This window comes from Cornus florida, unplaced genomic scaffold (assembly GCF_030987335.1).
Source record: "Cornus florida cultivar Cherokee Brave unplaced genomic scaffold, ASM3098733v1 CherokeeBrave_3.0.0_Hap2_Chr06, whole genome shotgun sequence".
Classification (NCBI taxonomy): domain Eukaryota; kingdom Viridiplantae; phylum Streptophyta; class Magnoliopsida; order Cornales; family Cornaceae; genus Cornus; species Cornus florida.
The window spans coordinates 91,054,129-91,162,317 of record NW_026775576.1 but is presented as its reverse complement, the minus strand read 5'-3'; the positions used below and the strand labels follow the sequence as shown (position 1 = coordinate 91,162,317).

Sequence of the window (108,189 nt, the reverse complement as noted above, 5' to 3'; positions counted from 1 at the left end):
ACAAAATATTGTGCGACTTATTATGACATTAATATACTTGAATGTGTTTACAACTAGTTAGAATCTAAAAAATAAAAAATAATAATAAAACAAAATTAATATGGAAGATAAGACAATTTGTGACAAAGGGGTCACAAAAAAAAAATTAAAATTTTCAATTCTAAAATAGCATGCATTTAAAAAGATATACAACAATTTAAATGGTAATATATTAATTTATTTATGGATGAAGTGTTGTGCAAATCACATGTTACTATGAGCTTATCAAGTGGATAAAAAAATTAGAGATTTTATTTTTAATTTTTTAGTTAATATTTCGTATGTCAATAGTATAATTTTTACTTTATTTTTCACACTCAAACAAATAGGAGATGTCAACTTTAGTATCAAGTCGTGGATGCAATTTTCTAACACTAATTATTATTTTTTTGAAAAGAAAACAAAATTCTTGGAGACGTGATTTCGAGATTTCTATTTTTATCTTTTTGGTATTTACTTTTTATGGTTGTAATTAGTAGTACTGGTAAATATTAAATTTAGAAACTAAAAATAGTGATAGTGGTTTTGTGTCAAAAGGAAAGCATATCTGTGACCGTTAGATTTAATCTAATGGTTGTTATAGAAAGTGCGGAAGAATTTTCTTACTCCACGGAGAGCAAGAGATTACTACTACATAAAATATAATTCATTTTAATAGATTTTTTTTTTTTTTCATACATTACTTACACATTTTATTTGCTCATTTAGAGACTTGAAGCATCACCAACCATTTTGGGAGATAGAAGAAATACCACCGGACCATAAGGCCCTCAGTCCCATTTGAATTGATGTTATGTTTGAGAGTACTCCAGTGCTTTGAATTTAGAATTGAATAAAATTTGGTACAAATTTGTAATTAAATTTTTTCTAATTCTAAATTCATATAACCGAGAACTCCCAAAATAACATAATAGTAAATGAAATGAATAAAGCTTCAATGCTTCAAAATTATTGCTTAAAATTTATTTAATGGATTAAACTTAGATTTTTATGGGAAAACATGAATAGACATTTTCTTGGGAAAATATTTATTTTTTCTAAGTAAAATATATATATTTTTTGGTGTTTGCCAAAAGTCTAGGGAGGTTGAAGTCCAGTCCATCGGATTGGGCATGTAAAATAGCTTGTCAAAAATTGATAGTAAGTTATTTTTGTTAGGTTTTAATAATTTTTTTTCTTCGTAAATATTTTACGAAAACCAAACACCAAAAAACGCATAAAATATTTTACGCTAAAACAAACGGAATCTGAGTGTGCACATAATTTTGAAAAAGGAGTTGATATTGGTATTCCAAAATCATATTCACAGTTTTAGACGCTCCACTCCTATTTATTTGTAAATAAAAATGAGAAAAATAACCCATTACTATTCAAATAACTTATTCATCTTCTTTTATCTCTCTCATTTGGGAGCTCTCTCATCCTTATATTTTTTACTCCGACGGAATCATCAAAGACCATTTATATTAGCATTAACATTAAAATTGGTTAAAAAAATTCCGAATTGCTCATATTTTTGTGAACTTCCGTTTCATCAGTCACGGTGAAATTGTGAGCAATGCTATAAATTTTAATTCATTATCTACAATAGTATATAAAATACATAAGAATTAAAACATATGAAACTTGATCTAGGCAAATACTTGTAAAAATGTTAGAATTAAATTTTTAACTAGAAGAACAAGCGTTGAGTTTGAGTTGTAGAAAACAATTTGTGACCATAATTATATACTCATTTAATCCCTATGAGCTTTTCATGTGAACAAAAGCTTAATGTTGATTTTTTTTTTTTAAATATAGAATTAATCTCTGCCTTTCAGTATTTGAGACCATATATATTCCACAAGGAGAGAATGGAGGAAAGAGAAAACGCATTTTTTAATAATTTTAATGTTAGTTTTTGTCATTTTATTTATAAATACGTATATAGAAGTGGAGCGCCTGAATAGCAACTCCCTTTTGAAAATATCACACCAATTTCTGAAATTAAACACTACAGCAGCGTCACTTTTCAGCTAAATTGGGTTGGGCTTGGATTTTCAATGTATAGGCCTAAAACTGGGCCTAGAAAGAAACTTTAATGCGGACCTATCCAATCCAATAGCATAATGTATATTCCCAAGTTTGTCCACTGTAGTCGTAATTGTAGTAGCAGTTACAGTTGGTGGTGCGGTGTTGGAGTGTGAAGTGGAAGTAACATCTTGATCTCCCACCTACATACAAGTAAGCACACACATCACGGAGAAATGACAGAAGACCTAACCCCCGGTCAGTCTGGGGTTATATGGGACCCACTACAACAGCTGTGGTGGGCTTCCAACGCCCTATGAGCCGTTTAATTTCTTATCAATTTAATATTCTAGGCCAACCTTTTACCTTCAAGTAGTTTGAATCACACAATCTAGTGTGGTGTGAGCTATGACATTCAACCTTTAATCACATATAGTTCTGATTTTAAATCATTTTTAGCTATTATTTGGTCTCCTTATTTTACTTTATTTTTCTTTATATCAATAACTCAAACAAAATGCAATTTTATCCAAAAACAAAATATCTATTATACTTAATGTTGAGGCTGAAATTCGCGCAATCCGATACGATACCGTTTTTGTGCAAGGAAGAGAGGAGAAGACGATCAAATTAGTCACGGATGTCTAAAAAGAAGATATGAATTAATAATACTTTTTATGTCGTACATTTTTTAATGGTTTGATGCCCTATTTATGGCTGTCGATTGGAATTAAAATTGTTCCGCTGATGTCGATGGTTGACCTTATCTTTTGCTTGTTCGAGATTTATTACCAGATTTGTCGGGATATGATTTAATCTTTTTGACCTCCTCCAGTTATTAAAGGATTATTCTTACTTGTTGAACCACGTTAGATTTGATTTCATTATCCTTGATAATGAAATCTAATCAATCTTATCGAGGGTAGGGTAGGTTTATATTTTTCCCTATCACTTAATATCTTTAGTTTAATCTGTATCTGTTTTAATTTTACTCTTTATTCGAGTAGTTTTTTCATCATCAAATTGCCTGAGACCTATATTTTTTTGAATCCAATCATGAATGTTATGCCATTCATACATGTACTCTTTTTTCTCTTGGCCTTTGTTTGGCAAGCTGCTCTAAGTTTTCGATGAGATCTTTAATACAATTCTAAAAAATTCATGATTTACATGTAACCCTTTCCCAATCCAAATTTGCATTCGCCTATTTTTTTAAAAAATTAATAATGTAATGTATAGGAACAATTTCAAATTTAGTTCAAAATTCATAAATTTCAAATCTATGACATCGATTCGGTGTCGCTAAACACAAGTGTATGTCATATTGGTATTTGATCTGAGTTATAAGATTGAATGTGTGGACTAAAGAAGAACTAAAGGAAAATAATAATCCTCGCTCAATCCAAACAAACCATTTTAAGTATCATAAACAAGTAATAAAAATTTATTCCTGACGGAGGGAGGCTGTCGTGAAATTTCCAGCCAAGCCACTCAATGTCATTGGAGGCGTTAAAGAAAATGAACATAGCATCGCTCATCAACAACAATAAATTAAAGAATCGTGCTACTTGGACCCTACGTGGGATGCATTGTGATTCCTCAACAATGCATGGGACCATAATGCATTTAACTCATTTTCTAACCCTTTTATTGAAAAATAAAAAAATAAAGAGAACACACCATCTGAATTAAAGATACAAATGACATATGGGATGAGAAATTATTATATGATTTCGAAAAGATTGACCTAAATTTGATACATATACTTATTTGTGAGTCATGTAAGAAATTTTAATTAATATATAAAACTCATGATTTCAATGTATAAATCTAATAAAAGATAAACATGAGTATAGAAACTCAATTTAAAAAAAATTACAACGGAAACATTATTTATATCATATAGGATACGACCTTCAACCTCTAATCTTTTTTTTTTGCGATATAGGATGATGGACTCCCAAGACAAGGGTTGGGACTGTTCCATTAAACGTTAAGAGTTGTGTTGGTTCCATGACCTAACACAACTCTTCATATGTGACAATTTCTTCAAATTTAAAAGGTACCTTTAAGAATATATATGGTGCAAATTAATTAATTAATTAATGTTAGATTATTATTTTGCTTACATTCTCCCACTTAGGCTAATAATAATTAATTTTGATCATTTTAAGATCAATATGATCATGATTGATCTCCAAAACTTGATCCATGTATTTATAAAAAGCATTTCTATCATCCAATTTAGAGTCCTTTCGAGTTTACTAATATGGGATCAAGTGCGTCATTATTTCTTTAGTGATATAAGACACCAATGATCACTGATACTAACAAACTTAACTCCACGTATATACCGCACGTGCATGTATTCAACACAATATTCATGTCATGCATCAGTCCTACCGTGTCTCAAAACAAGATACTAAAATTTTAAATTTTCCATGCACATGTGCACCAATATGGAAAATAGTAAATAAGGATAATAACTGTGATCACTAAATAAAAGTGTATTTACCTGAGCCAAATACAACCTCCCACTAACTAAGTAAATCATTGATGTCAAAAAGAAATGTGCATGCTTACTCTACAACATAAGCGATAAACCCTTAGTCATGGGATCAACAATATTTTGTTGTGTATCAATATGCTAGCTCAATCAAACACTAGTTGGATCTGAATCCTCCATTTCACAACAAGGTATTAATGATCATATTTTAGACTAACTTGAACTCATGTTTTTTCTTTAATACAAGACTGTAGCAAGATTATTTACATAAATTCCAAAACTGATATTTTGTAATGCATGAAATATGACCTTATAACATGCAAATAAACTCCATAATAGTAAACATAATACTTGATATGGATTTTTATACTGTCTTGATAACCAACAAAGTCAGTTTTTCCACCATCCCAAACCAATCGACCATATTTTAAAGCTTATGTCTATTAGTCCTTTGTAGATACCTTATAAATTTATTTGTCGCTCGTTATAGATCCAAATCAGGATCATTGTGATATCTACCTAACATTACAATAACAAATGTTATATTGTAGTTAACCACATGCCTAACCTGAGCATACATTAGATTCCCAAAGACATAGAAAATGTCTTTTATCTAATCACGCTCTAGATATTTCTCAACCATTGAAATACCAAATTCTGACATATACAATGAGTGCAATATCACCTTTATATAGTTATATGTCAAGTACCTTTAGAATTCTATCTTAGTAAGTTATTTGTGACAATCCAAGAATTTCACAATATTTTTTTTGGTGAAACCTAATGCCAATAAAGAAGCTTCACCTAGCCTTCGTCTCAAAATAATTGAGAAGTTAAATTGTTTAATATTATGTACAATAATGTCACAATTGTCATCCACATTTAACACTAACATGAATTTACTCTTACTGATTTCGAGAATAATTATGGCTACATGTATAGTTAAATTGATGGAAAAGTCAATTCAACTTTTCAGAGTTAATTAAACAATGTATCAAAATAATTAACTCTGAATGTGATTAACACAACATACAATAATCTTTTCTTTGGGCCAAATATCATATATTAGTCTCCCACTAGTGAAATAATTTTCACTATTGAGGCTAATTAATCGTAGAAAATACAATAACAACTTATACTCCTTTAAGCGTAGTAAGTTATTAATTGTGTCTTACACACTAATTACCACAATCCGCTAGTTGGACAAACTTAATGACCCACTTTGGACTTGATTATTGTTTGTCTCTACTAACTGTCAATACAATCCTTTAAAAATAACAAAATAATAATTTTGTCACTAGCTACAAATGCAATTAAAATTTTCATTAGTGCGCCACTTTGGTGACTAAATACCAATCAAGCTTAGTGATACTTATGCTTAGGATTTCAAAATATGATTCAATTTTTCCAAATGAATCAAAAATGACATATACCTATTACGCAACAATTTGACATGAGACACTTGCATAATTATATATATAATTTAATAACATGTATGATTGCATAATGATATATGTTATAAGACCTTTAAGTAATCATTGAATATGCCATGTATATCATTAAAGATATAAATTATGTAACTAATGATGATGATAACTAAGCAAAATTGACATACTGAGGGGCGGAACCAGAAATTAAATTCAAGAGGCACAGTGTAAAAAAAAAAAAAATTCAATAATCACGACAATAAATAAAGATTCTATAAATCAAGGAAAATTTACTCAAAATAATATATCAATCAATGAGTAATTTAAGAAAGATAAATAGTTAAGAAAAAATTTTAAAAGGAAAGAAAAATGAGAGAATTTTGAAAGGGAAAAAATTTGGAGTTCGATTCAAAAAGGAAAATTTGACTTTTTTTCAAAGGAAAATAAACGAATTTAAAGAGCTAAAAAGAGAAGAAATACAAAATTTAAGAGATAATTTTAGAAAATAAAAATTTTAGGAGGGGCATTATATGAATTGTTTCATATATACATGTAAAAATATATAAATTTAGTATATGTATTATAGTAAGCGGGGTCAAGCCAAGGGCACATGCCATCTGGACATACACTAGCTCCGCCCCTGGACATACTCATAAAAGCAATATTTAAGACACAAAATTAGATCTCAAGTTTTAAAGCATTTATACATGTTATACACTAGTGAGAAATTCAATAACATAAGGCTCCGTTTGGTTAGATGAACATAAGTAAGAAAATAAAAGAAATGAAAAATGAAAGAAAAGTGAAGTGAATGGGGAAAAAATTATTTTCTAACATGCATTTGGTTAAAATGAAAATTTATTCAAGAAAATTATAGAATAATATTAATTTGTTATTTTGGATAGCATGAAAGTGAAAAAAAATTGATTAAAGATATCAAATTTACTCTGAAATTTTTAAATACTAATAAATAAATGAATTTGTATTTGTTGATGTATATTTTTAGCAAGGAAATAGTAAAATAATGGATTATTAAATTTAATAATATAATTATTTATAATTTATTTATATTTAAAATAAGACTTCAGAATATTTTTTGAGGCAGAAGTAGAACTAATTATTAGTGTATGAGAAACGAAACTTAAAAAAAACACGGAGATGTATTATTATATATGAACTTGTGGAAAAACAAAGAAAGGTGAAAAAAAAAAGAAGTTGTTTTGCAAGAACTTGCCTCTTAGAAATTCAGTACAAAAATAAAGGAAGAAATTAATTTTCACGATTAAGTTAATGGGTAAAATAGAAATGTCAAATAAAAAGGCAAACATTTCATGCGAAAAAATTATTTCCCTGTGTTTTGTATGAAAACGAACTTTTCCATTAGTTTTGTGTTTCTATCTATCCAAACTCTAAATAAAATTAAAAATTTTCTGTTTCCTTTTTTTTTTCTAGCTGTTTATACCTAAACAAATAAAGCCTAAAAAAATGGGACTGAAAATTAATTATTAACTTTGTCTCACTCAAGTAAAATGTATAGATTTTTGCGATAACAATTCAGGAACTATACAATCTGGATATAAAAATATCATAAAAATATTCTCCGTAGTTCTAGAATAATTAAAATTTATTTCTTTATTTTTTTGGAATAATTAAAAATTTCACAATACCAAATTTTGTATAAAACAAAATACCGAGACAATTAATGAATCACATAGGGTCCGTCCAATTTCACTTAGCAACTTTTACAATGTAGGCCCAAGACTTTACATGGAATTTAAGGATTGAGATATCATGTTAAAGCATAGTAAAACAAACTATGAAAAGTATATGTCAAGTCAATCTTAATAGATCTTCATATTATATGTTTTATATATATATATATATATATATATGAGTTATGATATTTTCGTGTCATGTACTATTACATGCACGTCCAGTCAACATATTAGAAGGACTTTCAGTGTTAGCATTTTACTTCAACATCTCGATCAATATTCTATTCCATGTTAAACTCCCATCCTCCATTTGGCCATAAGTATGAAAAACTATAATACAGACACGTTCAGACTTCAACAAACGAACATAACAATATTATATATATATATATATATATATATTATACACATGATTATGAGGATATCCAAACAATGCCCAGGGAGCATTATATGATTGAAGCATACATATATACATATAGGGACTGAGCCAGACTGTAAGATAAGGGGGCAAAAATGAATTTTAAGGGGTAATAGTGCACTTTTTAAATGATTTTAGGAGGGACAAATGTAATATTTTATGGGTACATATATTACTGAAAATGAACAAATTATAAGAATAGATTACTAAATAAAAAAAAATAAAAAATAAAAAATAATGTAGATCTGTCCATGCATGCATACATACATACATACATATATATATATATATATATATATGAAGCTTCATATAAACATGCAATTTTGATCTCTCCTACTCATGGACGCGCCTCAAATAGCCGACATAGAATGCGAAAATTCTTGTCTGGGTCTTTGTTTTAAGATTCCTAAGCATAGAGAGAAAAAATATAGAGAGAAATAAGGGTTCGAAATGGGTCTCTCAACACATAAGTGTGCCCTTGGTCTGCAAACAAGAGCGGATGCAGGGGGCTTAGGCTTGAGCCCCCCAATTTTTTTATTTTTTATTTTTTTATTATTACTATAGGTAAATTTAGCCCAATTCATAGGAAAAAAAAAATAAAACAAGTATTAGCCCATCCAACCAAAAATATAATTTAGCCCAAAAATATAATTTAAATAATTTGGCCCAATTTTTGTTAGCCTCCCAAATATTAGCCCATCCAACCAAGTCCAAGAGTTAAGTCACATTTTTTCAAACAAATGCCCAAACCAAACAATTCCTAATATATATTAATCCCCATTGACAATTTATGTATTCGCCCTTATCGGCAAATGGTTAGAAAGAGGAGTAAATTTCAGATTTGTAATGGTTAGCTAGAGAGATGATATGGAAAGAAAGCAAGGGCCGTTTAGTAAATTTCAGAAAGCACTCGAGGGTAATTTGGTCTCCATGGATTCATGAACAATAAAAATCGATAGATTTTTATTTACTTTTGCCTAAAGTGTTTTTTGATGGGTGCATTAGAGTCCTATACAGGCTCTGATACTACATGTAATAAATTTTAACTAATACATAAAACTCATGGTTTCAAAGCATAAATCTAATAAAAGATATACTTGAATTTATAAACACAATTTGAATATAGACTTTTTAGGCATGGTTGGGACCGTTCAATTAATCGTTAAGAGGTGTATTAGTTCCATCAATTAATAAAACTACTATTTGTTCAAATTTAAAAGGTCCCTTTAAGAATATATATGATGCAAATTAATTAATTAATATTAGATTATTATTTTGCAGATAAGTCAGTGATTGAATCGAGACCAATTATTTTGAAACATGAGAACATATACAATGTGTTTGAAGTATCGGACACATTATAACCGTTCATGTCCGCTCGTGCTATACAAATATCTATAACATATATGAATGCGATGTATTCGATGCACCGGACAGACCAAATCATAAACATGGGATGGGCGACAGAGAGGACTTTTTGATTGAGGACGTTTTCCATAAACCTGGAATTAGTAATTTAGTGGTAGTGGAACAGGGAATCTTTTATGATCGGGCCCTCTCTTTGTCTATTGTCAATGCTAATCCATTTAGATAAAGGCTGCGCCCTGTGGATTGATTGCTGGGCATTTGAGAGAAGTCCCAATCCCAATGTCGATAGGATATTCCTGCTTCAGATTTTATTTGTTTTAGTTAAAATTTGTGTTTAAATTTTATAAAAATTAATTAATAGTGTGACTGATTTAAATTATATAAAGTCAGAACGAATTCGAGAGTTTGAATGCGAATACGATAAAATTAAATCACAGATAGTAAGAATTTGAGCGAGAGCGTGCAGAGGAAGAACGCACTCGAAACGTGAAAATGACATCTATTAAGAAGAATTGTGCAATTTATTGATGGACCATAAGCATTTCAGCAATACACTCATTGTCGATTGATAATCTAAAGCAGTACTAGAGTAGGTGTTCTAAATAATGACGTAAATTCTAATCTAATAATTCAAGTAGTTGGCTAAAAACATTGATCAGTGTAATCAGTGTATATATCACAACTCTAATATTAATTTTTTTTTAAAAATTCGTCCTAAAAATTTACTTTCACATACTGTCTCGTTAAAGAGGAGACCCAAGGGCCAAGGCTTAACCCGAGTGGTGTATACTCCTCCTAAATAAAAAGTAAAGAGTTTGACTCTCATAAACCACGAGAAAAAAAAATAAGGGGCAAAATAAACTTGTGAGAGGGGTGATATATATATATATATATATAATTCAAATAAGAAACTCATACATACACCTTATTTTTTAACCTTGTGTCACCTTGCGATTTATGAGCCATAGTGAGTCTCAAATAGGCAGTTACTATTTGACACAGGATATTTTCCGCGAACTTGGAATTAGTGATTTTAGTGGGAGTGGAAAGGAGAATCAATGTATGACGTTTCACGTGAGTGGTCCCGTCAACTACTTTCATACCGATCCCCTCGCCTTCTAGTTTCCATGCCAATCCAGTTTATGAAAGGCTGCGCAACGGAAAACATAGAATAAAATAAAATAATAAATACAAAAATACAAAAAATCTTGAGTGTAGTAATGAAATGGTATAAGATACTACTAATTAAGATTAAGAATGACAAAATATTATACCGTATGTATTGACGTTTTTCTAGTTTAGAATGAATTTGAGGAGAGAGAGGTGCCAACTAGCTCGAAAATGATCAAAGTATATCTTAGTTCAAATTTATTTATAGGTTATACCAACCAATAATTAAATAATATATAAACAGAGACATTGTTAAAATACATTTAACACTCAGATTTTAACTTTTAACATCATTCACAAATTATCTATATGCATTGATATACATAACAAAGTCTAATTCCTAATTATTTGGGTTCATTGCATTAAGCTTGTTTTTGTTTATATAATGTCTAAAATAATTTTTTTACAGGGTTGTTAAGATGAATGAGTGAAAGTTAAGTGAAATGACTAAATGAGACACTAATAAAAGTGTGAGAGGAAAAATTAAGTGCAGCACTTATGGATTGAAATTTTAGTATACATTGATCGACAAAGATGATTATTTGTAATAGAAGGTAAGAGATTACTGTTAAAAATGATTTTAAAAAAAGGCTAAATATAGTAAGAGATTACTGTTAAAAATGATTTTAAAAAAAGGGCTAAATATAGTGATGATTTGGCCAGTAATAGAAAATTTTGAAGAGTAAGAATTCATATTACCATTTATATAGAAATAAGATAGAAATGATGGGGCTTAAATACTTTCCAACGTCTTATATTTAAAAATATGATTCCAAAATAGTTTAAGTGACTCTATACAAATACGAATACGCCCTAATAAGAATGACAATCACAATGATCATAATTGTAGATAGAATATCAAGTAACATTTTTAATGCGTTGTAAATTGTAACGGGTATAAAACCTATTTGGAATTCATTACATAAAACCTGCTTTGTTTTGTTTATATCATGTATAATTTTTTGTGTTTATATTTAAAGTCTGTTTTTGAGGATATATTTTCCCTATTCAGCAGGTTGCCAACTAGACCTCGCGCCTCGTGAGGTCCATCAATCCACAAAATTAATTTGTGAATCCAATCCTTTGGTAGTCTAAGTGATAGGATCGACTTCAAGCCTTTACACCCTTCACTCCATTAATTTACTAACCTTTAACAATCTTGCTATATAAAAATAATAATAATAATAATTCTAAATCCAAGACAATGCTTCCGAAAAGTAGAAGTACATTTTTGTCCCGTCATCATATTATTGACTAGACAAAGTAAAAATAAGGGCTTTCAATTTTTTAATTTTTCAGAAAGCAGGGTTTTTATTTATTTTTTTAATTTTTACAATTAAAAATTTACAAAAATCTGCTTTGTTAAACTTTTTTGAAAACTAAAAAGACAATTATTTGAAAATAATATTTTATTTTATAAATTATTTAAGAATTGTTTTTAGAGTAATAAACCAAGCAAACTCAATATTAATATTTTTGTCAAGTCCGTATATTATAAACTAGACACCCCTCTTGAAGACCACCACCTTGATAATAATAATTAAAAAAATAAAAACATAGAATCTATTTGGTTCAATTTTATTTAAAAACTCAAAAAACAAAAAATTATTTACATAAAAGGACAGTTCTTCTATAAAAAAAATTGTACAAATAGAATTTTTGTACAAATGGTTCTAGTCTCCCAAGAACATGGATTCTTGCCATGACTGCAAAAAAAAAAAATATATATATATATATATATAATTGGCCCATACCCTTTTCTTTGAGTAGGCTCTACAAATGGACCGTGTCTAGTGAACTTGCTTGGAAAAATACCAGCACTCTTTTGAGGACTGTTACCCATCACGGTCCATGGTCAATTTGCATTTCTCAAATTTTTTTGTCCTCAAAAAACAAATACACAAAACACACCTCATATGCATTACATACATACACACGCACGAAATAGGCAAGAAGCTGCAGCTAACAAATACAGAAAATTCAAAAAAACAAACCCAAAATTCCATATGAGGTGACGATTCTGGAATTAATGGGTTCACTGGATGTATAATGACCAAAAAAGAAGCAAAGTGCAGACGCCATCTCTCTTATTATTAAATAACTAATAAACATCTTGCTTCCTATAAATCAGATACATTGAACCTGGATATCTTCTTTTGGGCCTATAAAACGCCCATCAACTCCTGATTGCTAACCGAAAACGCAGTCTTTTCTGATCTTACACACAGCCTTAGCATCTCAGTCCCTTTACCATTCCTATTATTTCGGGAAATGGCTTCAACCATAGCGGTGTCCTCTGCACAGACGAAATCGCACCGCCGGACTCCGTCACCAGCGGCGGAGGCGGAGGAGGTGTTGATGAAGAGGAACGAGGAGTTAGAGAGAGAGTTGAGGAAGAGCGTGGAGAGAGAGGAGAGGACGAGGCGAGAGCTGGAGAGGACGTTGCAGAGGCTGAGGGTGGCGGAGGATGCGGAGGAGCGGCTCTGCTCGCAGCTCGGCGAGCTTGAGGCCGAGTCCGTCGACGAGGCCCAGGCGTATCGGGCTCGCTTTTTGTCATTAATGAATCAGCTTTCCGCTGCGCAAAAGCTTCTTCAAACAGCTTCGATTAATTCTCCTCTCCCCAATTATTGAGATATATATATATATATTGTATACACGCAATCTTTCATTTCAATTTTAATTTTTTTTTCCCTATGCTAGCGATTCTATGTCAACCGAAAATGTTAGTCGAAAATTTTGATTAGACTATTAGGTAGGAGAATTATTATTCTCCTCAATATGAATATGTACACAAGTTTTGAGTAAAATTTATTTATATATTTGTGATCTGTTCATGGCTAAATCGATAATATTAGGTTAATTTCTTTGTCTAAATACTCTTAATTTGACCTTTTCTTTTCTTCCAATAATACTGACATATGTTTAGATTAGAGAAAATTTTGAATTGAAAGTTTAAAAAATTTCTATCAAATATAAAGAGTTGGCATTACTGCATAAAATGTCTATCAAATATAAAGAGTTGGCATTACTGCATTTATGCAAATCTTGTGCGTTTTGGTTTAGTTTTATCAACTCATACTAAACTATCAAAGTAGATGATTAGTTTTGGTTTAGTTTTGTCAACTCATATTAAACTATCAAAGTAGATGGTTAGAATTTGAGTTTCAAAGGGCAAAGTGGATCTACAATCTATATTTTTTGCTGGAAAAAAAGAAAAAAAAAAAGGTCATACTCCACTGTGGTACATAATTGACTTTCTGTATTTCTCCAAAACTATTTTCAAAAACCAAGCCAAATAGTTCCATAATTTTGAATTTCACCAGTTGAGTCCAGGAAGAAGAAAAGTATTTAGCCATATTTTGAATAGTCCACCAATAAATGGCGGCAATAATTATTAACAACAGTAAGTACGGCCACATGGTTGGGTGTTTATTTTATTTTATTATATATATATAAAAGAACATAGTTTAATGTTCCATTAACTAATTTTTTTTAAATTTCAAATTGAATGCAACAATTATATGCAGTCCATTCAGAAAAATAAATAAAATTCCAAGAACTCGGCGTTCAGAAAAAGAACAAAATGACAAATGTGTTTGGAAACTTGAAACCAAATAAATATTGCAATTAAAAAATAGAATGCAAGAGCAATGACAAATTTAATATTAACATTTTTTTTCACAAAAAAAATGTTAATATTAAATTTGTCATTGCTCTTGCATTCTATTTTTTAATTGCAATATTTATTTGGTTAAAAAAAATGTTATATATAGGCCGCCATAGTTGAGTAAAAAAAGAACTCTTTGTGTGACAAATATATATTGTAGACCTTCTTTCAGTTCATTTTGAATAACTTTCAACTTAGGCCGCCATAGTTGAGTAAAAAAAGAACTCTTTGTGTGACAAATATATATTGTAGACCTTCTTTCAGTTCATTTTGAATAACTTTCAACTCCGATAAATGAGTAATTATTTAAATAGTAAATAAATTGCTTTTTGTTATATATATATATATATATATGATTATGTGGGGTCTACTTATACTTGTAAAAGTGATATGAAGCATTGGTGTGTAGCCTGTTTATCAAGCTGTTTGTTGCCTACGTTTTTTTGTAGCTATAAATAGATACCATCTGTATGTAATTATGAAGTGAAGAAATGAAATAAGCATCTCTCTCGTAGTTACATCTCACGCTCTTTCATATTTCATATTTCATATTTCATATTTGTTTATATATATATATATATATATATATATATATATATTTATACTTTAATATTAGATTTATAAGACGTTATCAGTACGAGCTTTAACTATTTGAGATTTGAAAAAGAAACCCTTTCTCCCTCTTTCTATCTCAACTATATCTCTCTTTTGTGATATTAGTTTTGATAGATTATTGGGTTTGTTTGTTTTATCCAAGAAAATTGTATTTCTGATTCCAAAAGGTAAGAAAATTTTAATTATTGATTATTGTTCATGAAATTAATTTGTTTACTTAAGTGATATATTTGATCACATTATGGTCAGTTCTACCGCCTTTATTATCTACTAAATATGGTCGATTCTACCGCCTTTTTTATTTAATGATGATCGGTTCTACCGCCTTTATTATCTACTAATTATGGTCGGTTCTACCGCCTCTATTATCTACTAACTATGGTTGGTTCTATCGCCTTTATTATCTACTAAATATGGTCGGTTCTACCGCCTTTATTATTTAATGATGATCGATTATACCGCCTCTATTATCTACTAATTATGGTCGGTTTTACCGCCTTTATTACTTAATGATGTATGGCCGGTTTTACTGTCTTTATTGTTTAATAATTTGTTCACTATGGCTGGTTTTACCGCCTTTGTTGTTTAAATAGTTCATACTATGTTAATGTTTCATTTAATACCATTTTATTTATTTATATACTATGCTAAATTGTATTTTTATCTTGTTGTCCCGTCTAGTTATTCTGAAAATGTCAAACTTGACAGAGCTGTAATTCGTGACCTTGGTCATTTCTGACAAAAAATTATTTATCTTGAATTCTGGACGCTCAAATCCATTTAGATGCCATGGGCCTCGGAAACACAATTAAAGAAGAGAATGATGCATCATTACAAAATAAAGCAAATGCCATGATTTTCCTTCGGCGCCATATTAGTGAGGAACTAAAAACTGAATACTTCACTGAAAGAGATTCACTGAATTTGTGGAAAAATTTGAAAGAAAGATATGATCATAAAACAAACAGTTATCCTCCCAAAGGCTCAGGCTGATTAGCAGCAACTGCAGTTGCAAGATTTTAAAACTGTAACTGAATATAACTTTGCCCTTATTTAAAATCAGCTCTACACTAAAATTGTTTGGTGATACCATCACTGATGAATTTTTGTTGGAAAAAATATTCATCACATTTAACGGCTCGAATGTACTCTTACAACAATAATATCGAGAACGTATATTTGAAAAATATTCAGACTTGATATCATGTTTACTTGTGGCAGAGCAAAATAACGAGCTTTTGTTAAGAAACCACCAGTCTCGTCCAACTGGATCGACACCGATCCCTGAAACATATGTTGTTTCATCCAGTGGACGTGGACATGGTCATGGTGGTAGAAATTGCTATAATAATGAATATTGTCGTGGTAAAAATAACTACCACAATAATGAATATGGTCGTGATAGAAATCACTCCTATTACCGTGATGGATATCAATTCTCAATTTTTCGCAATCTGTGATACCCCTCGGATCCGAGACACGGGTTGATTAGGCTCAGGCCCAAACCCGAGGGAAATATCAAACAATCAATATGTTACCGAATACAGAATACAAAGTGAAATAAGAAATAAAAATAATAAACTGAAGGAATGCTAATTTAAAATCCTCAAAATATAATTATTAAAATCCGATATTTCAAAACTCCATAAGTTTAACAACTCGGATATCCATTCAGTGGACCCCTTATTAAAAATCCCAATATAAACTAAAACATCAGAAAAAAAATCTAAAGCTAAACATAAAAAGGATTCCTACGTAGTCGGAGGAATGAATGTTTGTATCTGCACTGCACGTCCAAGCTCTAACCCTGGAACTGACAAACACCTGAAAAATAAGAGAGTGGGTCAGGCCCATATGTAAGTCCTATTCTATTACAATCCATACAGTAATCCGATACGCAGATACATCCTAAATAGCCTAACAATATCTAGAGTAGTCCATATGTATATATAGTACACACTATAGGACGCCGCTAGCCCAATAGGTCTGTCTCAGTCTGAATAGAGATACCATGCAAATCGCACATAATGTGGTCGTATGCTAGACCTACCAGGGAACAACACATATGTCCAGTTATCCATCTTAGACGATATATGTACCCTAACCATGATCCTGAGACTCAAGCTCATACCATGGTACCATATAATAAATATATAAAGTCCGTACTCCTCCTAATACAAAATACCATCCATCTGTGTAGTGGTCTGATATCCGTCCTGAAATCATATTAAGTCATTCAACTATTTTGTTGACATGACACAAGTAGGTGATGGACTTGACCTATATTATTAATCCGTACCTTAATCCAAATTAGGTAGGACTTAGTGTTTGAACTAGTCCATACCTAGTATGTCACCGTCCCATACCGGTACATACAATCCTCCAGTTAACAAAGCTGACAAAACAGTAATAGATACTCATTAACCATACTCCAAAATTAGCATAAATATAGTTTAACATGCGTATGACAAATTATGCATCCAATATAAGATTTAGAAATCCTATTCCAGTCTTTCAAATTTACAAAGTAAGACTACACATTTAACACCTCCAAACAATATCATAACTAATGCAATAAACAGTAGATTTAAACATCAATTAATTCCATCTAAGCATATTTATTTTTCCAGATAAATAACTATATGCTTATAACATAGCTGAGACATGATTAACAATTTTAAATCATGCAAAAGAAACCAAATTGCTTTAGAAAAACAGTAAGCAGTTTAAATGTATAATCTAACTTCCTGCATCCAGGTTTATTGTTTCACCTTATATTACTTCCTGCTTCAACATATTAACATTCACATGCTTCTCAAGAGTTTTTACAAGTCTGTAACAGGTAATATTCTTCATTCATAGCAACTGGTAGCATTTAGAAACAACCCCAACATTCATATGCTACTAATAACATTCGATATACTACTAGCAATTCAAATCACTTCGCGCGATCATCCATCTTCAAGATTTAGTACCCTTTCTATTGGATACACATAAATCTCCTCCATTAGGATCCTCTTCGGGTCCTACTCCTCGCTTGTCTCCTTTTTGAGATTAACTGAAGTCATGTTGGCCCCGATATGCGGTAACCTATCACGTACACCTATTCCTTCCTTGGCTTATACTTTTAAAGTAACGCCAAATGAACCCAAAACATCGATCCCTAACTCTGCCTTCTGGTAATGAAATCGATAGCGTACTCCTTTACTCTTTTGGGTCTTTATCGCTTTTGCCTTGAACCCATCATTTTCCTAGTGCCAACCATTCTATGACTACAGAATATAATTGACATCAGTTCCTCCTAACAAACCGTACATAGAGTACAACGAATCCTAATACGGGCTCTAAGTTTTAAGAGACGCAACGCGGAAGTCACATAACGAAAGACACTCCTAAGGACACTTGAACCTGGAGTGCTCTGATACCAACTGTGATACCCCCGGATTTTCGAATGCGGGTTGGCCAGGCCCACGCCAGAATACCCGAGGATATCAAAAATAAAATCGGCAATAAACAAACACAGAGTACAGAAGAATAAAGAAGAATAAATAAAATGCTGACAAGAAACTAAAATGATAATATAATAATAAACCTCAGAATATATTTTCATTAATTAATAAACTCTTCTGATACAACTGATCCTCCAAAATACAACTCGGGAATCCATATTGTGTGGACCCCTAGAAAACCCAAACTAAACAAATGATAGCAATAACTGTCTAAATCAGGAAACTGAATCATAAAAGAACTCCTATGTAGCTTTGGAAGAATAAAGTAGACTGATCCACGTTCAGCACGAATAACCTTTACTCCTGACGAATACCTGAAAAATAATGGTGAGTCAGGCCCACAAACAAGTTCTACTCTACTACAGTCCAAGCATAGATCCGATACACGTATACATCCTAATCAATCCAACAATAACTAGTAGTCCGTATATATATATATATATACACACACTAAAGGAACCTCACTAGACTATAGGGTTGTCTCAACCTGAATAGTAGGCAACATACAAAACGCACATATAGTGGGCATGAGTACCTAGACCTACCAGGGTACACAACTACACTATATCTAGCTACACATCCCTGGCGATATATGCGCCCTAACCACTGATCCTGAGACTCAAGCTCATATCATGGCACCATACTTATATATATATAATCTAGTAACCATCCTATCCTGTATAAATTTATCCTCCATAAGTTATTCATCTTGTTCAGCTGACCTGACTTAAATATAAGTATGACTTAACATTTTAGTTAATCCATTCCCTTATATAAAAAATTGATTCTCCATAAGTCATTCAACTTGTTCAGCTGACCTGACTTGAATATAAGTAAGACTTAACATTTTAGTTAATCCATTTCCTTATATAAAATAGGTAGGACTTAACTGATAAGTTAATCCGTCTTTAGAATACTACCGTCCCATACCGGTGTATTAAACCACACAATCCAACAATTGATGTAACGATTAAAAAAATACATCAAACAATTCAGAAATAACTATGATAATATGATATCAAGTTATCACAAAATAGGAATGCCTTATTATTTATTTAAGCTTCCTATATCATATGTCCTATACAAACTGAATCTTATATATGATGATATTTTATTATACTGTCAAATAAGCATTCTCCATATTCAATTCATCATACACATTTAATCTCAATTGCTAAAATTTTTAAAAGATTAAATCCATTCGTTTGTTTAAAACATTTAAATAGTAAGTATCATTATGATTGAGTCTATTTAAATTTATTTAAACCTAAACCTAGTTCCTATTTAATGTTCAGGAATCCTAGGCGTGTTTTTACGTTCCATCATTCCATAGATATGAAAAATACATAATTTAAACATGTAAAAATTCACACCGAAAATCAAATCAAAATCATGCATTTATCAATTCATAATATAAGAACAGATATGAACCAATTTAATAAAACCTATATTCTAATCCAATTAAACATGCATAATTATTTAATTTTATGTGTTTAATAAACACTGAAATTTCTTAGGCATGTACAGAAACACGAATTAAAGGGAAAGAGATAAAAGAAGAACTGGCCTTAAACTTTCGGATCGAAAGTTAAACTTCTCCTTCCTTAATCTTCTCTGTACAGGGTTTTTCTCCTCTTTCTTTCCTTTTCTTCCTTCCCTCTCTAGCTCTCTCTCTCTAGAATATATCACGTGAATATTTCTAACCCCCTTTTATAACCTATAACTATATATATTTATAGGCTAAATAAAATAACTCTAACCCTTTTCCCAATCTGTGATACCCCTCGGATCCGAGACACGGGTTGATCAGGCCCAGGCCCAAACCCGAGGGAATATCAAACAATTAATATGTTATAGCGAACATGGAATACAAACTGAATTAAGAAATGAAAGTTTAAAGCTGAAAAGAAACTAAAAGATACTCCTTAAATAATTAAATACTTAAAGTTGATAAACCAAATATCCATAATTTGAACAACTCGGGAATCCATCTCTAGTGGACCCCTAATAAAAATCTCACATTAAATGAAAGTAAAAAGAAAGATAAAACCCAAATCCAAGATCTGGAAAGAAATCCTACATCGTCGGTAGAATGGAAGATCGTCTCGGCACAGCACGAACAAGCTCAAGCCTGGAACTGACGTACACCTGAAAAATAGGAGTGGGTCAGGCCCACGAACAAGTTCTATCCTACTACAATCCAAGCAGAGACTCGATACGCATGTACATTCTAACCAACTCAACAATAGCTAATAGTCCATACATATGTATAATCACACTACAGGACTCTCACTGGACTATGGAGAAGGTCTCAACCTGAATAGAAGGTAACATGCGAAAACGCACCCATAGGTGGGCATGAGTACCTAGACCTAACAGGGTACACCTCAACCTCCCATATCCAGCTACGCATCCTACTGCATATACGCTCCCTAACCGATGACTCAGAGACTCAAGCTCATATCGCGATACCATAAAAATATATTTAAAGTCCGATCCTAACTATCCATCAAGAATCCAGTTAGTCATTCAGCTTGTGCAGCTTCTTTGACTTAACTTAAATAACAAGTAATCTAGTTAGTCATTCAGCTTGTGCAGCTTCTTTAACTTGAGCATAAGTAGGATTTATTTTGAAATCCATTCCTTTATTCCATGTAGGTAGGATGTAGTATTTTTTTAAACTAATCCGTCCCTAGTATGTCACCGTCCCATACCGGTGCATACAATCCATCCATCCAGTAGTTGGCAATACAAGTATATATGTAAATACCAACTAATCCATAAATTCCACAATTGATAATAATATATTACATATAGGCATCAATTGTTCCACAATAACTGGCAAAATTTAAATAACTGTTTACATTAATTAATTCCATACAAGGCATAATAGAACTTTGTAAACTAAAATGCTTGTCTTATACCACCGTTGCATGATTCTCTCATAATTTATTGCACAGAGAATAAGTATAGACATCCTTTAATCCGTGCTAATCATAATCAAAATATATATTTGGACATGCTTAGTTTATACCGCTACATAATTATCCAAGAATTGATATTATATTTAACACATGTATAAATCAATTTATCATCTATAAGCATATAATAATTCTGTAATCTGACATGCTTATATTTCACCACTGGAACATGATTGAAATCTATAAAATCATCCTCGACAAAATTGCCAAAACCATGTTGAACAATTTTGTACCTTCACATTTAAATAGTATACTAACTTGTGCAAGAATTCTATAATGTTCAAACTATAATACAAGGTGATTAATTATGCATTAACAAGTCTCTTGGGAGATTTAATTTGCTCTTAGACACCTATGAAAACCTCCATTAAGGCTTTGAATTAAACTGGAACCTTTAAAATCCAAGTACCTAAGCAAAACTCTCGCTGAAACTTAAAAAAAAATGGAAAAACCACATTGGAGCCGGCTCCAAAAATAAGTGGAGCCGCCTCCACCCTATTGGAGCCGCCTCCAATAACATATGGAGCCGGCTCCACTTCAATGGAGCCGCCTCCATTGAAGGGTGGAGCCGCCTCCACTCCTCCCAGCCTCCGTCTTCTCCGACGCCGGTTATTTTCTGACATTTTGATCGTCTGCCCTCCATTCTTAAAGCTCCTAGGTGTCTAATACTAGGTCTAGTGTGTTCCAGAATTAGTTAAACTCTTAATTCATCAACCAACATCAATTAGACTACAACCTATGCAAGAAGGACCTAAACCGGAACAACTACTCACTCATGATCATACTGTTTCAAGTGATCACCCATGCGAACCAGATTAAGTTTAATATTTTCCCAAGGTGTTCCAGCGTTGATTAAATCCTTAATTATTTAATTAAAATCAATTAAAACATAGAGTAAAACATGGGTTTCACAAGAAAGAGTTCAAAGTAAACAATAACCAACTTATAAACACATTTAAGTTTAGCTATTTCAGACATGCAACCCCAGTTTAATTTTAAACCTTTATATATCCCTGGAATTGTATTAGAGATGCAAAGAACACGAGCCTAAGGGAGAGAGTTAGGATTAGAACTTGCCTTTGAGATTTCGGTTAAAAATCCCAACGTCGTCTTCGTAAATTTCTCCGGCAAACGGCCGTAATCCTCCTATGTTCCTTCTCTGCCTCCACTGTCGTGAATAGGGTTTTCTAAAAACCCTAGGCAGAACTTAATACGTATATTTATAAGTTTATATAAAACCTAAATTCAATCCAAACCCTACAATGAATCTAGCCGGCCCATAGAAAATCCTAATTAAATCTACGTCGGCTACCAAGACTTGACTTCTAAAACAAAACCCTAAAGTAAACGTTAACTAAACCCTAATGTAAATCAATTAAGCATTTAAAAGAATTAAAATACAAAAATACAATTAACTAATCAATTAAATAAATTAAAACACCATAATTCAAACAAGTCACAATTAAGTCAAATCCTTACAAAGTCAATTAAACATAATTCAAAAACAATTAATGAACAGATAATGAACAGAAAACAATTAATTAACAGAAAGCGATTAAACAAAATACCAGATAATGAACAGAAAACAATTAATTAACAGAAAGCGATTAAACAAAATACCGAGACTATCCTTTTGAAAATTAGGGGTATTACATTCTTCCCCCCTAACAAAAGGAATTCCGTCCTCGGAATTCGCTCTTACCTTCTTCCAAAATTCCCGGAAATTGCGAGCGAATGACATCTTCCCGTTCCCAAGTAGACTCAGCCTCATTGTGATGACTCCACTGAACACGAACCAAAGGAATAACCTTATTACGAAGAATCTGATCTCGGCGGTCGACAATACGACACGGTGGCTCAAAATAAGTTGCATCCGGTTGCAACTCAATCTCCCCAACATCGATATGCTGATATCGATCCTCATCGCGCAGAAATTTCCGCAACATGGAAACATGAAACACTTTGTGAACGCGATCCAAAGTATCCGGAAGTGCCAACCGATAAGCGACAACTCCAACGCGATCCGTAATCATGAATGGACCGACAAACCGCGGAGACAACTTCCCTTTCTTCCCAAAACGCATAACACCCTTCATAGGAGATACTTTAAGAAGAACCTGATCCCCAACCTGAAACTCCAAAGCACGAGTGCGACGATCAGCATAGCTCTTCTGCCTACTTTGGGCAGTACGCATGCGATCTCGAATAAGAGCAATCTTTTCAGAGGTATCCTTGATGAACTCAGGACCTAAGAATCGATTCTCTCCAACCTCCATCCAACAAACAGGTGATCGACACGGTCGACCGTACAACGCCTCAAAAGGTGCCATCCCAATAGTCTTCTGGAAACTATTGTTATAAGCAAACTCCACAAGTGGCAAATATTCCTCCCAGTGGCCCTTGAAATCCAGAACACACGACCGAAGCATATCTTCCATAATCTGATTCACCCTCTCAGTCTGTCCGTCAGTCTGAGGATGATAAGCAGTACTAAGGTGTAACTCCGTACCTAAAGCCTGCTGAAAACTCTTCCAAAATCCAGATACAAAGCTCGAATCCCTATCCGATATAATAGACAATGGAATGCCATGTAGCTTCACAATCTCTGAAATGTAAAGCCTCGCCAACTGCTCCGAAGTGTAGTCAGTGCAAATAGGCAAGAAATGAGCTGACTTGGTCAACCTATCCACAATGACCCATATGGAATTATGCCCCTTGAAAGAATTTGGCAACCCTTCCACAAAATCCATAGATATGCTCTCCCATTTCCACTCCGGAATTGGTAGTGACTGTAGAGCTCCTGGCGGCCTCTGATGATCAATCTTAACCATCTGACAAGTACTACACTGAGAAACAAAAAGAGCAATGTCCCTCTTCATACCTGCCCACCAAAACTGTCGTTTCATATCTTGATACATCTTATCGCCTCCCGGATGAACAAAGAACTCAGAGTGATGAGTCTCAGTCATCACATCCTTCCTCAAATTATCAGCAGAAGGTACCACTAGCCGTCCCTTGTACCTTAAACCTCCATCAGCCCCAACATAGTAGAATGGAACCTCTCCGGAAGCTATCTCTGTGACCTTGTCGACACACTGCTGATCAGTGAGTTGTGCTTGTAAAACCTTGCGAATGATGGAAGGTGTAACCACCATGCAAGCCATAAAAGCATTTGACAACTCATCTACATTCTTCATAGCATTCCACTCAGTAGTGAATAGAGTAGAAAGACTACCAATAGGTCGGCGACTGAGTGCATCCGCCACTACATTCGCTTTCCCTGGATGGTATTGTATAGAAAAATGATAGTCTTTTACAAACTCCAACCATCTACGCTGTCTCATATTCCGCTCCCGCTGAGTGAACAAGTACTGCAGACTCTTGTGATCACTGAATAATCTGAAAGACTCACCCAACAGATAATGCCTCCAAATACGCAAGGCAAAGACCACTGCTGCCAATTCCAAATCATGTGTCGGATAATTAAGCTCATGAGGCTTAAGTTTCCGAGATCCATAAGAAATCGGTCGCTCCTCCTGCATCAATACACATCCAAGACCCTGTAACGATGCATCCGTGTAAACAAGATACTCTATCCCGCTCCGCGAAGTAGCCAGAACCGGTGCAGAAGTCAGCTTCCTTTTCAGCTCATCAAAAGCTCGCTGACAGTGTTCATCCCACACGAACTGTACACCCTTCTTGGTCAGATGAGTGAGTGGTCCTGCTATCTTGGAGAACCCCTGGATGAATCTCCTGTAATATCCTGCCAGACCGAGAAAACTCCGAATCTATGTAGGTGATGTAGGCTGTCCCCACTCAACCACCGCCGAAACCTTGGCCGGATCCACTGCGATCCCCTTTTCTGACACCACGTGACCCAGAAATTTCACCTCCCGCTGCCAAAATTCACACTTCTCGAACTTGGCATATAACTGGTGTTCACGCAGCGTCTGCAAGACTATGCAAAGATGTCTAGCATGATCGTCCTCCGACCGAGAATAGATCAAGATGTCATCAATAAAGACAATAACAAACTGATCCAAATAAGCCCGGAAGACTCTATTCATTAAGTCCATGAACACTGCAGGTGCATTAGTCGTCCCAAACGGCATAACACGAAACTCATAAGAACCGTATCTCGTGAGAAACGCTGTCTTAGGAACATCCTGCTCCCTAACCCTCAGCTGATGATACCCAAAACGCAGATCAATCTTGGAGAAGTATGTGGCTCCCCTTAACTGATCAAACAAGTCATCAATCCTGGGCAAAGGATACTTGTTACGAATCGTAACCTTGTTCAACTCCCTGTAATCGATACACAGACGAAGCGAACCATCCTTCTTCTTCACAAATAGAACCGGTGCTCCCCAAGGTGATGTACTCCTACGAATAAAACCCTGGCTGAGTAACTGCTGAATCTGATCCCTCAGCTCTCTCATCTCTACCGGTGCCATCCTATAGGGTGCCCTAGCAATAGGCACAGTGCCTGGAGCTAAGTCTATCACAAAATCGATCTCGCGACTAGGTGGCAACCCTGGAATCTCCTGAAATACATCCGGGAAATCCTGTACAATTGGTATGTTATCCAATAACACAGTAATCCCCTCATCCTTTTCCTCCTCCACATGGAACAAATAGGTGCTACCACCTCCTTTAGAACGTGGCATAGCTACTACGTACATATCCTGACCAGGTATAGTAAAAATAATAGATCTAACGAAACAATCAACTTGGGCATGGTAGTGAGACAACCAATCCATCCCAAGTATCACGTCATAAGTGTGCATGTCCAGGACCAATAGATTGGCTAGAAATCTGAGTCTGCCAATATCTAGTGTCACAGGCCCATCACTCTCATGTACAATAGCTGTATCACCCAATGGTGTAGAAATACCCTGAGGTCTAGTGCATACCCTCGTCCTCATCCCAGATAAAGCAACAAAAGTCCTAGCTACAAATGAGTGTGTAGCACCCGTATCAAATAAAACACGTCCATATAAACTATGAATAGGAAACTTACCCTCAATAGTCTGAGGTGCCTGAACATCCTGTGGCTTGGGGTTATACACCCTGCCATAATGCAACTGCTGTGGTGCCTGTCCCTGAGTTTGTGGTGGTGCCGGTAAAGCCAGATGTGTCTGTCCCTGAATCCGTGGAACCTGTGGAGCTGGTAGAGGCACTGGCCCCCTCTGTCCCTGCTGCACATACTGTCCCTGTCCCTGTCCCTGTCCTGCTTTAGGACACTGCCTGGTGGTATGACCATACTCTCCACAAGTGTAACAACTACCCTGGAAAGTACCAAATGGCCTCCTCTGTCGATTAGCCTGTGGCTGACCCTGTCCTGCCTGTAGTCCCCCATTCTGTTGCCTCTGAATGGGTGCCCCATTCCGATGAGCATCTGAACCACCCTTGTGCTTCTTCCAAGGCTGTTGCCCTTGGAACTTGCCTTTGTCATTCTGCCGGTGACCATTGCCATTCCCCTTTTCAGCTGACTGATTAGTAGAGTCTTTATCTCCCCGCTTCTCACCACGAGCCTGTCTGATGTCCACAGTCAACTGATACTGTTGTAGAGCGGCGTCTACCACCTGAGCATATGTAGTATAGGCTGGACTACCTGTAATAGCTCTCTTGATAGACCACATCAGTCCCTTGACAAAACTGTTGCGCTTCTTCTCCTCTGTATCCACCTCATCCGGTGCAAAGAGAGACAAACGTGTGAACTGCTGCTCATACTCCGCCACTGTCATGTTTCCCTGCTGCAGACTTAGAAACTCGGTCTTCATAGCTGCCCTGACGGCATAGGGAAAATATTTCTCATCAAAGCGAGCACTGAACTCATCATAAGACAATGTCATCCTCTCCTCTGAGGTAGTAACTGACTCCCACCACTGTAGTGCATCCCCAACTAACTTGAAAGTAGCAAGCATCTGCTTCTGAACCTCCGTGCACTGAACCAAATGAAGATGACGCTCAATGTCATGCTTCCACTGGTGAGCTGCTCTCGCATCGGTTGAGCCTGAGAACACAAGTGGACTCCCCTTTGTGAAAGAGCTCCTAGCCTTTCCCCAAGAATCCGTCTGAACCACTGGTGCTGTTACAGGTGCCCGCTGAACCTGGGGTTGGTTTCGGAGTGCAGCTGTTACCCCAGCCTCTATAGCCCGAGCAACGAGGTCATTGAGGTGAGGAGGAATCTCTGGATCTCTGTCCCGACCCTGAGTCTGTTGAACTTCCTCCTGCTCCTCCTGAAACCCTGGCATTTGCTGCTCTTCTTCTATTTGTTGACGCTGTAGGAGATATTGTTGCCTACGTGCCGCTCTCCTTTCCTTCCTAGTTCCTTGCATGTTCTGTCCATTTCTAGCGTTAACCATCTGTTAACACGACAAGACAGACATCAGTACCATTTCTATATGAACCATAAGGAATACAATGAATCCTAACTTAAGCTCTATTCAAGAGAACGCTACGCGGAAGACTTAATACGAAAACATCCTAGAGACACTTGAACTTGGAGTGCTCTGATACCAACTGTGATACCCCTCGGATCCGAGACACGGGTTGATCAGGCCCAGGCCCAAACCCGAGGGAATATCAAACAATTAATATGTTATAGCGAACATGGAATATAAACTGAATTAAGAAATGAAAGTTTAAAGCTGAAAAGAAACTAAAAGATACTCCTTAAATAATTAAATACTTAAAGTTGATAAACCAAATATCCATAATTTGAACAACTCGGGAATCCATCTCTAGTGGACCCCTAATAAAAATCTCACATTAAATGAAAGTAAAAAGAAAGATAAAACCCAAATCCAAGATCTGGAAAGAAATCCTACATCGTCGGTAGAATGGAAGATCGTCTCGGCACAGCACGAACAAGCTCAAGCCTGGAACTGACGTACACCTGAAAAATAGGAGTGGGTCAGGCCCACGAACAAGTTCTATCCTACTACAATCCAAGCAGAGACTCGATACGCATGTACATTCTAACCAACTCAACAATAGCTAATAGTCCATACATATGTATAATCACACTACAGGACTCTCACTGGACTATGGAGAAGGTCTCAACCTGAATAGAAGGTAACATGCGAAAACGCACCCATAGGTGGGCATGAGTACCTAGACCTAACAGGGTACACCTCAACCTCCCATATCCAGCTACGCATCCTACTGCATATACGCTCCCTAACCGATGACTCAGAGACTCAAGCTCATATCGCGATACCATAAAAATATATTTAAAGTCCGATCCTAACTATCCATCAAGAATCCAGTTAGTCATTCAGCTTGTGCAGCTTCTTTGACTTAACTTAAATAACAAGTAATCTAGTTAGTCATTCAGCTTGTGCAGCTTCTTTAACTTGAGCATAAGTAGGATTTATTTTGAAATCCATTCCTTTATTCCATGTAGGTAGGATGTAGTATTTTTTTAAACTAATCCGTCCCTAGTATGTCACCGTCCCATACCGGTGCATACAATCCATCCATCCAGTAGTTGGCAATACAAGTATATATGTAAATACCAACTAATCCATAAATTCCACAATTGATAATAATATATTACATATAGGCATCAATTGTTCCACAATAACTGGCAAAATTTAAATAACTGTTTACATTAATTAATTCCATACAAGGCATAATAGAACTTTGTAAACTAAAATGCTTGTCTTATACCACCGTTGCATGATTCTCTCATAATTTATTGCACAGAGAATAAGTATAGACATCCTTTAATCCGTGCTAATCATAATCAAAATATATATTTGGACATGCTTAGTTTATACCGCTACATAATTATCCAAGAATTGATATTATATTTAACACATGTATAAATCAATTTATCATCTATAAGCATATAATAATTCTGTAATCTGACATGCTTATATTTCACCACTGGAACATGATTGAAATCTATAAAATCATCCTCGACAAAATTGCCAAAACCATGTTGAACAATTTTGTACCTTCACATTTAAATAGTATACTAACTTGTGCAAGAATTCTATAATGTTCAAACTATAATACAAGGTGATTAATTATGCATTAACAAGGCTCTTGGGAGATTTAATTTGCTCTTAGACACCTATGAAAACCTCCATTAAGGCTTTGAATTAAACTGGAACCTTTAAAATCCAAGTACCTAAGCAAAACTCTCGCTGAAACTTAAAAAAAAATGGAAAAACCACATTGGAGCCGGCTCCAAAAATAAGTGGAGCCGCCTCCACCCTATTGGAGCCGCCTCCAATAACATATGGAGCCGGCTCCACTTCAATGGAGCCGCCTCCATTGAAGGGTGGAGCCGCCTCCACTCCTCCCAGCCTCCGTCTTCTCCGACGCCGGTTATTTTCTGACATTTTGATCGTCTGCCCTCCATTCTTAAAGCTCCTAGGTGTCTAATACTAGGTCTAGTGTGTTCCAGAATTAGTTAAACTCTTAATTCATCAACCAACATCAATTAGACTACAACCTATGCAAGAAGGACCTAAACCGGAACAACTACTCACTCATGATCATACTGTTTCAAGTGATCACCCATGCGAACCAGATTAAGTTTAATATTTTCCCAAGGTGTTCCAGCGTTGATTAAATCCTTAATTATTTAATTAAAATCAATTAAAACATAGAGTAAAACATGGGTTTCACAAGAAAGAGTTCAAAGTAAACAATAACCAACTTATAAACACATTTAAGTTTAGCTATTTCAGACATGCAACCCCAGTTTAATTTTAAACCTTTATATATCCCTGGAATTGTATTAGAGATGCAAAGAACACGAGCCTAAGGGAGAGAGTTAGGATTAGAACTTGCCTTTGAGATTTCGGTTAAAAATCCCAACGTCGTCTTCGTAAATTTCTCCGGCAAACGGCCGTAATCCTCCTATGTTCCTTCTCTGCCTCCACTGTCGTGAATAGGGTTTTCTAAAAACCCTAGGCAGAACTTAATACGTATATTTATAAGTTTATATAAAACCTAAATTCAATCCAAACCCTACAATGAATCTAGCCGGCCCATAGAAAATCCTAATTAAATCTACGTCGGCTACCAAGACTTGACTTCTAAAACAAAACCCTAAAGTAAACGTTAACTAAACCCTAATGTAAATCAATTAAGCATTTAAAAGAATTAAAATACAAAAATACAATTAACTAATCAATTAAATAAATTAAAACACCATAATTCAAACAAGTCACAATTAAGTCAAATCCTTACAAAGTCAATTAAACATAATTCAAAAACAATTAATGAACAGATAATGAACAGAAAACAATTAATTAACAGAAAGCGATTAAACAAAATACCAGATAATGAACAGAAAACAATTAATTAACAGAAAGCAATTAAACAAAATACCGAGACTATCCTTTTGAAAATTAGGGGTATTACATTCTTCCCCCCTAACAAAAGGAATTCCGTCCTCGGAATTCGCTCTTACCTTCTTCCAAAATTCCCGGAAATTGCGAGCGAATGACATCTTCCCGTTCCCAAGTAGACTCAGCCTCATTGTGATGACTCCACTGAACACGAACCAAAGGAATAACCTTATTACGAAGAATCTGATCTCGACGGTCGACAATACGACACGGTGGCTCAAAATAAGTTGCATCCGGTTGCAACTCAATCTCCCCAACATCGATATGCTGATATCGATCCTCATCGCGCAGAAATTTCCGCAACATGGAAACATGAAACACTTTGTGAACGCGATCCAAAGTATCCGGAAGTGCCAACCGATAAGCGACAACTCCAACGCGATCCGTAATCATGAATGGACCGACAAACCGCGGAGACAACTTCCCTTTCTTCCCAAAACGCATAACACCCTTCATAGGAGATACTTTAAGAAGAACCTGATCCCCAACCTGAAACTCCAAAGCACGAGTGCGACGATCAGCATAGCTCTTCTGCCTACTTTGGGCAGTACGCATGCGATCTCGAATAAGAGCAATCTTTTCAGAGGTATCCTTGATGAACTCAGGACCTAAGAATCGATTCTCTCCAACCTCCATCCAACAAACAGGTGATCGACACGGTCGACCGTATAACGCCTCAAAAGGTGCCATCCCAATAGTCTTCTGGAAACTATTGTTATAAGCAAACTCCACAAGTAGCAAATATTCCTCCCAGTGGCCCTTGAAATCCAGAACACACGACCGAAGCATATCTTCCATAATCTGATTCACCCTCTCAGTCTGTCCGTCAGTCTGAGGATGATAAGCAGTACTAAGGTGTAACTCCGTACCTAAAGCCTGCTGAAAACTCTTCCAAAATCCAGATACAAAGCTCGAATCCCTATCCGATATAATAGACAATGGAATGCCATGTAGCTTCACAATCTCTGAAATGTAAAGCCTCGCCAACTGCTCCGAAGTGTAGTCAGTGCAAATAGGCAAGAAATGAGCTGACTTGGTCAACCTATCCACAATGACCCATATGGAATTATGCCCCTTGAAAGAATTTGGCAACCCTTCCACAAAATCCATAGATATGCTCTCCCATTTCCACTCCGGAATTGGTAGTGACTGTAGAGCTCCTGGCGGCCTCTGATGATCAATCTTAACCATCTGACAAGTACTACACTGAGAAACAAAAAGAGCAATGTCCCTCTTCATACCTGCCCACCAAAACTGTCGTTTCATATCTTGATACATCTTATCGCCTCCCGGATGAACAAAGAACTCAGAGTGATGAGTCTCAGTCATCACATCCTTCCTCAAATTATCAGCAGAAGGTACCACTAGCCGTCCCTTGTACCTTAAACCTCCATCAGCCCCAACATAGTAGAATGGAACCTCTCCGGAAGCTATCTCTGTGACCTTGTCGACACACTGCTGATCAGTGAGTTGTGCTTGTAAAACCTTGCGAATGATGGAAGGTGTAACCACCATGCAAGCCATAAAAGCATTTGACAACTCATCTACATTCTTCATAGCATTCCACTCAGTAGTGAATAGAGTAGAAAGACTACCAATAGGTCGGCGACTGAGTGCATCCGCCACTACATTCGCTTTCCCTGGATGGTATTGTATAGAAAAATGATAGTCTTTTACAAACTCCAACCATCTACGCTGTCTCATATTCCGCTCCCGCTGAGTGAACAAGTACTGCAGACTCTTGTGATCACTGAATAATCTGAAAGACTCACCCAACAGATAATGCCTCCAAATACGCAAGGCAAAGACCACTGCTGCCAATTCCAAATAATGTGTCGGATAATTAAGCTCATGAGGCTTAAGTTTCCGAGATCCATAAGAAATCGGTCGCTCCTCCTGCATCAATACACATCCAAGACCCTGTAACGATGCATCCGTGTAAACAAGATACTCTATCCCGCTCCGCGAAGTAGCCAGAACCGGTGCAGAAGTCAGCTTCCTTTTCAGCTCATCAAAAGCTCGCTGACAGTGTTCATCCCACACGAACTGTACACCCTTCTTGGTCAGATGAGTGAGTGGTCCTGCTATCTTGGAGAACCCCTGGATGAATCTCCTGTAATATCCTGCCAGACCGAGAAAACTCCGAATCTCTGTAGGTGATGTAGGCTGTCCCCACTCAACCACCGCCGAAACCTTGGCCGGATCCACTGCGATCCCCTTTTCTGACACCACGTGACCCAGAAATTTCACCTCCCGCTGCCAAAATTCACACTTCTCGAACTTGGCATATAACTGGTGTTCACGCAGCGTCTGCAAGACTATGCAAAGATGTCTAGCATGATCGTCCTCCGACCGAGAATAGATCAAGATGTCATCAATAAAGACAATAACAAACTGATCCAAATAAGCCCGGAAGACTCTATTCATTAAGTCCATGAACACTGCAGGTGCATTAGTCGTCCCAAACGGCATAACACGAAACTCATAAGAACCGTATCTCGTGAGAAACGCTGTCTTAGGAACATCCTGCTCCCTAACCCTCAGCTGATGATACCCAAAACGCAGATCAATCTTGGAGAAGTATGTGGCTCCCTTTAACTGATCAAACAAGTCATCAATCCTGGGCAAAGGATACTTGTTACGAATCGTAACCTTGTTCAACTCCCTGTAATCGATACACAGACGAAGCGAACCATCCTTCTTCTTCACAAATAGAACCGGTGCTCCCCAAGGTGATGTACTCCTACGAATAAAACCCTGGCTGAGTAACTGCTGAATCTGATCCCTCAGCTCTCTCATCTCTACCGGTGCCATCCTATAGGGTGCCCTAGCAATAGGCACAGTGCCTGGAGCTAAGTCTATCACAAAATCGATCTCGCGACTAGGTGGCAACCCTGGAATCTCCTGAAATACATCCGGGAAATCCTGTACAATTGGTATGTTATCCAATAACACAGTAATCCCCTCATCCTTTTCCTCCTCCACATGGAACAAATAGGTGCTACCACCTCCTTTAGAACGTGGCATAGCTACTACGTACATATCCTGACCAGGTATAGTAAAAATAATAGATCTAACGAAACAATCAACTTGGGCATGGTAGTGAGACAACCAATCCATCCCAAGTATCACGTCATAAGTGTGCATGTCCAGGACCAATAGATTGGCTAGAAATCTGAGTCTGCCAATATCTAGTGTCACAGGCCCATCACTCTCATGTACAATAGCTGTATCACCCAATGGTGTAGAAATACCCTGAGGTCTAGTGCATACCCTCGTCCTCATCCCAGATAAAGCAACAAAAGTCCTAGCTACAAATGAGTGTGTAGCACCCGTATCAAATAAAACACGTCCATATAAACTATGAATAGGAAACTTACCCTCAATAGTCTGAGGTGCCTGAACATCCTGTGGCTTGGGGTTATACACCCTGCCATAATGCAACTGCTGTGGTGCCTGTCCCTGAGTTTGTGGTGGTGCCGGTAAAGCCAGATGTGTCTGTCCCTGAATCCGTGGAACCTGTGGAGCTGGTAGAGGCACTGGCCCCCTCTGTCCCTGCTGCACATACTGTCCCTGTCCCTGTCCCTGTCCTGCTTTAGGACACTGCCTGGTGGTATGACCATACTCTCCACAAGTGTAACAACTACCCTGGAAAGTACCAAATGGCCTCCTCTGTCGATTAGCCTGTGGCTGACCCTGTCCTGCCTGTAGTCCCCCATTCTGTTGCCTCTGAATGGGTGCCCCATTCCGATGAGCATCTGAACCACCCTTGTGCTTCTTCCAAGGCTGTTGCCCTTGGAACTTGCCTTTGTCATTCTGCCGGTGACCATTGCCATTCCCCTTTTCAGCTGACTGATTAGTAGAGTCTTTATCTCCCCGCTTCTCACCACGAGCCTGTCTGATGTCCACAGTCAACTGATACTGTTGTAGAGCGGCGTCTACCACCTGAGCATATGTAGTATAGGCTGGACTACCTGTAATAGCTCTCTTGATAGACCACATCAGTCCCTTGACAAAACTGTTGCGCTTCTTCTCCTCTGTATCCACCTCATCCGGTGCAAAGAGAGACAAGCGTGTGAACTGCTGCTCATACTCCGCCACTGTCATGTTTCCCTGCTGCAGACTTAGAAACTCGGTCTTCATAGCTGCCCTGACGGCATAGGGAAAATATTTCTCATCAAAGCGAGCACTGAACTCATCATAAGACAATGTCATCCTCTCCTCTGAGGTAGTAACTGACTCCCACCACTGTAGTGCATCCCCAACTAACTTGAAAGTAGCAAGCATCTGCTTCTGAACCTCCGTGCACTGAACCAAATGAAGATGACGCTCAATGTCATGCTTCCACTGGTGAGCTGCTCTCGCATCGGTTGAGCCTGAGAACACAAGTGGACTCCCCTTTGTGAAAGAGCTCCTAGCCTTTCCCCAAGAATCCGTCTGAACCACTGGTGCTGTTACAGGTGCCCGCTGAACCTGGGGTTGGTTTCGGAGTGCAGCTGTTACCCCAGCCTCTATAGCCCGAGCAACGAGGTCATTGAGGTGAGGAGGAATCTCTGGATCTCTGTCCCGACCCTGAGTCTGTTGAACTTCCTCCTGCTCCTCCTGAAACCCTGGCATTTGCTGCTCTTCTTCTATTTGTTGACGCTGTAGGAGATATTGTTGCCTACGTGCCGCTCTCATTTCCTTCCTAGTTCCTTGCATGTTCTGTCCATTTCTAGCGTTAACCATCTGTTAACACGACAAGACAGACATCAGTACCATTTCTATATGAACCATAAGGAATACAATGAATCCTAACTTAAGCTCTATTCAAGAGAACGCTACGCGGAAGACTTAATACGAAAACATCCTAGAGACACTTGAACCTGGAGTGCTCTGATACCAACTGTGATACCCCTCGGATCCGAGACACGGGTTGATCAGGCCCAGGCCCAAACCCGAGGGAATATCAAACAATTAATATGTTATAGCGAACATAGAATATAAACTGAATTAAGAAATGAAAGTTTAAAGCTGAAAAGAAACTAAAAGATACTCCTTAAATAATTAAATACTTAAAGTTGATAAACCAAATATCCATAATTTGAACAACTCGGGAATCCATCTCTAGTGGACCCCTAATAAAAATCTCACATTAAATGAAAGTAAAAAGAAAGATAAAACCCAAATCCAAGATCTGGAAAGAAATCCTACATCGTCGGTAGAATGGAAGATCGTCTCGGCACAGCACGAACAAGCTCAAGCCTGGAACTGACGTACACCTGAAAAATAGGAGTGGGTCAGGCCCACGAACAAGTTCTATCCTACTACAATCCAAGCAGAGACTCGATACGCATGTACATTCTAACCAACTCAACAATAGCTAATAGTCCATACATATGTATAATCACACTACAGGACTCTCACTGGACTATGGAGAAGGTCTCAACCTGAATAGAAGGTAACATGCGAAAACGCACCCATAGGTGGGCATGAGTACCTAGACCTAACAGGGTACACCTCAACCTCCCATATCCAGCTACGCATCCTACTGCATATACGCTCCCTAACCGATGACTCAGAGACTCAAGCTCATATCGCGATACCATAAAAATATATTTAAAGTCCGATCCTAACTATCCATCAAGAATCCAGTTAGTCATTCAGCTTGTGCAGCTTCTTTGACTTAACTTAAATAACAAGTAATCTAGTTAGTCATTCAGCTTGTGCAGCTTCTTTAACTTGAGCATAAGTAGGATTTATTTTGAAATCCATTCCTTTATTCCATGTAGGTAGGATGTAGTATTTTTTTAAACTAATCCGTCCCTAGTATGTCACCGTCCCATACCGGTGCATACAATCCATCCATCCAGTAGTTGGCAATACAAGTATATATGTAAATACCAACTAATCCATAAATTCCACAATTGATAATAATATATTACATATAGGCATCAATTGTTCCACAATAACTGGCAAAATTTAAATAACTGTTTACATTAATTAATTCCATACAAGGCATAATAGAACTTTGTAAACTAAAATGCTTGTCTTATACCACCGTTGCATGATTCTCTCATAATTTATTGCACAGAGAATAAGTATAGACATCCTTTAATCCGTGCTAATCATAATCAAAATATATATTTGGACATGCTTAGTTTATACCGCTACATAATTATCCAAGAATTGATATTATATTTAACACATGTATAAATCAATTTATCATCTATAAGCATATAATAATTCTGTAATCTGACATGCTTATATTTCACCACTGGAACATGATTGAAATCTATAAAATCATCCTCGACAAAATTGCCAAAACCATGTTGAACAATTTTGTACCTTCACATTTAAATAGTATACTAACTTGTGCAAGAATTCTATAATGTTCAAACTATAATACAAGGTGATTAATTATGCATTAACAAGGCTCTTGGGAGATTTAATTTGCTCTTAGACACCTATGAAAACCTCCATTAAGGCTTTGAATTAAACTGGAACCTTTAAAATCCAAGTACCTAAGCAAAACTCTCGCTGAAACTTAAAAAAAAATGGAAAAACCACATTGGAGCCGGCTCCAAAAATAAGTGGAGCCGCCTCCACCCTATTGGAGCCGCCTCCAATAACATATGGAGCCGGCTCCACTTCAATGGAGCCGCCTCCATTGAAGGGTGGAGCCGCCTCCACTCCTCCCAGCCTCCGTCTTCTCCGACGCCGGTTATTTTCTGACATTTTGATCGTCTGCCCTCCATTCTTAAAGCTCCTAGGTGTCTAATACTAGGTCTAGTGTGTTCCAGAATTAGTTAAACTCTTAATTCATCAACCAACATCAATTAGACTACAACCTATGCAAGAAGGACCTAAACCGGAACAACTACTCACTCATGATCATACTGTTTCAAGTGATCACCCATGCGAACCAGATTAAGTTTAATATTTTCCCAAGGTGTTCCAGCGTTGATTAAATCCTTAATTATTTAATTAAAATCAATTAAAACATAGAGTAAAACATGGGTTTCACAAGAAAGAGTTCAAAGTAAACAATAACCAACTTATAAACACATTTAAGTTTAGCTATTTCAGACATGCAACCCCAGTTTAATTTTAAACCTTTATATATCCCTGGAATTGTATTAGAGATGCAAAGAACACGAGCCTAAGGGAGAGAGTTAGGATTAGAACTTGCCTTTGAGATTTCGGTTAAAAATCCCAACGTCGTCTTCGTAAATTTCTCCGGCAAACGGCCGTAATCCTCCTATGTTCCTTCTCTGCCTCCACTGTCGTGAATAGGGTTTTCTAAAAACCCTAGGCAGAACTTAATACGTATATTTATAAGTTTATATAAAACCTAAATTCAATCCAAACCCTACAATGAATCTAGCCGGCCCATAGAAAATCCTAATTAAATCTACGTCGGCTACCAAGACTTGACTTCTAAAACAAAACCCTAAAGTAAACGTTAACTAAACCCTAATGTAAATCAATTAAGCATTTAAAAGAATTAAAATACAAAAATACAATTAACTAATCAATTAAATAAATTAAAACACCATAATTCAAACAAGTCACAATTAAGTCAAATCCTTACAAAGTCAATTAAACATAATTCAAAAACAATTAATGAACAGATAATGAACAGAAAACAATTAATCAACAGAAAGCGATTAAACAAAATACCAGATAATGAACAGAAAATAATTAATTAACAGAAAGCGATTAAACAAAATACCGAGACTATCCTTTTGAAAATTTGGGGTATTACACAATCCAAGTCAACTTAAAAAAAAATAAATATTAAAATATTAAAAAGGTAAGTAAAATATGTTACGTATATAATTTATATATATCTTTATTAAATAAATAAATTATACATATTCCATTATTTATTAATGGATTATTCAATAATACCTAAGTTACCATAATATTATAAAGTAACTTAAAACATAACACGTATCAAATCTATGTATATTTTTATTATTTAAATATAAAACATATACATTAGATTAAATATTACTACCTAAGTTACTATAAAAGTAATTAATAAATTACCCATTATTTATTAATGAATTATCCAATAATACTTAAGTTACCATAATATTATAAAGTAACTTAAAACATAATACGTATCAAATCTATGTATATTTTTATTATTTAAATATAAAAAATATACATCACATTAAATATTACTACACAAGTTACCATAAATGTAATTAATAAATTACCTATTATTTATTAATGGATTATCCAATAATACTTAAGTTACCATAATATTATAAAGTAACTTAAAACATAACACGTATCAAATTTATGTATATTTTTATTATTTAAATATAAAACATATACATCAGATTAAATATTATTACCCAAGTTACCATAAAAGTAATTAATAAATTAGTTTCCCCTTTATATATGTATATATAATATATATCTATATATATACATACACAATTATCCATGGGTAATAATCCATACCCATCCAACCTCCTATCCAAGTAGTCCATGGGATCCAATTGGTTGGCCCATTGCTACTAACTATAACCATAAAAGAAAAATAAAATAAAATAATAAAATAAAAGAAAACATTCAATTTACAATTAATCAAAATACCATTTAAGCACATAATATAATTAAACAATTAACACATAGACAAATACAAATAAATTAATCAAAACACCATTTAAGTACATAATCTAATTAAACAATTAACACATAGACAAATACAAATAACACATAGATACATAATCAAATACTCAAGTAACATTTAATTCAATTAAATCCATAAACAATTAGTCAAATAATCAATTAAATAATTAAAAATTACAATTAAAACAAATAAATAAATACCGAGACTATCTTTTTAAAATTAAGGGTATTACAAGATCAAAAATATTTTTCTTAACTAATTTTGACAGACGCTAGTGTAAGTACAATATTAGGTCCCACCGACTTGATTGAAAGATCCGTATGAGCCAACATCATTTTACCACGTGTAACGAGATTACAAATCATTGATGCCTTATATTCTACAAGATCTCGGAGAAATCTGTTGATTTTTAAAGACTTGCGTCGTAATGGGTATCATATTTAGACCGCAAATGAAAGAAATGCGGAATATCTTTACATTACTTCCATTACCTTATGCAAGAAGCTGATATTATAAAAATTCCATGTTTTCATTTATAGGTTATACTATACAATTATTAAGACAATTGAGTCAAATGCTGTGACATATAAAAAATCTTGTGACCTAAAACTTTTTATACTTTGGCATGATCGACTTGGTCACCAGGGGAGTACAATGATGTGTCAAATTATTGAAAATTCACATAGACACCCACCAAAGGATTAAAAAATCATCTTACCAAATGATCATTTATGCATTGCCTGCTCACAAGGTAAGTTGATTATTAGACCATCCCCTTTAAAAATCATTGTTGAATCTACCAATTTTTACAATGAATTCACGGGGATATATGTGGACCAATTCATCCATTTTGTGGACTATTTCGCTATTTTATGGTCTTAATTGATGCCTCAACACGATGGTTACATGTTTGTCTGTTTTCTACTCGTAATGTTGCATTTGGTAGACTTCTTGCTCAAATCATCAAATTACGGGCACACTTTCCTAATCACCCAATTAAAACAATCCGTCTTAATAATGTTGTTGAATTTTCTTTTCAAACTTTTGATGACTATTGCATGTCAGTTGGAATTAATGTTGAACATCATGTTGCACACATTCAAACTCAAAATGGTATGGCCGAATCTTTTATTAAAAGACTTCAGTTAATTGGTCGTCCTTTACTATGCGAATAAAATTACCTGTTTCTACCTGGGGACATGCCATATTACATGCGGCATCATTAGTTTGTATACGACCAACTGTTTATCATAAGTACTCACCATTGCAGCTTGTTTTTGGTCAATAACCAAATATTTCTCACATTCGAATTTTTGGTTGTGCTGTATATGTTCCAATTGCACCACCCCAACGCACTAAAATGAGTCTTTAACGTAGACTTGGAATTTATGTTGGTTTTGATTCTCCATCTATTATTAGATATCTTGAACCCCTGACAGGTGATGTCTTTAAAACACGATTTGCTGACTGTTATTTTGATGAGGCTATTTTCCCACCATTATGGAGAGAAAAGGCACAACAGCAACATAATATTACTTGGAATGCCCTGGAATTGTCTCATTTTGATCCTCGCCCAAATCAATGTGAACGAGAAGTTAAGAGGATCATTCACTTGCAAAATGTTACAAATCAATTACCTAATACATTTACTGATACAAAGAAAGTAATAAAATCACATATACCAGCTGCAAATATTTCAGCATGAATTGCTGTCCCTGAGGGACCTTCTGTCAGTAATGCAACAAATGCATCCAAAACACACCTGAAGCGTGACAGACCAGTCGGTGCAAAAGATACTGCTCCTCGTAAGAGGAAATTACAAAGAAAAATTGGCACTCCTGAAGAGGCCACAAAAGGAGCAACTGATGATGATATGACCCAGGTACCTAAAATGATGAAATAATAAATATTGATGAGATAAAGGCAACAGATGATGATATGGCCCTTGAGGAGGCAAAGGTAGCTGAAAATGATGAAATCTCACTAAACTATGGAATGAAATGGAATAGAAATGAAATTGTTGTCGACAACATATTCTTATATGTCGTTACTCTTGATATTGATAATGAGGATCTGGAATCTCAAAACGTCAAAGAATGTCGATGAAGAAATGATTGGCCAAAATGGAAAAAAACTATACAAGCAGAACTAAATTCATTAGCTAAACGTGAATTAATGTTGAACATTATGTTGCACACACTCATACTTAAAATGGTATGGCCGAATCTTTTATTAAAAGATTTCAGTTAATTGGTTGTCATTTGCTTATGCGAACAAAATTACCTGTTTCTACCTGGGGACATGCCATATTACATGCTGCATAATTAGTTTGTATACGACCAACTGCTTATCATAAGTACTCACCATTGCAACTTGTTTTTTTTAATAACAACTAAATATCTCTCACATACGAGTTTTTGGTTGTGCCGTATATGTTCCAATTGCACCACCCCAACGCACTAAAATGGGTCCTCAACGTAGACTTGGAATTTATGTTGGTTTTGATTCTCCATCTATTATTAGATATCTCGAACTCCTAACAGGTGATGTCTTTAAAGCACGATTTCCTGACTGTTATTTTGAGGAGACTGTTTTCCCACCATTAGGAGGAGAAAGGCACAACAACAACATGATATTACTTGGAATACCCTGGAATTGTCTCATTTTGATCCTTGCACAAATCAATGTGAACAAAAAGTTCAGAGGATCATTCACTTGCAAAATGTTGTAAATCAATTACCTGATGTATTTACTGATACAAAGAAAGTAATAAAATCACATATACTAGCTGCAAATATTCTAGTACGAATTACTGTCCCTGAGGGACCTTCTGTCAGTAATGCAGCAAATGCATCCAAAACACGCCTGAAGCGTGGCAGACCAGTCGGTACAAAAGATACTGCTCCTCATAAGAGAAAATTACAAAGAAAAATTGACACTCCTAAAGAGGTCACAAAAGGAGCAACAGATTATGATATGGCCTAGGTACCTAAAATGATGAAATAATAAATGTTGATGAGGCAAAGGCAACAGATGATGATATGGCCCTTGAGGAGGCAAATGTACCTGAAAATGATGAAATCTCACTAAATTATGGAATGAGATGGAATAGAAATGAAATTCTTGTCGACAACATATTCTCATATGCCGTTGCTTTTGATATTGATAATGAGGATTCGGAACCTCAAAACGTCAAATAATGTCGACGAAGAAATGATTGGCCAAAATGGAAAGAAGCGATACAAGCAGAGCTAAATTCAATAGCTAAAAGTGAATTATTTGGACATGTAGTCCAAACACCTGAGGGTGTTAATCCTATTGGATACAAATGGGTATTTGTATAAAAGCGTAATGAGAAAAATGAAATCATGAGATACAAATCCCGACTGGTAGCTCAATGTTTCTCACAAAGACCTGGTATTGATTATGAGGAAACATATTCCCCTGTGATCGATGCACCCACATTTAGATTCATAATATATTTGGTAGTGACAGAAAGATTGCATATGCATCTAATGGACGTGGTTACAACATATTTATATGGATCACTAGATAGTGATATTTATATGAAAATCCCAGAAGGATTTAAAACGCCTGAAACAAAACCACGTAGTATGTACTCGATAAAATTATAACGATCCTTATATGGATTGAAACAATCTGGACGAATGTGATACAATCGCCTTAGCGATTACTTACTCAAAGAAGGGTATGTGAACAATCATTTTTGTCCATGCATTTTTATTAACAAATCAGAATCTGGTTTTGTTATTGTTGCAGTATATGTTGATGATCTGAATCTTGTGGGAATATTTGACAAGATTGAAAAAACGGCCACTTATTTAAAAAAAGAATTCAAAATGAAAGATCCCGAAAAGACAAAATTCTGCCTTGGGCTGCAAGTTGAGCATTTTTCGAGCGGTATTCTCATCCATCAATCAACATATACAGAAAAAGTTCTGAAATATTTTTATATGGATAAAGCCCATCCATTGAGCTCTTCAATGGTTGTCCGATTACTTGACATCAAGAAAGACCCTTTTCGTCCTCTAGAGGATGATGAAGAACTCATTGAGGAGAATTAATGTATGACGTTTCACGTGAGTGGTCTCGTCAACTACTTTCATACCGATCCCTCGCCTTCTAGTTTCAATGCCAATCCAATCTATGAAAGGCGGCGCAACGGAAAAAATAAAATAAAATAAAAATAAAAAAATACTAAAAATCTTGAATGTAGTAATGAAATGGTACAAGATACTAATTAAGATTAGGAATCACAAAATATTATACTGGAAGTATTACGTTTTTCTAGATTATAATGAATTTGAGGAGAGAGAGGTGCCAACTAGCTCGAAAATGATCAAAGTATATCTTAGTTTAAATTTATTTATATGTTATACCAACAAATAATTAAATAATATATAAACAGAGACATTGTTAAAATACATTTAACACTCAGATTTTAACTTTTAACATCATTCACAAATTATCTATATGCATTGATATACATAACAAAGTCTAATTCCTAATTATTTGGGTTCATTGCATTAAGCTTGTTTTTGTTTATATAATGTCTAAAATAATTTTTTTACAGGGTTGTTAAGATGAATGAGTGAAAGTTAAGTGAAATGACTAAATGAGACACTAATAAAAGTGTGAGAGGAAAAATTAAGTGCAGCACTTATGGATTGAAATTTTAGTATACATTGATCGACAAAGATGATTATTTGTAATAGAAGGTAAGAGATTACTGTTAAAAATGATTTTAAAAAAAGGCTAAATATAGTAAGAGATTACTGTTAAAAATGATTTTAAAAAAAGGGCTAAATATAGTGATGATTTGGCCAGTAATAGAAAATTTTGAAGAGTAAGAATTCATATTACCATTTATATAGAAATAAGATAGAAATGATGGGGCTTAAATACTTTCCAACGTCTTATATTTAAAAATATGATTCCAAAATAGTTTAAGTGACTCTATACAAATACGAATACGCCCTAATAAGAATGACAATCACAATGATCATAATTGTAGATAGAATATCAAGTAACATTTTTAATGCGTTGTAAATTGTAACGGGTATAAAACCTATTTGGAATTCATTACATAAAACCTGCTTTGTTTTGTTTATATCATGTATAATTTTTTGTGTTTATATTTAAAGTCTGTTTTTGAGGATATATTTTCCCTATTCAGCAGGTTGCCAACTAGACCTCGCGCCTCGTGAGGTCCATCAATCCACAAAATTAATTTGTGAATCCAATCCTTTGGTAGTCTAAGTGATAGGATCGACTTCAAGCCTTTACACCCTTCACTCCATTAATTTACTAACCTTTAACAATCTTGCTATATAAAAATAATAATAATAATAATTCTAAATCCAAGACAATGCTTCCGAAAAGTAGAAGTACATTTTTGTCCCGTCATCATATTATTGACTAGACAAAGTAAAAATAAGGGCTTTCAATTTTTTAATTTTTCAGAAAGCAGGGTTTTTATTTATTTTTTTAATTTTTACAATTAAAAATTTACAAAAATCTGCTTTGTTAAACTTTTTTGAAAACTAAAAAGACAATTATTTGAAAATAATATTTTATTTTATAAATTATTTAAGAATTGTTTTTAGAGTAATAAACCAAGCAAACTCAATATTAATATTTTTGTCAAGTCCGTATATTATAAACTAGACACCCCTCTTGAAGACCACCACCTTGATAATAATAATTAAAAAAATAAAAACATAGAATCTATTTGGTTCAATTTTATTTAAAAACTCAAAAAACAAAAAATTATTTACATAAAAGGACAGTTCTTCTATAAAAAAAATTGTACAAATAGAATTTTTGTACAAATGGTTCTAGTCTCCCAAGAACATGGATTCTTGCCATGACTGCAAAAAAAAAATATATATATATATATATATATATATATATATATATAATTGGCCCATACCCTTTTCTTTGAGTAGGCTCTACAAATGGACCGTGTCTAGTGAACTTGCTTGGAAAAATACCAGCACTCTTTTGAGGACTGTTACCCATCACGGTCCATGGTCAATTTGCATTTCTCAAATTTTTTTGTCCTCAAAAAACAAATACACAAAACACACCTCATATGCATTACATACATACACACGCACGAAATAGGCAAGAAGCTGCAGCTAACAAATACAGAAAATTCAAAAAAACAAACCCAAAATTCCATATGAGGTGACGATTCTGGAATTAATGGGTTCACTGGATGTATAATGACCAAAAAAGAAGCAAAGTGCAGACGCCATCTCTCTTATTATTAAATAACTAATAAACATCTTGCTTCCTATAAATCAGATACATTGAACCTGGATATCTTCTTTTGGGCCTATAAAACGCCCATCAACTCCTGATTGCTAACCGAAAACGCAGTCTTTTCTGATCTTACACACAGCCTTAGCATCTCAGTCCCTTTACCATTCCTATTATTTCGGGAAATGGCTTCAACCATAGCGGTGTCCTCTGCACAGACGAAATCGCACCGCCGGACTCCGTCACCAGCGGCGGAGGCGGAGGAGGTGTTGATGAAGAGGAACGAGGAGTTAGAGAGAGAGTTGAGGAAGAGCGTGGAGAGAGAGGAGAGGACGAGGCGAGAGCTGGAGAGGACGTTGCAGAGGCTGAGGGTGGCGGAGGATGCGGAGGAGCGGCTCTGCTCGCAGCTCGGCGAGCTTGAGGCCGAGTCCGTCGACGAGGCCCAGGCGTATCGGGCTCGCTTTTTGTCATTAATGAATCAGCTTTCCGCTGCGCAAAAGCTTCTTCAAACAGCTTCGATTAATTCTCCTCTCCCCAATTATTGAGATATATATATATATTGTATACACGCAATCTTTCATTTCAATTTTAATTTTTTTTTCCCTATGCTAGCGATTCTATGTCAACCGAAAATGTTAGTCGAAAATTTTGATTAGACTATTAGGTAGGAGAATTATTATTCTCCTCAATATGAATATGTACACAAGTTTTGAGTAAAATTTATTTATATTTTTGTGATCTGTTCATGGCTAAATCGATAATATTAGGTTAATTTCTTTGTCTAAATACTCTTAATTTGACCTTTTCTTTTCTTCCAATAATACTGACATATGTTTAGATTAGAGAAAATTTTGAATTGAAAGTTTAAAAAATTTCTATCAAATATAAAGAGTTGGCATTACTGCATAAAATGTCTATCAAATATAAAGAGTTGGCATTACTGCATTTATGCAAATCTTGTGCGTTTTGGTTTAGTTTTATCAACTCATACTAAACTATCAAAGTAGATGATTAGTTTTGGTTTAGTTTTATCAACTCATATTAAACTATCAAAGTAGATGGTTAGAATTTGAGTTTCAAAGGGCAAAGTGGATCTACAATCTGTATTTTTTGCTGGACCAAAAAATAAAAATAAAAATAAAAATTCATACTCCACTGTAGTACATAATTGACTTTCTGTATTTCTCCAAAACTATTTTCAAAAACCAAGCCAAATAGTTCCATAATTTTGAAATTCACCCGTTGAGTCCAGGACGAAGAAATGTATTTAGCCATATTTTGAATAGTCCACCAATAAATAGCAGCAATAATCATTAACAATAGTAAGTACGGCCACATGGTTGAGTGTTTATTTTATTTTATTATATATATATATATATATATATATATATATATTAAAGAACATAGTTTAATGTTTGATTAACTAATTTTTTTTCAATTTCAAATTGAATGCAACAATTATATGCAATCCATTCAGAAAAATAAATAAAATTGCAAGAACTCAGCGTTCAGAAAAAGAACAAAATAACAAATGTGTTTGGAAACTTGAAACCAAATAAATATTGCAATTAACAAATAGAATGCAAGAGCAATGACAAATTTAATATTATTATTTTTTTTCACAAAAAGAATACTATATATAGGCCGCCATAGTTGAGTAAAAAAAGAACCCTTTGTGTGACAAACATATATTGTAGATCTTCTTTCAGTTCATTTTGAATAACTTTCAACTTCGATAAATTAGTAATTATTAAAATAGTAAATAAATTGCTTTTTGTTATATATATATATGATTATGTTGGGGTCCATTTGTACTTGTAAAGTGATATGAAGCATTGGTGCGCAGTTTGTTTATCAAGCTGTTTGTTGCCTATGTTTTTTGCAGCTATAAATAGACACCATCTGTATGCAATTATGAAGTGGAAGAAACGAAATAAGCATATCTCTCGTATTTACATCTCACTCTCTCTCATCTTCCATATTTCATATTTGTTTATATATATATATATATATAAACAAATATGAAATATGGAAGATGAGAGAGAGTGAGATGTAAATACGAGAGATATGCTTATTTCGTTTCTTCCACTTCATAATTAATATTAGATTTATAAGACGTTATCAGTATGAGCTCTATCTATCTGTGATTTGAAAAAGAAACTCTTTCTCCCTCTTTTTATCTTAACTATATATCTTTTTTGTGATATTAATTTTGATAAATTGTAGGGTTTGTTTGCTTTATCGAAGAAAATTGTATTTCTGATTCTAAAAGGTAAGAAAATTTTAATTATTGATTATTGTTTATGAAATTAATTTGTTTACTTAAGTGATATATGTGCTCATACTATGGTCGGTTGTACCGTCTTTATTATTTAATGATGGTCGGTTCTACCGCCTTTATTATCTACTAATTATGGTCGGTTCTACCGCTTTTATTATCCACTAACTATGGTCGGTTCTACCGCCTTTATTATCTACTAAATATGGTCGGTTTTACCGCCTTTATTATTTAATGATGGTCGGTTTTACCGTCTCTATTATCTACTAATTATGGTCGGTTCTACCGCCTTTATTACTTAATGATGTATGACCGGTTTTACCGTCTTTATTATTTAATAATTTATTCATTATGGCTGGTTTTACCGCCTTTGTTGTTTAAATAGTTCGTACTATGTTAATGTTTCATTTAATACCATTTTATTTATTTATATACTATGCTAAATTGTATTTCTATCTTGTTGTCCCGTCTAGTTATTCTGAAAATGTCAAACTTGACAAAGCTAAAATTCGTGGGCTTGGACATTTCTGGCAAAAAATTATTTGTCTTGGATTCTGGACGCTCAGATCTATTTAGATGTTATGGGCCTCAGAAACACAATTAAAGAAGAGAATGATGCATCATTACAAAATAAACGAAGGCTATGATTTTCCTTCGGCGCCATATTAGTGAGGAGTTAAAAACTGAATATCTCACTGAAAGAGATCCACTGAGTTTGTGGAAAAATTTGAAAGAAAGATATGATCATTAAAAAAACAGTTATCCTCCCAAAGGCCCAAGCTGATTAGCAGCAACTGTAGTTGCAAGATTTTAAAACTATAGCTGAATATAACTCTACCCTATTTAAAATCAGCTCTACACTGAAATTGCGTGGTGATACCATCACTGGTGAACTTTTGTTGGAAAAAACATTAACCACATTTCACGTCTCGAATGTACTCTTACAACAACAATATCGAGAACATAGATTTGAAAAATATTTAGAACTGATATCATGTTTACTTGTGGCAAAGCAAAATAACGAGCTTTTGTTAAGAAACCACCAGTCTCGTCCAACTGGATCGACACCGATCCCTGAAACATATGTTGCTTCATCCCGTGAACGTGGACATGGTCGTGGTGGTAGAAATGGCTATAATAATGAATATGGTCGTAGTAAAAATAACTACCATAATAATGAATATGGTCGTGGTAAAAATCACTCATATTACCGTGAACGATATCAATTCTCAAATTTTCGTAATTAGAGATCCACACCATATCCCCAAAGGAGAGATTATAATGAAATGAAACAAGTAAAAGGGAAGGATGTGGCTCAAACTCCCAAGGCACGTGATAATACTTGTTATCGGTGTGAAATGACACCGATATTAGAAAAACTCTCTGTTTTTTCTTCTGGGTTATATTATACAATCATTAGAATAATTGAGTCAAATGCTGTGATACATAAAAAATCTTGTGACCCAAAACTTTTTATACTTTGGCATGATCGACTTGGTAACCAGGGGAGTACAATGATGTGCCGAATTATTGAAAATTCACATGGACACCCACTAAATGATCAAAAAATCATTTTACCAAATGATCATCTATGCACCGCCTGCTCACAAGGTAAGTTGATTATTAGATTATCTCTTTCAAAAGTCATTATTGAATCTCCCCCATTTTTACAATGAATTCACGGGGATATATGTGGGCCAATTCATCCACCTTGTGAACCATTTCGCTATTTTATGGTCTTAATTGATGCCTCAACACGATGGTCACATGTTTGTCTGTTTTCTACTCGTAATGTTGCATTTGGTAGACTTCTTACTCAAATCATCAAATTACGGGCACACTTTCCTAATTACCTAATTAAAACAATCCGTCTTAATAATGCCGTTGAATTTTCTTTTCAACCTTTTGATGACTATTGCATGTCAGTTGGAATTAATGTTGAACATCCTGTTGCACACATTCATACTCAAAATGGTATGGCCGAATCTTTTATTAAAAGACTTCAGTTAATTGGTCGTCCTTTACTTATGCGAATAAAATTACCTGTTTCTACCTGGGGACATGCCATATTACATGCTGCATCATTAGTTTGTATACGACCAACTGTTTATCATAAGTACTCACCATTGCAGCTTGTTTTTGGTCAACAACCAAATATTTCTCACATTCGAATTTTTGGTTGTGCTGTATATGTTCCAATTGCACCACCCCAACGCACTAAAATGAGTCTTTAACATAGACTTGGAATTTATGTTGGTTTTGATTCTCCATCTATTATTAGATATCTTGAACCCCTGACAGGTGATGTCTTTAAAGCACGATTTGCTGACTGTTATTTTGATGAGGCTATTTTCCCACCATTATGGAGAGAAAAGGCACAACAGCAACATAATATTATTTGGAATGCCCTGGAATTGTCTCATTTTGATCCTCGCCCAAATCAATGTGAACGAGAAGTTAAGAGGATCATTCACTTGCAAAATGTTACAAATCAATTACCTAATATATTTACTGATACAAAGAAAGTAATAAAATCACATATACCAGCTGCAAATATTCCAGCATGAATTGCTGTCCCTGAGGGACCTTCTGTCAGTAATGCAACAAATGCATCCAAAACACGCCTGAAGCGTGACAGACCAGTCGGTGCAAAAGATACTGCTCCTCGTAAGAGGAAATTACAAAGAAAAATTGGCACTCCTGAAGAGGCCACAAAAGGAGCAACAGATGATGATATGACCCAGGTACCTAAAATGATGAAATAATAAATATTGATGAGATAAAGGCAACAGATGATGATATGGCCCTTGAGGAGGCAAAGGTAGCTGAAAATGATGAAATCTCACTAAACTATGAAATGAGATGGAATAGAAATGAAATTGTTGTCGACAACATATTCTTATATGTCGTTACTCTTGATATTGATAATGAGGATCTGAAATCTCAAAACGTCAAAGAATGTCGATGAAGAAATGATTGGCCAAAATGGAAAAAAAACGATACAAGCAGAACTAAATTCATTAGCTAAACGTGAATTATTTGGACCTATAGTCCAAACACCTGAGGGTGTTAATCCTGTTGGGTACAAATGGGTATTTGTACGAAAGTGTAATGAGAAAAATGAAATCATGATATACAAAACCCGACTGGTAACTTAAGGTTTTTTACAGAGACCTGGTATTGATTAAGAGGAAACATATTCCCCTGTGATCAATACACCCACATTTAGATTCATAATACATTTAGCAGTCATAGAAAGATTGCATATGCATCTAATGGACGTGGTTACAGCATATTTATATGGATTACTAGATAGTGATATTTATATGAAAATCCCAGAAGGATTTAAAATGTTTGAAACAAAACCACGTAATATGTACTCGATAAAATTACAATGATCCTTATATGGATTGAAACAATCTAGACGAATGTGATACAATCGCCTTAGTGATTACTTACTCAAAGAAGGGAATGTGAACAATCATTTTTGTCCATGCATTTTTATTAATAAATCAGAATCTGGTTTTGTTATTATTGTAGTATATGTTGATAATTTAAATCATGTGGGAACATTGGACGAGATCAAAAAGACGGCCACTTATTTAAAATAGAATTTGAAATGAAAGATCTCAGAAAGACAAAATTCTGCTTTGGGCTACAGGTTGAACATTTTTCGAGCGGTATTCTCATCCATCAATCAACATATACAGAAAAGGTTCTGAAATATTTTTATATGGATAAAACCCATCTATTGAGCTCTCCAATGGTTGTCCGATCACTTGACATCAAGAAAGATCATTTTCGTCCTCGAAAGGATGATGAAGAACTCATTGGTCCTGAAGTGCCCTATCTCAGTGCGATTGGTGCTCTTTTGTACGTATCTTGCAAATTGCACAAGACCTAACATAATTTTTTCAGTTAATTTATTAATAAGGTACAGTTCTGCACCAACCCACAGACATTGGAATGGAATCAAACACATATTACGATATCTTTGTGGCACAATTAATATGGGATTGTTTTATTCAAAATCACCAAATTCTCAATTAATTGGATATGCAGATGCCGGCTATCTTTCTGACCCACATAAAACTTATTCACAAACAAGATATGTGTTTACCTGTGGTAGCATTGCTATATCATGGCGATCTATGAAACAGGTAATGATTGCAATTTCTTCAAATCATTTTGAGATACTCGCAATTCATGAGGCAAACAAGGAATGCATTTGGTTGAGATCAATGATCCAACATATTCGAACAACATTTGGTCTCTTATCAATAAAAGATAGTCCAACAGTATTATATGAAGATAATGAGGCATGCATTGCACAGATGAAAGAAGGGTATATTAAAAGTGATAGGACCAAGCACATCTCAGCAAAATTCTTTTATGCACATGAATGCCAGAAAAAGGTGATATTGATATTCAGAAGATATGTTTATATGAAAATCTAGCAGATCTATTCACTAAAACGCTTCTAACTACAACATTCAAGAAGCTAGTATATAACATTGGAATGCGTCAACTAAAGGACCTTCAAAGTTGAATTAATGCAACAATGAGGGGGAGAAATTAATCAAAAATGTATTGGGTGGTACTCTTTTTCTTTCGTTCAGGTTTTGTCCTACTGGGTTTTCCTGGCAAGGTTTTAATGAGGCAGTTTTAACCTATGCAATACCATTGTCAAATACACAAGAATACTGTATTCTTTTCCTTCGCTAGGGTTTTGTCCCACTGAGTTTTCCTTAGCAAAGTTTTAACGAGGCATATTTTTACTATAGTTTTGTGGACTCCAAGGGGGAGTGTTATATATATATGATTATGTGGGGTCCATTTGTACTTGTAAAGTGATATGAAGCATTGGTGTGCAGCTTGTTTATCAAGCTGTTTGTTGCCTACATTTTTTGTAGCTATAAATAGACACCATCTGTATGTAATTGTGAAATGAAGAAATGAAATAAGCATTTCTCTCTCGTATTTACATCTCATTTTCTCTCATCTTCCATATTTCATATTTGTTCATATATCTATTCATACTTTAATATTAGTTTTATAAGACTTTTCAAAATATTTGGGCAATGACATAACATAATAAGAAGAATAAATGAAATGTTGCCAAAGCAATTAATCAATTTCATAAAGTTGCCTTTACTCAGTAGTCAATAAGCTATTTATTGTTATCAAAAATATTTATCTACAAAAATACAATTTTTTTTTTTATTTTTTAAACTTAGTATCAATCAAAATCTAAAACAGCAGCAAAAAGTAGAAATTTCCCAATGAAGAAAATAACCAATCCATGTCAAGCCATGCGACTCAAAGGAAAGATGGAGAGTACAAATCTTCGAGAGTATTATGAAAGTTATTTGTAAGAAATAAGAAAAGAAAAAGAACCAATTCATGAAATGGTTGCAGAAGAAAGAATTTAAGAGATACTTAATTGACGTTCATATAGGAAAATTCACGTTTTCTCTTATATATATTTCGTGCCAAAAATGAATGTTCATTACCGTTTTCTTTTAACCTCACGTTCTCTGTCATCCTTTTCTTTTAACCTCACGTTCTCTCTCATATATTCTTAATTCCATGGCAAAGAACATTTCTTTTCGGCGCGAAATATATTTCTTAATTCCATGGCAAAGATCATTCATTTTTGGCGCGAAATATTCCTCCAATCGTGGGAATGAGCAAGATGAGAGATTGGGAGGAATTTTTTTGGAAAAGATGTGGGAGATAAACGTCGTTAGAGTGTGGAGAATTTTCCTTAATTCAAAACGGTACAGTTTTTAACCTTTGGTAAATTTTTCTTGTCTCAAAACGGTGCATACTTTCTTTAAATTAGTTGACGTGATTTAACACTAATTGTAAATAGATTTTAAATGTCACGTGTCAATCAGCAGCGAATTCAACTTAAGATAATTTATTGAATATTTAACATACTTTTGGGTGGTAAGTTTCAAGTTGACATGATTATTACCTTGTTATCAAACTCGTTCGATTCTTTTAGAGTGAACTGAATAAAGAACCAGTTTGAGTTCATATTCGCTGATATTCTTATAGAATTGGTAACATATGAAGGGATAATCAAAAGTATGGGCTTTCCTATTAATCTAAACTAGTCTATACCATCTTTTTCTAGGCCCAAGTGGAAGGGCAAAGGAAAGAAGAAAGATGATAATAGGACTAGGCTAGCACAAAACATGGGTATCTAAAAGGTTAAGGGAATAAGGCAGTGTATGTTAGGAAACTGTTTCTTTTGCGGCCAACTAAGACACTTAAGGACAAACTGTCTAAGCAATAACGTGGCATAGGAAAATGTCTATTTCATCATTGAGCTATGTTATGTGGTTGTATCTATTTATTCCTGATGGATAGATTTTGGAGCCACTAAACATGTTTGCAATTCGTTGCAAGGATTTCAGGAATCCAGAAGCCTCGATGATATGGATATATGTTTGTCTTTTGACCTGTTGCCAAGGTTGTAGCTAAATCAGTGATAGTATTACATCTGGAATTAGAGAGTTTGAGGATATTAGTATTAGAGAGTTATCTTTATGCACAGATGTTAGACGCAATCTCATTCTTGTTTCACTCTTAGTTTATAAAAGTTGTGCTGTTACTTTTGGTAAAAATGTTTTTATAAAATTGAATAGATGTGCGATTGCTTCTGATGCATTGAAGATGGTTAATATACTATAATCACAAGCTTTAATATTTGCATGATGTAGAAACTAATGTTGCATATTTTAGATTGAATGTTAAGAGAAATTTTGTTATTCTTGACTCATTGTATTTTTAGTGTCTATTATTGAGTTATAATCAGTCAAAATGAGATTCAAAGATTAGTCAAAGAAAGTTTATTACCTAGTGAGGTAGGGGAGCCTAAACCAAACTTGTGAATCCTGTATTAAAGGATAGATAACCCTAAAGGGCTTTAATCAGCCAAATAAAATAGACATAAAGAACAATTGGAGTCGGTACACATTGACATGTGTGGTCTTATGAACATCCAAGCAAGATTACTCACATTTTGGATACATTTACCTGATGCGACACAAGTTTTGAACTTTTGGTATATTCCGAGAGTGTCAAGACTAAGGTGGAGCACAAACTAGGTAAACTTATCAAAACACTTTGAACTGATTGTGGATCTGAGTATTTCTTAGGATAGTGCAAAGACTATATGGTCAATGAGGGTGTTGTGTACCAGTTTTCTGCAATTGATGCTCAATGAATTAAGATGCCAAATAGGAATAACAGAATTCTGCTTAACATGGTTAGATCTATGATTAGCTATGCTACATTGTCTTTTTCATTTTAGAGTTTAGCCTTGACGATAGCGATGCACATTATGAACTGCATTCTATCTTAGTCTGTCTCAAGAATATCTTTTGAGCTGTGTTTTTGACTAAATCTTAGTTTGAATCACATGCACTGATGGGATAGTCTTGCACATATGCGCTTAAGATGGACAAGTAAGTTGAAAGCAGATCACAGGCATACTTGATTTGACTCTAAAACCACTATGATGGATTATTTTATGATTTCAATGATAAAAGTTGATTATTTACACTCACTGTTTATCTATAGGAGGATCATATTATGAATCACATACCTAGTAGCATAATGTTAAAGAATATGGTATGAGTACTAGATGTACCTTAAATGAACACACTTATTATAGAGATTAAGAATTATATCTGAATTCCCTATTGATGCGTCAGCATCATCTAGTACACAAATATATTCCTGTGTCGGTACATTATTGTAGTGGGATGGTTATCGTCCAATCCGACAGAATCATATTTTTAAGTGAAACCTTTACGAACATCCCTGTTAAACATAAGTTGAACCTAGTAAGCTGCACGGAAGGGTGAACCGATATGGATACAGATCGTTTTGGTAAGTTGCTATGAAATCATAGTTGGAATCTATGTATTCTAATAAAATCTGGAATCTTGTAGAACTTTCTAGTAGGGTGATCCCTATGGAAGGCAAGTTAATCTACAAGAGTTTACCAGAAGATTTCTTATTGAATGAACCATATGTGTACAGGGTAATGTCATTATTTTTTTAATTCTACTGATGACATCCTACTAATTTATAATGATGTGAAAGCTTTGTCATCATTAAAGATGTAGTTGTTCAATTATTTTGAAATGGAAGATCTTCAAGATGTAAGGTATATTCCTATGATCAAGCTTTTGCAAGATCAAGTTCAAAGGAAAATAAGTTTATCTTAACAATCTTACATTGGTAAAGTTTAGATCAGGTTTGGTATCCAAAACTCAAAAAATGTGTTCTTATTTTATTGACATGGATTGTTCTCTCTAGTAAGTAGTTTTCGAAGACTAGCGGAGGAGATTGAGCAAATGAGATTGGAATAATATGCTTCAACATGTGGGAGTATCATTTATGCCATGGTCTATATCAGACAGGACATCTGCTACAATGTAGGGATAGTCAGTAGATATCAGTCTAATCCCGGACTAGATAACTGGTCTGTTGTGAAAAATATCATAAAATACCTTAGGAGAACCAATAATCTCATACTCATTTTTAGATGTGATGATCTGGTTCCAGTCGGGTATGCTAATTCTGATTTTAAATCAGATGCAGATAATATAAGGTCCATGACTTAGTGTATATTTACTTAATGGAAGGGAAATCAGTTGGTAAATTGTTAAGCAGATTTCAGCTGCCGACTCAAACCTGAAGGTGGAGTACATTACAGCCTTAAAGGCAACAAAGGAAGTCTTTTGGTTTGATCTCACTAATTTAAAGGTTGTGGAGCATACTAGCCTGCATATCGAGTTATTTGGGAAACGAGCAAGTTTTAAAAACTTTTTGAGGGATTTTCATACATAGATTTTGATTTATGACATAGAGACAAAGTTTTATACAAAAATAAAATATGATGTATCATTCAATTAATAGATTGAATACTTACATCAAAGGTTTGAGTAAACCTTTAAATCTTATTGTATCTACCTGTCCTTATTGCAAACCTGAAGGGGTGTAAGTACAAATTACCCTAATAATAATAATATTAATAATAATTCCAAGATAATGCTTCCAAAAAGTAGAAGGTTTGTTCGATTATATTATTGACTAGACAAAGTAAAAATATGCGCTTTCAGGATTTTTTATTATTTTTTACAATTGAAAATTTAAAAAAATGTACAAAAATCTATTTGGTTAACTCTTTTTGAAAACTAAAAAGAGAGTTATCTGAAAATAATTTTTTATTTTATAAATCATTTAAGAACTATTTTTAGAATGATAAACCAAACAAACTCGATATTAATATTTTTGCCAAGTCGGTATATTACAAACTAGACACCCCTCTTGAAAGACCACCATGATAATAATAATAATAAAAATAAAAACAAAAACATAGGGTCTATTTGGTTCAATTTTAAAAAAAAAATTACTTTTAAAACTCAAAAAACAAAAAATTATTTTCGTAAAAGATAGTTCTTGTATAAAAAAAATTGTACAAACAGAATTTTTGTACAAATGGTTCCTAGTCCCCAGAGCATGGATTATTGCCATGACCGCAAATATATATATATATATATATATATATATATAATTGGCCCATACCCTTTTTCTTTGAGTAGGCTCTACAAATGGACCGTGTCTAGTGAACTGCATGCGGACTTGGAAAAATGGCAGCACTCCAATGAGGACTGTTGTGACCCATCATGGTCCATGGTCTTTGCATTTGTCAAATTTTTTTCACGTAATAGGCAAGAAGCTGCAGCTATTAGGCACATAAAACAAATACACAAAATCCAAAAAACAACCCAAAAATTCCATAGATTATGGAATTAATGGGTTGTATGATGACCAAGAAAGAAGCAAAGTGCAGACGCATCTCTCCTATTATTAAATAACTAATAAAGATCTTGCTTCCTATAAATCAGATACATTGAACCTGGACATCTTCTTCTGGGCCTATAAAAGACCCATCAAGTCTCGATTGTTAGCAGAAAACGCAGTCTTTTCTGATCTTAAACACAGCATTAGCATCTCAGCCCCTTTACCATTCCAATTATTACGGGAAATGGCTCCAACCATAGCGGTGTCCTCTGCACAGACGAAATCGCACCGCCGGACTCAGCCACCAGCGGCTGAGGCGGAGGAGGTGTTGATGAAGAGGAATGAGGAGTTAGAGAGAGAATTAGGAAGAGCGTGGAGAGAGAGGAGAGGACGAGGCGAGAGCTGGAGAGGACGTTGCAGAGGCTGAGGGTGGCGGAGGATGCGGAGGAGTGGCTCTGCTCGCAGCTCGGCGAGCTTGAGGCGGAGTCCGTCGACCAGGCCCAGGCGTATCGGGCTCGCTTTTTGTCATTAATGAATCAGCTTTCCGCTGCGCAAAAGCTTCTTCAAACAGCTGCGATTAATTCTCCTCTCCCCAGTTATATATATATATATATATATATACACACACGCGCGCGCGCAATCTTTCATTTCAATTTTAATTTTTTTTCTCCTATGCTAGCGATTCTATGTCAACCGAAAATGTTAGTCGAAAATTTTGATTAGACTATTAGGTATCTACAACAAAAGTGACCTTTAGCAACGTTTTTTTTCGTCACCAAAAACTAAATTTTCGTTGCTAAAAGTTTTTAGTGACGAAAAATCATTTGTCAATATTTCGTTGCTATATAATCGTCTCGGTTGATCTATAGTGACGAATGCAAATTACGTCACTATTGACTTTGCTTTTAGTGACAAAAAAATTTGCGTCACTATTGCATGACTTTTAGTGACGTACTTTTCGTCACATTTGCTTGCCTTCTAGTGACGGACATTTTCGTCATTATTGCATGACGTTTAGCAACCATATTTTTCGTCACATCTGTTTGCCTTTTATTGACTAAAACGTTTGTCACATTTTCATCACTATTGCATGACTTTTAGTGACATACTTTTCGTTACATCTGTTTGCCTTTTAGTAGCTAAAATGTTTGTCACATTTTATTGGGCATTATCAACGAAAGTTTTCGTCACTAACTTACTCAATGACAATGGTCTTTCATTGCTAAAAACCATTTTTTGCATGCTTTAATTTCTAAACTTCTTATCGTTTTTGCTAATATTATAAAAAAGTCCAAATAGTAACACAGGTCCACAAATTTCAAACTCTATATAGCAATACAAATTTAAACATAGCATTAAATTTTATTATGCAATACATAATAATTCTGAGTTCAAATACAAAATTAACATCAATTTGAATAAATTTCTACATTTGTTCAATTCTGAGTCAAAATATAAACTAAATTTCCAATTGTCTAATACAAATTAAAGACCAAACTAAAACATAAAAGCAAACTCCTAACTCTCCCTCTATGGCAGCACCTCAAAGTTCTTCGTATGGAATCTCATCACTTTAGTTCGTCGTTGTCATGAATACTTCATTTTCTTCATGTCATCCCAATTAATCGCTCTACAATTCAAAAAGATAAAGGTCATTACAATATTGTGTACAATTTGTAAGATTATATAAACTTTTTTTTTTTCTAATTATATGCAATTTAATGGACGAATAGATCGAGAATGTAGCATTGCATAAACTGACTAGAAGAGAAACGTGCTCAAATTTAATTTTCTTTATACACGATAATAAAAGTAATATGTCTTCAGCTTTGTTGGTATATTACTCAACTTTTATACAAAAAAACAAATACTACAATACGTAATATCATATTCTCCAAGACTGCTGTATGTATTTATAAAAAATTATCACATCTCATCAAAATCAACAAATTTAAAACTTACCAACTTCAGCATTAATTCCTAGTCCAAAGAATAAAGCAAATTTTTTCCTAAGAAACAATTGAAGGTGTAAATATCAGTACACCCTTAAAGAGAACTTTAAACATGAAATATAATTTTAAAAATAAAAAATAAAAACCCTCATTAATGAAGCAATTATGGCTTATGTATTTTCACAATATTATATCAACTCAATTACCATAATGTTGCGTACAAGAAAATGCTATAGATTACATTATAAGTGAACCCCTAGTACCAATAAAAACAAGGTAGGCAATACTTACTGCCATAGAACACTCCAACAAATTAAGAAGCAACTCTCTTAACAAGACGAACTACCTGCAAAATAAATTGTATACCTGGTAAAAACTATTGATAAAAAAAAAATTATAAAAATTAAATTGATTCTAAGTTAGCTAACTTACCATAAATTATCCTTCCAAAAACCATATCCAATGTGAAACAAGAGAGTTTTCAAACAATTTGAGAGAAAGAGGGCATAAGGAATATTGATGCATCATCCCAAAAATAATAGGTTTACTATTAAAAAACAAGAAACTGCAAGAAAGTATTCAAAGTCCTAAAATATTAGACCTAATTAATTTTAAAAAGTTGTCCTTCTAAAACTCTAAAGTAGATTAATTTTGGGGTGCAGGGGAAGGCTGCCCAATATTTGCAATAAAAGCAAGCATTGCCTCTTTCACTTTCTCTTGAATTTGTTGCTGCATGTCTTCCCTCATCCCTTGCACCTCTTGTCTCATCTCGTCCATATTCGTTTCTGCTTTGTCGGCCCTAGCATTAGCTGCATCCATATCTTTTTGGGTAGCACGGATTGACAAAGTTGGCATATCCTTATTAGGCCCATTTAAAAATGAACACTTATTCCCTAGCACTTCAAGCATTATTTCTTCCTCTTTCTCGTGGGTTATTACTTCTTCAATTTCAATTGCAACTTTTTTCATTTCTAGCATTCTAGCCTGCATGTTCAGAAGCGAAGTTGTCATCCTAAATGTGCACCATCCTTTAATTTAAATAAAAGCTAAAACATTAACAATGAAGACATTCTTACATAATTCTTCTCAGCCTCTTCATCAATAGATTCCCCATTTTCCTTGATGTGCGATTTTGCATAGAATTCAATCACACTTCCATCTTCCCCAGTTTCATTATTAAGCTGTGATATATAAGCAAGTAAAATGAACAAACTGGGCTAGCTATAAAAAGCTTAACAATCAACCGAATAAGGAACAAAAGCTAGCGAGAACTCAGACTAAATTACAAATATATTCGTATCCACATACATATAATTTTCATATACTAAACATTACATACATATACACAGTATATACAAATACATATATATATATATATATATATATATATATATGTTGAATTTTAGAACATATACATATATAACTTATTATATCAAATTAATCATCTACAAAACTCATTAAAGTTGAAACTAAAACAGTTTTGAATAACTTCACACATTTCAATTTAGTTAATGTATAAAAACATATTATTTTAAATGGAGACACCAAAATATAAGGGCGTTGAATATTTTAACTATACAAGTATAACTAATTGAAAAATTAATGCATAAAGAAGTTTTCAAAAAGTACTAAAATGTGATTTGAATAGCCTTTTGTCATTACCATCTCATCCAGGTACTGAACATACGTTTTCGAGCCACCATAATTCTTAGTCTTCACCTTGTCCCTATTCTTTTTGTTTGTCTCACTGCGATTCTGCATGATAATTAATCAAAAAACATGTATATCAACATATTTGTGTGTGTAATTCAAACTCAATCCATAATTACAAAGTTGTAAGTATATTATTTCATTACCACACACTTCTCAGAACTGTATATGTCGCACAATAGATTCCAATGCTCGTTGGGAACACCTTCAAATGGGTTACGCCGAGCAAGCTCAGCGTTTTTAAAGCCATCATAGTAATTCTTTATTTTGTATCTACGGGCCTTCAAGCACTTGCTGAACTGATGATCGAATGCCCGTCTATGATGGTGTTCACCAACATTAGGTCTAAATTTTTTCTAAAAGAAATAGAACAATAAATTTAGTTATCCAAATAGATAAGAAAAAGTATTATCTATTAGTTAGACTTTGGTAATTTGTAAAGGAAAAACATATATTTAGCGAAACATAAGTTACTACCTGGAAAACAAATCAAATTAAACATTGTCAATTAACTACTAACTATTGAAATTAGCAAAAGAGATTGGAATGAGAGTAGTTTTGTAAGAATGAAAGTATTCCCTTTAATCTATAATACACAGCATCCTTATTTTCAGGTGGTATCTTATCATATCGGGGGTAAATAGGTGGAAAACGTCTTGTTTCTACTCCAATTTCAGCCTTCCAAAGTTTTGCGTTCTTACCTACAGGCTGCAAATGTCCTTCTTTAAATGTAACTTCTAATGGCTGCCTCTTATTTTTATCCAACACATCCTCCAATGCCTTGTTTGTTGAGGGTCCACGCCTTTTAACGGAAGTGGCAGAACCTGCAAATAAATCCACTTCAGTATTTTTGATACTCTAAACAATAATATATTATAGTTGCAATAATAAATTATTCTATTAACTTACATTGACCATCATCCGGCATGGACTGTAACTCATCATTGTTGATATCAGTAGTGTTAGCCATTACTCTCTTACGACTAGTAGGAGCCATGTATACACTGGAACAAAATACAACAATATAGAAATGGTAGAACTAAACTACCTCTCTTGAAGAACATCACTTCCTTTAAATGCAATAGTAATACACTTTGATGAAGGAAATTTATGAAAATATCAATTCTATATAACTAAACATATTATTAATGCAATTTAAAAATGAAATCAAACAGATTATAAGCTAAAAAAACAAGTCATATTTGGAATGTAAGCATTTCAAAATAACACATAACTACAAATGAGCACATCTTAACATAAAAATTCTTAATATATTAGTAAAGTAAGATTTTTAACTTTTAAACAACAAACTATTCTATATCGGTATCATCATCACTAAACACAATATCTTCTTCATCCAAGGAATCATCATTGGATGCATCTTCTTCATCAGAAGTTTCATAATCAAGGGTAACGTTCTCTACATCATCATTGCCATGTGCATTATTTATGATATTATGAACTGCATCGGAATCAATTTCATTTGAAACCATATCATCATTAGTTAATGTCACCGAGTCAAAATCTATGTCTCGAACAACACCATTAACTTCTAGTGACTCAAAATCTTGATATGCAACCTCCTCACTACTTTCCCCTTCATTTGACCCATTTGTTTTATCATCTTTTTCTCGGACATCGTATAAGTTCCTAGGATCAATCTGCTGCACAACTTCCCATTCACCCCTTAATTTGTTGTCCTTGAGGTATAAAACCTGTTTGGCTTGATGAGCTAACACGAACGGCTCATCCTTATATGCTTGACGGGAGAGATTGACACTAGTGAAATATTTATCTTTTTGAATTCCACTTCTTGTATTGCACCAATCACACCTGAATAGAACTACACGTCTTTCCGTGTCATAAGACACCTCAATGATGTCTGTTAAACAACCATAAAAATCAATATTTTCACCTTTGACCATCACGCCATTATTTTGTGTTTTCCTGTTCTTCTCCCTCTCTTTAGTATGGAACCTAGTCCCATTCACAACACAACCTGTATATCGTTTCACTCTCGAGTCAAGCCCACAAGCTAGAGAATAAAGATCATCAATAGCATCAGGCGACATACTTTGTCGCAATCTTTTAACCTATACATAAATGAAATAGTTTACATAACATATATGAGAATAGATATAAAAAAATATTATTATACAATTAATATGCAATAAATTTTATGAAAAACTTACATGTTCTTCAAACCATTTAGTAAATTGTTTTGAATGCCTCACAACTACGTTGTTAGGATCTTGTCTCTTTAGTTCTTCCATGTGTTTTCTACATAAGAATGTCAATGTTTTAAATAATAATAATTGAATTTAAATAACATAATATATCCAATTCACTTACCCTAAGAATGGCTCCACTTCTGGACAATTGTTAAGCACATAAAAGTGCGCCTTTTCGAGATTTGCAGAATCCATTATTTCATAATTTCCATACCCTAAGGGGCGAACATTCTGCGTGAATATAGAAAAACTTGTTGACTTCTGGGTTTGCCCTTTGTCAAAATTCCTTTCCTCTCGATTGAAACATGTCTCCACCCCTCGAAGGTACAATGAATAAAATGCAACACACTCACTATCAACATAAGCTTCGACAATTGAACCTTCAGGTCGTGCTTTGTTGCGAACATATTGTTTCAAAGTTCGTAGAAATCTGAATATGTTTTCATATTGACAAAATTATAAAAGGAATTAACATAAGAATAAAAATTATGGAGATATGAATTAACGAACAAATAAGACACACCTTTCAATGGGGTACATCCATCGATATTGTGTTGGTCCAGCAATAATCGCCTCACGGGGTAAATGAACAGCTAGATGAACCATCACATCAAAAAATGAAGGTGGGAAGATCATCACAAGCTTGCAAAGTATGGATACAATATTTTTTTCAAGTGCCTCTAAGACTTCTAGTTTCAACGTCTTACAACACAACTCTTTAAAAAATAATCCAAGTTCAACCAATGCATTACATACATTATCGGACATGTGTCCACGAATAGCAACCGGAAGAAGACGCTGGAGAAGTACGTGACAATCATGACTTTTCAAACCTGATATAGTACGATTATTTTTATTAATACACCGAGATATATTGGAACCATACCCATCTGGCAACTATACTGCCTTCAACCATTCACATATGTTCTTTTTCTTATCAGTAGATAATGTATAACATGCCAGGGGCATAAGAAACTTATTGCCACTAGGAGTAAGATGCAACTCTTTTCTTATACCCATTAATTGCAAATCCAAACGAGATTTCATTGTGTCTTTTGTCTTTCCTTCAATGTTCATTAATATCCCTAATATATTATCACATATATTTTTTTCTATGTGCATAACATCCAGATTATGTCTCAGTTTGAGGCCTTGCCAATATGACAATTGAAAAAATATGCTTTTCTTAGTCCAATTTAACTCGGATTTGGTACGCTTCCTCTTTTTGTTGGTCGGTCCTTTTCCCAAGTCGGCGAACCTAATTTGAAGCAACTGTTGAATCAACTCATCACCAGTTAATTCTTTAGGTGGTGACCTCCTTTCTTTGTTACCATCAAACTGTTTGTATAAATTTCACCATTTATGGTCTAGTGGCAGCCAACGACGATGGCAAAACCAACAAATTTTTTCCCCATGCTCCAAACGTATTGAAGATGCATCAAAGTTACAAACAGGACATGCCATGTACCCCTTTGTGACCCAACCAGACAAATCTCCATATGCTGAAAAATCATTTATTGTCCATAATAACGCCACATGCAATCTAAAAGTACACATAGTAGAAGCATCATAAGTCATTACACCATCCACCCATAACTCTTTTAACTCATCGATCAACGGTCTCAAGTACACATCAATTTCCTTCCCTGGTGATCTCGGTCCAGGAATAAGTAATGACATAAACAAATATGGTTCTTTCATGCATTTCCAAGGTGGCAAGTTGTATGGAAAAACCATTACTGGCCACATGCTATATGAATTACTCATGTTGCTAAATGGATTGAATCCGTCACTTGCTAGACCAAGTCTAACATTACGAGGTTCCGCTGAAAACCAAGGATGTCTTATATCAAATTCCTCCCAAGTCATAGAATCTGCGGGATGTCTGAATATATTAGTCTCCTTAACACGTTTCTCTTTGTGCCACCTCATATCTGAAGATATTTTTCTTGACATAAACAACCTCTGAAGCCTGCTCTTCAAAGGAAAGTATCTAAGAATCTTTTGTGGTATTTTTTTACCCTTGCCTTCACAAGATTTGTATCTAGACTCACCCCACCGAGGGCATAACTCATTATTTTCATATTCTTTCAAATATAAAATACAATCATTTATGCAAGCATGTATCACTTCATACCCAAAACTTAATTCACGCAACATGTTCTTTGCCTCATAATGTGACTTTGGAAGCTCAACACCTTTGGGCATTGCTTCATTAAGCAACTTTAGCATCATAGTGAAATATTTGTTGCTCAGTTTCTGAGTTACTTTCATATTGTATAACTTTAGAACGAACGATAATTTTGAAAATTTTTCACATCCTGGATATAACTCACGTTGTGCATCCTGTAATAAATCTTGAAACCTATCATATCCCATGTTAGAATTTGGCAAAGCATCATCCAACCCTTGCTGAACATCTGTCATTTCTATTTGCACAAAAGGTCCCATGCAAATGTCTTCCAACAACTCATTTACCTCATCACCATCTTCCTCTTCTTCAACCTCTTCCTCTGAACTATTATTATTAGCCATATCATACCCCTCTCCATGCCATTCCCAGCGAGTATACATTTTGTCCATCCCATTTTGACACAAGTGTCCTTTAACCTCAGGTAATGTTCTATGTGGTATGTTTTTGCATTTAGAACATGGGCACCTAGTCCTATTCTTGTCATCTACATAGGCCTTAGCCACCTCAATAAAATCTTTAATCCCTTTTGCATAGTGCGGATCAATCCTAGGAAGTTGGATCCAACTCTTGTCCATCTACATTTGCAAACATCATCAACAACAACGTGAATTAAACTAAAAAAATTAGGAATGTTATTTTTTTATATATATGTAGACTTTTAATTAATTATATAAATGTTTTCAATGAATTTTCATAGAATTCTCACCCATTTAAGTAAGTCACAGTTTAAAAAGACTCATGCACTTATGTTGGACCCCACAATATGTAAAAATAAATTAAAATCATTAATCATTTCACTTTTTGTTGAGAGAGAAGAAAATATAATGAAAGAAAGAGGAGATTCCAGTTTCCATTTGAGACCAGGATGAGAGGGAATGAGGTGCTTTCAGCAACTAGCGACAATAAAATAACAGGTGTGTGACTTAGGTCAATTAATTTGTTTTTTTATTGTCCTTAATTATTAATTGATTAGTTAGGTACTAATGGAGAGTTTAATAAGTGTTTTGATTATTTTAGCAATTTTACAAGACTTTTAGTAAATAAAAATAATAAAACTTATTAATAAAAAGATTAATAGATGCATATATATGGGGTGTATTTTGGAGTGGGCTGTATGTGTATTAGTTCAATGTATGAAGTTACTGATGTGCATGCTCTTCTTTTCTTGAAGGGTCTTGAGAACATGGGGGTGTACTTTGGAGTGGGCTGTATGTGTATTTTGGATTTTGTGTTTTTATCCCTGCTGCTTCTATTCAGTTGGGGTATGTTATGTGCTGGTAGATTAGTAGTCGAAGATGGAATTCTAAGTGTACAAAACTGTGCCACATCCTTTTATTTATTTTCCTTTTTATAGCTTCTTTGGATCCTTTTTAAGACACTTTTATTTTGTATGTTAATCCGACTATTGAATTCAATAGGCAGTCTAGCCTCACAGTGGACATTATCTTCCAACAGAAGAGAATTTTAAAGAATTCATGTTATTCCTAAAGGAGCACAATGTCGATTATATTCAGAAAAGCCCAATTGATGAGGAAGAAGAAGTCCACAGTAAAGAGACAATCAGTTTTGTCTCGCAAAACAACTTATCAGAACCAGATTTCAATAGAGTGACTGAAGAAACCCATCACAGAAGCTCCTCTCAAGAGGAAACTGATTCAAGCATACAAGTACACGATGACACAGAAAAACCACACATTCCCTTTTCAAAATACAATGAAGGTTGAAAAGCATTTTTTTATTGAGATTCTTATAGGTAAATGTTAATACAAAAGACCCAAAATTAATAGAAGTAAACAAGTTTAATTTACATAAAACTTTTTTTAATCTCATTTTAGGATAGGGAAAAGCCTCCAACAAGGTTGTTATAGCCTTAATTAGAGCTTATCTGTCATTGCAAAAATTATTTTCGCTCTTTCATGTGTTTTAAAATTATTTTAGATGATTGTGAAAGCATCTAAAAAGCCTTCTCTAAAGTTAATTCAAACTTATTCAGTAAGTTCTGTAGTTACAGAATATGTTCAAAGATGTTTGTCTCTCCTCATCAGAAGTTCAATGTTTGAAGCTGCTAGATGCGCAAGCTCTTCCTTTCATGAAGGGGCTTGAGAGCATAGGGGTTTGTTTTTAGCCCTGCTGCTGTATTTTAGTAGTCTCTTATTACGGTTGCTGTGTCTTCGATCTTATGGTATATTTGGACTGGTTTATCAGAGCTTTACATTTAGAATGTTCTTAGATGTATGTCCAAGTGTTGTCTTTTTCTCCTGGCCAAATGTTCAATGTAAGAAGCTGCAAAATCTCTTGTTTTTGCTGCTTTCTTCTTTCTTTGGTTGGAGAAGTTTGATAAGTTAGATTTATAGCTTTGTCAGTATCTTTGTCTATGCTTTTCTTTTGTCAAGGGGTCTGTCCTTGACTGTCTTCTTCTCTCTTTAGGAGTATGTTCTTTTGTCATTAGGGTATGCAGTCATAGTTTCTTTGAACATTATTGATATTATTCATAAAACTTACTCCATTTAGGAAAAAAAAAAAATTCTATTAGCTGCTCTTAGTAAACTCTAGAATCCCAAGCTTGTCAACCTGATCCAACGTATCAATGGTCCAGACCCACAAAACCAACCAAAAATAACTATGTATGTAAAAAAAAATTTAAAGTCAGACTTTTAATAAGGAGCATAAAAAACAAGTTATGTCATAATAGAAAATTACATTAGAGTCTCGTACAAAAAAAATGCAGCATCACCACAGATGTGATCACAATAATCATATATGCAAAAAGCAATTCTTAAATATATAAACTATTCAATTAAAAATGTTAATATTGATTTAAAGCCAATGAAACCAAAGCAGCCCGGTAGTAGTCAAAGGAAGGGAAAGACCAAGACCTCAATTCAGAGACAAATACACTTGATAATAATAAGCTAATAGAATTTCATTAAAGGGGAAGAGAGAGAGCGAGATGACAAAATGGGAGTAGAAAAAAATATATAAATATTTTTTAAAAAAATGAGAGAGAACTTAAAAACAAATGACAAGATGTAGGTAGGAGATCAAAGAGAACATGTAATTAATTATTTTAATGGAGAGAGAGAAGGGAGAACAATATATACAAACAAGGCCCAAGGCCAAACCCAGATAACTGGAATCTATAACAGGCGACATACTGACATACTTCTATAACAGCAATGACGTTAAAGACAAATCACTGGAATATCACTAGAATCTATAACAGACGACATACCTTGTTTGTATATATTGTTCTTCTATAACAAAAACAACGTTAAAGAAGAATCACTGCTACAAATCCGATGACAGAGCTGCAAGGCAAAAGTTAGGAGATATCTTCTCAGTACCCATATCCATAACAGATCATTAAACTCATATAATCATAACATGTATAAATGTATTTTCATGATTGATGAGAGATTTTTCAAAAGCAAATCAAAAGCCTAAATTGCAAAACTAAATTATTTACAAAGTATCAGAATTGAAAAGAACAAACAACAAATTCCAAAGTGAATAAGAAATATAATTCAAGATTTGAAACTTACCGAGATTTAAGGGCTTTAATCTATTGTTAATGGAGTAAATAGCAGGCCGCGGCTTTGGAAATTGGAGAAAAGGATGGAGAGCACTTTGGACGCCAACGTTGAAGTGTAAGATACTGTTGGAATATCTCTTGCAGACACACGCACAACGCTTTGAGATAATCCTGATAGTCAGATTCTGTGGATATATTTGTTAGTGGAGAGCACATAAAACAAAGATAAATCTAGGGTTTTTGAGAAAAAAGAGGCGCGCTATGTGTGGGATAATGAATTTTTTTGTTTTGGATTAGGGATAAGATATTGGAATTTGATCAGGAGATCAATTTGCTCTAGCGGGGGAAACTGAGAAAACTTAGAGATTGGGGGAAGAAATCATATGCGCTCACAGGACCTTTTTTCCTTTTTGGGTTTTTTTACTAATAAAATAGCACTGTCTAAAATAATATTTTTAGGAAAGAATATTGTCGTATTGCAAAATTTCAAAGAGACGAAAACATTCGTGGCTAGTACAAAAAAGTTACCAAGTTTAGATCCCTCCAAGGAGCATGAAAGAGCGCCAACTTCCCGCCAAACGATTATCGACAAATTTTGTTGTTAGTTGCTAAAAACATACACTAATGGTGACAAAAAAATATTTGGTCACTAAAAAACTACTTTTGCTGACCAAATATATCTGGTCAATAAAACTTAGTCACAAAAGCTCCATTTTGTTGTATTCCTCAATATGAATATGTACACAAGTTTTGAGTAAAATTTATTTATATTTTTGTGATCTGTTCATGGCTAAATCGATAATATTAGGTTAATTTCTTTGTCTAAATACTCTTAATTTGACCTTTTCTTTTCTTCCAATAATACTGACATATGTTTAGATTAGAGAAAATTTTGACTTGAAAGTTTAAAAATGTCTATTAAATATAAAGAGTTGGCATTACTGCATAAATTAAATGTCTATCAAATATAAAGAGTTGGCATTACTGCATTTATGCAAATCTTGTGCGTTTTGGTTTAGTTTTATCAACTCATATTAAACTATCAAAGTAGGTGATTAGTTTTGGTTTAGTTTTATCAACTCATTAAACTATCAAAGTAGATGGTTAGAATTTGAGTTTCAAAGGGCAAAGTGGATGTACAATCTATATTTTTTTTAGGACCAAAAAAAGAAAAAAAATAAAAATAAAAAAAAAATAAAAATAAAAAGTCATACTCCACTGTGATACATAATTGACTTTCTGTATTTCTCCAAAACTATTTTAAAAAACCAAGCCAAATAGTTCCATAATTTTGAAATTCACCAGTTGAGTCCAGGAAGAAGAAAACTATTTAACCATATTTTGAATAGTCCACCAATAAATGGCAGCGATAGTAAGTTCGGCTGGTTGAGTGTTTATTTTATTTTATTAAATATATATATATATATATATATATATATATATATATATATGTAAGTAAAAGAACATAGTTTAATGTTTGATTGAAATAATTTTTTTTCAATTTCAAATTGAATGCACCAATTATATGCAATCCATTCAAAAAAATAAATAAAATTGCTAGAACTCAGCGTTCACAAAAAGAACAAAATGACAAATGTGTTTGGAAACTTGAAACCAAATAAATATTGCAATTAACAAATAGAATGCAAGAGCAATGACAAATTTAATATTAATTTTTTTTTTTCACTAAAAGAATACTATATACAGGCCGCCATAGTTGAGTAACTATATAAAAGAACTCTGTGTGACAAACGTATATTGTAGACCCTCTTTCAGTTCATTTTGAATAACTTTTAACTGCGATAAATGAGTAATTATTATAATAGTAAATAAATTGCTTTTCAAAATATTTGGGCAACGACATAACATAATAATAAGAAGAAATGAAATGCTGCCAAAGCAATTAATCAGTATAAATCAAAATCTCAAATAGCGGCAAAAAGTAGAAATTTCCCGATGATAAAAATAACCAATCCATGTCAAGCCACGTGACTCAAAGGAAAGATGGAGAGTACAAATGTTCCAGAGTATTGTGAAAGTTATTTGTAAGAAATAAGAAATAAAAAAAGAAAAAGAAGAACCAATTCATGAAATGGTTGCGGAAGAGAGAATTTAAGAGATACTTAATTCACGATCATATAGGAAAATTCACGTTCTCTCTCATATATATTTCGCGCCAAAAATGAATATTAATTACCGTTTTCTTTTAACTTCACGTTCTCTCTCATCTTTTTCTTTTAACCTCAAGTTCTCTATCATATATTCTTAATTCCACGGCAAAGAACATTCATTTTTGACGCGAAATATTCCTCCAATCGTAGGAATGAGCAAAAGAAGAGATTGGGAGGAGTGTTTTTTGGAAAAGATGGGGGAGATAAACGTTGTTAGAGTTTAGAAAAAATTCTTTAATTCAAAACGGTACAGTTTTTAACATTTGGTAAATTTTAATTCCTTATCTCAAAACGGTGTATATTTTCTTTAAATTAGTTGATGTGGTTTAACACCAGCTGTAAATAGATTTTAAATGTCACGTGTCAATCAGCAGCGAATTTAACTTAGGATAATTTATAGAATATGTAACTTAAGGGATCCAAGTCTGAATTCATTACATAAAACCTTCTTATTTTTGTTTATATCATGTATAATTTCTTATGTTTATATTCTAAGTCTGTTTTTAAGGAGTAAAAATATATTTTCACCCAGTCAGCAAGCTGCCAACTAGGCACAGTCCCTAGTGAGGTCCATCAATGCACAAAACTAATTTGTGAATCCTTTCGTAGCCTAAGAGCATCTCCAGTCGTTGTGTAAATTTGATGTGTCATAATGAATTTACACAAGAATTTTGAATTATTTAATTTGAGCTTCAACGGGTATTTTATATCTTTTGTGTAAAAATATATCTCCCAATAATAACTAGTCAACGTCATGTCAGGATCCCACATAATTTTTACAAACTTACTTAATATATGGCTGATTCTTTAATGGAATGAGAAAGAGGGATGAGAAATGAAATATGTTGATCCGGTAGTGTAAAAATGTCTTTTATACATTAGTGATGTGACAATGTATCTTAAAAGACAGTTAAAAACGAAAAAAATTTACACATCATAAGTGACAGTTTATATTTTATACAAAAGGACATTTTAAAACACCAATTGCTCTAAGTGGTGGGAGGGATTGCTTCCGGCCGTTGCCTTATTAACTTCAACCCTTTGTACCTTCAACTCCACTAATTACTAACCTTTAACAATCTTGCCATAATAATAATAATTCTAATTCCAAGATAATGCTTCCCAAAAGTAGAAATCCATTATTATCCGGTCATTATATTATTGACTAGACAAAGTAAAAATATGGGCTTTCAATTCAAAAAGCTGGTATTTTTTTTTTTTTTTACAATTAAAAATTTTAAAAAATTGTACAAAAATTTGTTTGGTTAACCTTTTTTGAGAACTAAAAAGGCAGCTACCTGAAAATAATTATTTTATAAATCATTTGAGTAGTGTTTTTAGATTGATAAATCAAGCAAACTCAATATTAATATTTTTACCAACAAGGTATATTACAAACAAAACATCCCTCTTGAAGACCACCATGATAATAATAATAATATATATATAGGGTCTAGCTATTTGGTTCAATTTAAAAAAAAATAATTTTTAAAACTCAGAAAATAAAAAATTATTTTCGTAAAAAATAGTTCTTTGTATAAAAAAATTGTACAAACAGAATTTTTGTACAAATGGTTCTAGTCTCCCCAAGAGCTATATATATATATATATATATATAATTTGCCCATACCCTTTTTCTTTGAGTAGGCTCTACAAATGGACTGCTTCTAGTGAACTGCATGCGGACTCGGAAAATGGCAGCACTCTTTTGAGGATTGTGACCCATCGTCCATGGTCAATTTGCATTTCTCAAATTTATTGTCCGCTTAAAACAAATACACCCCATATGCATATAAATTTATACATACGCACACACGTAGCAGGCAAGAAGCTGCAGCTATTTGCCACATAAAACAAATACACAAAATCCAAAAAACAACCTCAAAATTCCATATGAGGTGACGATTCTGGAATTAATGGGTTCACTGGATGTATATTGACCAAAAAAGAAGCAAAGTGCAGACGCATATCTCTTATTATTAAATAACTAATAAACATCTTGCTTCCTATAAATCAGGTACATTGAACCTGGACATCTTCTTTTGGGCCTATAAAACCACCCATCAACTCTCGATTGCTAACAGAAAACGCAGTCTTTTCTGATCTGACACACAGCATTAGCATCTCAGCCCCTTTACTATTCCTATTATTTCGGGAAATGGCTCCAACCATAGCGTTGTCCTCTGCACAGACGAAATCGCACCGCGGGACTCCGCCACCAGCGGCGGAGGCGGAGGAGTTGTTGATGAAGAGGAATGAGGAGTTAGAGAGAGAATTGAGGAAGAGCGTTGAGAGAGAGGAGAGGACGAGGAGAGAGCTGGAGAGGACGTTGCAGAGGCTGAGGGTGGCGGAGGATGCGGAGGAGCGGCTCTGCTCGCAGCTCGGCGAGCTTGAGGCGGAGTCCGTCGACCAGGCCCAGGCGTATCGGGCTCGCTTTTTGTCATTAATGAGTCAGCTTTCCGCTGCGCAAAAGCTTCTTCAAACAGCTTCGATTAATTCTCCTCTCCCCAATTATTGAGATATATATATATATATATATATACACACACACGCAATCTTTCATTTCAATTAAATTTTTTTTTTCCCCTTATGCTAGCGATTCTATGTCATCTGAATATGTTAGTCAAAAATTTCGATTAGACTATTAGGTATGAGAATTATTATTATCATCAATATAAATATTTATACAAGTTTTGAGTAAAATTTGTTTATATTTTTGTGATCTGTTCATGGCTAAATCGATAATATTAGGTTAATTTCTTTGTCTAAATACTCTTAATTTGACCTTTTCTTTTCTTCCAATAATACTGACATATCTTTAGATTAGAGAAAATTTTGACTTTTGAAGTTTAAAAATATCTATCAAATATAAAGAGTTGGTAATACTGCATAAATTAAATCTTTATGAAATATAAAGAGTTGGCATTATGCATAAATTTAAATCTCATGAGTTTTGATTTATCACTATCAAGGTAGATAGTTATAGAATTCGAGTTCTAAAGGCCAAAGCGAATGCATGAGTTAGGTATGTACTTTTAACAAATCCAAAAGAAAGAAAAAAGAAAAGTCCTACTAAACTGTGTTACATAATTGACTTTATGTTATTTCTCCAAAACTATGCCTTTTACAAATCCTTAAAAAAAAAAAAAAAAAAAAAAAGTCCTATTAAACTGTGTTACATAATTGACTTTCTGTTATTTTTCCAAAACTATTTTCAAAAATCAAACCAACTAGATCCACAATTTTGAAAAGTATTTAGCCATATTTCGAATAGTCCACCAATAAATGGTAGCAATAATTATTAACAAATAGAATGTAAAAGCAATGACAATTTATTATTATTATTATTATTTCACTAAAAGAATACTATAGGCCGCCATAGTTGAGTAGAAAAAGAACTCTTTTATGTGAAACATATATCGTAGACCTTCTTTCAATTCATTTTGAATCAATGAATAATCAAAATATTTGGGCAATGACATAACATAACAAGAAGAAGGGTTAATTTCACCTCTTGAGGTTGGTCAAATTTCATACGGAGATATTTTTTGAAAATAAATATTACTCACATTATAAACGTTTGATTTATTTTTCACTCACACCACAAACGCCACTTTTTAATGGTGTCAAATTACTTTTCACATGTAAAATTATATTTCTACCTATTTGACTTTGTATTTGACTTACTAAAAGGTTGTTTCATATATAAAATGACTTAAATACCCCTAAGATCCATTTTAAATGTCCAAAATATCAAAAAAATTGAACCCATTTCTCTATCCCTCTTTCTCCCACCAAGTATATATATATATAGCCATCACTAGATAAAAATTTCAAAATCCATTAAACAAAATACCATAATTACAAAGAAAATATAAGTAAATAGTGATAAATTTGAGAATTTGCACTACAAACATATTGAATATGTATATAAATGCACAACACTATAACCAAGTACAAATTAATTATATATATATATATATATATATAATCAACTAGTAATGAAAGAGCAACAAAGTAATCAACCTTAATGTCACGGACCTAGAGATTTGGCGCAGCGGCACGGCCCATGCGGCACCAAGGCGTTGCTTCAGCTCGCGCAAGCGCCCTGGTCAACCACCATGACCTGCTCTCCCAAGGATACATGCTGACTGGTTTCGGCCTGCCATGGCCTCGTCAGGGAAACGGCTCCAGCTTCCGACCAGTTTGTGCAGGGATTGCCAACTCCCTTCTTCATAGTCAAGTCCACAACTAGCGACAAGCACCTCGAACTGAACTGAGTCGACATGCCTGAACTTTGAAGAGGTACCATCTTGTGGTCCTGCACGCCCCTTCCCTAGAACCATTCCCAGTCAATGAATGTTCTTAGCCAACTAACATGCGTGTCTTCTATGCTCATGGCGTCATTAGGAATCGGATCGTGACATTCTCCCCCACCCAAATCCTGCGACGCCCTCGTCGCAGTACAGCGCTGACTCCACTGCGTCCAACATTCCAAAGTTTCTCTCCTCCAAGTGGTATACTCGCCTGCCTACCATCGCTTCCTTGTACAACCCCTGGCTGCACTCGCCCAATGATAGGGTTTCGGGCTAAAGGGACGCCCACTTCTTCGGGACGCAACCCCACGTTATGCCGCCTCCGCGACACCCCGAGCAAACAAGGGCCCTCCGGCTGACTTGATACCCGCCCTTCACAACGGTTTGCACGCCTCTTGAACTTGCAAGAACTTTGGTGCGCACGGCCCTCCGGCTTCAAAGGATGCATCTTCATGGGGAGATGGAGGCTCTCCTCCAACAGCATTGATTGCCCACCGACGCATTAGTGCACCCACTTCATTCTCAAGACCCCCGGATCGACAAGGGGGCACACCTCTGTGCTTTTCCCCAAGTCCTGCTCTGATACCATTTGTCACGGGCCTAGAGATTTGGCGCAGCGGCACGGCCCGTGCGGCACCAAGGCGTTGTTTCAGCTCGCGCAAGCGCCCTGGTCAACCACCACAACCTGCCCTCCCAAGGATACATGCTGACTGGTTTCGGCCTGCCATGGCCTCGTCAGGGGAACGGCTCCAGCTCCGACCAGTTTGTGCAGGGATGGCCAACTCCCTTCTTCATAGTCAAGTCCACGACTAGCGACAAACACCTCGAACTGAACCGAGTCGACCTGCCTGAACTCTGAAGAGGTACTATCTTGTGGTTCTGCGCGCCCCTTCCCTGGAACCATTCCCAATCAATGAATGTTCTTAGCCAACCAGCATGCGTGTCTTCTATGCTCATGGCGTCGTTAGGAATCGGATCGTGACATTAAGCTAGTAATGAAGGATCAACAAAGTAATAAACCTTTGGGCCAACAAGATAGCAAAAGGATAGGTGATTGTAAAGAGAATATTGCACTGGCCTGGTAGCAGTTTTGGGTTTTGAGCCCCCTTTTGGTATGTCCTGATTCGAGAGGGGTGACTTGCGGCCATCCGTATGCAATATACATTCACGATGTATATATATACAATTCTTGAGAGATATCAACGTTAAAGGTGTGTTAGAGTTTTATAGTTTTGGGTAGGAAGGTTATATGAAAGAGAGACAAATGTGAGTTAGTGAGATGAGTTGAGAGAGATCAAAAGGTGAAAGTCAAGAGAGAGAGAGAGATTTGTAGGTCAGAGCAATTAATAAGGGTAGTTCAATCATTTTAGATTTTTAATAATTTGAATTAAGATACAATAATAAATGAGGGTAAAAATGTCCATTCATATTTTATTAACGATGTTAGAGACGAAAAAGTAATTAGGGGTCTAAGTGATACTTATTTTCGAAAGATGTTTCTTTGTGAAATTTAGTCAAACCTGAAAGGGTGTTACTGAAATTAACCCTAAGAAGAAATGAAATGCTGCCAAAGCAGTTAATCAATTTCATAAAGTTGCCCATGCTCAGTAGTCAATAAGCTACTTATGGTTATCAAAAATATTTATCTACAAAAATACAAAACATTTTTTATTTATTTTTAACTCAGTTTCAATCAAAATCCAAAACAGCAGCAAAAGGTAGAAATTTCCCGATAAAGAAAATAACCAATCCATACCAAGCCATGCGAGTCAAAGGTATAATCACATTTCAAAGCGAAAAATGGAGAGTACAAATCTTCGGGAGCATTGTGGAAGTTATTTGTAAGAAATAAGAAAAGAAAAAGAAGAACCAATTCATGAAATGGTTGCGGAAGAGAGAATTTAAGAGATACTTGGAAGCAGAACGGGCGGCCATGGCAAGAATCGCAATTAGGATGTTGTAAGCGAGCGGAATTGTGGAAATTTGCCACATGGTAATTTTCCGGCCCTGAACAATAGACATCCATGTGAATTTATTATTGTTTTTTGTTAATGGAAGAAACAGATAGTATTGAGGAATTGTGATATTAAAACATTCAACGATCACGTGCCTCTGCTATACTTGTCCATTTCTTGCAATTCAAACTATTCAGAAGCAGGATATAAAGCTATAGCAAACTGTCTACCAAGAGGGTCTAACACCATGCAACCCAATAACAACTTGAATATAAGCTAAACCGACAAAAAAATGCCGTTATCTCTACGTACAGAAAGCATATAAACTATTCCTGAAGAACAGATGTGTAACGTTTTTGGGCAACAGACCAGTCCAGTGGCAGCAGTTCAACTATGCCGCCCTCTTCCTCCTTTCAGCTCCGGGTCCCTAAAGACAGAAATCCAGTCACTTCTGAGAGTTACCTTAAAATTAAGAGCAGAAAAAATTATTCATATGGAGCATGGTTCAGACCTCTCAATGTGATCAAGAATGAGGAGCCTTGGTCCAGGAGGGATTTTGACATCTCTTAGAGCACTGAAACACAATCATAGCAAATGAAAATCATCAGAATGCACTGACACAATCAATAATTGATCGTAGGGTGTGAGACACGAGTAAGGTCCAATCACTTGCCAATCAGTGAGAAGGCAATCATCAGCACCCACACATAGCGTCTTAATTAATTGATTGAAACATCTTAACTACTACTACTTATAATGATAATATCTACTCACAACGTGAAAGATACCACTGGGCCATTAGCCCAACTGGTATAATCTCTCTCCCCTCAAAGGGGAGGTGAGGCGTTCGAGCCACAAAATGGGCATTTGTGGGCGCGCGTGAGTATTTACATAACCAAAATAAATAAATAAATAAGATAAAAGAAAAAGAAAAGTCCGAGTACTTGCCTATCTGTCAGCAAAGGCAATGTGCTGTCAGTTAACAAGCCTCTCTTGAAATTCTTCTCATAATTCTGGAGGCCCAGGTTTGTCAACATGCATCGTGTTTTGTTATAAAAGATATCTTCGGCTGGTGGTTGAGAGAACTTCTGCCCTAGCTGCATGAGCCATGATCACATGGAAAGTGCTCTTAGCATTGTAAGTACCAACGCAAACACAATGCTGATTCTTGACAAAGTTTTCATCTGGCTCAGCAGGACCATACAGCAAATGAGGTGTGCAAAAATATAATAATCATGTAAATACATGTTACATCATGCCTTCCTTATGAAGACATTCATTCAGGTGGGAGTCTCCCAATCTGCAAAGGTAAATATGAGAATTTTTGTGTCCGTTAATTGGACATGTATTTCCTCTTCTCTATAACAATCCCATGCATAACATTTTAATGGCACTCCAACCATATTCTTTTCAATACAGAAAACACTACCAAGCCAATGTTTCAAAGGATGGTACGGCCCTGCCAGTAGAACTGTCCAGACAGGAAATTGGCTCTTAGTGGGTCTTAAACCCCTTAATAAACCCTCACCAAAAAGCATTTGATTTATGAAAACTATAGGGAGTGCTGGTTAAACCAGTAACCCATACCTTTGGGTGCTATCACCAACCTTGCAAGGGAATGTGTTTCTGTGCTAACCATGTCCGCTAACAAATCTATAGTGGACAAATTTATAATTTGGATTTTCCCCCTCCGGGATGGGTTAAACACAGTATTGATGGCTGTTCTATGGACAACACAGGCCAAGCTGAAGCTGGAGGCATTATGAGAGATGGTGCTGGCAGATCGCCAAAGGGCTCTTCTCCCTAGACTTGTAACATTACTTCAGTACTCTTGCTGAACCTTGAGGAATTATCATGGTCTCATTTGGGAAATGGATGGTTTGGTGGAATCAGATCCAGAAATTGCTATTGTGTTGTTATCAGGAAACACATAGGAAGCTCACCTTTTATGGACCCTGATCCAAGCCTGCAAGGAAATCATGGAGAGGGAGCGGGACTGCAAGCTTCTTTACTTATAGGCAAAAGAACTTCTACCCCGCAGCTTAGGCAGATGGTTTAACAATATCCTCCCTCAGATCTAGGGCATAGACACCCCTCGACTGGTGTATGCTTAGTTAATTCTCACATTTGTTGCACCAAATTCATATTTGATACCTTTTCTCTCTCACTATCCTCCCTCATGTCTAGGGCATAGACACCCCTCGTCAGGTTTATGCTTGGTTAATTCTCACATTTGTTGAACCAAATTTATATTTGATACCTATCTCTCATCTCTCTCTCCAACAAAACTTTCCAACACAGAAGCTCAGAATTAGAGAATTGAACACGACTACATACTTATTACTATTTAATTAAAGACAGACGGTTCCTCAAATTGAGAAACTAATGTCCATGGATAAGAAAACTAGCGTGAATAAAATAGTAAGGATCATGAGAACTTTTAACAAGTTCCGTAACAATATTGAAAATTAACTCGTTCTTCTATTCTCATTCAGTTATAAAGGCAGACTCTTCTCTAATGTGTCTAAACAGATGTCAAATACAAGTGGACACAAATATAACGTAGACAAGCATTTGACATGCCAATTCTCAAAAACCAAGCTTTTAGTTTTAAAATACACTTCTAATTTCAGAAGGACCATGCCACTTGTGTAGTTCAATTTTGGCTTACAAATATACATCATAATGCTAACACCTATGATCAAATATCTATTGGTTGGTACTACAACAAATTAGTCAACATAAACATAACTACCAAAAAAACCCCAAAACTCCATATGAAGTCAATAAGCACATGCACTGCACCACACAGATAGGTCATGTATAAAACCAACAAATATGAAAATATAGATTGCAGAATGTGTTACAGAAATTAATAGCTATTGAGTTGAAATTTTTTGCATGATAGCAAAGAAAGTGCTATTCAAAGCGATAATTTTTTTTACTCTTTATTATTACCTGGAAAAGTCCACCTTGAACAAGAGCAAAGAAAAGGCCAGATGTGATAACATTGGCTGCCTGATTTGGTCCACCCATGCCACTCACTAGTGAAAACATGGCTCCAGAACCAAAAGCTGCCACCATACTGCAATGACAAATTAATAATCTCAAACCAATATATTGGCATAAAAGTAAAGACAAGGCAAGAAAGATCATCAAAGCAACCAAATATTAAGCAGAAGAATACATAAATATGCATTGGATAGAAAGGTCGGACAACCAGTATGCAATCCTAATAAAAATCATCAACTAATACATAAATATGTATTGGATAGTAAGCTCGAACAACCAGTATGCAATCCAAATAAAAATTAGCAACATATAGTTGAATAATGAGCTATATACCCAGTGCATTGTATTTCTTCTACATGCTTGATTGGTCGATGACTTTGAAAATTTGCCAAAATAATTTTTTTCAGATTCTCATTTTAATCTCTATCTTTTTCAGTATGAATTCTCGTTACATAATTTAATTTTTACAAAGTCATGGTATATGTTGAGCTTGGTGACAAAGAAACACAAACATACCACTCAACCATGTTAAATAATATCATTCTTGTTTTCAAGTGCAAGTTTCAAGTAAAACCATTCATGTACCAAAATGAAAATATAAACTATTAGTGAAATTGACCGTCATTGCATCTCTAATCGTAGTGCATGATCAGCACTAGTTTGCCCTCTAGGAGATCGATTATACTGAAATCAGAACTATGGGATAATATAAAGGGCTTAATATTCGGTCTTAGTACCAATATTTATAATCCTATATAGCATAATATACATAAAAATATATGTATGTCCACACAAAATACCACTCTCAAGTTTCAACTGCCAATGTAATGTGTTTAATACTACATAGCATAATATAGATTAATATATACATATATCCACACAAAATACCACTATCAACTACCAATGTTATGTATTTCTTCAGTAATTCTGTTAAGGTGTCTTATTTTGAGGAGAAGAGGAAGTCTAAACCTCCTGAAAAAGAATTCCTCGGGGTTAACAATCTTCATGCTCAATTTTATCGACAAACCTGATTTAAATGCAAAGAGACGCACAGCCAACACCTACATGTTTGTAAACATATATTCCAGTGAACTAGACTTGGAACTCCCACATGATCTTACAATATTCTACAAACAATCCACTATGCACATACTTCACTCGCATGTGCTCTTCGTGAACAGTTAGAATTCCATTGGAGAAATTCAATATAAACACAAACCCTACTCCATTGCCCTTGTACGGTGACATGTGCCACGCAAACCCATGCAATATATGGGTATGAGAGAACCATCTGAGTCACAATTACCAGAGACAGGATACACTGTCTTCCACTTTTTAAGACACTTCTTAAGAGCAAGAAATTTTACATCAAAGGACCCACGTTTGCTCATCAAACTCAAAAAAGCAAATATAAAGCGACAGCCAGAATCTTGGACAGATATTATTAATCCAGATTCAACTGATTTCAGCCTTCAGAATTCAATATCAAGTAACCAATAGGATGAGACCCAAGTACCATTAAACAATAATCTAGTACGTCTAAAAGAGGAGGCACTTTTTCAATCTATAATAACATTAACGTAAAAAATCAATAAGGAATATGTCAGTCGACATCTAGGTAAGTTGTCAGACATTCCAATGACAATTATTTTTGTTAGATGATAGACATATAGATGAATGCATCGAAATGTCAAATACAAATTAGAAAATTGAAACTAATTTGCCTAGATTTATTTAGTACATTGCAAACAAAAAGGCCGATCATAAGTTCGGCTAACATCCTCCTCAATTGAAAGAGATTAGAAGAAGATAAAACTATTTTTAGAATGCTTAAATTCTTGGATTTGTATGAACAATGAAGAATCATTACCAATATATGTCTGGAAACCAAACTGCTACAAGGAGAAACTTAATCGGTTCGAAATTTTATCTGCTCCTACAATATCTTGCTTCTAAGCAGAAAATGCATATTTTTTTAAATAAAGTAAGTTCACATGGAATTCTTCTTTAAATTCAGAGAAAGAATATGAGAATTAAAAACTCTATTTGATAATTCATTGATGAGTATTACATCCAATTTATAAAATAGGATTAGCTAAAATAGGTAACAAATTACCTACCAATTAGCCCTAAATCAAGGAGTAAATAATTCAATCCTACAGCTGTACTATAAGAGATAAAATCTCAACAATTCTCTATAAAGATTAATAAATATCAACAGAATATGAATGATTCAGGCACGCTCAGGTGAAATCCAAAATTCTAGCAAGACTTCAATTTCTGGTAACTGGCAAGCATGACAAAAACCAAAACCAACAATTGCAGAAGCTCATTGCTATATTACAAATTAATAACGCACAAATTATATATGCTTCTTCAGCTACGCTCAGCTTTACCTAAGCATTCATTTCTGTTCAAATGGGAACGAAAAAATTAAGATGGCACAGTCACATGTCTAAAAACAAATGTATGACATAAACACAATTATATACCTACACACACACACATATATATAGAGAGAGAGAGAGAGTAAATGGCTGAATTACGTAATGACCCCAAATGGCAGAACCCCCAGAAGCAGATATGCTATGCTAGTTATCTCCTAATGCCAGTAAGTTGATATATGATCAACCCATTATTATCCTAATGGTTTGTACTCATATATGTTTTACGGCTACCGATTTGGAAACAGAAATGTAACTGAGGGTGATTATGATGTTGTTAATAGTTAAGAGAAGATAATGCTTAGTGTTTATTACAAATGTTGATACCCAAGTGCCAAACAATAAAGTGATTAACCAACAAGGCAGTAGACTCTTCTACCTATTATAATTTTTAGCAATGTGACTGTGGCAATGCATGCTTCGCTTTTTATGCCTAAAAATTTCAAAATTTGTTGGGATTTATGATGCTTTTGCTTTATACATCACCCTATTTTCCAATGACAAGACGGATAATATCAAGTCAAACCAGTTCCCATCATCACCAAATGAATGCCAACATATTGAAATGCCACCAATATATGAAAAAAATCTACATTTGAGATCCTAAAACAGAGTGTATGATCATACAAGAAGAGCCAGAATAAAAAAGCAATCAAGGATTCACCTGGACTGCACATCCTCCTTGCCTCTTAATCTTTTCATGACACAAGATAAGCCAGCATTAACACCTGTCATAACAGCGAAGTTGCGGGCTTGTACCAATGGACCCCCTGCAAGAGCCTGCAGGCAAATTAAGCCATTCATTACATATCAGGAAAATCTGATTATTGACAGGCAGAGAATCGGATTATGTTCTTGGATTTAAAATTAGAGGCCCTAATTCCAATTTCATGGTTTGGTTCCTTGATATCAACCATATAACGTTATGTGTAAAATTCCACTAACCTCGAGTTCACAAGTACACGGTATACAAACCTCAAAATGAACTTGAGATTTTGAACCAGTCATATGATAATGGAAATATCCTCAATTCAATAGAATTTGATACCAATCGTATGATAATAGAAAATTCCTTATTTCTATAGAATTTGATATAAGCAAGCATAGAATCCAATTTCATTTTGCTGTATCAATTCAAAGTTAATCATTCAGCTACCAGTGCCTAACCCTAATGACAAAAAATCATCTTTCTAACCAATAAAAAGTAACATCGCTCCAAATTATACATACTAAACAATCCAACAATAAAATACACTAAAAAGAAAAATCTGGGATTTCAAAATAACTAATTAATCATTCTAGCAAACGAGGTTAAGAAAAACAAAAGAGCTCCTCCGGAAATAAAAACTCAAAAATCAACTGATGGAGTCAATAATAGCATCAACAACATATGCAGCTGTGTATAGAGTCTACAAGACGAATGCACACATACATATATATATGTATGTATACATGTGTGTATATGGTATAGATAGACATGAAGAGGTAAGAATGAACCTGGGCTTGCTGGAAGGAAGCCATGGCTTGGGGACTGAGTGAGGCGCCTTGAGGAGGAGGAGGAGTGGGGAAGGGGGAGGCGGAGTCGCCAGTGAGGGTACCCATGAAGGCACCGATGGCGGCGCCCTGGGCGGCGCTGGTGGCGGTGACGACGGCGGCCTCGACGGGCAGAGACTGCTTGGCCAACCACGCCCTGAACCCAATTTCCAATTCCTTGAACTTGGCTTGCAATTGGGTTATTGGGTTCTGACTCTGTGGACTCACCAATCCCTTCGACATTTCCACTACCATCACTCCTTGCTTTCCATCCCCCATTTTTTTTTTGCTCCCTCTTCTCTGCTCAGATTTTGGGTTCTCAATAATTTTTCAATTTCGCCTCTCTAACCTATATTGGATAATTTAGCCTGAAACATGTGGGTAGCAAAAGACAAAACACATGTCCATACTAGGGCTAACATAGAGTGTATTTCATTTTTATTTTTATTTTTTTCCCTTGGATTTTTTTTTTTTTATAAATTTTTATTTTTATTTTTTATTTTTTATCCATTTGTTTATGGAAAAAATATTGTTGATGCCAAGGAAAATAATAAAATTGGAATAATAAAAATAATATTCTTTTTCTCCATTTGTTTATGGAAGAAAAGAATAATTAGTATACCAAGGTAAATAATAAAATTGGACTAAAAAATATAAACACTTTTCTCTCTCTCTCTCTCTCTCGCTCTATTTGTTTATGGAAGAAAATAATTATTAATTTAACAAGGAAAAAATAACTATTAATATAACCAGGGAAAAAATAAAATTGGAATAAAATAAATAAATTCTTTTTTTTTTTCTCCCTTTGTTTATGGAAGAAATGAATTATTAGTATACCAAGGAAAATAATAAAATTGGAATAACAATAAATTCTTTTTTCTCCATTTTTTTTATGGAAGAAAGAATGATTAGTATACCAAGGAAAATAATAAAAGTGGAATAAGAAAAAAATTTAAAAAAAAAAAAAAAAAAATCTTTTGTTTTTTTTACCAGATATTTAGTTTATGGTGAAATTTTTTCAATAGTTTGATATGGAGAGTACAGAAAGTTGAAACTTAGAAGAAAAACACTTTTTATGTTAATATATATATATATATATATATATATATATATATATATATATATATATATATCTTTCTTATTTATGTAAATTAATATATTGTTTTCCCATTTTCCCCCAATTCATAGAGCAATCTACTTTTTGTATTTTCCCACTGATCTTTAGCCCAGGCTTCACAAATTCATAGCTTTTTGCATCTGCTTGGCACCAATTTACTAAATAGCTAATAAATGAACAACAAAATGTTAGAAAAATGGTTTACTAAATTCAGACAGAGGCTGTCATGGATGGCTTTATTCAATGGCTCCACAATCTTAATGTTCAAGAGGCCGAAACAATGGTTGAAAGATAGTAAATTTTATTTGAGGTTCCTTTAATGTTACAGCATCTGGCACTATCTAATAATTAGAAACACTCATATTCTGCTGCTGCTGATCTATTTTCTTTTCACTCCAGAACTGAATGATTTAAAAGAGAAAGTTGTCACCGGCTCGGAGCCGAAGGATCCAAGACATCAGTTTGAGCATGCTGTCTTCATTTTCAACCAGCTTGGCGTATGACTCAATAAGTAACTTGTCTTCTATCAAAAGTGTTCAGATTCAAGGGGCTTATTGTCCCGTGCTTATTGGAAAGATTTTTAGTTCTTGTTGCTTGAATGAATGATGGAAGTTTCAGCAATTTAAGCTTGAAACATAGTTGTGCCTCTAATATAAGTGCCAAAAAAAATTACAGTCTATGCATCCTACCAGAAAAATACCATGACCAGGAGGCTCCAAAGGTCTGTCAAAAAATTCCAGGGTTAATACCTAAAATTTGATGCGCTCCTTATTAAAGTCTAGGCTGGAGACATGTACTTCTCTAGTGACTTCTCGTGAACCTTCAAAGTATTGCAAATAACACACCACACAACAGTATTGCAAATAGGAGAAAATTAACAATCAAATATTTAATCAATAGTGGAACTATGAGTACACTATCCAAATAGAATAGAGAAATAAAATAAAAATAAATTATATATGATAAATGGGCGATAAGTGTATCATTGCATGTTTCTTCCGTGATGAACTGTTGGCACCAGTCCTACATTGTCTCTTGTGGACCGAGGAGAAAGGGGGCGAATATTGGGTTTGGCTTTCAGGCTGGGAGTACCAATAGCGTCGGACTTGAATGAATCAAAGAGGGGCCAAAGGTCCATTTCAACAATGCAACTTGACCGATATGAATTCCCAAACAACAGTGCAAGGATGGAATGCCTGATGATCAGTGTTCAGTCTCTTTGAGTAGGGCGCATCTTACATTCCATCTCTTGTTTGGTTTCTGGTACCGGTCCCTCGAACAACGTAATCATCATACTCTTTTAAGACAGGGAATTTCTTAGGCAAACTAAACAAAGGTTCTTCACCACTTGAACCTTGAAAGGCCAAAGCCAAGGCATAGCCCAAAGCTCGAGCAACAGGAACAGCAACTGCATTTCCAACTTGAATGTATCTGAAACAAATGTTGAACGATGGTCAGAGCAGCACCAAAGATTATTTTCAGCTATAACATAATAGGGCAGTTATTTAGAGAACTTAGAATTTCAAATTGATATTTCACCTTCACTTGATAGAGATGGAAGACAAAGGAGTGTATTAGCGCTTTAAAACCTAACTAATATTTTGTTAATCTAAAGTACGTTTGATCCTTTATTTAAAGAGTAGTCTAGGATATTTATCCAGAACATGCCCTTGGATAACCATCAAGATTACTCACCAATGAGCCATTAGCCCAATGGTAAAACCTTGCTACCCTCAAAGAGCAAAGCAATGAAACCACATCTATTAATTCTATTCAATGAAACCACACAAATCTTAATGTTCATGAGGCCAAAACCATGGTTTAAAGTTAGGAAATTTTATTTGAGATTCCTTAAATGTTATAGTATCTGGCACAATCTACTTCATCTACTCTGAAAACATTATTGCTTTTCATTTTTCACCACTCTATGTTGCATTTGAACTAAAAAAATTCAATTTCAATTCCACAGCATTGATTCGGTACTCCCAAACACAGCATCAGTGAATTCTCATTTGATTCGGATGAGGATGTGAAGATGCCTATAGCTAATAGATCCAAAATGAAAGGGCACTGGGGAGCAATCTAACGGAAAAACCAAACCTAATACTGAAAAAGCATCACTGTGGTTCTAAACAATCAGTGACTCTTTCACATGAAATGACAAGGAATTCTGGTTTATATTATGGATATCATAGACAGGTAATGCTAGATTTATTGAATTCTAGATGTAGGGTACACTATGAAAAGAGAATCAAGCCGGAGGAAAATTGAAGTTCCAAAGAAAATTAGATTAAAAGGTGGGATAGATAGAATGTATGTTAATTGTCTTAAAACTTTGACTCCTCTAAAAGGACCACACAATTCACCAATGAGGGAAATGGAAATTAATGGAGAGGTTATGCTTTCTTTGGTCCAATCTACGAAATTAGAAGGAAAGCCAAGGAGAGGGTGTCAATCAAGAAGCACCACCCCACACTAAGAAGTCTTCCTAATGTCAATTTTGAAAGCACGTCTAGGAGGGGAGAAAATTTTGGTAGCCTCACAACAATTCTTTGGAAAAGAGAATGCTATCACTAAGTTTCCTACCATAAACAAAGGCTATTCGAGTGATATCAATGATAAAAGGAATAATAGGCTTCATTTTAGTTGCAAGAAGCTTTGATACACATTTATAATCACATTTGCAGCATGAAATTGGCATTGCCATTCATGGAAGAAGGGTTAGGGCATTCAGGAACCTTGGCTATGCATAAGCAATTAACAGATTTTAGAAGCTTGTCATTAGAGAAAAACTCTCTAGTAGATTAGGTAATTATTCTACCTAAAATAGGCCATGGTTTTTGGGGAAAATGGGGACCCGAGAGACTTCGCTACCGTTGAGGGAAAACATGCAAAATTGAATTTCCTCACTAGTGGAGATGGCTGAAATGGAAGCAATAAAGTTTTGAGGGCCTGATTTTTGAGATGAATGTGAACATCCATACCTAGTTAGTTAATAGGGTTGCAGCCTAACAAGTTGAAGAAAAGGGATAAAACCTCAATTTTGACATTTTGATCACACCTTCAATTATGTCTCCATAGTGTCACGCCCCGCCTATGGAGGTTGTACCACGCAGGCGACACGCAGACGCTGAGGAGGACGCTGCATGGCAAGTGGAGTTTCTAGAGTCTTCCGGAGTAGTCTAGAGTTGTGTGGAAGATTCTAGATATGTGTAGTATATTCTAGAAGTGTGTGGAAGGTTCTAGAATTCTCCAGAATTGTGTGGAGTAGTATGGAGGGTTCTAGAATGTTGTAGATATGTATGGAGATGTGTAGAAGGTGGAAGAAGATTCTAGAGAATCAATCTCCACCGTTGGTTAGAATGCATCCTAGCCATCCATTAGGGATGGGGATGCCTATAAATAGGAGTAGGACTTCATTTTGCAACCAACAAGTCCTAGAGTGAGTCTTGAGAGCCTTGTAGAGAGCTTGAGTGCTAGCCTTGTACAAAGCATTCTTTGAAGTAATAGAAGTGTTCTTTCCTTGCCAACTTAAGTGTCTTAGTGTGTGTGAGTGTGCAAGCCAAGTGAGGAGAGGGCGAGTGCAACTACAACACTAGAAGCGCACGAGGGGAGTGTGTTGGCTAAGGTGTGCACGGGAATTAGGCTGACCAAGTACTTACGAGAGTGGAAGCAACGTCTTGGTGCCGCACGGGAGCAGCTAAAGTGGTGCTGAAACTTTAAGCCCGTGACAATAGGCTGACTTTATACTGTAGATCATTTTTTTTCTGTTCACTCTTGAACTGAATGATTTAAAAGAGAAAAAAGAGTTGTCACCAGCTTGGAGACAAAGGATTCAAGACTTCTGTTCGAGTATGCTCTCTTCATTTTCTACCAGCTTAGTGTATAACTTGATAAGTGTCATTTATTGTACTACGAAGTATTCATAATCAAGAGGCTTATTGTCCAGCACCTATTGGCAAGATGCTAGTCAAACTATTTTTACTTGAATCGATGATAAAAGTTCAGAGATGTTTGTTTAGCAAGCTTCTTGAGGTGTTTCAGTAGTTTAAGCTTGAAAATTACTATGACCAAGAGGCTTTCATAGTCAAAGGTTTGTCAAATGAACTCTAGAGTTGATACCTAAAACCGTATATGGAGATGTAATTCTCTAGAGACTTTTTGTGGGATTATAGTTAAATTGTTTGCGCCACCACAACACATAACACTATTACATATAGAAGGAAATTGTCCGACAAGATCAAGAAAATTAACAATCAAATGTTTAGTGAGTTCCTTTTCCAAGAAAGTGTTCACTTAATTCTCAATTAAAATTTACCAAAAAGTGAAAATAACGAAGAAGGTAACACTGAGTTTTCAAATTTGAAAATATTGAATTACGACATCGAGATTACAAATATACTATAAAATCAATATTGTTCAGCATAGTTACCTTTCTTTGATTGGGCCAAGAAGCTTATAGTAATCAGGAAAACCTTGTAGTCTAGCATTTTCACGAATGGTAAGGACTCTACTTTGTGAAGGATGCAAAATCGTCTAACAAGATATTCAATAAATGAAGTTAGATAGTGAACACATACATGAATTGCCTATGTATATGCTACCGGTGACATTAAGGAGAAAAATACCTGATTGTGGGGCTCAGCTCTTGTAACAACCGTTGGCACAGTCTCGTCCCACCATAACCGTCCAAATGGTCTAATAATTGCACAAAATTAGAATCTAAAAATGAAATCGACTAAAAAGAAATAAGTTGCTGATAATTAATTACTACTTACTTTGTTGAAATCCCTCTCACAAAAGTCAATGCATAATCAGGAACCTATCATTACGGGCAACATAGTAAGAACTAGCCACAAATGCTTAAAACTACTTAAAAGTAACAAAATATAAATGTGCAAATCTTACTAAAGGCTTTCCCGAAGGCAAGTACACCCTTTCAAAATTTGGATCCAATTCAACTTTGTTATGATCACCAACCCTAACACCTCTCAAATCCCTGAAGTTTGCACCCTAAGAAAACAGTACATAAAGAAATGAAGGTAGCAAATCAAGAGGGATTGAAACATTTTCAAAACCATTTTAAACCAATATTGGAGGTAAAGCTAGCCAAACCTTTTTCATTGGAATTTGACAAACACGTTGATAGTCATCCTCGTTTAATTGAAGAGGACGATGATCAAACAAGGCATGCTTTTGAAGTTCTTCCCCTACATGAAAAATGAAGAACTATATCAAAAGATTAAAAAATAGAAACTGAGTTTAGACAACTACCATTTGTGTTGTAGATGATATATATGCTAAAGTGAAAAAATGAAACTAAATTACATAAAATGTTAACCAATATATGCCTCGTGATTGGCATATGAAAGGGAACTAAATAAGAAGCTGATAATTATCCAAAGAAAACAAGGGTAATCCTAACCATCAACACCAATAGAATTGAAAACATGAACATTCAAACGCAACACAATCTCCCCACAATTATACCTAATGACTACAAAACATCAATCACTTAAATCAATGTCCATTTGCAAGATCACAAAAATTTCATCGGATTAGCCACTAAAAATGAGACACCATAGAAAATTCTTTGAATTTTTATATCAGATGACAATTATATCCAAAATAATTGTGAATTGAAAATATAACACTTCATTTTCTTGAGGGCAAAGAAATATAAGGTCCAACTATCTAAAATTTTCCCCATTTTTCTGTCACTTTCCATAAATTTCCATCAATTTCTCAAAAAATGGCATGAAGACATTAGCTGGGCTCTTCCAAGCATCCAAAGGTTGAAGAAAGGATCGAGACAGGTAAGTTGAAGATCATCGCAATTAGGTTAATTCCCTTTCTTTTACCTCATTCACTATAGGATTACTTATGCTTCATCCCATGCATACTTACTCCCTTCTCCATGCCTTAAAAACCAAATTAATACTTCATCGTACATCCATTGGAGTATAAAGAAAGGAAGCTACCTTAGGGCAACACATTATATAGCACATGCTGCATGGTGTATCTACCTAGAAAATGTAAATAGAAATGCAGAAATCCATATACTCCACTCTCTTTCCCTTTTCTCACTTTCCTCTCAAATTTATCCTTCCGTTTCTTGCATTCATAACATTCTATCATTCTACCCATCTCTCCAACCTTAGAGTTGAAACTTAGGCTTCATTGTGCAGGCACTGGAATACGTAGGAGGATATGAAATGAAATTTGGGAACCCATGCATCCATGGATTTTTGTGTGCGCTACTTAAACTTGCATGCTTTATATAGATAATTGTTAGAGTTATGTCATGTGTCGGCAATTTTCTACTCAAAACTTGGATTGTTTTGTGTTAATGTTATGAGTCATTAATCTAAAACCATGGAAGATAATAAGGATGGAGCTTAATCTAGTTTATCTCTCACTGGAGCTTTCAATTCCTTATATATTATTGAGGTAAAGGAGCTGAATTAAGAAACTCTATTCAAGCATCAATCAAGAGGTTTCTCAAGAACAATGAGCTGAATTAGTGTGTGTGTGTGTGTGTTTGTGTATATACAGTTAAAACTACACACAGTTAAAACTTTACCATCCTTGCTTAATCTAATAAATCGCTGAAATTCAGTCTCAGGCTCACCCCCATAAGACATTTCATCACGTGCCTCATCATTTTCAACCTAAAACATACATGCACAAAAAAAAAAATTGTTAAAATAAATAGAGTACAAAACATAGGTCAAATCAAATAGAAGAAGAAAAACACAGAATACTAAAAATTTAGTTTATAAAGATACAGGAGGGAGGTCAGATATTGCATCCCAAAGTAGTAATTCCTTTTCAAGTTCAACTTTGCATCCTTCTTCATAAGCAACTGTGCATGACTACATTAAAATAGGAGTTTATTATAAAACCAGCAGCAAAAGTCAGAATTAAATGGGAAAATTAATTGTAAAATCATACCTCAAATTCGACAGGAATATTACCCCTCACTACAAGATTATGTGTTGGTAACGGATATTGAGGCAATTTCTACGTACAAATAATATTCAATCAATATAGAGCACAAGGTAAGCTTAAAATTATAAATAAATTGATAAAATCACCTCTGTTGGACCAGCACCCCATATGAACACACGCATACGAAATTGCGGAAGTCCAAACGCCCCTGCCGCCATCAAACCCACCCGTGACTGATAATTCATCCCAACAAGCCGGCCCAAAGCATATCTTCCAAGAAATCCACCCGCAAACTTAACAATGTCTACCACATTTTCCATTAACACATATCTTGGCCTTAAAAAGTTAACTATATCCATAAAAACAACTAGTTGTTTATTTTTTAGATCCTCTAAGGGATTCTCTTTATTTCTAAACCGATTAAAACCACTTATCCCTTGACATGGGGGACCCCCACATACAACATCAACATTGCCCTATGGGATAAAGAAAAAAAAAATGTTAATAAGAGTAAGTGCCTAAAACAATTATATATGAATAATAAAATGATAATTCATTTTGATGACTTACAGGCAAAGGTAAAATCTTTGATTTATAACCATTTTCCACAAATTCCTTTATCTTCTGCTGACAATCACTATTGAATAAAATTGATTATAAGATATTAATTTTCAATTGGCATATGAAGCATAGAATAAAACAAATTTTGACTTTACTTCCATACCCTAAACCTTCCATAGGCTCCCATGAGTCTTCATCCGGACCATAACCCTTCCAACGAATCTAAAATTATAAAAGGAGAATGATTAAATCTGTTCTAGCAAAGATAATATCTAAGTAATATAACAAAGATAATTTGTGATACAATGTGTGATATATTAACTATATAATAAGGCTATAGACAAACTTCATCATTAATTAAAGACTAATTTGAATTAAATACTATACCAAAATATCAACAAGTAATAATAAATCTGTTTTAGCTTAATATCCAATCTAGCACGTGTTTGGTACAAAAATCCTTGTGAGAATTCTAGTTAGAATTCCTTTTAACTAGAGATAAGTAAAATAAGTACCTTAAGATGCAATCCTGGCTTCTTAATTTCTTTTGGATCTCCAAAACAGATTGCTAAAACCTTATCTACTTCAAATACTTCCAAACCATCTTCTCCATCATCAATATCTACATCTTCATCGTTGTCGCTATCATCATCCAGCCCGCTTATAATATCCACATGTTCCTGTGAATCTTTACTCCCTATCAAGGAAAATGAAATGCAAAGCTTCTGCCACTCTTTCAAAAGAGTGAGAAAGTCTTCAGCTGATTCCGTTCTCACCTGTATTAAAATGTGAATCAATGCAAGAATTTCAAAATTATGCAGTAATTGATAAAATGAACAAGTGAAATTGTTTGGCTGCAAAACATACCTCGGTCTCAGGGTGATTAAGTTTCAGGCTATGACAGGCATGTTCATTCAAGTCAACTGCCCATTTCTAGAAAAACAAGTAAAAGAGTTCATCACTAACCAAAACAATATAAGAAGAAAAGATAGTAGCTTAATGTATTCACCACCATTCACATTTAAAATTTGTTTTATATTGCATGGAAAAAAAGGAAGTAAACTTACAGTAACTAAATTGACACCAGCCATATTAGCGCCAAGACAAAGTCCTGTAGACATTGCTCCACAACCTGAGTATAGATCTAATAGTGTTGTCTCTGAATTTTTTATCCCTTGAACTTGGGAAACCTCCTCACATTCAAACTTAACTCCACCTACTGCTCCAGCTGAATTAGCCTCACTAGAGATTGTTGAATCTGATTCACTGCCAACTCCTATATTCTCTGCAACACAAAAAAATTCTGATAACTGAACCCCAAAAAATAATATGCTTTCCATTTTTAAGAACAAATCCCAAGAAATTGGATTAATATACAACAAGAGCTTCTTTCTGTCCTTGAATACAAGAAACTACCTGCTGCTGGTAAATTCACAAAAGAAAAATTTGGCAACAAGTACATCATGTCATAGTAAAAGTCACATTTTGAAATTGCTGATTCCCTGGAAGCCAAATCCATCTGCAAAATAGCTTCATTAGAGATAAACCATGTAACAGGTAAGCTTTTCTGCTAGTGCTAGGTAACTTCAGCCATACACTTAAGGGCAGCATGAGAATTTTAAGCCTCTCAACAAGGCAATCCAGGGGGTTGTCATCCTTGACTTCAGACAAGAACACACGCTTGTCGTCAATAAGGCTATAGTGGTTTCTAATGACCTGATGAGCAAGGAAAAAAATAAATCAAGCTCTGTTACATTAAGAATAAGAAATAAAGAACAAACCCGTGGGGCTATGCCTAAAATTCTTACCGTATCCTTCGCCCTGTAAAACCATTGAGCTGTGAAATATAGCAAGCCATCCACTGCCTCAAACATTTCTACAATCCTACCAATATAATTGTCTTCGCCCACTTCAGCCTAGACACAAATTACATGTGGCAACTCAAATTTTTGTTGTTTCAAGGGTACATATTAAAAAGCTAAAAAGTGTAGTTCCATAAATATCAAACTCCATGAAATCAAATCTAGCTTTCATTTCAATCAACAAAAGGACACTAACAAATTTTGATATATTTGGTTTTGACAAAATTAGGTTGCTTTCACTTGATTGTTTACTTCGTCATATTGCAGGGTGATTGAAGACAGCTCCATTCAGAATTTGGAGGACAACCTAGATAATTTGATCACAACCATTGGGGTAAGTAATCTAGAGGCTAAGTAGCACAAAAGCGGACACAAGACACCACGAATACACACACACATTAATTCCTGAAAGAGCAAAACAAAAAACAAAGAGTTGATATGACAATAAATAAATATCAATTTTTAGGTGTATATCATTATAAAATTTTAGTTTATCCTTATAACCTTCATATTAAACTTGGCATAATTTAGAAGATGAAACTATGCAAATATTGGAAGGATTTATGATACCACTCCTACTTTGTCATTACAATTATATTTTTATCTTATAAGGAAACAGGTAATTGCATGTTTGACTTGTAGTGAACGTGTGTATAATGTCAATTTTAAACCTACTTTGTCATTACAATTGTTTTGAAGATTTTTGGATATGGCTACAAAAGTTGTGTTTGGAATGTGTCATCCTACTGGCATGTTGTGGTGAGGGTTACTGACTCTTCAGTTTGGAAGAGTATTGTATCTGTTAGGGAAGTTGTCAAACAAAATTGCAGGTATAAGATTGGTGATGAAACTGGGATTAAAATCTTCCTAGATCCCTGATGTGATGGTTTGTTTTTAACAGAGAAACTTAATCATACGATGTTGAGATACTTTTGTACTAATAAACAGATTCTTCTCAGCAATTTTCTGGTGAATAAGCAGTGGGGATAGCAATAAATTTGGCCCTGGTACTCAACCTATCCATCAGTACTTTCAGATGTTCAAAATTCATGGTGATCTAGATCAGATAAATTGGCAGTCCAAACAATTTACATTTAAAGCAGCATGGGAAGCTTGTAGAGTTCAGAGATCTCAAGTTGATTGGGCTCACCTCTGTTGGAATGGTGGAAGAGCTCGCTGGTCTGTCATAACCAATACTAATCTCCAAAGGAGAGGTATTTCATTGGCATCTAGGTGTATACTAAGCCTCAAGCAGGTGGAGTCAGTGGAGCATATGTTTGGTTGTTGCTGTTATGCTTGGCAAGTTTGGAACAACCTAGGCGATGTCATGAAATGGAATTTGCAGAGGATACAGTTTCTTTCTGAAATGGTGAACTTGTTTTCCCAGCGGTTTGAAGTGAAGAGTCTCGGGAACAAGATGTGCAGAATGCTTTTCTCACCTCTATTTTTTTATGGAATGAAAGAAATAATAGATTACATGGCACCGTCTATAGAGAGCCAGATTTGCTTGCTAAATGTATTCTTTGAGAAGTCTTGGATGTGCTGGGGGGTATGCCTCCTCCAGGACATCATTTCTTAGTATTTTAAGTTGTCTTTTATTTAGCAAGGGTATGCCCTTGCTGTGTTTCTTTCCTTCCTTTAGGAAGGTTTGTTGTTCTTGCGGGTATGCCCTCTTGATTTCCCTGTATGGCTGTATCATATTGTTATGTTTATCAAAAAAAAAAAAAAAATTCTTCATTTAGGGAAAAAAATATATATATATTATTTTAAAATTATTAACACATCTGTAATGTTAATAATTCAATTCTAATGCAAATTAAGTCACAAACAAAGAAAAATATTCTAGAAAGAGAGATAATTATGCAGCTATATTCCATGATTATACATTACTGTCAAGGAAATGACTAAAAAAGGAAACCCTAAAATATAAACAAAAAGGAAATGACTAATCCAACCTTAAAAAAGTAAACATACTCACTCTAACACCCTCTGTCAATCTCACAATGGAAGAAACGTTGAGTAATAGTCTATTATAAACTTATTTATAAATGGTTAATAGTGTGACTTCTGAGAAAAGAAATTAACCAATTGAGAAGAAAAAATATGTGGAGATAATAGTGTCGCAAAGATGATGTGGCACAAAATGGCAAGTCACATGGTGAGAGTTATGTACAATCTAAATAGCACTCTGAAAGTCTGAGTATCACAAAACATCATAACATGATCACAAAGAAAAAAAGAAGTAACTAGCGTAGCCAAACTATCTCAGCAATAGTAGTTAACATTGCTTGATATTCAACACTTTACCAGGGATCAAAGAGTCCCAAAAGACACAGAAAAGTCATACTTTTTGTTCCAAACAATTCCTTTGTAGAAGAATAATCTTGAATGATCAATTAAAATGTCTTAGAGATTTGTTAGCATCGTCCAATATAATAAACGTCATCACCCACTAACTAAACTCCATAATTGAGCTGACATCACCATCCTAATATTTCTGGTTTTATTGACATTGATATACACCACATCAATATAAAGTATATTGAACTTTAAAACTGAAATTACTGATAATTACAAAAATAAAAACCAATATAAGTTGGGGGAAAAGGTTACTTTCACGTAAGCATCGTCTTCTAAGTTGAAAATTATACGACCATCAATCTCAGCCTGTGTGAAGTGATGTTTAGCTTTAATAATCTCCTCTAAATCATCCTTCCTGTGCCAATTGAAATCAAAAATAAAAATAAAAAACAATAATAAAAAGAGAACAAAAATATGATTTTCCTTTTCGAAAGATCATCAAAATGCACATCCCACAATACTCAACCTCCCCTTTGAAGTAGAGATTGATATCATATGGACTACGCATAAAGATGTAGAAAATCATCGATATATCATGTAGATCACAAACCCACCCTTTGGAGCTTTTAGATCCGGCAATCCCTTTTTCTTTCTTCTGTAATCCAAAAGATTCATTATCTTATACAACTAAACAAAACTTTCAAAACCTTAATACACGAATAACAATATGATATAATTATGTATGTATGTATAGCGTATATAGATAAATATATACAAATTATGGTTGAAAGCGAACCATTCCGGCATAGCGATGAGGCCACCTCTGCCGAGCTTCGTCTTCCGGCACTGGTTCGCCGATAAACCTACTTTCATCTTCATCGACACTTTTCTTCTCGTTTTCATCAACAACTCTCTTTGAAGAAGTGGATCTTGGAGGGCTTTCGATCAAAACAACTTCCTCAATCTCTGACGTCTCTGAAGTCTTTGATCTTTTCGACTTCCTCGAGCTCTCGTTTTTCTCCGGCCTTCTCTTCGACTTGCTTGAAGGAGCCGATCTTGGAGGAGTTTCGATCAAAACCACTTCTTCAATCTGTACAGTCTCCGCCTTTGATCTTTTCGAGCTCGACGAGGCCTTTCGTGTCATCGGCATTTGCAGTGACCGGAGAGTTGAGGATCGAAGGGTAGAGAGGGTGTTGGAGGGATGAGGATAATGTAGGTTTTGCTATATCGATATGTGCTTTTGGTGCGTGTAATATATAAACAAAGGGAGGCCAAAAGTTTTGAAGAGAGTGGGTGGGCGGGAAGCGAAATTTTAGAGGGTTTGGTGAGGTGGATTTGAACTTTGGGCTTGAGTTACAGGCATGTGACTGTTGGGAATAAGGACTGTTTGGTTATGTTTTTTTTTTTGGAAAGTTCTTTTAGTGGTCTGTTTGGTTATGTTGCTATATGGAATAGGCCGGGCCACCGTTTTGGCAACCCAGGTCTGGGCCCGCAGGCTTTGGGAAACCGCGGACTAGGAACTTGGCACAAACTTGAAAACAGATTTTGATTTTTTATCTTGAAATGAGCTTTGTTCAGGTCGGACTCATAGTTACATTAGTTTAGAAGTACATTTTTTTTAAAAGAAAGCGAAATGATTTTTGTACTTCAATTGACCAATTATACAATAAATAAAGAATTGAAACTCTCTATTTAGTTATATTTGGTATGTAAATAAAGAAATAGAGCCCTCTATTTAATTGTATTTGATATAAATAACCAATTAAAAATTATTCAGTTAGGCAAACTACTGCAAATATATATATATATATATATATATATATATATATATATATAAAATCACTAATTTGAGTGAAATGATAAAACTGTTGTGGAAATTCACATATTTATAGAAATATATAAACCACAATATTCATACACAATGATTCAAGATAATAAACACCACCACCAATGAATAATCAAATAACAATTATATTATTAAACTGAATATTACATCATTTGAACAATATGAATATAACAATGAATATTAATTTAACAAGATAAATAATTCAGCAATATAATATTAATATTAACTCAATAATATAAATTAAGAAATAAAACAATAATAATAAAATAGATAAGAAAGTGCTTGGTTGATTATTGAGGCATGTGTAAGCACATTAACCTAAAGCTAATAGTCCTTCCCTTCATGCGGGTATTGGTTAAACTAATCAACTCCAAGATACAACATAATTAGCTCGCAACTGCATCTCCTCCATGTGCACAACCACATAAAGACTAGGTTCAAGTCTATACAAGTATAGTTCCTAAAGCTTGACTTCATTCTTCCTCATCCTACCTACCAATTAAAAGAGCCGCTAAACTGGGAAAACGAACCTGTTAAGGTCCCCAGAAAGGGGCTTGAATCAATTGAAGAATTGACGAAGCTCAGCCGAATTTCAAATATAGAATAGAGAGAAGAGTCTTAATCACTCTATATCAAACACCTTTTTTCTAAAAAAAATGAGAAATCTTCTTCTTTATATAGAATAATAATTATAGCAGTTATCCATGATATTAATTAAAAATTAAAATGATTAGATTAAATATAATTTAATATATTATAACTGAATATATATTTATTTATTTTTATTAAAATATTTCTCAACAAAAATGAATTTAATGAACTCATAATGATTGAATTAAAATTTTGAATTTTCATTAATTAGAGAAAAAATAATAATAATAACTTTGATACTGAATGAGTTATTGCACGACTACATCCAAATTATTGGCACTAAGGATGCACAAAAAATTAGTGTGACTTACGAATTGGTCCGAACCAAATCGGATTGTACAATTTGATTCAATTAGATTATGGTTTGGAGTCAATTATTACCGTACCAAATGATCCAACCTATTATCTATTTAAAATATATATATATGGTTTAACAAATATTTCATTTTATTCACCAAATAACAAATCTAACTTTTATATACACATACATATATAATTTGTTTTAAGGATTTCAATTAAAGTTATAGGTGATTAAGGTTCACTTTCAAGAGGATGCAGTCTATATATATATAAATATATTATCCCATGTATGATGGTTCGTCTAATTCATTTAGATATTGTCTCCCCTTGTGTTTCAAAGTTCATTTTGCAAGATCCATTTATTTACACAATTTTGTAAAAATATTTTGCTTACTAAAAATAACTTCAACTTGCAAAATTATATATCTTCAATTTCTGCAAGTAGTGATACAAAAAAATAACTACATAGTGAAAAATAGCAATAAAAAAAATAAAAAATAAAAAATTATTTTCCAAATAGAACTCGAAGCAACGATCCAAAACAAGCACACTCTATCATAAAAAATACCTCATGGTCACTAAAATTAAAGAAAACTTATGGTACAATAACAACTCCAAAACAAAACAAAAAAGGCATAAATAAATAATAAAAAAAGAGTCCATTTTAATCAACTAATTAGACGGTTTTGACACAACAATATCAAAATTAATGAATTAAAATTCAAAATCAAAGAAAAAATATAAAGACAAACTAAATCTTAAAATTTAAAGACAAACAAATAAATTATTGAGGATAAGTAACTCCACTATAACAAAAACAAAATCTTTAAAAAGAATATAGTAATACTAGTAAGAACTTCATGCTTCAAACTCAAGTATAAAATTAAACCATCAGTCCAACTAAATCTCCAGGACCTGATGGGTTCCCAAATAGATTTTTCCAAAAATACTGGCCTATTGTTGGTAGAGAGATGGTTTATGCTGTTCTTCACTTTCTCACTAAACTGTTCTCTCCCAAATAGAGTTAACAATACATTTATCTATAAATTTTATTTAAAGTTTAGAAAATATCTTTCTTTTTTTTTTTTTTTTTGAAAATCTTAAGAATGCCCCACTCGAATTCTAATGATAACCCACTATATATTGTTGTTGTTCAAAACCGCCCCCTCTCATACAATTTTCTGGTCCGTCCTTGCTTTTAAGACTGAATTATTCAAAGCTTTTGAATCCATTTCTGAGTACTTATCTGCTGGTAGGGGCCTTAGAAATCTATGTGCTCAGCTGGAAGAATTTTGCAACAGTTCTGGTCTGGAGGTGAATGCAGAGAAAAGTTTGGTGTTTTTCTAAAGGACAGTTAGAAGAAAGAGAAGCATTCTTAGAGTTATGAAGTTCAAGGAGGGGTCTCTGTGATACCCCCTAATTTTGGAACACGGATTGATCAAGTCCGCGCACAAAATCAAGGGATATCAAAACAATTTAAGTATTTAACAAGCACAGAATACAAAGATGAATAATAAAGAATAAATAAACCGCTGAAGAAAATTAATAAATAAATATTACTTAATGATTCTCCAACAATTACAATTCGGAAATCCCATAACTAAAGGACCCCTTAAAACATTATCCAATAATCCAATACTATTTAAAAGTACACAAGATGAATAGACGAATGACAGTCTCCCAGCTGCGGATCCTCAACCTCGAGACTGGAACCTCTAATAACCTGAAAAATAAATCGTGGGTTAAATCCTACGAGCAAGTTCACTCTACCAGGCCTCTGAAAACCAATAAGCAGATCATCTCTGATCAAAACCAAACATAATAAAGTTTTAACTTTAATAAAGCACGATATACATGTCTATATATAATTATATATACTATACTAATCACATCCATTAATAGGTTTATTAAATTTCCATACCTATTAAATAATTATTAAAATAATATTCATACCTAGACCAATCTACCATTTCATTTTATAAAAACTCCTTTGACCTTAATCCCATCCTAGTCAGTTGTTTAATCATTTAAACAACAAATTATAATAAAAGAAATACTCTATTTAATCCCAACCCGATAATGATTTTAATTGTTTAAATCACATATCCAAAATCCAAGTTTTGACAAATCATCCACGTCTTCCCCAATATTATTTTATTAATGTAAAATAATACACTAACCAGTAAGTACTAAACTATTCTCATTTAAGAATATCTAACCCTAATTCAATCCATACATACAACAACCATAGATGATATTTTAATCATCTAACACATAACAACGTAATTATGCTTTGGCAAATCAACCATGCCATTGTAAATATTTTTATTTATATATTGGCAATTCAACCATGCCTCCATAAGTTTATTTATTTATACATTATCAATTCAACCAAGCCTCCGTGTATGTATATTTATACATTGGCAATTCAACCATGCCTCCACAGGTATATTTATTCATACATTTAATTAGCAATTCATCCATGCTTTCCATATATGTATTCTATTCATACAAATATTTAGGTAATATATTTAATCATTTGACAATTCATCCATGCCCACACTTTAACCATAAATTAACTTTAAAATTAACAATACGCTAAATCATACATAGCCATCACATGCATATTATACGCATATCATTAATTTAACAACTAGCCTATTAAGATATGCCAAATAAGAATGATAATATTAATCATCTTAAATGATTTATATATATATATATACCTACACATATGTTATTTAATGTATATATGTGTTTAACACCTTCTTTAATAATCATTGATTATTTAAAATCAATATAAATACATACATACATACATATATATATATATATATATATATATATATATATAATCATCCTTCCATATATATATATGTGTATATATAGTTTAATTTGTCTATGAGTTGTATGGAAGGATGAATATATATATATATATATATATATATATATATATATATACACTTCCTTCCATAACAAATTATTAATTTATTATATTTATACAAATTAGTGCAACTAAATATGTCAGAAATAGTTTCCTTTAAATACTCCATATTGGTTTAAATAGTTTTCCGACACTTTCTCACTAAAACATAAATATCTCCTAGTAGGATGGGAATCTGAGAATGAAATTGGTACCATTGGAAAGAAGACGAAAAATCCTTGAATTTGAGCTCAAGAATGACCCAATTTCGATTTAAAATGACTAAGTTATGACCGTTTTAATTTCTAGTGTCGAATTAGGCCAACATAGTTTCCCACGCGCGCCCACGTGCTTACTATGCACTTGCACGCGCTGGATTCAAGCCTCCTTGTGTGCTGGTATTGGCTAAGCTCTTTCAGCTACCGTGAGCTCACCACACTGAATCCATCACTTCCTTTATGCCGCATCCAATGGTCATAAATGAGTGCGCAAATGAACACGCTCACACTAGATTATTTTTTATTAACTATAATAGATCTAAGGTCCAGATCAGCGAGTGCACCATCTTCTCATGGTCTGCAATACACCAAATAATCCCATAGTTGACCAGACCACTTCTATGGTCCAGATACACCTGCGCACCAAACTTTTATGCGCCGCGATGCACCATATCAATTCACATAAGTTTAATTAATCAAATGGCCCTAATTGGCGTATACACCCTATTATCCTACACCGCGCTGCACTGGATCAATTCTTTATTGTGTCGCCGCTCCACATGCGCCAGTTACCTAGTGTATATATATATATATATATATATATATATATATATAATTATTTTCCTAACAAATAATAGGAAAATAAATCCTAATAAATTCCTAAAACTATTAGAAAAATTCCAGAAAATTACAGAACAATTCTAGAAAATAAAGAAACCATAATTAACTCTCTTGGGTCACGAATCCACCTATAGATTGATTTTAAAATATACATAACACCTATATATATCAATTAAAATCCAATAATCTAAAAATCAAATATAATAGTTTATACTTTTTAATTATTCCGATCTAACCATAATTTTTAAACAAATAAATTTAATTAAAGCCTTGATACTCAAGGTAAAATCCTTATGAGTTCTAAGAGGAAAGTTAGAGAAAACTCGCCTGAAGGTTTCGAAACGAAACCGACGCTTTAAACTTTAATTATCTCTTCCAATTCCGATGTCCTCCTTTTCAGATCCGACCTCCTCCTTGTCAGCCCTTCTTCTTCCTCTCTCTCTGTCTGTTTTATTTTTCTAACGTGTAAAACCTTTAACCCTAAAGCCTTATGTGTATTTTTATACACCTTAAATTCCAAATCCTATTCCAACTAGTATTATGAATTAAAATAATAACCTTTAAATAATTTATATCTATAAACATATATTATATTACATATATGTATATATATATATAAATATATATTCCTTCCATCATTAACTCATTAGTTAATTAAATCATATATACATATATATATCAATAAATATATATATCTATACATATATCTTTCCATAACAATTATGAATTAATTATATTTATATATAATTATAAATATATATATATATATATATTTATAATTAATACAAAAGTGATCATTTAAATAATTAAATAACCACCGGCCTTCATTAAGTAATCCAATAAGGTTTCATACAAACCCAAGATCATATCTTTTGGTCCAACTTTCCTTAAACCCAATCCAATTAATTTAAATAAATAAGATAATTAATTAAATACTAAAATTAAAATAACTAATTACATGAAGCACATAAACAAACAAGAATTTACAACTAAGTCACACAATACCAATAAAATCAACACACCAATAATTCAATCAATAATCAACCACACAAACAATCAATCATCATACATAATCACGAAATATAACTTAATTAAAATAAGATAATTAATCTAGCACTCAATAAAATAAAATAAATCATTGAAAAATAAAATAAAATAAATAATCCTAATTAATAAATCCTTTAAAAATATCGGGGTATTACATTCTTCCCCCCTAACAAAAGGAATTCCGTCCTCGGAATTCACGAATCCCTGAAATGAAAACTTTCATTATTTGTCCCAAACTTTCATTTTCCCTTATTCCACTGTTTGCCATGTAAGATATTTAATATGCAAATATCTATAATAAAATGCTCACAATTGTGTAAATTACTTAAACACTTAGTGGTGTAATATACTAACAGTCAATGATTTGTATATATATATATACCTACACATATGTTATTTAATGTATATATGTGTTTAACACCTTCTTTAATAATCATTGATTATTTAAAATCAATATACATACATACATATATATATATATATATATATATATATTCATCCTTTCATACAACTCATAGACAAATTAAACTATATATACACATATATAAATAATTATATATATATATATATATATATATATATATATATACACTTCCTTCCATAACAAATTATTAATTTATTATATTTACACAAATTAGTGCAACTAAATATGTCAGAAATAGTTTCCTTTAAATACTCCATATTGGTTTAAATAGTTTTCCGACACTTTCTCACTAAAACATAAATATCTCCTAGTAGGATGGGAATCTGAGAATGAAATTGGTACCATTGGAAAGAAGACGAAAAATCCTTGAATTTGAGCTCAAGAATGACCCAATTTCGATTTAAAATGACTAAGTTATGACCGTTTTAATTTCTAGTGTCGAATTAGGCCAACATAGTTTCCCACGCGCGCCCACGTGCTTACTATGCACTTGCACGCGCTGGATTCAAGCCTCCTTGTGTGCTGGTATTGGCTAAGCTCTTTCAGCTACTGTGAGCTCACCACACTGAATCCATCACTTCCTTTATGCCGCATCCAATGGTCATAAATGAGTGCGCAAATAAACACGCTCACACTAGATTATTTTTTATTAACTATAATAGATCTAAGGTCCAGATCAGCGAGTGCACCATCTTCTCATGGTCTGCAATACACCAAATAATCCCATAGTTGACCAGACCACTTCTATGGTCCAGATACACCTGCGCACCAAACTTTTATGCGCCGCGATGCACCATATCAATTCACATAAGTTTAATTAATCAAATGGCCCTAATTGGCGTATACACCCTATTATCCTACACCGCGCTGCACTGGATCAATTCTTTATTGTGCCGCCGCTCCACATGCGCCAGTTACCTAGTATATATATATATATATATATATATATATATAAAATTATTTTCCTAACAAATAATAGGAAAATAAATCCTAATAAATTCCTAAAAATATTAGAAAAATTCCAGAAAATTACAGAACAATTCTAGAAAATAAAGAAACCATAATTAACTCTCTTGGGTCACGAATCCACCTATAGATTGATTTTAAAATATACATAACACCTATATATATCAATTAAAATCCAATAATCTAAAAATCAAATATAATAGTTTATACTTTTTAATTATTCCGATCTAACCATAATTTTTAAACAAATAAATTTAATTAAAGCCTTGATACTCAAGGTAAAATCCTTATGAGTTCTAAGAGGAAAGTTAGAGAAAACTCGCCTGAAGGTTTCGAAACGAAACCGACGCTTTAAACTTTAATTATCTCTTCCAATTCCGACGTCCTCCTTTTCAGATCCGACCTCCTCCTTGTCAACCCTTCTTCTTCCTCTCTCTCTGTCTGTTTTATTTTTCTAACGTGTAAAACCTTTAACCCTAAAGCCTTATGTGTATTTTTATACACCTTAAATTCCAAATCCTATTCCAACTAGTATTATGAATTAAAATAATAACCTTTAAATAATTTATATCTATAAACATATATTATATTACACATATATATATATATATATAAATATATATTCCTTCCATAATTAACCCATTAGTTAATTAAATCATATATACATATATATATCAATAAATATATATATCTATACATAAATCTTTCCATAACAATTATGAATTAATTATATTTATATATAATTATAAATATATATATATATATATATATATATATATATTTATAATTAATACAAAAGTGATCATTTAAATAATTAAATAACCACCGGCCTTCATTAAGTAATCCAATAAGGTTTCATACAAACCCAAGACCATATCTTTTGGTCCAACTTTCCTTAAACCCAATCCAATTAATTTAAATAAATAAGATAATTAATTAAATACTAAAATTAAAATAACTAATTACATGAAGCACATAAACAAACAAGAATTTACAACTAAGTCACACAATACCAATAAAATCAACACACCAATAATTTAATCAATAATCAACCACACAAACAATCAATCATCATACATAATCACGAAATATAACTTAATTAAAATAAGATAATTAATCTAGCACTCAATAAAATAAAATAAATCATTGAAAAATAAAATAAAATAATTAATCCTAATTAATAAATCCTTTAAAAATATCGGGGTATTACAGTCTCTGCCTGTTCATTATCTTGGCTTTCCCATAGTTGCAGGCAAGTTGAGAGAGACTCACTGCTCTGGTCTTCTTGACAAGATTAACACACAGTAAAATTCATGGAGTTCAATCTTTTAATTTATCCACGAGCAGCAGAATTGAGTTGATCAGAACTGGGCCTTGCTTGGTTTGTAATTCTAAGAACAGTTTTTTGTTCTTAGAAAACTGAAAATAGAAAATTGTACAAAAACTCCCCTTAATTTAGTTTTCTGAAAACTCAGTTATAAAAAAGGCATGTTTTCAGAAAATTTTGTTTTATTATTCTCTTAAAACTGTTT

General features: G+C 34.1%; 8 protein-coding genes and 1 pseudogene across 10 annotated transcripts; 4 read left to right on the top strand and 5 right to left on the bottom strand.

Moving 5' to 3' along the window:
- Positions 1–12,593: 12,593 nt before the first annotated feature.
- Positions 12,594–13,449, top strand: LOC132315024 (protein RESPONSE TO LOW SULFUR 3-like). The gene has a single exon (XM_059813781.1). It carries the CDS (start codon positions 12,925–12,927, stop codon positions 13,282–13,284), a length of 360 nt encoding a protein of 119 aa, XP_059669764.1. The 5' UTR covers positions 12,594–12,924; the 3' UTR covers positions 13,285–13,449.
- A 32,118-nt stretch (positions 13,450–45,567) lies between these two features.
- Positions 45,568–46,453, top strand: LOC132315023 (protein RESPONSE TO LOW SULFUR 3-like). The gene has a single exon (XM_059813780.1). The coding sequence runs from the start codon at positions 45,899–45,901 to the stop codon at positions 46,256–46,258; it is 360 nt and encodes a 119-aa protein (XP_059669763.1). The 5' UTR covers positions 45,568–45,898; the 3' UTR covers positions 46,259–46,453.
- Positions 46,454–58,003: 11,550 nt separating this feature from the next.
- On the top strand, positions 58,004–59,195 carry LOC132312840 (protein RESPONSE TO LOW SULFUR 3-like; annotated as a pseudogene).
- A 47-nt stretch (positions 59,196–59,242) lies between these two features.
- Positions 59,243–62,478, bottom strand: LOC132314576 (uncharacterized). The gene is made up of 8 exons (XM_059813421.1): positions 62,391–62,478; positions 62,187–62,305; positions 61,628–61,837; positions 61,434–61,526; positions 60,848–60,952; positions 60,063–60,755; positions 59,782–59,828; positions 59,243–59,449 (listed from the first exon to the last, which is right to left on the bottom strand). Exons 1-6 carry the CDS (start codon positions 62,476–62,478, stop codon positions 60,417–60,419), a joined length of 954 nt encoding a protein of 317 aa, XP_059669404.1. The 3' UTR covers positions 59,243–59,449; positions 59,782–59,828; positions 60,063–60,416.
- On the bottom strand, positions 62,183–69,872 carry LOC132312838 (uncharacterized). 3 transcript variants are annotated; one of them, XM_059811369.1, is made up of 7 exons: positions 69,449–69,872; positions 69,139–69,214; positions 64,236–64,545; positions 63,834–64,142; positions 63,674–63,761; positions 62,391–63,574; positions 62,183–62,305 (listed from the first exon to the last, which is right to left on the bottom strand). In XM_059811369.1, the coding sequence occupies exons 3-6, from the start codon at positions 64,478–64,480 to the stop codon at positions 62,792–62,794; spliced, it is 1,425 nt and encodes a 474-aa protein (XP_059667352.1). In that variant the 5' UTR covers positions 64,481–64,545; positions 69,139–69,214; positions 69,449–69,872; the 3' UTR covers positions 62,183–62,305; positions 62,391–62,791. The 3 variants fall into 3 exon arrangements, with proteins under 3 accessions (XP_059667352.1, XP_059667354.1, XP_059667353.1); XM_059811371.1 differs by having other exon boundaries at positions 64,236–64,305; XM_059811370.1 differs by lacking the exons at positions 69,139–69,214; positions 69,449–69,872 and having other exon boundaries at positions 64,236–66,501.
- On the bottom strand, positions 65,066–66,481 carry LOC132314575 (uncharacterized). The gene has a single exon (XM_059813420.1). The coding sequence runs from the start codon at positions 66,479–66,481 to the stop codon at positions 65,066–65,068; it is 1,416 nt and encodes a 471-aa protein (XP_059669403.1).
- A 3,772-nt stretch (positions 69,873–73,644) lies between the features above and the next one.
- Positions 73,645–74,320, top strand: LOC132315022 (protein RESPONSE TO LOW SULFUR 3-like). Its single transcript, XM_059813778.1, has one exon. It carries the CDS (start codon positions 73,768–73,770, stop codon positions 74,125–74,127), a length of 360 nt encoding a protein of 119 aa, XP_059669761.1. The 5' UTR covers positions 73,645–73,767; the 3' UTR covers positions 74,128–74,320.
- A 3,691-nt stretch (positions 74,321–78,011) lies between these two features.
- LOC132312837 (chloroplastic import inner membrane translocase subunit HP30-2-like) lies at positions 78,012–85,245 on the bottom strand. Its single transcript, XM_059811368.1, has 6 exons — positions 84,834–85,245; positions 84,001–84,116; positions 80,839–80,965; positions 78,829–78,977; positions 78,392–78,454; positions 78,012–78,307 (listed from the first exon to the last, which is right to left on the bottom strand). The coding sequence occupies exons 1-6, from the start codon at positions 85,146–85,148 to the stop codon at positions 78,268–78,270; spliced, it is 810 nt and encodes a 269-aa protein (XP_059667351.1). The 5' UTR covers positions 85,149–85,245; the 3' UTR covers positions 78,012–78,267.
- A 1,605-nt stretch (positions 85,246–86,850) lies between these two features.
- LOC132312836 (DNA (cytosine-5)-methyltransferase CMT3-like) lies at positions 86,851–99,194 on the bottom strand. Its single transcript, XM_059811367.1, has 21 exons — positions 98,458–99,194; positions 98,276–98,316; positions 97,974–98,076; positions 95,307–95,414; positions 95,095–95,214; positions 94,915–95,017; positions 94,566–94,783; positions 94,366–94,431; positions 94,014–94,274; positions 93,662–93,720; positions 93,508–93,574; positions 93,084–93,413; positions 92,941–93,009; positions 92,775–92,861; positions 92,570–92,657; positions 91,102–91,196; positions 90,895–90,999; positions 90,765–90,808; positions 90,615–90,684; positions 90,419–90,522; positions 86,851–87,417 (listed from the first exon to the last, which is right to left on the bottom strand). The coding sequence occupies exons 1-21, from the start codon at positions 98,809–98,811 to the stop codon at positions 87,222–87,224; spliced, it is 2,688 nt and encodes an 895-aa protein (XP_059667350.1). The 5' UTR covers positions 98,812–99,194; the 3' UTR covers positions 86,851–87,221.
- Between the last annotated feature and the right edge of the window lie 8,995 nt (positions 99,195–108,189).

Bases quoted from the DNA above. Each gene is read 5' to 3' on its own strand.
- LOC132315023 (XM_059813780.1), top strand. From the start codon at position 45,899: ATGGCTTCAACCATAGCGGTGTCCTCTGCACAGACGAAATCGCACCGC.
- LOC132314576 (XM_059813421.1), bottom strand. From the start codon at position 62,478: ATGGCTCCTACTAGTCGTAAGAGAGTAATGGCTAACACTACTGATATC. The intron at 62,306-62,390 runs GTAAGTTAATAG...ATTTATTTGCAG, and splicing joins CATGCCGGATGATGGTCAAT to GTTCTGCCACTTCCGTTAAA. The intron at 60,756-60,847 runs GTAAGAATGTCT...CTGAACATGCAG, and splicing joins AAGAGGCTGAGAAGAATTAT to GCTAGAATGCTAGAAATGAA.
- LOC132314575 (XM_059813420.1), bottom strand. From the start codon at position 66,481: ATGGACAAGAGTTGGATCCAACTTCCTAGGATTGATCCGCACTATGCA.
- LOC132315024 (XM_059813781.1), top strand. From the start codon at position 12,925: ATGGCTTCAACCATAGCGGTGTCCTCTGCACAGACGAAATCGCACCGC.
- LOC132312838 (XM_059811369.1), bottom strand. From the start codon at position 64,480: ATGTCCGATAATGTATGTAATGCATTGGTTGAACTTGGATTATTTTTT. The intron at 64,143-64,235 runs GTGTGTCTTATT...AAACATATTCAG, and splicing joins TGGATGTACCCCATTGAAAG to ATTTCTACGAACTTTGAAAC. The intron at 63,575-63,673 runs GTAAGTTTTTCA...ATTTATGTATAG, and splicing joins CTAAATGGTTTGAAGAACAT to GTTAAAAGATTGCGACAAAG.
- LOC132312836 (XM_059811367.1), bottom strand. From the start codon at position 98,811: ATGCCGATGACACGAAAGGCCTCGTCGAGCTCGAAAAGATCAAAGGCG. The intron at 94,432-94,565 runs GTAAGTTTACTT...TTGTTTTTCTAG, and splicing joins CTGGTGTCAATTTAGTTACT to AAATGGGCAGTTGACTTGAA. The intron at 90,523-90,614 runs GTATTTTTCTCC...ATATCTTGTTAG, and splicing joins GAGCTGAGCCCCACAATCAG to ACGATTTTGCATCCTTCACA.
- LOC132315022 (XM_059813778.1), top strand. From the start codon at position 73,768: ATGGCTCCAACCATAGCGTTGTCCTCTGCACAGACGAAATCGCACCGC.
- LOC132312837 (XM_059811368.1), bottom strand. From the start codon at position 85,148: ATGGGGGATGGAAAGCAAGGAGTGATGGTAGTGGAAATGTCGAAGGGA. The intron at 78,455-78,828 runs GCAAGTACTCGG...ATTGTGTTTCAG, and splicing joins TTGCCTTTGCTGACAGATAG to TGCTCTAAGAGATGTCAAAA. The intron at 78,308-78,391 runs GTCTGAACCATG...TTCTGTCTTTAG, and splicing joins ATTCTTGATCACATTGAGAG to GGACCCGGAGCTGAAAGGAG.